At 42.9% G+C, this 144,179-nt stretch overlaps 2 protein-coding genes across 2 annotated transcripts in view; both read left to right on the forward strand.

Moving 5' to 3' along the window:
- The first annotated feature begins 12,933 nt into the window (after positions 1 to 12,933).
- LOC141147952 (uncharacterized) lies at positions 12,934 to 105,548 on the forward strand. Its single transcript, XM_073635111.1, has 6 exons — positions 12,934 to 13,481; positions 40,736 to 40,996; positions 60,561 to 60,830; positions 72,528 to 72,797; positions 89,636 to 89,896; positions 105,142 to 105,548. Exons 1-6 carry the CDS (start codon positions 13,205 to 13,207, stop codon positions 105,546 to 105,548), a joined length of 1,746 nt encoding a protein of 581 aa, XP_073491212.1. The 5' UTR covers positions 12,934 to 13,204.
- Positions 105,549 to 121,432: 15,884 nt separating this feature from the next.
- LOC141147953 (uncharacterized) overlaps positions 121,433 to 144,179 on the forward strand; it is a 483,492-nt gene continuing 460,745 nt past the window's right edge. Inside the window, exons 1-2 of the mRNA XM_073635113.1 lie at positions 121,433 to 121,715; positions 136,636 to 136,905. Of these exons, the coding sequence (XP_073491214.1) occupies positions 121,433 to 121,715; positions 136,636 to 136,905 (553 nt within the window). The remainder of the gene's footprint in view (positions 121,716 to 136,635; positions 136,906 to 144,179) is intronic.

Below are 144,179 nucleotides of genomic sequence, written 5' to 3' on the forward strand. Positions count from 1 at the left end.
CAAGAGAGTAATGGGTGTGACATAAAGTAAAGCTCAAGAAAAAAGGAAAAAAAAAAGACAAGAATAAATAGAGAACAAGATATAAGTGGCAGGGGACGGACTTTCCACCTCTAGAAGTCATAGAGCAAAAAAGTTTATACTCCAAATCAACATTGCAGATGGAGATACCAGTCACAGAAATAAGGGTAGAGACACCAACCGTGATGAGGCCAAACATAGGGCAAAACCTTGGAGGTTTTGCCCTATGTTTGGCCTCATCACGGTTGGTGTCCCAGATGATTGACAGGAGGGAGGGAGCAGAGCTGAGCCCTTCCTGTGCCGAGGGGAAGTGATGTCACCAGCCCAGGCAAAGGAAGAGGCAGACCACCTAGCAACAGGCATTTAGAGGTAAGTAAAAAAAAAAAAATATCCAAATGTTTTTTTGTTTTTAGAATTTTTCAGGTATTTTTGTTTTTTTGGGTGGAACCCCACTTTAAGTAACTATATACTAATACTTATTAATATGATTGAGACTACAAACTAACTTAACTTAACAGGATATAATCCACAATGTATATTCCTTTAGCTACGTGGACACGTGTCTATTTTTGTCTTCTCATGACATCGGGCGGCACAGTGGTGTAGTGGGTAGCACTCTCGCCTAGCAGTAAGAAGGGTCGCTGGTTCGAATCCCAACCACGACACTATCTGCCTGGAGTTTGCATGTTCTCCCTGTGCCTGCGTGGGTTTCCTCTGGGTACTCAGGTTTCCTCCCACACTCCAAAGACATGCTGGTAGGTTAATTGGATTCTGTCTAAATTGTCCCTAGTACGAATGTGAGTTAGGGATCTTAGATTGTAAGCTCCTTGAGGGTGTGAATGTACAATGTATATGTAAAGCGCTGCGTAAATTGACGGCGCTATATAAGTACCTGAAATAATAATAATAATTCTATACCAAGATACCTTAAGGCCCCTTTCACACTGGGGCGGTAGGGGGCATCGGCAGTAAAACAGTGCTGTTTTACCGCGGTATTCGGCCGCTAGCGGTGCAGTTTTAACCCCCCGCTGGCGGCCGAAAAAGGGTTAAAACCCCTCGTATAGCGCGGCTATAGCCGCGGTATAGCCGCGCTGTCCCATTGATTTCAATGGGCAGGAGTGGTGAAGGAGCGGTGAATACACTGCTCCTTCACCGCTCCAAAGATGCGGCCTGCAGGAGATTTTTTCTTCTCCTGCCAGCGCACCGCTTCAGTGTGAAAGCCCTCGGGCTTTCACAATGAACAAACAGCGGAGGCTGTTTAGGGGCGGTTTGCAGGCGGTATTTTTAGCGCAATAACGCCTGCAAACCGCCCCAGTGTGAAAGGGGTCTAAATGTCATACTCAAATTGGCTACACCAGAAAAATCCCGCAATGCTCAGCTTTAGATGAAGAATCATGTTAAATCAATTGATCAAGGTCATTCACACATACTCTATTTATTATGATTAACCACTTGCTTACTGGGCTATAACCCCCCTCCTATCCAGACCAATTTTCAGCTTTCAGCACTGACGCACTTTGAATGACAATTGCGCGGTCATACAACACTGTACCCAAATGAAGTTTGTATCATTTTTTCACCACAAATAGAGCTTTCTTTTGGTGGTATTTGATCACCTCTGCGGTTTTTACTTTTTATTAAAAAAATGTAAAAACCTGAATTTTTAAAAAAAAAATGTTTATTTTTTTATATTTTGTTATAAAAAATTTTAAACGGGTAATTTTTCTCCTTCATTGATGTACGCTGATGAGGCGGCAGTGATGGGCACTGATAGGCAGCAGTGATGGGCACTGATGGGTGGCAGTGATGGGCACTGATGAGTGGCAGTGATGGGCAGCACTGGCAGGTGGCACTGATTGGCACTACAGGTGGGCATTGATAGGTGGTACTTGTGGGCATTGATAGGTTGCACTTGTGGGCACTGTTAGGTGGCACTGTGGGCACTGTTAGGTGGCACTGTGGGCACTATTAGGTGGCACTGTGGGCACTATTAGGTGGCACTTTTAGTGGGCACTGATGAGGCAGATGTGCCTCTTCCACTTGGGGACCGATGTCTCTCACATCCGATCCGGTGATCGGCTTTTTTTTCTACTCGCGCTGTCAGCGTGAGTAAAAAAAAAAAAACGATTACTGATCTTTTGTTTACATCATGTGATCAGCTGTCATTGGCTGACAGCTGATCACATGGTAAGGGGCCGGGACCGGCCCCTTACACAGATCGGTGATCAGCCGAGTCTCAGTGACTCGGTGATCACAACGCACCCAGCGCGCGCCCTCCAGGGCGCACGCAGGGAGCGTGCACAGGGGAGGCCGTCATATGACGGCCTCCCGGGAATGTAGGTCCGCGCTGTGGCTGTCATTCGGCCATAGCGCGGATGTCTAGAGGTTAATCATAAAACCAAATATATTTTGCAAGCTTGCCATGAATATAATATAACACCTAAAAGTGCCGAATTATGAATTTGGAATAATATTCTAACACCGCGCTGCCCCATTGATTTCAATGGGGAGGAGCGGTGAGTTCTCCACTCCTTCACTGCTCCAAAGAAGCTGCTGGCAGGACTTTTTCTGACGTCCGGCCAGCGCATCGCTCTGGTGTGAAAGCCCTCGGGGCTTTTACACTGGAGTGAATGGAGCAGCTGTTTTTTAGGGGCGGTTTGCAGGTGCTATTTTTAACGCTATAGCGCCTGCAAAACGCTCCAGTGTGAAAGGGGTCTAACTGGGGACATGTTCTTTGCTACTTACTGTGCAGAAGGGTGTCCCTCTTTATAATTTCAGTAAATTGGGGAGGAATGTTTTTGGTACATTTTCTCAGTCATTGCTAAGGGCATTTTCAATACTGGATTGTAAGGAGTGATTTTTTTTTTAGGCCACGGTGGTGGGGTGGGGCCAAGTTGGTATCCTGGCTTTTGGGAAATTTCGCCCACTTTGTGGGTGGACAGTGGTTGGTAAACTGGTATTTGGTTGGTATAAGATATTACTGCTTGAGTCTTAGTGACTAAGCATGTTGGTCTGTTAATGGTTAACAGCGATTCTGTTTGCTATTAAAGGCTAACCACTTCTGGACCGCCGCACGCCGATGTACGTCCAAACTTTGCCGGTGGATAGCTGGCTGCCATAACCCCGGTATCCCCGTTTTCGTGCGGCGGCCGGCTTTCTGATAAAAGCGGTCCCTGCCGTGGATTCGCCGCAAGATCACTTTCATTGGTGACGGGGGAGGGGCCCCCCCTCCTGCCGCGATCTGGTGCCCTCCACCGCTTACCAGAGCTGTCGGTAGCGTCCTACTCTGTGCTGTGCCTGGAGACGAGTGAGGCTAAGATGGTGCCCACTCGTCTCCATGACACTGCTGGGCGGAAGCGACGTCAAAACGTCACTTCCGCCCACATCTCTTGAAGGCATATTTTTTTCAATGTCTTTTTTTTTTTTGTTTCATTGCATTTTAGTGTAAATATGAGATCTGAGGTCTTTTTGACCCCAGATCTCATATTTAATAGGTCCTGTCATGCTTTTTCTATTACATTCCTTGTAATAGGAATAAAAGTGACTAAATTTTTTTTTAAACAGTGTAAAAATAAATAAAATAATGTAAAATTAATAATGAAATTTTTTTTTTAAAAAAACCCCCTCGTCCCGACGAGCTCACGCGCAGAAGCGAACGCATACGCGAGTAGCGCCCGCATATGAAAACGGTGGTCAAACCACACATGTGAGGTATCGCCGTGACCGGTAGAGCGAGAGCAATAATTCTAGCCCTAGAACTCCTCTGTAACGCAAAACATGCAACCTGTAGAATTTTTTAATCAATGCCTATAGAGATTTTTGAGGGTAAAAGTTTGACACCATTCCACGAGCGGGCGCAATTTTGAAGCGTGACATGTTGGGCTAACTGGGCTAACTTTATTGTTGTCTTATTTTTTTATTCAAAAAAGTGAATTTTTTCCAAAAAAAGTGCGCTTATAAGACCGCTGCGCAAATACAGTGCAAAAAAAAAGTATTGCAACGACCGCCATTTTATTCTCTAGGGTGTCAGAAAAAAAAAACATATATAATGTTTGGGGGTTCTAAGTAATTTTCTAGCAAAAAAAACTGTTTTAAACATGTAAACACCTAAAATCCAAAACTCGGCTGGTCCTTAAGTGGTTAAAGTTAATTTCATAATTAAAATGGTTTCAAACCCAATAAAGGGGCCGTGGCCTAAACTTTTTCACAATCCTTGTTGTGTGTTTATTTTATATTTTAGGTATGTTCTTATGGTATGATGGGTGGTAATGGGGTGTACAATCCCATGGTGCCCAATCATTGGTGTAAGTGAATGGAATGGGGCCCCAAGGGCCAGATGAAGGCAATCTGACCCATAGGCCACAGTTTGGAGACCCCTGCTCTGGGGGGAAAAGATATGAAATTCTCACCTTCCTTTCCAGCTTCTTAGTAAATATCTAGTAGTATATATATGGGGCATGAAATAAAATCACTGTATTGGAGAATCTGCTACCCTGTCATACAGCAATAATGACTACAGTACACACAGTAATATAATATAAAAAAAAAAAAATATATATATATATATATATATATATATATATATATATATTAAAAGGCCCACTATAGTGCAAAATATTGTATTGTATTCTGGTAACTGTCTATGGTTAATCACTGTAATGATAGGATTAGTATTCAGTCAATGTTAGTACAATTAAAAATAAATTCATTTCTTCCCTACATGCTTTTGTTTATATTTTTCTTCACATTTATGCAAATCAAATTTCCAGCAAAAGTCACAGTTACAGAGGATGGGAGAAGTTTTGTGGCCAGGGGGGCAGTAAAAATACAGGGCTGATTTGTGGGTTTACTGCTCCTCCAGCCCACCTTAAAGTGGAGGGAAACCCTAAAAAAAATTGCATCAAAAATCTTAAAAAAAAAAACGTGAAAAAAAAAAACTTACCTGAAACCCTTGTTGCTAGACAGTCTTACTAATCTGCCTCTTCCTATTCCGCGGCGCTTCCTCCTCTTCGGCGAGCGGCCCCGTTGCCTTCTGGGAACTGTGTGTGTCCCAGAAAACCACGGGGCCATTCACAAAGCACCGCACGACTCGCGCATGCGCAGTAGGAAACGGGCAGTGAAGCCGCAAGGTTCCACTGCCTGTTTCCCTTCCTTAAGATGGAGGCGCCGGCGGCCGATCCGATGGACGGCTCGGCCTCGGGGGGCCGACATCGTGGGCTCGCTGGACAGGTAAGTGCCCTTATTAAAAGTCAGCAGCTACAGTGTTTGTAGCTGCTGACTTAAAAAAAAAAAATATTGCGGCCGGAACCCCACTTTAGTGTGGATGTAAACCCGATTCATGAAATTTGAGCTGGGCACATCTATCTGCCAGCATTTCCGCCAGCAAAAGATTGAGAGTAGGTTCTCTATTTTTCCGACAGAAAAATGCCGTTCGTCTGTATGCAATTCTGATGTGCAAAATTCCTACGCATGCTCGGAAGCATTGAACTTCATTTTCTCGGCTCGTCGTAGTGTTGTATGTCACCGCGTTCTTGACGGTCTTGACAGTTCAGAGAACTTTTGTGTGACCGTGTGTATGCAAGGCAAGCTTGAGCGGAATTTCGTCGGATAAACCATCCATGGCTTTTCCAAAGGAAAATACGCTCCTGTGTACGGGGCATAACTCTTGTTAAAAAGGGTATGAAAATTAAAATGAGAGTAGTTTGCAGGTCTGAGCATGCTCAGTTGTGTTGGCACCTAGTTGTACAGAGACGGAGAATTAATCCTGTGTACGGAGCATGAGAGTCTCTGCCTATGAGGAGAGGGGGTGTGTGCCTTTCCTCCAATCAGCAATGTTGGCTATCTTGGCTGTATGCCCAGACATCACACTAAGGTGTCCGTTTATGAAGCAGTGATCCCCTCCCCAGGATCGCCACTGATCACAGTCCATAAACAGTTTATGAAACAGAGATAATGGGGGGGAGAAGTGTTTGAACTTGTTCTCCTGCCGATGATCTCCGCACACGGAGAAACCTCATTGAATGACACAGAAACGGCCAGTTTATGAAGCTGTGACCTCAGCGCTTCACTGGTGATCTGTGTCAGAATTCACACTCCCCGATTCACCATCTCAGAGGTGGAGAATCAGGGAGTGAAGAGGAAATCTCAGGGGATCTGAGGGGGAAAGAAGAAGATTTTTAACTTCCTTCTACCTCCTTATTAGGGACTCCTTATTTTTTTTAACATTAACCACACCATCTGTCCGTGTATTGAGCGGCGATAATTTGTCACTGCTTAATAAACTGACATCTCTGTGTTTCTGTGAATTTCTGGTACTGTAATCTCCTAAAGTCTCATGAGATTCCAGTATCAGGGCGCGTTAGAAGCGTTTGTAGATCGCTTCACTCTTCCAGAGGTGAAGCGATCTACTCCGCTTCATAAACTGGCACACAGAGGAGAAAGATCTCCACTGTGAATGCCGGAGAATGAAGCAGTGAATAGATTTCACTGCTTCATAAAAGGACAGGAAGAGAAAATCTAACACGATCTGAACTTTCTAAGCAGTATACAACCCCTGGCAAAAATTATGGAATCACCAGTCCCTGAGGATGTTCCTTCAGTTGTTTATTGTTGTAGAAAAAAAAGCAGATCACAGACATGGCCAAAAACTAAAGGCATTTCAAATGGCAACTTTCTGGCTTTAAGAAACACTAAAAGAAATCAAGAAAAATAATTGTGGTGGCCAGTAAGGGTCCTTTCACACTGGGGCGGTATGCAGGCGCTATTGCGCTAATAATAGCGCATGCAAACCGACCCGGAAGTGCCGCTGCTTTCATTCCAGTGTGAAAGCCCCGAGGGCTTTCACACTGGAGCGATGCGCTGGCAGGACGGTAAAAAAAGTCCTGCCAGCAGCATCTTCGGAGCGGTGAAAGAGCGGAGTGTATACCGCTCCTTTACCGCTCCTGCCCATTGAAATCAATGGGACGGCGCGGCTCTACCGCCAGCAAAGCGCCTCTGCAGAGGCGCTTTGCAGTGGTTTTAACCCTTTCTCGGCCGCTAGCAGGGGGGTAAAACCGCTAGCGGCCGCATACCGACGGTAAAGCGCCGCTTACAATAGCGGTGCTTTACCGCTGACAACGCCCCGCCCCAGTGTGAAAGGACCCTAACAGTTAGATTTATAGAACAAGCACAGGGAATAAATTATGGAATCACTCAACTCTGAGGAAAAAATTATGGAATCATGAAAAACAAACAAAATAACACTCCAACACATCACTAGTACTTTGTTTCACCACCTCTGGCTTTTATAACTGCTTGCAGTCTCTGAGGCATTGACTTAATGAGTGATAAACAGAACTCTTCATCAATCTGGCTCCAGCCTTCTCTGATTGCTGTTGCCAAATCATCTTTGCAGGTTGGAGCCTTGTCATGGACCATTTTCTTTAACTTCCACCACAGATTGAGATCCGGACTGTTTGCAGGCCATGACATTGACCTTATGTGTCTTTCTTCAAGGAATTTTCACAGTTTTTGCTCTATGGCAAGATGCATTATCATCTTGATAAATGATTTCATCATCCCCAAACATCCTTCCAATAGATGGGATAAGAAAAGTGTCCAAAATTTCAATGTAAACCTGTGCATTTATTGAAGATTTAATGACAGCCATCTCCCCAGTGCCTTTACCTGACATGCAGCCCCATATCATAATTGACTGTGGAAATTTACATGTTTTCTTCAGACAGTCGTCTGCATAAATCTCATTGGAACGACACCAAACAAAAGTTCCAGCATCATCACCTTGCCCAATGCAGATTCGAGATTCATCACTGAATATGACTTTCATCCAATCATCCACAGTCCACGATTGCCTTTCCTTAGCCCATTGGAACCTTGTTTTTTTGTGTTTAGGTGTTAGAGATGGCTTTCTTTTAGCTTTTCTGTATGTAAATCCCATTTCCTTTAGGCGGTTTCTTACAGTTCGGTCACAGATGTTGACTCCAGTTTCCTCCCATTTGTTCCTCATTTGTTTTGTTGTACATTTTCTGTTTTCAAGGCATATTGCTTTAAGTTTTCTGTCTTGACGCTTTGATGTCTTCCTTGGTCTACCAGTATGTTTGCCTTTAACCACCTTCCCATGTTGTTTGTATTTGGTCCATGTTTTAGACACAGCCGACTGTGAACAACCAACATCTTGTGCAACACTGCGTGATGATTTACCCTCTTTACCTACATACTAACAAGCAGATTTAATCTGATGCAGGTGTTAGTGTTTCTAATGAAAATTTACAGGGTGATTCCATAATTTTTTCCTCAGAATTGAGTGATTCCATAATTTATTCCCTGTGCTTGTTCTATAAATCTAAATGTTACTGGCCACCACAATTATTTTTCTTGATTTCTTTTAGTGCTTCTTAAAGCCAGAAAGTTGCCATTTGAAATGCCTTTAGTTTTTGGCCATGTCTGTGATCTGCTTTTTTTTCTACAACAATAAACAACTGAAGGAACATCCTCAGGGACTGGTAATTCCATAATTTTTGCCAGGGGTTGTATAAATGTGAAGACAGCAGATATACATGTAAAACTTATGTAGGGATATTTGGTTCATCTCTGTGTATAATCTGAGGCTGTTCACTTCACTGGGTGTATGCAGGGCTGGACTGGGACAAAAATTTGGCCCTGGACTTCCTCATGACTGGCCCACTTTAATTTTGAGTGTCCCCAACAGCGTCCACCTTACATCAGCGTGTCCCCAACAGCGCCCCCCTTACATCAGAGTGTCCCCAACAGCGCCCCCCTTACATCAGAGTGTCCCCAACAGCGCCCCCCTTACATCAGAGTGTCCCCAACAGAATCCCCCTTACATCAGAGAGTCCCAATCAGCAGCTCCCTTCACAGAGAGTCCCAATCAGCAGCCCACTTCACATCAGAGTTCCCATCAGAGAGTCCCCACCAGCAGCTCCCTTCACATCAGAGAGCCCCCATCAGCAGCCCCCTTCACATCAGTGTGTCCTCCCTCTCCTCCCCCTCCCACATGTACTCACCGCTTTGAAGGCAGCTTCTGTTCCTCTCTCCAGTCATGTGATAACAAGTGATAGGGGAGAGAGGAAGGAAAGTCTGTCCAAATGGAGGTGGTACAAATACCTCATAAAAATGATACCCTGTGTCACTCTCAGTAGGCAGTGCCACCACCAAACCTGACCTTTTCAAGTAAATGGGGCCATGCCACACCTTTGAGCCAAATGCAAGGCGGGTGGTTGTGACAGGTTATTCCCATTTAAAAACCCTATTCGGCTTAAAAAAAAAAACAAAAAAAAAAACACGCCTTCAGGAGGCAGCGGTATCACTTTTTGAATTCCTGGTTGCTATGGCCTTTGTAGACACAGACATTACCTTGTATAAGTAGCAGTGACATCATGATTGTGCTGTACATTAATGTTTCTTAACTCCAGTCCTCAAGTACCCCCCAACAGGTCATGTTTTCAGGCTTGCCATTATTTTTCACAGGTGAGTTGGTCAGTTTCACTGCCTTAGTAATTTCCACAGCTGTATCATCTGAGGGAAATCCTGAAAACATGACCTGTTGGGGGTACTTGAGGACTGGAGTTGAGAAACCTTGCTGTACATAGCCTGCGCAGAGAGCAGAGCTGAGGGAAAGGCCCAGCAGGCTCCACCCACTACAGGCTCCCTGCAGAAAACTACAGGAGGGGGCAGAGATAGGACCAGCCACCCTGCACAAGAAGAGAGAGCAGCAGTGACTGGTCTTTATTACAGGAAGTCTCACACTGGATTACTGCACAGATCTGGAGGAAATACACAAAGGACACCAAGATTCAGAAAGAATACACGTGGATAATGGATTTACACAACAATGAAATGGAAAATATTTTTTTTTTCTTGTCTTTTGAGATCTTGCATTGTGTTTTTTAAGGAGACCCTGAAATGTATTCTTTTCCGGGGCACCCCAGCCTCTCATACAGTATATTGGTAAAGCTTCCTCATCTTGCCTTGGCCAGTCTCGTTCTTTTGCTCATTATCATATTGTTCCGGTGTCAGAATTTCTTTAGCCATGAGATCATCGAGAACTGGCTCTACAGTGATCATCCTTTTTTATTAATTCTTCTTGGTTCATCCACAAAATATTTTCCACCTGCAAGAAGAAGACACTCACATATCTTTTCTATAAGCACTTGTATTCCAAACTTTTCCCAAATCAGCTGGATCTAGTTTGGGAACTTTTATAGCAGTGTTGGTCAATGTATTTCACACCGGGGGTGTTTCATCAGATTAGACGACCTGTCACATTGTGTAATAGAAGTGACGTTCCATCGCCGCCATCTTGCTACACCCCGCACCCGTCCACAATAAGGATACAGTGAGACGGTGGCAAATGGACATCTTGTTACACCCACTGGAGTTTTGAATTTCACACTTATTTTTTTCCACTAAGCGGAGCTATATAGTGAAATACAGTATTTGGAAATCTGTCTGACTGTTTTGATCTTGAATTGTAAAATCAGCGGTGTCAGATCAGCATACCGGTGAGATCAGCAGGTGTTTCATGAGATTAGGCGACCCGTCAGAATGTGTAACGGAAGTGATGTTTCGTCGCCGCCATCTTGCTACACCCCGCACTCCTCCACAATAAGGATACAGTGAGAAGGGTGCAAGCGGACATATTGATACACCCACCGTAGTTTTGCACCGTACATGTTTTCTTAACCGGAAACCTAGTTTATATAGTGAAATACAGTACTTAGAACTCCGTCTTACTGTTTAGATGTTGAATTTTAAAAGCTGTGGCAAGCCTGTTGATCTCACAGGTTTGCTAATCTGACAGAACACAGCATCTTTTAAAATTCAACATGTAAACATTCACACAGAGTTCTAAGTACCGTATCTCACTATATAAGCTGAGTTTAGTGGTAAAAATAAGTGTGGAATGCAAGACTCCGATGGGTGTAACAAGATGTCCGCTTGCTGCCTTGTCACTGTATCCTTACTGTGGATGAGTGTGGGGTGTAGCAAGATGGCGGCGACAAAACTTCCCTTTCGTTACACAATCAGACAGGTCGCCTACTCTAACGAAACAGGGGCCTCAATAGATCCCCTGACATCACCAAAGAGCTGCATATAATGTTTAGTGGATGTAATGCTACTCAAAACAGACCAAACGTGCTGCAGTAGATGGTCAGTGACTTTGGGCAAGCTCCAAAAGATGGTCAAAGTCTTCAGACTTGCTAAAGAAGCAGTTGGGGGAGAATAGGAATATGTTACACAAGACTCTGAGAGAGATCACTCCCATTATGCCGCGTACACACGGTCGGACTTTTCGTCTACAAAAGTCCAACGGACGCCGACGGACTAAAGCTGGCTGGTAATCCGATCGTGTGTGGGCTTCTCCGGACTTTCAGCAGACTTTTTCAGCCTCAAATCCGACGGACTTTAGATTTGAAACATGCTTCAAATCTTTACGTCGTAACTACGACGGACCCCGAAATCCGCTCGTCTGTGTGCTAGTCCGACGGACAAAAACCCATGCTAGGGCAGCTATTGGCTACTGGCTATGAACTTCCTTATTTTAGTACGGTGTACGTCATCACGTACGAATCCGTCGGACTTTTGTGTGGTCGTGTGTAGGCAAGTCCGTTCGTTAGAAAGTCTGCTGCAAGTCCGCGGAAAGTCCGCCGGAAGTCTGTCGGACAGGCTGTCAGACTTTTGTAGACGAAAAGTCCGACCGTGTGTACGCGGCATTACAGTTTCATTACAATTCTGAGTCCCCTATAGTCCACCTCAAATATTACTGGCACCACATTTGATATTCCTTTGAGTAAGATCTGTTCGTGAAGATCAGAGAAAAAAAGAATGGACAACAGAAAAAGTAAGGAAGTGTGAAAGGTAAAAAACGTATTTATCTGGTAGAAAATATTTGCTATTTTTCTTTTCTGTCTCTGGGTAAGCACCTAGGCAAAAAAAACACTGAATATGGGCTGCTGGGGATTAAGAGCCACACAGTAAGTTCTAAAGGGCCACATGCACTAGGACCCTACAGGGACATTTATTAGGGGGCATCTGTGGAAAATGGTTCTACCACTTAGTTGGCTTTTTTAATTCCATTCACGCAATTTGCATTCCTAATAGACAGTAATGCCCTGTACACACAAGCGGATTTTCCGTCAGAAAAATCTTGGATGGTTTTCCGATGGAATTACGCTCAAGTTTGCCTTGCATACACACGGTCACACAAGTTCACTGAACTTTCGACCGTCAAGAACGCAGTGACGTACAACACGACGACGAGCTGAGAAAATGAAGTTCAATGCTTCCGAGCATGCGTTGAATTGTTTCCAAGTATGCGTAGGAATTTTGCGCGTCGGAATCGCTACAGATGATTGCATTTTTGGATAGGAACTTTTCCCGATCGAAAAATTGAGAACCTGCTCTCAGTCTTTTGCTGGCTGGAATTCAGCAAAAGTCCAATGGAGCATACACACGGTCGCATTTTCCAACCAAAAGCTCTCATCGGTCTTTTGCTGGCCGAATTTCCGATCGTGTGTACGCGGCATAAGCTTGGCAACCACAAAGGAAAACAAATTTGTTTCCCATTGTTTCCTATAATTATGTTCTTTTGGACATTCACAATAGTCCATAACCTCAGATAAGGATGAGGAAAATTTGAGTTGAATTTTAGGACAAGCCTTTTGGTTTATTGATCAAACAGTCCTACCAGGAGAGGTGCTTGTTATGCTAAATGAATAATAAGGGTAAATACCAGCTGTAAATGGGTACAGTAGGCTACTTTCTATATAGGAATATATACAGTATGAATGAAGACAACACATCTGTGAGAGGAAACCCTCCTTTTCCAGGAACTGAACTGCTATTATATATGAGGAGGGAGAGGGGTCCCTGTGCTCTTTACCTGTGAAGTTGCATTCCAAGGTCCTATATAACTGCATGACAGAGGAGACGTGCAACGAATTCTTCACTGCTGCATTGAAAAACAAACAGGCCTCATCTACGTGGTACTTTGAATTCGGTCAGAGAGTTTTCAAGGCGGGAAAAAGGGCGGGAGAAAAAACAAGAAAATTACTTTCACTTTCAGTTAGGAAGTTGCAGACATATTTCCCCTTAAAAGGGAAAGAGCAGACGAGCTGCTGGAGACGGAGCTAAGGTTGGCATCTTCTGAGGCACCACATAGGGAAGGATGGAACGCACCGTGCGAGATGTCCTGATCAAGGCCTTGGATAATCTGACTGAGCAGAACTTCACGAGGTTCCGCAACAAACTATCTGACTGGGAAATAAAGAAGGGCTTCAACATAATCCCCAAAGCAAAGCTAGAGAAGGCAGATCGTGAGGATGTAGTGGATCTGATCCTGAGTCACTACATGGATTCTTATGGATCGGAGCTGACGGTGGATGTTCTGGAAAGCATCAATGAGAGTAAAGTGGCCTTGGAACTTAGGAAGGACCTGGAGAATGGTAAAGCTGGCAATAGGCTTTGGATGCCTGTTGTAAATGGGGGTATACCGGTCACTGGCATCTCATTTATAAACAGGGAGACTATAGGCCCCCTTCACACTCATGCAGTGCGATTAGACCGCAGTGTGGGGTAGCACGGTGTACCTGTGGGTTTGGTGCAGGTTAGCTGCACTTTCCCATTTTGAGGGACTGTCCCTTATTCAGAACAAAGTCCCTCTTTTCTCATCCTTTGTCCCTCATTTTGGTCTGATCTATATAGTTGTATATAAAATGCACCACTTACAATTCTCCTTTAATGGGGGTGTGGCAGGGGGCGTGTCCTATGCCTACATACTTTTGCTAATAGGTGTCCCTCATTCCCCTCTCAGAAAGTTGGGACTGCCATTGACTTCTATTCTGTCCTGCAGTTTTGGTGTACTTTCTGAAAGTGCATCAAAAGTCCAGCATGCATGCCCCAAAACTGTGGGACATAACAGACGTCGATGGGAAAGGACAGCTAACCCACACCAAACCCGCAGTGCAGTCAAACTGCACTGCATCAGTGTTAATGGAACTATAGCATTGATTTAGATCCTGTGGGCAATACAGATGCTTTAGACCCCTTTCACACTGGGGCATTTTTCAGGCGCTTTAGCGTTAAAAAAAGCGCCTGAAAGAAGCCTCATCTGCAATCCCAATGTGAAAGCCCGAGTGCTTTAAGACCCCTTTCACACGAAGGCGTTTTGGGGGCATTTTAGCGCTAAAAATAGCGTTTAGCTATTAAAAAGCTCATAAAACGCTCCCCATGCGTCTCAATGGACCCTTTCACACTGAGGCGTTGCGCTGGCGGGGCGTTGAGAAAATTCCTGCAAGCAGCATCTTTGGAGCAGCTTTTGACCCCTTTCACACTGCCGACACCCGAACGTCAGCAGTAAACCGTTGTTTTAGCTGCGCTATTTGGCTGCTAGCAGGGCGGTTTTAACCCTCGCTAGCGGCCGAAAAGGGGTTAAATCCACCCACAAAACGCCACCGGTATCGCAGTGCTGCCCCATTGATTTCAATGGGGAGCAGCGGTGGAGGAGCAGTGAGTTCACCGCTCCAAAGAAGCTGCTGGCAGGAATTTTTTCCCTCGGGCTTTCACACTGGAATGAATGTAGCAGATGTTTTGGGGCGTTTATTTTTAATGCTATAGCGCCTGCAAAACGCTCCAGGGGTCTTTGGGCGTTGAAAAAAGCACTTCAAAAACGCCCCTCTCCATTGAAATGAATAGAAAGCGCTGTAAAAATGCCTGAATAGCGCTTATAATCCACCCTGAGCTGTAGAAAAGTCACATGATCTCACAAAAAGGTAAACATGCAAGCAGAAAAGAGAGCATCTACATGTAGGGAGGTGTGGTTGTTCTTTGACGCCCATGCTTCAGTAATGCTTGAAAAACGCTGATAAGACGCCTGCATCGGTGCAGTAATTTTACCGCTAGCGCCCCAAAAATGCGGTAAAAACTTGGTAATAGCGCTAAGGCGTTTTTAGGGCATTTTGAAGCACCTCAGTGTGAAAGGGCTAGAGCTAGAGCCCTTTCACACTGAGGTGCTTCAAAAACGCCCTAAAACACCTTAGCATTTTTACCGCGCTTTTACGGCGCTAGCGGTAAAATTACCGCAACGGGCATGGGCGTCAAAGAACAACCACACCTCCCTACATGTAGATGCTCTATTTTCTGCTTGCATGTTTACCTTTTTGTGAGATCATGTGACTTTTCTACAGCTCAGGGCGGATTATAGGCGCTATTCAGGCGTTTTTACAGAGCTTTCAATTCATTTCAATGGAGAGGGGCGTTTTTGAAGCGCTTTTTTCAACGCCCAAAAGCTGCTCCAAAGATGCTGCTTGCAGGACTTTTCTCAACGCCCCACCAGCGCAACGCCTCAGTGTGAAAGGGTACATTGAGATGCATGGGGAGCATTTTATGAGCGGTTTAATAGCGCTATTTATAGCGCTAAAACGCCGCAAAAACACCTCAGTGTGAAAGGGGTCTAAGAGCCCCATTCATACTGCCAGCGCCCGAAAAACGCTGGTAAAGTGCAGTTTTTTGAGCGTTAGCGGGCGCTTTTAACCCCTGCTAGTGGCTGAATAAAAGTTTAAATGCGCCCATAAAGCGCAGCTGCCAAGGCGCTTTGCAGGCATTTTGTAGATGCTTTTCATTGATTTCGATGGGAAGGGGAGTTTTAGGAGCGGTGTATTCACCGCTTCTAAATCGCTGCAAAGAAGCTGCTTGCAGGACTTTTTCTGACACGCTGCCAGCGCAGCTCCTGCAGATAAGGCTTCTTTCAGGCACTTTACAGGCGCTTTTTTAACGCTTAAGTGCCTGAGAAATGCCCCAGTGTGAAAGGGGTGTTAGGCCTCATGTACACTGCTGCTGCTAAACGGACGTTTAGAAGCATTTGGGCATTTTTTTCAACTGCCCCTGAACTCTCCTCCATGTTATCTTATCAGTACATGTACACAGGGTCATTTACAGTCATTTCTAGGCAGTTGAGTTTAGAGGCTTTTTTTGGAACGCAAAAAAATGGGTTCAGAAGCTGAGTTTAGAGGCATTTCAAGCGTCAACCGCTGCTAAACGAGGTAACTCGCGTTTAGCCGCGTTTCATTTACAGGCGTTTTTCATTTTTGGCATTTTTAAAAAAAATGCTATTTTGCAGAACGCCGCTAAATGCAGGCTAAACGCAGCCTGTAAACGCGGCTAAACGACATTTTAAACGTGGGTTACTATCTGTCAAGTTAAATCGTTCAGGAGAGGTTGTAAAAACGTCCCGTGTACATGAAGCCTTAGATGTGTGTCACCAGACTTGGATGGGCAAATGCAGAGTGCTTTTAACCACTTGAGCCCCGGACCATTATGCTACCAGAGGTCTTTTTCCAATTTGGCACTGCGTCGCTTTAACTGCTAATTGCGCGGTCATGCAATGCTGTACCCAAACAAAATTTGCGTCCTTTTCTTCCCACAAATAGAGCTTTCTTTTGATGGTATTTGATCACCTCTGCAGTTTTTATTTTTTGCGCTATAAACGGAAAAAGACCGAAAATTTTGAAAAAAAATGATATTTTCTACTTTTTGTTATAAAAAAAATCCAATAAACTAAATTTTAGTCATACATTTAGACCAAAATGTATTTGGCCACATTTCTTTGGTAAAAAAAAATGTCAATAAGCGTATATTTATTGGTTTGCGCAAAAGTTATAGCGTCTACAAACTAGGGTACATTTTCTGGAATTTACACAGCTTTTAGTTTATGACTGCCTATGTCGTTTCTTGAGGTGCTAAAATGGCAGGGCAGTACAAAACCCCCCCAAGTGACCCCATTTTGGAAAGTAGACACCCCAAGGAAATTGCTGAGAGGCATGTTGAACCCATTGAATATTTATTTTTTTTTGTCCCAAGTGATTGAATAATGACAAAAAAAAAAAATATTTACAAAAAGTTGTCACTAAATGATATATTGCTCACACAGGCCATGGGCATATGTGGAATTGCACCCCAAAATACATTCAGATGCTTCTCCTGAGTATGGGGATACTACATGTGTGGGACTTTTTGGGAGCCTAGCCGCGTACGGGACCCCGAAAACCAATCACCGCCTTCAGGATTTCTAAGGGTGTAAATTTTTGATTTCACTCTTCACTGCCTATCACAGTTTCGGAGGCCATGGAATGCCCAGGTGGCACAAAACCCCCCCAAATGACCCCATTTTGGAAAGTAGACACCCCAAGCTATTTGCTGAGAGGCATGGTGAGTATTTTGCAGCTCTCATTTGTTTTTGAAAATGAAGAAAGACAAGAAAAAACGTTTTTTTTTTTCTTTTTTCAATTTTCAAAACTTTGTGACAAAAAGTGAGGTCTGCAAAATACTCACTATACCTCTCAGCAAATAGCTTGGGGTGTCTAATTTTTAAAAATGGGGTCATTTGGGGGGGTTTTGTGCCACCTGGGCATTCCATGGCCTCCGAAACTGTGATAGGCAGTGAAGAGTGAAATCAAAAATTTTCATCCTTAGAAATCCTGAAGGCGGTGCTTGGTTTTCGGGGCCCCATACGGGGCTAGGCTTCCAAAAAGTCTCACACACGTGGTATCCCCATACTCAGGAGAAGCAACAGAATGTATTTTGGGGTGTAATTTCACATATTCCCATGGCATGTTTGAGCAAAATATCATTAAGTGACAACTTTGTGCAAAAAAAAAAAAAAAAATTTGTCTCTTTCCCGCAACTTGTGTCACAATATAAAATATTCCATGGACTCGACATGCCTCTCAGCAAATAGCTTGGGGTGTCTACTTTCCAAAATGGGGTCAGTTGGGGGGGGTTTTGAACTGTCCTGGCATTTTATGCACAACATTTAGAAGCTTATGTCACACATCACCCACTCTTCTAACCACTTGAATACAAAGCCCTTTCTGACACTTTTTGTTTACATGAAAAAGATATTTTTTTTCCAAAAAAATTACTTTGAACCCCCAAACATTATATATTTTTTTAAAGCAAATGCCCTACAGATTTAAATGGTGGGTGTTTCATTCTTTTTTTCACACAGTATTTGCGCAGCGATTTTTCAAACGCATTTTTTGGGGAAAAAACACACTTTTTTAAATTTTAATGCACTAAAACACACTATATTGCCCAAATGTTTGATGAAATAAAAAAGGTGATCTTAGGCCGAGTACATGGATACCAAACATGACATGCTTTAAAATTGCGCACAAACGTGCAGTGGCAACAAAATAAATACATTTTTAAAAGCCTTTAAAAGCCTTTACAGGTTACCACTTTAGATTTACAGAGGAGGTCTACTGCTAAAATTACTGCCCTCGATCTGACCTTCGCGGCGATACCTCACATGCATGGTGCAATTGCTGTTTACGTTTGACGACAGACCGCGACAGGGGTGCTTTTTTTTTTTCTTTATTATTTTTTTGCTTTTTTATTTTATTTTTAAACTGTTCCTTTCATTTTTTTTTTTTAAATCATTTTTATTGTTATCTCGGGGAATGTAAATATCCCCTATGATAGCAATAGGTAGTGACAGGTACTCTTTTTTGAAAAAATTGGGGTCTATTAGACCCTAGATCTCTCCTCTGCCCTCAAAGCATCTGATGACACCAAGATCGGTGTGATAAAATGCTTCCCCAATTTCCCAATGGCGCTATTTACATCCGGCGAAATCTAAGTCATAAAATGCTCGTAGCTTCCGGTTTCTTAGGCCATAGAGATGTTTGGAGCCACTCTGGTCTCTGATCAGCTCTATGGTCAGCTGGCTGAATCACCGGCTGCATTCTCAGGTTCCCTGTTGAGACAGGAGAGCCAGAGAAAAACTCGGAAGACGGTGGGGGGGGGCATTCCCTCCCACGGCTTGTAAAAGCAGTCTAGAGGCTAATTAGCCGCTAGGATTGCTTTTACATGAAAGCCGACCGCTGGCTGAAAAGAATGATACCAAGATGATACCTAAACCTGCAGGCATCATTCTGGTATAACCATTCATAGTCGTGAATGGCGTACCTGAAGACAAAAAAATGGGTAACAATAAAGCACAGTAAACGGTAAAGTATAAAAAATTGCATACCTGAAAAGCAAACATGATAAAACATAATAACAATAAAACATTGCAGAATAGAATACAGTAAAAAAGAGCAGAACAAGAGAGAGAGAATAGAGAGAGAGAGAACAATAAAACGACAACTATTTTTTTTTATTTTATATATATTTTTTTTTTTTTACACTTTTTTTGTAACTAACTTTTATAACTGTAACCGGTTCCAGGTTCGGGTCTCTCAAAATGCGATGGCATCTTGGGAGACCCTGTGAAAGTGTGCCTAGTCTGTGCAATGCTGTACCCTACGCTAATACTCAACTAGTGAATGGTAGCGTTCAAAACATTCACCAATGCAAAGACCAGGATTGTCAGGACAGGAGGGACAATAATAGCGGGTGTTACGCCTATATCCGCACTTGCTGCAGACACGACATCTTTTTTGGGGGGGTTCGTTGGGTAGGGGTACTCGGGAGGACATAAAGAAAATGCCTCTCATGCAGCCGACTGCATTTGGTTGGGGATGTGAATGGGGGAAGTACGGGCGCTGCAGAAGCGGTGGGTTCCCAATTAGGATTGGCGAATGCAGCAGGAAGGGCACTATGGGCACGACGGGCCTGTGTTTGTCTTCTTCTTGGTGGCAGCGGGACACTACTTGTGCTTGCCACCTCACCAGCTTGAACTGCACTTATGGGACTCGCCACGTCACCAAGTTTTACTGCAGTGCTGGTTTGACTACGACCGGGGTGTACTACGCCGCTGGCGCTTGCCAGTTCAATAAAAAGCTACCAAAAAAACTGTTAGCGATCGCAGGGATCAGGCCTGATTCTGCGAATGCTGCAGTTATGCGTTTAGTGTTTTGTAAGTGACAGTGATCGATCGATACTGCACTTGGGTGGGCTGAGCTGGGCCGGGCAGGGGGGCAAAATGCAGGTGCTAGCAGGTATCTGGGCTGATCCCGCTAACACTGCGTTTTTGGGAACCCTAAACTGCTGGGGACGCTAGTATAGATCTGATCGGATCAGATATTGATCCGATCAGATACTATACCACTAAGGGAGGTGTATGCTGCGTGCGTGGGTGTTAGCGGTACTGGCGCTAATCTGACGCTGCCTGGGGCTGGTGCTTGCCAGTTCACCAAAATACTACCAAAAAAACTGTTAGCGATCGCAGGGATCAGGCCTGACTCTGCGAACGCTGCAGTTATGCATTTAGTGTTTTGTAAGTGTCAGTGATCGATCGATACTGCACTTGGGTGGGCTGGGCTGGGCCGGGCGGAGGGGCAAAACGCAGGTGCTAGCAGGTATCTGGGCTGATCCCGCTAACACTGCGTTTTTGGGAACCCTAAACTGCTGGGGACGCTAGTATAGATCTGATCGGATCAGATATTGATCCGATCAGATACTATACCACTAAGGGAGGTGTATGCTGCGTGCGTGGGTGTTAGCGGTACTGGCGCTAATCTGACGCTGCCTGGGGCGACGCATATCACCGCCGGGCGATCAGGGGGCTAAACCTTTATTAGGTAATAAACGGCGGGTGCCCCGACACTAAAAAAAATAAACAAACTAACCAGCGTCACCCGTAACACTTATATGGTGATCACTGGTGAAAGGGTTAACTAGGGGGCCATCAAGGGGTTAAAACATTTATTAGATAGTATATGGGGGTCCCTGTCGCTATAAAACGCTGACGGCGAACCTAAATATTTAGGTCCCTAACTAGCATCACCAGCGACACTAATACAGCGATCAGAAAAATGATCGCTTAGCGACACTGGTGACGGGGGGTGATCAAGGGGTTAAAACTTTATTAGGGGGGGTTAGGGGGGTATCCTAGACCTAAAGGGGGGTAATATTCACTGTCCCAACACTGTAACTGTCACAAACTGACACCAATGCAGTAATCAGAAAAAAACAAACAAAACAAAAAAAAACTGCTGGTGTCAGTTTGTGACGGGGGGGGGGGGTGATTGGGGGGGGATCGGGGGGCGATCGGGGGGGGGGATCAGGGTGTTTTGTGTGCCTGGCATGTTCTACTGTGTGTGTAGTGTTGTGCACTCACAGTGATGTCTTCTCTCCTCGGCGCTGCAACGGAATACCGAGCCGAGAAGAGATGACATCATTTCCTTTGCTGCTGTTTAGCATACAGCAGCAAAGGAAGTTATCTGATTGGCCGGCGGCGATCGCGAGGGGGGGCCACGAACGGATGGCCTCCCCCTCATCTCCGATCACCGTGGGACCAAAGACGACCGCCTCGGGCACCGGGGGGGGTCCAATCGGACCCCCCACCCGCGGAAGGCAAATCACGTATATGTACGTGATTTTGCCTGTCCGTGCCACCTTGCCGACGTAAATTGGCGTGAGGCGGTCGTCAAGTGGTTAATATCATTTTGGTGCTAAATATCATAGGATCTGGGCCTGCTGTCTGCACAGGTCACTGCTACTGTTACATGGTAATATCTGAGTTTGCAAAGTCATTTGGTGCACACATTGTTGATTTACATTCTATTTGTATATGCAATTAAGATTGTTATATTTGGTATTTATATATTTTGCATTACAGTATGTAGTTTTGAAAGGTATCTAATTCCCTTTCAGCCCCTCCTCTTAACCACTTCAGCCCCGGACCATTTGGCTGGCCAAAGACCAGAGCACTTTTTGCGATTCGGTACTGCGTTGATTTAACTGACAATTGTGCGGTCGTGCGATGTTGCTCCCAATCAAAATTGACGTCCTTTTTTTCCCACTAATAGAGCTTTCTTTTGGTGGTATTTGATCGCCTCTGCGGTTTTTATTTTTTGTGCTATAAACAAAAATAGAGCGACAATTTTGAAAAAAAAGCAATATTTTTTATTTTTTGCTATAATAATTATCCCCCCCAAAAAATATAAAAAAACATTTTTTTTCCTCAGTTTAGGCCGATACATATCCTTCTACATATTTTCGGTAAAAAAACCCCACAATAAGCGTTTATTGATTGGTTTGTGCAAAAGTTATAGCGTCTACAAAATAGGGGATAGATTTATGGCATTTTTTAAAATATTTTTTTTTACTACTAATGGTAGCGATCAGCAAATTTTTTATCGTGACTGCGACATTATGGCGGACACATCGGGCAATTTTGGTGCTAATTTGGAACCATTCACATTTATACAGCGATCAGTGCTATAAAAATGCATTGATTACTGTGTAAATGTTACTGGCAGTGAAGGTGTTAACTAGTAGGGGGCGCTGAAGGGAAAAGTGTGTCCTAGGGAGTGATTCTAACTGTTAGAGGGTGTGGCTTACTGTGTTACGACACTGATTGCTGCTCCCGATGAGAAGCAGAACGGGGAGATGCTTGTTTACACTGACATTCCCCGTTCTGCAGCTCCGTGACACACGATCGCGGGACACCGGCGGACATGTTCGCGGCCACAATCACGGAGCTCGCGGCAGGGGTGCTCGCGCCCACACGGCAGCAAATTCAAAGGGACGTACCTGTACGTCCATTTGCCTGTCCGTGCCATTCTTCCGACAGGTGTGCACCCAGACCTGCCCTGCTGCCTGATCCGAGGCCGGGCTCAGCAGTTCACCATTCAGCTGCCTCCGAATGGCAACAAGTGGATTTTTCATGGGCATGGGATTGTTAAGCCTCGTACACACAATCGGATTTCCATTGGACAAATCTGTGGAATTTTGTGTGAAGGGCGTTGGCCGTGAACTTGGTTGCTTTTTCAGGCCAACCTACATGAAACTATGTGTTTTTTTAGCTCTTTAGCGCCACTCTTTGGGCAACTTCTGCTAATGTTGTGTTATGGTTAGCATTGGTTTGGAGCATGCGTGTTTGTACTTTGTATTTTTTTCCGATGGACTTGTGTACACATGATCGGATAATCCAACAAGAAACATTTCTTGTCGGAAAATTTGATAAAACATTTGTTGTCAGAAATTCAACAATTGTCCGATGGAGCGTACAAACGGTCGGATTATCCGACAAAACCCTGCCATCACACATTTGTTGTCGGAAAATCCAATCATGTGTACAAGGGTTTAAATCGACTTCTGTTGAGCGGCAGTAGGCACACATGGAACATACAGTATACATACACATAGACACACAGTATACATATATACACAGAAACACAGTATACAGTTGTATGCAAAAGTTTAGGTCAAAAGATCATAATGTGATCCAGTCCACATGTGTGCAGAAATGCATTACTGGGAGAAGGGTGGGGCTAACTATACAGAATAAGCTGAGATACAGGAAGGGGAGGAACCAGGGACAGAATAATACATATAACATTTAACCACTTGACAACTGGGCACTTAAACCCCCCTCGTGACCAGACCAATTTTCAGCTTTCAGCGCTCTCACACTTTGAATGACAATTACTCAATCATGCAACACTGTACCCAAATGAATTTTTTGTCCTTTTTTTCTTACAAATAGAGCTTTCTTTTGGTGGTATTTGATCACCTCTGGGTTTTTTATTTTTTGCGCTATAAATGAAAAAAGACCGCAAATTTTGAAAAAAAAACGCATTTTTCTTAGTTTCTGTGATAAAATTTTGCAAATTATTAATTTTTCTTCATAAATTTTGGCCACAATTTATACTGCTACATATCTTTGGTAAAAATAACCCAAATTAGTGGATATTATTTGGTCTTTGTGAAAGTTAGAGAGTCTACAAGTTATGGTGCAAATCATAAAAAATTGATCACACCTGATGTACTGGTGGCCTTGCGACCCGAACAAGTCAGGAAAGTACAAATACCCCCCAAATGACCCCTTTTTTTGAAAGTAGACATTCCAAGGTATTTAGTAAGATGCATGGTGAGGTTTTTGATGTTGTCATTTTTTCCCACAATTCTTTGCAAAATGAAGATTTTTTTTTTTCCCCCCACAAAATTGTCATTATAATAGGTTATTTCTCTCACATGGCATGTATATACCACAAATGACGCCCCAAAATACATTCTGCTACTCCTCCTGAGTATTACGATACCACATGTGTGGGACTTTTTCGCAGCCTAGCCACATACAGAGGCCCAACATGCAGGGAGCGCTGTCACGTGTTCTAGGAGCATAAATTACACATCTAATTTGTTGACTACCTATTACACTTTTGAAGGCCCTGGAGAACCAGGACAATGACATGTGACACTGACGTGGCACTGATGACAAATGGCACTGATACATGGCACTGATGTGGCACTGATGACAGATGGCACTGATACGTGGCACTGACACTGATGTGGCACTGATGACAGATGGCACTAATACGTGGCACTGATGACAGATGGCACTAATACGTGGCACTGATGACACGTGACACTGATGACAGATGGCACTAATATGTGGCACTGATGACATGTGGCGCTGATGACAAATGGCACTGATATGTGGCACTGATGACACGTGGCACTGATGAAAGATGGCACTAATACGTGGCACTGATGACAGATGGCACTAATACGTGGCACTTATGACAGATGGCACTAATACGTGGCACTGATGACACTGATGACAGATGGCACTGATACGTGGCACTGATGACAGGTGGCACTGATACGTGGCACTGATGACACGTGACACTGATGACAGATGGCACTATGTGGCACTGATGACAGATGGCACTTATACGTGGCACTGATGACACTGATGACAGATGGCACTGATACGTGGCACTGATGACAGGTGGCACTGATACGTGGCACTGATGACACGTGACACTGATGACAGATGGCACGTGACACTGACAGGTGGCACTGATGACAGATGGCACTGATGACAGATGGCACTATGTGGCACTGATGACAGATGGCACTTATATGTGGCAGTGGGGACAGATGGCACTGGGGGCAGATGGCAGGGCAGATGGCAGGGCAGATGGCAGGGACTGTTAACAGCGGGACACCTTTTTTTCCTTTTTTTTTTTTTCTTTTACACTTACCGCCGCAGCGGTTCCGCTCTCCCTCCTCACACGCTGTCTCTGTGTGAGGAAGATGAGCCGGCGATGAGAGATGATCTCATATGTTTATATATGAGATCCTCTCTCATTGGCACCGCCGATCGCACTGTAAACGGCCGCTGTCATTGGCCGTTTACGGTGATCTGTGACTGGCTGTGTCCGAGGGACACGGCCAGCACAAAACTTCCGCGATGCGCGCCCGCGGGAGCGCGCAATGCGGAAGTAAACAGGAGGACGTCCAGGGACGCCCTCCCGGCAATTGAAGTCCGCGCTGTAGCCGTCTTTCGGCTATAGCGCGGACGCCTAGTGGTTAAAGGCATATCACAAGGCATGTGAAACATGACAGGAACCCCTGAGAATTTCCATGATTGTCATTTATAAATACTTGGGTGTTTGGGTCAGCAATTTCATTTTGATCTATCAAATAACTGAAGGACACAGTAATATTTCAGTAGTGAAATGAGGTTTATTGGATTAACAGAAAATGCGCAATATCCATCAAAACGAAATTAGACAGGTGCATAAATTTAGGCACCCTTGTCATTTTGTTGATTTGAATACCTGTAACTACTTAGCACTGATTAATTGGAACACACAATTGGTTTGGTGAGCTCATTAAACCTTGAACCTCATAGACAGGTGTATCCAATCATAAGAAAGGGTATTTAACCACTTGACGACCGCCTCACGCTGATGTACGTCAGCAGAATGGCACGGGCAGGCAAAATCACGTACCTGGAACGTGATTGCCTTCCCGTGGGCGGGGGGTCTGATCGAACCTCCCCCAGGTGCCTGAGGTGGTCGCCGTTGGTCTGGCAGCGATCAGAGATGAGGGGGAGGCCATCCGATCGTGGCCCCCCCTCACGATCGCTCCCAGCCAATGAGAATCCTCCCCTGCCTGTGTGTAGTACACACAGGCAGAGGATGTGATGTGAAGACTGTAATGTAAGTGCACAAACACAAACACACACAGTAGAACATGCCAGGCACACTTTACACCCCCGACCCCCCCGATCGCCCCCCCGATCACCCCTCCCCCCCGTGTCACACTGACACCAAGCAGTTTTTTTTTTCTGATTACTGCATGGTGTCAGTTTGTGACAGTTACTGTGTTAGGGCAGTTAGTATTACCCCCCTTTAGGTCTAGGATACCCCCCTAACACCCGCTAATAAAGTTTTAACCCCTTGATCACCCCCCGTCACCAGTGTCGCTAAGCGATCATTTTTCTGATCGCTGTATTAGTGTCGCTGGTGATGCTAGTTAGGGACGTAAATATTGAGGTTCGCCATCAGCGTTTTATAGCGTCAGGGACCCCCATATACTATCTAATAAATGTTTTAACCCCTTGATTGCCCCCTAGTTAACCCTTTCACCACTGATCACCGTATAACCGTTACGGGTGACGCTGGTTAGTTTGTTTATTTTTTATAGTGTCAGGGCACCCGCCGTTTATTACCGAATAAAGGTTTAGCCCCCTGATCGCCCGGCGGTGATATGCGTCGCCCCAGGCAGCGTCAGATTAGCGCCAGTACCGCTAACACCCACGCACGCATCATGCGCCTCCCTTAGTGGTATAGTATCTGTACGGATCAATATCTGATCTGATCAGATCTATACTAGCGTCCCCAGCAGTTTAGGGTTCCCAAAAACGCAGTGTTAGCGGGATCAGCCCAGATACCTGCTAGCACCTGCGTTTTGCCCCCTCCGCCCGGCCCATCCCACCCAAGTGCAGTATCGATCGATCACTGTCACTTACAAAACACTAAACGCATAACTGCAGCGTTCGCAGAGTCAGGCCTGATCCCTGCGATCGCTAACAGTTTTTTTGGTAGCGTTTTTGTGAACTGGCAAGCACCAGCCCCAGGCAGCGTCAGGTTAGCGCCAGTGCCGCTAACACCCACGCACGCACCGTACACCTCCCTTAGTGGTATAGTATCTGAACAGATCAATATCTGATCCGATCAGATCTATACTAGCGTCCCCAGCAGTTTAGGGTTCCCAAAAACGCAGTGTTAGCGGGATCAGCCCAGATACCTGCTAGGACCTGCGTTTTGCCCCTCCGCCCAGCCCAGCCCAGCCCACCCAAGTGCAGTATCGATCGATCACTGACACTTACAAAACACTAAACGCATAACTGCAGCGTTCGCAGAGTCAGGCCTGATCCCTGTGATCGCTAACAGTTTTTTTGGTAGCATTTTGGTGAACTGGCAAGCGCCAGCGGCCTAGTACACCCCGGTCATAGTCAAACCTGCACTGCAGTAACACTTGGTGACGTTGCGAGTCCCATAAGTGCAGTTCAAGCTGGTGAGGTGGCAAGCACAAGTAGTGTCCCGCTGCCACCAAGAAGAAGACAAACAGGCCCGTCGTGCCCATAGTGCCCTTCCTGCTGCATTCGCCAATCCTAATTGGGAACCCACCACTTCTGCAGCGCCCGTACTTCCCCCATTCACATCCCCAACCAAATGCAGTCAGCTGCATGAGAGGCATTTTCTTTATGACCTCCTGAGTACCCCTACCCAACGAACCCCCCAAAAAAGATGTCGTGTCTGCAGCAAGCGCGGATATAGGCGTAACACCCGCTATTATTGTCCCTCCTGTCCTGACAATCCTGGTCTTTGCATTGGTGAATGTTTTGAACGCTACCATTCACTAGTTGAGTATTAGCGTAGGGTACAGCATTGCACAGACTAGGACACACTTTCACAGGGTCTCCCAAGATGCCATCGCATTTTGAGAGACCCGAACCTGGAACCGGTTACAGTTATAAAAATTACAGTTACAAAAACAGTGTAAAAAAAAATGTAAAATTTAAAAAAAAAAGTTGTCGTTTTATTGTCCTCTCTCTCTCTCTCTCTCTCTATTCTCTCTATTGTTCTGCTCTTTTTTACTGTATTCTATTCTGCAATGTTTTAGTGTTATTATGTTTTATCATGTTTGCTTTTCAGGTATGCAATTTTTGATACTGTACCGTTTACTGTGCTTTATTGTTAACCATTTTTTTGTCTTCAGGTATGCCATTCACGACTTTGAGTGGTTATACCAGAATGATGCCTGCAGGTTTAGGTATCATCTTGGTATCATTCTTTTCAGCCAGCGGTCGTCTTTCATGTAAAAGCAATCCTAGCGGCTAACCAAGTACCGCCTCGATGTACGTTTCGTTAAACACGTCTTCAGGAAGCGTACTTGGTCACTATGGGGATGGTTTAAATAATGTTGAAATTAGCATAAAGGGAGGGGTTGAATGCTTCACAGCCTCAGTGCCTTTTACAAAACACCGTACAACCGTCTCTAACAGCATTTGAAATAGCAGCAAAAGTGAACTTCCATATAGAATTCATACAAATATAAATATAGAATGATCTTAAATACTAGTACTGATGAGAACTAAATTATAAACTAAATTTAATTATATTTAAGATGGCACATTCCGTCAGCAGCAGGCTGCTTGAAATGTGATAGTTATAAAATTACAAATGAATAGAATAAAAACCAAAAAATCACTAAAAATGGTGACATTATCACAATTGTAAACAATATCCAACAGTTACATTAGAATATATACCCAGAAACAACATCCAAAATGGAAAACAATTATTTGAATCGATACTCCAGAGGAAAAATTATTCTTTGAAAATATCTGACAAAAGTCTAATCATTAGTCAAAAAACAGTTGAGATCCAGTTCGATATTTAAGCCCTGTGGCTGCATCGTTTGTAAACGGTACAGCCACTGGGTCTCATTTTGGCACTAGATTTTGGGACTTTAAGTGATTTTACCTCCTCTTGAACCATATTTTTGAACACTTCAATATGGTGGTGGGTACCTTTTTTAGGACTGAATACTGAATTGTTCTTAAGTCCACTATGTGAATAAGTAGTTTCACTCACATTGGGAGGGGAAGAAATATTCGATTGAGAGGAAAAATGTTTTTTGATATTCAGTTTCCTAATAAATTTCTCTATATCAACAAATAAACCAAACTTGTCAATATTTTTGCTAGGTGCAAATTTTAATCCCTGTGATAATACTAGTAATTCTTCTTCTGAAAGTTCTACTCCCGATAGATTAAAAATCCCTGTATTTAGTTGTCCCGTTTCCTTTTTCTTTCTCCTTCTCCCTCTACTGCCTCTTTTTCTGTGGATTCTTTGGAATGTTGGGGTGTAGTGGGTGGAATTCTGTAAGGTCCTTTCCATTCCCTCCACCCCCCCCCCCAGTTGATGATAGTTTTGATGATTATAGTAGGGTCGACCTCGAAAATTACCCCTATAATTCCCTCTAGGGGGTCTAGGTTGGTAATAATTAGGTTCTAGATTGTGATATTGATAATCATAATCGGATGGTCTATTAGACAATGGGGCAAACCTATTGTGTGTAGGTACCATATAAGGTGCTGGATAGTGATTTTTTGGTTTTTATTCTATTCATTTGTAATTTTATAACTATCACATTTCAAGCAGCCTGCTGCTGACGGAATGTGCCATCTTAAATATAATTAAATTTAGTTTATAATTTAGTTCTCATCAGTACTAGTATTTAAGATCATTCTATATTTATATTTGTATGAATTCTATATGGAAGTTCACTTTTGCTGCTATTTCAAATGCTGTTAGAGACGGTTGTACGGTGTTTTGTAAAAGGCACTGAGGCTGTGAAGCATTCAACCCCTCCCTTTATGCTAATTTCAACATTATTTAAACCATCCCCATAGTGACCAAGTACGCTTCCTGAAGACGTGTTTAACGAAACGTACGTCGAGGCAGTACTTGGTCACGCAATTACATCACATCCGGCCTCCGTGGTTCGTCTGTCTGTCGAGGGTGGAACGCACGCCACTGCCGCGATCATCTGGGAACTTGTCTACAGAGCAGTCTCCCTACCATAAGATACGCTTTCCAGCCTCAGTGCCGGGCGATGGCACCTTGTATGTGAGTAGCCATTTGGCTATGTTTGTTTTTATCAGGTTTTAAATAAACGGTGTTACACTATGTTCGGTTCCTCTCCATCTATTTTATATCCCATGCGTGTGACCCTGTGATGTGAGGACAAGATTCTGGCCCATTTTTCTCCATTGCAGCAAGCATTATCTTGCTAAAGCCTATTTGACCTTTTTTTCATAAAATTGGTCAACTCCATCTGGTAAGCTGACACCCATTTCCATGAGCACATTGGTGTTTTTCAGTGATGGTGAAGGGATTTTGCTGTTCACGTCTTGATATCAAGATCCACATCAGGATTTCATTTCAACATTTTTTTCACCTTTGATGGACTTTTCATTATATATTGCATATTTGATTTATATATATTTCTTATTTTTTGGCATCACATATCATGTTATGGTTACACAATTATTATTGAACACTATTATTTTTTATGGGTTTTAGTCTCAATAATTATATTTTTTTATGTTTTGATTCACATAGGTAGGCTGGTACCATAGATTTGAATTCATTATTTGTGGTCTACACTGAATGATTTATGTTATATATATTATTTATACGTTAGTTTTTTCACAAATATCCAGCGCTCCCCTTATCCCTTCTTTTCATTTCATGCATTGATGTATTCATTCATCTTGTTTAGGGTGTAGCTGCTTTAATTTATTTAATTCATTATATCCTTTAACCTTACAATTGTTTGGCACAGAATTGTTCACTATTAATATGCTGTATAGTTACTTTTGGATACGTCCTTCGACCGAGTCACCAGGCCCCTCTATAGACCAGCACACTGCGTGATCTTTCTAAGACGGGTCCTCCCCTGGGATCTCCTCGGCTGTCCAGGTTCGTCACACAGGACCGACAGCTCAGGACCATTCCTCGGCCGCGGTGGTAGGCCCCAGACAAGCCTCTGGACCCACCCCTGTGCCGCTGTATCGTGGGCCTCCCGATCGGAGGACCACGAGGTAGCTCTTTAACGCATACCTGTCAGCCAGGAGGGCCAGCAGGTGGCTGTAAAAAAAACCCTAGAACATGGCGTCTGTCCCATAAATACCCTCTTCCCAGAATGCAACTCGGAGGACCACCTCCACCGAGCTTGTCTCCGAGACAGAGGAGCATCTATACACTTTGACACGTTGCCTTTCCAACACCAACCAGTGGTAACAGCGACACCCACCGGTCAGCACAGAAACACACACAACGTCAGCCAAGCTGGAACAGAGGCAAACTTTTACCTTCCTAACACACAATTTACTAAATTTACCTAACCTGCGGTAGATTGTAAATCTACCAGCGCTACATATATTACCCAACTATACAAAGGCCAAATAAACAATGGTAAGGAAATGAACTGAAATGTAAATTCTCATAATAAAGTGTAACCGCACAAAGAAGTAAAATAGTTTAAACCTTAGAAATCTGCCAACTCACTAAGTCAGTGCGCTCCTTGCAGCAGATATATAATACAAAAGAACAACAATGACTGGAATATCAGTCACAGGGAAGCTGCTTTCTCAGGACACAGGAGGTGTATCATAAGCAACTCAATGAAATCAAGAAAATACAAAATATCTTTATAGATGTCAAATATTGAATGAAAATAGTACAAAAATGATACACATATACAAATACCTTTCTTCTACAACTTTGTCTTTTTTATTGGTGGAAGAAGGGTGTTTATATATATGTGTGTGTGAGATTTTTATACTATTCTCATTTAATATTTGACAATTAGAAAGATATTTTGTATTTACCTAAAGTTTAACTAAAGGAAAAAACGTTATTTTAGTTTTGGATAAAGTGAAGAGGTATCAGAACACCTATTAGTTTTTTACTGCTGTCTGTCCCCATTAGGGAGATTCCTCCTCTCTATTTGTCCTGTTTACCGTGAAAGTAAAAGAAAATCCCAAATTTTAGGTTGTCCCCAGAAAAGTTATAGAGGGGAATGTTTGACCATTCTTCCAGAAGCACATTTGTGAGGTCAGGCACTGATGTTGGACGAGGTTGGACTGGTGTGCAGTCATGTTGGAACAGGAAGGGGCCATCCCCAAACTGTTCCCTCAAAGTTGGGAGCATGAAATTGTCCAAAATGTCTTGGTATGCTGACGCCTTAAGAGTTCCCTTCATTGGAAATAAGGAGCCAAATCCAATCCCTGAAAAACAACCCCCCACACCATAATGCCCCCTCCACCGAATGATTTGTATCAGTGCACAAAGCAAGGTCCATTAGACATGGATGAGCGAGTTTGGGGTGGAGGAACTTGACTGGCCTGCACAGAGTCCTGATCTCAAACTGATAAAACACCTTTGGGATGCATTAGAGCGAAGAGCCAGGCCTTCTCACCCAACATCAGTACCTGACCTCACAAGTGCGCTTCTGTAAGGATGATCAAACATTCCCATAGATACTCCTAAACCTTGTGGACGGCCTTCCCAGAAGAGTTGAAGCTGTTATAGCTGCAAAGGGTGGGCCAACTCAATATTGAACTCTACGGACTAAAAATGGGATTTTATTAAAGTTCATATATGTGTAAAGGCAGGCGTCCCAATACTTTTGGTAATATAGTGTATGTTCTAACAAGGGAGAAGACCATTGTGATTTGTATGTACATTGTGTTATGTTTGCAGTGATTGGGAGGTTTGCAGTAAATGATGGATATTCTTGTATTTTCACAAAAAAGTCTCTAAAAATCTGGCAAAATGACAGGAAAAAAAATTGATTTCACTACATGTAATGGGATGGATTTACTAAAGGCACATAGACTGAGGACTTTACAAGTGAAGTTGCTCCAGAGCTTAGTAAATAAGGGGAAGCTCTGCTGAGTTCCATCATCCAATCATGTTCAAGCAAAAATGCATTTTTTTTTCCTTGCATGTTATTGGGTATTCTTTGTAAAGTGAAGCTTTATCTCATTTACTAATCTCTGGAGCAACTTGTAAAGTGCACAGTCTGTTTGCCTTAAAGTACAACTATAGGCACAACTTATTTTTTCTTCATTTAGATCGAGTAAAGGAAGGTTTATAACTCCCGTCAGTTTTTTTCCAATCTGTGTCCCATTGAGGAGATTTCTCTTCACTTCCTGTCCCATAGCCAAACAGGAAGTGAGAGGAAATCCCTGCAAATTAACCACTTCAGCCCCAGAAGATTTGGCTGCTCAATGACCGGCCATTTTTTGCGATACGGCACTGCGCCACTTTACCTGACACTGTCGTGTGACGTTGTACCCAAACAAAATTAACGTCCTTTTTCCCCACAAATAGAGATTTCTTTTGGTGGTATTTGATCATCTCTGCGGTTTTTATTTTTTGCGCTATAAACAAAAGAAGAGCAACAATTTTGAAAAAAAAAATACAATATTTTGTGCTTTTTGCTATAAAAAATATCCTCAATTTTTCTAAAAAAAACTAATTCTTTCCTCAGTTTAGGCCGATTTGTATTCTTCTACATATTTTTGGTAAAAAAAAAAAAAAATTGCAATAAGTGTATATTGATTGGTTTGCACAAAGGTTATAGTGTCTACAATATAGGTGATAGATTATAGCATTTTTATTATTATTTTTACTAGTAATGGCGGCGATCTGCGAATTTTATCGGGACTGCCACATTATGGCGGACAAATTGAACACACTTTTGGGACTACTGACATTTATACAGCGATCAGTGCTATAAAAATGCACTGTTTCCTGTATAAATGTCACTGGAGGGAAGGGGTTAACATTAGGGGGCGATCAAGGGGTTAACTGTGTTTCCTGTGTGTGTTCTAACTGTGGGGGATGGGACTGACTAGAGGAGATGACAGATCGCTGTTCCTAGCTATTAGGAACTCACAATCTGTCTCTCCTCTCCTCACAGAACAGGGATTTGTGAGTTTACACGTTCCTGTTCTGCCTCTTGTGCCCGTGATCGCGCTTAAAGGGACCGACGTACAGCTACGATGGTTGGCGGGAATGTGCCGACCTGCCCAATATAATGATGGCGGCTGGTCAGCAAGTGGTTAACCACTTAAGGACCGCCTCACGCCGATTTACGTCGGCAAGGCGGCACGGGCAGGCAAAATCACGTACATGTACGTGATTTGCCTCCCGCGGGTGGAGGGTCCGATCGGACCCCCCCGCCGCCCGAGGCGGTCCCGTTTGGTCCCCCGGCGATCGGAGATGAGGGGGAGGCCATCCGTTCGTGGCCCCCCACCTCGCGATCGCCGCCGGCCAATCAGATCACTTCCTTTGCTGCTGTATGCTAAACAGCAGCAAAGGAAATGATGTCATCTCTCCTCGGCTCGGTATTCCGTTGCAGCGCCGAGGAGAGAAGACATCAATGTGAGTGCACAACACTACACAACACAGTAGAACATGCCAGGCACACAAAACACCCTGATCCCCCCCCCGATCGCCCCCCGATCCCCCCCCAATCACCCCCCCCCCCCCCTGTCACAAACTGACACCAGCAGTTTTTTGTTTTTTTTGTTTTTTTTTTCTGATTACTGCATTGGTGTCAGTTTGTGACAGTTACAGTGTTGGAACAGTGAGTATTACCCCCCTTTAGGTCTAGGATACCCCCCTAACCCCCCCTAATAAAGTTTTAACCCCTTGATCACCCCCTGTCACCAGTGTTGCTAAGCGATCATTTTTCTGATCGCTGTATTAGTGTCGCTGGTGACGCTAGTTAGTGAGGTAAATATTTAGGTTCGCCGTCAGCATTTTATAGCGACAGGGACCCCCATATACTACCTAATAAATGTTTTAACCCCTTGATTGCCCCCTAGTTAACCCTTTCACCACTGATCACCGTATAACTGTTACGGGTGACGCTGGTTAGTTCGTTTATTTTTTATAGTGTCAGGGCAACCGCCGTTTATTACCGAATAAAGGTTTAGCCCCCCGATCACCCGGCGGTGATATGCGTCGCCCCAGGCAGCGTCAGATTAGCGCCAGTACCGCTAACACCCACGCACGCAGCATGCGCCTCCCTTAGTGGTATAGTATCTGAACGGATCAATATCTGATCTGATCAGATCTATACTAGCGTCCCCAGCAGTTTAGGGTTCCCAAAAACGCAGTGTTAGCGGGATCAGCCCAGATACCTGCTAGCACCTGCGTTTTGCCCCTCCGCCCGGCCCACCCAAGTGCAGTATCGATCGATCACTGTCACTTACAAGGCACTAAACGCATAACTGCAGCGTTCGCAGAGTCAGGCCTGATCCCTGCGATCGCTAACAGTTTTTTTGGTAGCATTTTGGTGAACTGGCAAGCACCAGCCCCAGGCAGCGTCAGGTTAGCGCCAGTACCACTGACACCCACGCACGCACCGTACACCTCCCTTAGTGGTATAGTATCTGAACGGATCAATATCTGATCCGATCAGATCTATACTGGCGTCCCCAGCAGTTTAGGGTTCCCAAAAACGCAGTGTTAGCGGGATCAGCCCAGATACCTGCTAGCACCTGCGTTTTGCCCCTCCGCCCGGCCCGGCCCAGCCCACCCAAGTGCAGTATCGATCGATCACTGTCACTTACAAAACACTAAATGCATAACTGCAGCGTTCGCAGAGTCAGGCCTGATCCCTGCAATCGCTAACAGTTTTTTTTGTAGCGTTTTGGTGAACTGGCAAGCACCAGCGGCCTAGTACACCCCGGTCGTAGTCAAACCAGCACTGCAGTAACACTTGGTGACGTGGCGAGTCCCATAAGTGCAGTTCAAGCTGGTGAGGTGACAAGCACAAGTAGTGTCCCGCTGCCACCAAGAAGACAAACACAGGCCCGTCGTGCCCATAATGCCCTTCCTGCTGCATTCGCCAATCCTAATTGGGAACCCACCGCTTCTGCAGCGCCCGTACTTCCCCCATTCACATCCCCAACCAAATGCAGTCAGCTGCATGAGAGGCATTTTCTTTATGTCCTCCCGAGTACCCCTACCCAACGAACCCCCCCAAAAAAGATGTTGTGTCTGCAGCAAGCGCGGATATAGGCGTGACACCCGCTATTATTGTCCCTCCTGTCCTGACAATCCTGGTCTTTGCATTGGTGAATGTTTTGAACGCTACCATACACTAGTTTAGTATTAGCGTAGGGTACAGCACTGCACAGACTAGGCACAATTTCACAGGGTCTCCCAAGATGCCATCGCATTTTGAGAGACCCGAACCTGGAACCGGTTACCGTTATAAAAGTTAGTTACAAAAAAAGTGTAAAAAAAAATATATATATATTAAAAAAAAAAAAATTGTTGTCGTTTTATTGTTCTCTCTCTCTATTCTCTCTCTCTATTGTTCTGCTCTTTTTTACTGTATTCTATTCTGCAATGTTTTATTGTTATTATGTTTTATCATGTTTGTTTTTCAGGTATGTAATTATTTATACTTTACTGTTTACTGTGCTTTATTGTTAACCATTTTTTTGTCTTCAGGTACGCCATTCACGACTTTGAGTGGTTATACCAGAATGATGCCTGCAGGTTTAGGTATCATCTTGGTATCATTCTTTTCAGCCAGCGGTCGGCTTTCATGTAAAAGCAATCCTAGCGGCTAATTAGCCTCTAGACTGCCTTTACAAGCCGTGGGAGGGAATGCCCCCCCCCCCCCCCGTCTTCCGTGTTTTTCTCTGGCTCTCCTGTCTCAACAGGGAACCTGAGAATGCAGACGGTGATTCAGCCAGCTGACCATAGAGCTGATCAGAGACCAGAGTGGCTCCAAACATCTCTATGGCCTAAGAAACCGGAAGCTACGAGCATTTTATGACTTAGATTTCGCCGGATGTAAATAGCGCCATTGGGAAATTGGGGAAGCATTTTATCACAACGATCTTGGTGTGGTCAGATGCTTTGAGGGCAGAGGAGAGATCTAGGGTCTAATAGACCACAATTTTTTCAAAAAAGAGTACCTGTCACTACCTATTGCTATCATAGGGGATATTTACATTCCCCGAGATAACAATAAAAATGATAAAAAAAAAAAAAAAATGAAAGGAACAGTTTAAAAATAAGATAAAAAAGCAAAAAAATAATAAAGAAAAAAAAAAAAAAAAAAGCACCCCTGTCGCCCCCTGCTCTTGCGCTAAGGCGAACGCAAGCGGCGGTCTGTCGTCAAACGTAAACAGCAATTGCACCATGCATGTGAGGTATCACCGCGAAGGTCAGATCGAGGGCAGTAATTTTAGCAGTAGACCTCCTCTGTAAATCTAAAGTGGTAACCTGTAAAGGCTTTTAAAGGCTTTTAAAAATGTATTTATTTTGTTGCCACTGCACGTTTGTGCGCAATTGTAAAGCATGTCATGTTTGGTATCCATGTACTCGGCCTAAGATCATCTTTTTTATTTCATGAAACATTTGGGCAATATAGTGTGTTTTAGTGCATTAAAATTTAAAAAAGTGTGTTTTTTCCCCAAAAAATGCGTTTGAAAAATCGCTGCGTAAATACTGTGTGAAAAAAAAAAATGAAACACCCACCATTTTAATCTGTAGGGCATTTGCTTTAAAAAAATATATAATGTTTGGGGGTTCAAAGTAATTTTCTTGCAAAAAAAAATAACTTTTTCATGTAAACAAAAAGTGTCAGAAAGGGCTTTGTATTCAAGTGGTTAGAAGAGTGGGTGATGTGTGACATAAGCTTCTAAATGTTGTGCATAAAATGCCAGGACAGTTCAAAACCCCCCCAAATGACCCCATTTTGGAAAGTAGACACCCCAAGCTATTTGCTGAGAGGCATGTCGAGTCCATGGAATATTTTATATTGCGACACAAGTTGCGGGAAAGAGACAAATTTTTTTTTTTTTTGCACAAAGTTGTCACTAAATGATATATTGCTCAAACATGCCATGGGAATATGTGAAATTACACCCCAAAATACATTCTGCTGCTTCTCCTGAGTACGGGGATACCACATGTGTGAGACTTTTTGGGAGCCTAGCCGCGTACGGGACCCCGAAAACCAAGCACCGCCTTCAGGCTTTCTAAGGGCGTGAATTTTTGATTTCACTCTTCACTGCCTATCACAGTTTCGGAGGCCATGGAAAGCCCAGGTGGCACAACCCCCCCCAAATGACCCCATTTTGGAAAGTAGACACCCAAAGCTATTTGCTGAGAGGTATAGTGAGTATTTTGCAGACCTCACTTTTTGTCACAAAGTTTTGAAATTTGAAAAAAGAAAAAAAAAAAATGTTTTTTCTTGTCTTTCTTCATTTTCAAAAACAAATGAGAGCTGCAAAATACTCACCATGCCTCTCAGCAAATAGCTTGGGGTGTCTACTTTCCAAAATGGGGTCATTTGGGGGGGGTTTCCCACCTGGGCATTCCATGGCCTCCGAAACGGTGATAGGCAGTGAAGAGTGAAATCAAAAATTTACACCCTTAGAAATCCTGAAGGCAGTGATTGGTTTTCGGGGTCCCGTACGCGCCTAGGCTCCCAAAAAGTCCCACACATGTGGTATCCCCATACTCAGGAGAAGCAGCTGAATGTATTTTGGGGTGCAATTCCACATAGGCCCATGGCCTGTGTGAGCAATATATCATTTAGTGACAACTTTTTGTAAATATTTTTTTTTTTTTTTTTTGTCATTATTCAATCACTTGGGACAAAAAAAATAAATATTCAATGGGCTCAACATGCCTCTCAGCAATTTCCTTGGGGTGTCTACTTTCCAAAATGGGGTCATTTGTGGGGGTTTTGTACTGCCCTGCCATTTTAGCACCTCAAGAAATGACATAGGCAGTCATAAACTAAAAGCTGTGTAAATTCCAGAAAATGTACCCTAGTTTGTAGACGCTATAACTTTTGCGCAAACCAATAAATATACGCTTATTGACATTTTTTTTACCAAAGACATGTGGCTCAATACATTTTGGCCTAAATGTATGACTAAAATTGAGTTTATTGGATTTTTTTATAACAAAAAGTAGAAAATATCATTTTTTTTCAAAATTTTCGGTCTTTTTCCGTTTGTAGCGCAAAAAATAAAAACTGCAGAGGTGATCAAATACCATCAAAAGAAAGCTCTATTTGTGGGAAGAAAAGGACGCAAATTTCGTTTGGGTACAGCATTGCATGACCGCGCAATTAAAAGTTAAAGCGACGCAGTGCCAAATTGGAAAAAGACCTCTGGTCCTTAGGCAGCATAATGGTCCGGGGCTCAAGTGGTTAAAGGAATCCTTGGGGCCCCCCAGATCACCAGAAGCAGTGACCTCATTGAAATATCCCCCTCTATTACTGTTCTGGGGACAACCCAAAATTGGGATTTTCTTTTACTTTCAGTGATAATGGTAAACAGGACAAATAGAGAGAATCTCCCTAACAGGGGCACAGACAGCAATAAAACCTGACAGGGGTTCTAATCCTTCTCTACTCTATCCAGTACTAAAAAAAAAGTTTTCCTCTAGTTATACATTAAAGTGGAACTTCACTCTCTCAATCATCATTGTCTATTTTGAATCCTCAGGCTGCTAGTATTAGTAAATAGATAGAGAATTATATCATATTTACTTGTTTTAAACCATTTTTTACATCTCTTCAGTTGTTTCCTGGTTTCTATGTCTAGGCAAATGATGTCATCAATCCCAGGAGTCTTCAGGAGAGGGGGAGGGGTTTTCTCAGCTAAGCACACCATCCTGCATGCCTGAGCTAAGGGCAGATGGATTCCAGGATGTACTTGCTCTATGAATCATCTGCCCTTATTCAAGATGGCCATGGCCAGAATTGAGAGGGGGGTGTTTTTCTAAAGGATTTCTCATCAAAATAAAGCATGGAGACATGGATGGATGGATGGATGGATGGGGGAATTTGCTTTAAATATTATAAATGAAATAAATAGTGTTTTTGGTTTGTGGAGCTCAGATACAGTGCAGTTCCACTTTAAGTATAACAACTCCAATGATTTCCATATTTAGGTTTTTATACATTACTGGTGAGAGAACTGATCCAAAAAGACAGAGACTACTCATAATTGGCAATTCTATATTTACATTCCTAAATACGGCATGTCTGGACCACGACGTCAAGTGATTGTAAACGATCACCTTGTAAAACAACCCATTCAGTTTAAAATAGAAATGGAAGGTAAAATATTTGTGTACAGAAATAAAAAACATTATAAATAACCTTTTCACCTCTTTTTCTAAGTGATCACATTCCCTCTGTTCTCATCTGCATAAGAGTTGGGGGGAGGAGAAGCAGCGGCACACTGATCTTCCCAGTGAATGTCTGTGTGTGTGTGTGGGGGTTGGTTGTCAGGACAAGTCAGATCATTGGAGGAGAGCAGGCTGAGTTCCCAGCAGAGCTAGAGAACTGACCATGGTGTGTTCTCCTGCTTAGTGTGGTCAGTTTTTAATAGGAAAGCAGAGGGACTGTCAGGAACACCGGGGATTTCACATAAAGGAAGCAAAACAAAGAGAACAGGAGACTTTCTCATACAAGTACATGGTACAGCAACCACAGATCAGGAATATGAAATGTTGGGGTAACAGACATTTTAATTACCACATTCATTTATTTATTTATTTCCTTCTGTGAATTGACTTTAATTTTCCGATCGTTTTGAGTGTTTTGCGGTGAATATAGTAAATCGGCATAGTGAATTGACAATTTCAGGATCACATGTGATATTTGGGGGGAATTCGTCCGAACACCTAAATACCGCATGTGATGTACTTCAGTGAATGGAGTCCAGTGTGACTTTAGTGTTATATTATAATGGGTTTTGTTCCTAAATATTGGAAATATAAATAGATTTCTACATTCTTCTGCCAAAATATTGAATTGTAGACATCAAGGGAAAACAAATGATTAAAAAAATGTTTATAAATTTATTTTACATTGACAGAAAAGGAGCACTTTGTGGACAGACATTGGGAGGAACTGATATATAGGATCCATCTGATAGAGCCAATTCTGGATGATCTTATGACAAGGAGTCTGTTGACATCTGAACAGTGTGACACAATACGGGCCAATCCAACCACACAAGAGAAGATGAGAAGGCTGTACTCTGTGATCGGAGGGTGGAGTAATACTGACAAGGATATTTTATACATCTTATTAAAGAAACATGACCCCTCAGTGATCAGATTCCTGCAAAAGCGAGGTAAGTCTCACCACTATTTCACTATTTTATGTTGTGTCTTGCAGCGTGCTCTGCGCCTAAATTTACCATGTTGGCAACATGAACCAATCAGATTGAAAATGAAAGGAAGCCTAGGATTGGTTCTCTTGGTCATGTGATACTGTTTGCTGAAATTATTATTACAGTTTAATCATTTGTACCAACTGACATATCACACAAGGCCTGGTAAAGAGGAACTTTAGTCAGAAAATGAAGTCCTGCTAGATGATGTCATACCGGCCCCTTTTACAGGTATAGATTGTAAAACAATAAATATAAGTGTCTATACAGTACTGTGAATAATCCAGTAATACACGGTCTCACTCTGCTGCACATGCTCAGTTGCTGTCCAATTTTAGGCACTGCTGAATATGTAGAGGCCGATCTGCTGACAGCCTTAAAATGGAATTAAACCCTCCTATTCTTTTTACAACCAAGGAAGCTGCTTCTGTTTGATCTGCAACTGCCATGGTGCTGCACATGTGATTAGTTATGATATCTATCATTTGATGGTTTGACAGTTTGGTTGAGGACACAAGCAAATGTGACAGTTACTAATCCCGGCATTCCAGGAATGTAACTGTTTTTTGAAACCATTAAATCAAAGGGATTTACTGCTGCTCAGGGACCCTGGGCTTCAGCAAAATGGCCGCCTCCACTAAGAAGAAACAGGAGCAATGTTGGAGGCAATTTAAAGCAAACACTCATTTTGGTTGCATAATTATTAATGTGGAATGTATGTTCCTTGCTAAAGAACATTATATTTATCACGTTGTTATGGGTAAAGTTCCACTTTATGTCAATTGTAGAAATGATTTCTCTTCAAACAGGACATTTGCTGTTGTGATTGAGATCCATTTCTCTCTGGCTACAAGATTTACTTACTTTGACTTATAGGCAGGGGAGGATTAGGAAACTTTGACTCTGGGAGCAAACTCAAACAACGATCCCCTTTCATGGTATGGACAGATTTCTGTGGGATAAGGAAAGTGTATCATGTGAAGAGTGACCTAGTCCTACATTGATTGGTGGGCATTGTGAAATGTTCCCATAGGACGTAGTTTATTGTGAAAGACCTCATCTCTTCTCCAGCATTGGCTTACTTTGTGGCTCTCAGCATTTAGTCATATGATAGTTCAGAGCTGCAAAAAGATATCAGAGACCTCCCTGATATTCTGACAGGTAAAGATTCAATAATTACTGATAGGGATATTAGGGAACTGCCTCACTTTTACAGCCCCATTATAGGAGCAAAATATGTAAAGTTTTTATCTTCTTACTTGAATTGGTAGTAAACACAGCTGGGACATTTGAACCTTCAGGTATGCTTATAATAAAGCTTACCTGTAGATACAAGGAATATCTCCTAAATGTGCACCGTTTAGGAGATAATCTCTGTTTCTGCAGCCGGTAACGTCACCAGCGCATGCGCTCTGAAGGGACGGCATATTTGTGCTAACCCTTCAGAGCTCTGTGCCACGGCCGTGACTCCCACCCGCATGTACGGGAGTGATGTCATTGCAGCTCGGCCATTCAGTCAGCCAGAGCCTGAAAACTCGGAAGGAAGACCATGTGAAGATGGAAGCCCTGTCATGTCAGTGGTGACAGCAGACCACTGGAGGACTTCATTCTAAGGTAAGTATATCACAATGAAAAACCAACCAGTGCAGCGTTATGAAAGAAACCATTAATCTACTACATATGATCCTATTCATAAAAACATGTGCATAAGATCCTCAAAAATATATAGAAACAGAAAATAGCAAATATAAGTGTGTAATCAATCACTAAAACAAAAGTACATAATTAAATATACATGATATCAAGTCTGTGGTAGTGAGCCCCTGTAGATCGCCAACTCGGGGTTCCCCAGGGCGTGGGGTCTTTTCACATATACAGCATCATGGCAGTTGTGGATTAAACAGAGACCAATATGGCAGCTTCCTTGGCTGAAAATGATAGGAGGGTTTACTTCCACTTTAATGCATAGAATGTGTTAAGATAAAACACCTTCTGCCTTTACAACTCCTTTAACCGCTAGAGATCTGCGCTATAGCCCAATGACGGCAACAGCGCGGATCTACAATGCCGGGACGACATCTATTGACATCATCCCCTTTCCTCGCTCCCGGTGCGCTCTCGTGAGCGCGCATCGGGGAAAATCTGTGTTGGCCGTGTCCCCTGGACACAGCCAATCACAGATCGCTGTAAATGGCCAATCAGGGCGGCCGCTTACAGCGCGATCGCCGTCTTCAATGAGAGATGATCTCAAATGTAAACATATGAGATCATCTCTCATTGCCGGCTCTCTCTCCTCACACAGAGACAGCATGTGAGGAGACAGAGGATCTGTGACTTGTTGTGAGTAATTATCTACAGTTCTACAGTTGAAAAAACAAAGTGTGCCCTAACAGTGCCCAATTAGTGCCCACAGTGACCCATTAGCATCAATAGCTAGTGCCATCTGTGCCCACCTGTGCACATCAGTGCCCACTTGTGCCATCAGTGCCCCATCTGTGCCATCTGTGCCCGTCTGTGCCCATCTGTGCAATCAGTGCGCATCTGTGCCACCTCATCAGTGCCCTTCTGTGCCAATCAGTGCCCATCTGTGCCAATCAGTGCCCATCTGTACCAAACAGTGCCCATCTGTGTCGCCTCATCAGTGCACATCTGTGCAATCAATCAGTGCACATCTGTGCCGCCTTATCAGTGCCCATCTGTGCCACCTCAACAGTGCCCATCTGTGCCATCTCAACAGTGCACATCTGTGCAATCAATCAGTGCACATCTGTGCTGCCTCAACAGTGCCCATTTGTGCCGCCTAAACAGTGCCCATTTGTGCCGCCTCAACAGCGCCCATTTGTGCCACCTCAACAGTGCCCATTTGTGCCGCCTCAACAGTGCCCATTTGTGCCGCCTCAACAGTGCCCATTTGTGCCGCCTCAACAGTGCCCATTTGTGCCACCTCAACAGTGCCCATTTGTGCCACCTCAACAGTACCCATCTGTGCCACCTCAACAGTGCACATCTATGCAATCAGTACACATCTGTGCCGATTCATCAGTGCCCATCTGTGCCACCTCATCAGTGGATATCTGTGCCCTCCTGTGCTGCCTCATTAGTGCACATCTGTGCCGCCTCATCAGTGCACATCTGTGCGATCAGTGCCCATCTGTGCCGCCTCATCAGTGCACATCTGTGCAATCAATCAGTGCACATCTGTGCTCATCAGTGCCACCTCATCAGTGCCCATCAGTGCAGGCTTAGCACACACCAGTGCAGTCTCATCACCACCAGCAACCAACCATGTCTATTAGATGCTTTTCCGCCGATGAGGCATACCAAATTCTTTCCACGGCCGACGAGAGCAACGGGGAGCTCTCTTTTTCAGATTCCCTTTCAGATTCGGATCCTGAATCTGACATAAATTATGAGCCAGTCCTCAGTAGTGAAACATTGAGTGACTCAGAAGAGGAAGATGTTCGGCCCACCAAACGAAGGCGTTCTAGTGAGGAGGCAGTGGCATCCACCAGCACCGCAGTACCAACTACCAGCACCGCAGTGCCATCCACCAGCACCGCAGTACCTCAAACAGAAAGGCCAAGTACCAGTGGGGTGTCACCTCAGCCCCAAAGGGTTAGGTCCCATGCCAGCCTTTCCTATGCCCTTCAGAACCCCTTGTGGCTTCCTTCTAATTCAGGAGAAGCTAACGTTCCCCCTTTCACTGCCCAGCCAGGAGTCCAGGTGGACACAGAGAATTTTACCCCAATACATTTTTTTAATTTAACTTTTACAGAGGACATGTTGGCGTCAATTGTGGCCCAGTGCAACTTATATGCAAAGCAATTTATTTTGCAAAATCCAACATCCTATTATGCCCGTCCCTATGAGTGGAGAGACCTAACAGTGGAGGAGTTCAAGGTTTTTTTAGGCCTCACATTTAATATGGGACTCACCAAAAAAAATCAATTGCGTTTCTATTGTTCAACCCATCCCCTCCACCACATGCCGCTCTTCTCCGCGGTAATGCCCAGAACTAGGTATATGATGATAATGAGGTTCCTACATTTCAGTGACAATACCCAATGCCCTCCCCGAAATGATCCAAATTATGACAGGCTTTACAAAATTCGGCCAATACTTTTTGAGTAATATTCCCCCAATTGTTTACCCCGGACCAACACATATGTGTGGATGAGTCCCTTGTTAAATTGAAGCGGCAGGCTTAAAATTAAGCAATTTATCCCCAGCAAAAGGGCCCGCTATGGAGTGAAGGTGTACAAATTATGTGACCGAGCCACAGGGTACACATATTCCTTCATAGTGTACGAAGGGAAGGACACCCAGCTGCAGCCCCCTAATTGCCCGGACTACTTGGGATCCAGCGGGAAAGTTGTTTGGGACCTCATATACCCCCAATGGAGAAAGGCTACCACCTGTATGTAGACAACTTCTACACTTCTCTGCCCCTGTTCCACAACCTTCATCGGAAGAAGACGCCAGCATGTGGCACCATAAAAAAGAATCGGAAGGGCTTTCCTCAAAGTCTTGTCAATAAGAAATTGAGAAAAGGAGAAACGGCAAGTCTGCGTAACAACGAGATTCTGGCAGTGAAGTGGAGGGACAGAAGGGATGTCTACATGTTGTCTTCTATCCACAAGTATACGTTCATGGAAATCCCCAGAAGGAATGGCCCCATACAAAAACCAAAATGTATCTATGAATATAATTTATTTATGGGGGGAGTCGACTTCAATGACCAAATGATGGAACCATACCTTGCCACAAGACGAACATACCATTGGTATAAAAAAGTTGCAATTTATTTTTTTCAATTGGCCATATACAATTCATATGTAATTTACCGCAACTCCACCCAAAACCCCAAATGCTTCTTTGGCTTACCAGGAGGAAGTTTTCACTACCCTTATATTTCCAAACGGCCCACCAGAAAATATCCGAACAGATGTTATTAGTCGACTCTCCAAGCCCCATTTTCCTGATAAAATCCCTCCCAAACCAACAGGCCAAAGACGTCAAAAAAGATGTAAGGTGTGTCCGAGAGCAGGAGTCAGAAGAGAACCATCTTATTATTGTGCACAATGTCCTTCCCAACCAGGCCTCTGCATAGGTGACTGTTTTCACCGTTACCATACTTCAATAAATTATTAGTGAAGTATAGTAAACGTAATCCTCAGTTCCTGCCTTCACACACCTTCACACCCCTTATGCCACTGCCTGCTCTGTAACTGACCCTGGCTTGTTATTCGACCACACTTCTGCCTGCCGATTCTGTACATACCTCTGCCTGATCTGGAACTGACCTTGGACTGTTTGACCATGATATTTGCCTGCCTCTTGGACTGATCTTGTACCCTGCAACTGGACTAGTGGGATTCAACACAGGGGTCTCACATATGTGAGGGGCTCCAGAATAGTTTTTCTGGATGAAGAAAACAATTTTCTTTATTTTCTCATTCCTAGATTAGGGTCTGGAGACTCGGAGGCTTCAAAGAGATTTGGGTGGGGGAAGCCTCTACCCCTGTCCCCATTCTGTCCTGCACAAGGCCCTAATTCCGCCTGCTGCCTGTAGGACTTACTGCCGTCATGCCTCTGTCTGTCGCACTGACCACAGCACATGGACTTGCCTACTGCCAGGACCAATATTTTTGGCACTGCTGACAATATCTCTGCACTCACCCTGGACTGTATATGGACAGTATCCCTGCCTGCTGCCTGAAAAATTGTGTTTGCTGTTGCTGACCAAGTCCCTGCCTGCTGCCTGGACCAGTGCTATCCTCCTGTGGACAACTGCACTACTAAAACCACAGGTAATCTTTCCTTTACCCTTTGCTCAGCATAATGTATTTTGGGGTGTAATTCTTGGTATGTGCATGCTATGTGTCCCTGGAACACCTGACCGTGTTCCTTGCATGTTGGACCTCTGTATGTGGCCAGGCTGTGTAAAGGTCTCACACATGTGGTATTGCCATACTCAGGAGGAGTAGCAGAATGTATTTTGGGGTGTTATTTTTGCTATGTAAATGCTATGTGTTGGTAATATCTTATAAATGGACAACTTTGTGTAAAGAAAAATGCGTTTTCATTTTTTTCCACATTTTCCAAAAACTTCTGGAAAAAAATGAACCGTTCAAAAGACTCATTATGCCTCATAGATTATACGTTGGGGTGTTAGCTTTCCAAAATGGGGTCATTTTCTGGGCGTTTCCATTGTCCTGGTGCTCCAGGGCCTTCAAAAGTGTAATAGGTAGTCAACAAGTTAGATGGGTAATTTATGCTCCTTGAACACCTGATGGTGCTCCCTGCATGTTGGGCCTCTGTATGTGGCCAGTTAATGAAAACGTCCCACACATGTGGTATCATAATACTCAGGTGGAGTTGCAGAATGTATTTTGGGGTGTCATTTGTGGTATGCACATTCTATGTGAGAAATAAGCTATTATAATGACAATTTTGTGAAAAAAATAAAAAATAAAATCAAATCTTAATTTTGCAAAGAATTGTGGGAAAAAATGACAACTTCAAATAACTCACCATGCCTCTTACTAAATACACTGGAATTTTCTAAAAAAGGGGTCATTTGGGGAGCATTTGTACTTTCCCGGCTTGTTAGGGTCTCAAGAATTGAGATAGGCCTCGGTACATTAGATGTGATCATTTTTTTATGATTTACCATAGCTTGTAGACTCTATAAATTTCACACAGACCAAATAAAATCCACTACTTTGGGTTATTTTTTACCAAAGATATGTAGCAGTATAAATTGTGGCCAACATTTATGAAGAAAAATTGCTAATTTGCGAAATTTATTTCACAGAAACGAAGAAAAATGCATTTTTTAAAAAAAAATTTCGGTCTTTTTTCATTTATAGCTCAAAAAATAAAAAACCCAGAGGTGATCAAATACCACCAAAAGAAAGCTCTATTTGTATGAAAAAAAGGACAAAAAAATCATATGGGTACAGTATTACATGACTGAGTAATTGTCATTCAAAGTGTGACAGCGCTGAAAGCTGAAAATTGGTCTTGGCAGGAGGGGGGTTTAAGTGCCCAGTAAGCAAGTGGTTAATCTCAGGGCCCTTGGATGTTTTGACAGTTTGGTTGAGAGCACAACCAATTGGAGTGTTACATTTCCGGCACGTGACAGAAATGTAACTATTTTATGGATGGGTTTACTTCCCCTTTAAGATAAAAAGCCTTCTGTGTGCAGCAGCCCTCAGCTCCCCTAATACTTACCTGAGCCCATCTCTAACCAGCGATGTTGCAGGAGTTTCTCGGCTGCTGAGACTCCTCTCCTCATTTGCTGAGACGGCAGCGTGGCGCCATCAGCTCCCGCTGCTATCAATCAAATTCAGTGAGCCAATGAGAGAGAGAGAGGGTGGGGCCAAGTTGCGGCTCCATGTCTGAATGGACACAGGGAGCTGTGATTTTGGCTCAGGTGCCCCCATAGCAAGCTGCTTCCTGTGGGGGCACTCAACAGGAGGAAATGGCCAGGAGTGCTGAAGAGGGACTCGGGCCACTCTGTGCAAAACCAAATCCACAGAGCAGGTAAGTTTAACATGTTTGCTATTTAAAAAAAAAAAAAACACACAAGACTTTACAATCACTTTAAGTGGCACAGACTTCATTAGTTTAGGGTGTGGATAAGAAATAAAGGGTCCCATGTCTAGATCCACACATTCTGGGATCTTATTTATTCCAGTTATACAAACCATCTCATGTAACCTGCAATACTTTCTCCTATTGATCTCTATGAGGAGGTATTTTCCAGGTCACAAGGATTAGCATATGATTGGACTATCACAGCTTTCATGGGGTCTAACAATGTAAAATTCAGTGAACTCTCGGACTTTGCCATGGCTTGGTGCAATTGTTGCTCATGGGTTAATCTCATAGTTACTGCTTCCTTGTGTGACAAAATAATGTAAATTACACCATATAAATAGCGCACACATACACAAAAAAGGTTGCTTTTCAAATCTTGCAAGGCTACCTAAAAACACCCGCTCTTAATAAGTAAATATGAGATTTTGAGAAGTGGGAATTATCTTTTATTTTATGAACAGTGTAGGACACACTAAAAATGGGGTACTTTGACTTACATGTCTATTAGACATCCCCAAAAAGACTTGCAGCTGTAATTTCAGTGAAAGGTGGTTCCAGAAAGTATTGACCATACAAATGCCCCCCACACTTTTCACATATTTATTTGTAAAACATTTTTGAAAACCATTTATCATTTTCCTTCCACTTCACAACTATGTGCCACTTTGTGTTGGTCTATATATACATATATACACTGTATATATATCACGCCAATACATGAAATCCAGAAAAATGCGAATATAGTGACTAAATATATATGACCAATATTTTTTTAAAAAAACAAATCATATGTAAAACTGTCCATGCAAATAAAAATATATTGTGAATCCAAAAAGTAGAAGAAACATAGAAAAAAATGTAATATATACCGGTAAATATTTAGTGCATCCAAAGCGGGCCATGGCCTGGGGGTTGGGGACCCCTGCCATACACCATACGGTGATTGTGCAACTCCCAATTAGTGAATCTCTTCTCCAAAAAGTGATGTTATGACAAACACCTCCATACCCTTCACCCCGACTCAAGGGTGTCCTCCCACCATCTGAATAGGACCTTGTTATGCTATAGGAGGTCACAAGCACTTATATTAATAATATAAGGGGGTACTGTTCTACGTAACCTTTCTGTCCCCCTTGATCACCATGACACGTTGCGCCCAATAGGCTTTCTCAAAGGCTATTTGGACTTTTTCACATATGATTTGTTTTTTAGTTTACTGGTCATATATATTTTGTCATTATATTCACATGTTTCTTTGTGTATGTATGTATATATATATATATATATATATATATATATATATATATAGATAGATAGATATATCTATAGATATATCTATAGATATATCTATCTATATATATATATAAAATATATGTATTTGCACTATTCTGCACTTCTTGGCATCCTTTTAGTTTATGTATTATTAGATTAACGGTCCTATTGAATGTTATAATTTACGATTGGGTAGTGCTACATCACTTTTAGGATTATATATTATATTGCATTTAGCACATATTGGTAAGCGCACTTTTGATGTTGGCAGCTTCCGTTTTATTTATTTGTATTTTACATGTATGTATTTTTTATGAGGTGTATCAGAGGTGTTATTGAGGTTGATTAGTGCAGAAGGTTTTATTTATTTATAATAACCAAAATAACCACAAGATGGCAGTATATAATACCCAACTATGCAAAGGCCAAATAAACAATGGCTAAGGAAATGAACTGAAATGTAAATTCTCATAATAAAGTGTAACAGCACAAAGGAGTAAAATAGTTTAAACCTTAGAAATCTTCCAACTCACTAAGTCAGTGCGCTCCCTGCAGCAGATATATAATACAAAAGAACAACGATGACTGGAATATCAGTCACAGGGAAGCTGCTTTCTCAGGACACAGGAGGTGTATCATAAGCAACTCAATTAAATCAAGTAAATACAAAATATCTTTATAGATGTCAAATATTGAATGAAAATAGTACAAAAATGATACACATATACAAATACCTTTCTTCTACAACTTTGTCTTTTTTATTGGTGGAAGAAGGGTGTTTATATATGTGTGTGTGAGATTTTTATACTATTCTCATTTAATATTTGACAATTAGAAAAATATTTTGTATTTACCTAAAGTTTAACTAAAGGAAAAAAACGTTATTTTAGTTTTGGATAAAGTGAAGAGGTATTAGAACACCTATTAGTTTTTTACTGCTGTCTGTCCCCATTAGGGAGATTCCCCCTCTCTATTTGTCCTGTTTACCGTGAAAGTAAAAGAAAATCCCAAATTTTAGGTTGTCCCCAGAAAAGTTATAGAGGGGAATGTTTGACCATTCTTCCAGAAGCACATTTGTGAGGTCAGGCACTGATGTTGAACGAGGTTGGACTGGTGAGCAGTCATGTTGGAACAGGAAGGGGCCATCCCCAAACTGTTCCCAAAAAGTTGGGAGCATGAAATTGTCCAAAATGTCTTGGTATGCTGACGCCTTAAGAGTTCCCTTCACTGGAAATTAGGGGCCAAGCCCAACCCCTGAAAAACAACCCCACACCATAATCCCCCCTCCACCAAATGATTTGTACCAGTGCACAAAGCAAGGTCCATAAAGACATGGATGAGCGAGTTTGGGGTGGATGGCTTGCACAGAGTCCTGATCTCAAACTGATAAAACACCTTTAGAATGAATTAGAGCAAAGAGCAAGGCCTTCTCATCCAACATCAGTACCTGACCTCACAAATGCTCTTCTGGAAGAATGATCAAACATTCCCATAGACACACTCCTAAACCTTGTGGACGGCCTTCCCAGAAGAGTGGAAACTGTTATAGCAGCAAAGGGTGGGCCAACTCAATATTGAACCCTACGGACTAAGACTGGGATGCCATTAAAGTTCATGTGTGTATAAAGGCAGGCGTCCCAATACTTTTGGTAATATAGTGTATGTTTTAACAAGGGAGAAGACCATTGTGATTTGTATGTACATTGTGTTATGTTTGCAGTGATTGGGAGGTTTGCAGTAAATGATGGATATTCTTGTATTTTCACAAAAAAGTCTCTAAAAATCTGGCAAAATGACAGGAAAAAAATTGATATATTTCACTACATGTAATGGGATGGAAAAATAAGTTTTTTTTCCTTGCATGTGATTGGGTATTCTTTGTAAAGTGAAGCTTTACCTCATTTACTAATCTCTGGAGCAACTTGTAAAGTGCACAGTCTGTTTGTCCTAAAGTAGAACTAAAGGTACAACTTATTTTTCTTCATTTAGATCGAGTAAAGGAAGTTTCATAACTCCCGTCAGTTTTTTTTTCCATCTGTGTCCCATTGAGGAGATTTCTCTTCACTTCCTGTCCCATAGCCAAACAGGAAGTGAGAGGAAATCCCTGCAAATTAACCACTTCAGCCCAGAAGATTTGGCTGCTCAATGACCGGGCCATTTTTTGCGATACGGCACTGCGTCGCTTTAACCGCTTCAATACCGGGCATTTTCACCCCCTTCCTTCCCAGACCAATTTTTAGTTTTCAGCGCTGTCGCATTTTAAACGACAATTGCACGGTTGTGCGACCTTGTACCCAAACAAAATTGGTGTCCATTTTTCCACACAAATAGAGATTTCTTTTGGTGGTATTTGATCATCTCTGCGGTTTTTATTTTTTTGCGCTATAAACAAAAGAAGAGCAAAATTTTGAAAAAAAATACAATATTTTGTACTTTTTGCTATAATAAATATCCCCAATTTTTTCTAAAAACAAAAAAATTCTTTCCTCAGTTTAGGCTGATTTGTATTCTTCTACATATTTTTGGTAAAAAAAAATAAAAAATCGCAATAAGTGTATATTGTCGGTTTGCGCAAAGGTTATAATGTCTACAATATAGGGGATAGATTTATGTCATTTTTATAATTTTTTTTTTTTACTAGTGATGGCGGCGATCTGCGAATTTTATCGGGACTGCCACATTATGGCGGACAAATTGGGACAACTGACATTTATACAGCGATCAGTTCTATAAAAATGCACTGATTATTGTGTAAATGTCACTGGCAGGGAAGGGGTTAACACTAGGGGGCGATCAAGGGGTTAACTGTGTTCCCTGCTATGTGTTCTAACTGTGGGGGATGGGACTGATTAGAGGGGATGAGAGATCGCTGTTCCTAGCTATTAGGAACTCGCAATCTGTCTCTCCTCTCCTCACAGAACAGGGATTTGTGAGTTTACACGTTCCTGTTCTGCCTCTTCGCGGTTAATGGGACCGATGTACAGCTACGATGGTTGGCGGGAATGTGCCGACCTGCCCAATATAATGATGGCGGCTGGTCAGCAAGTGGTTAAAGGAATCCTTGGAGTCCCCCAGGTCACCAGAAGCAGTGACCTCATTGAAATATCCCCCTCTATTACTGTTCTGGGGACAACCCAAAATTGGGATTTTCTTTTACTTTCAGTGATAATGGTAAACAGGACAAATAGAGAGAATCTCCATAACAGGGGCACAGACAGCAATAAAACCTGACAGGGGTTCTAATCCTTCTCTACTCTATCCAGTACTAAAACAAAAGTTTTCCTCTAGTTATACATTAAAGTGGAACTTCACTCTCTCAATCATCATTGTCTATTTTGAATCCTCAGGCTGCTAGTATTAGTAAATAGATAGAGAATTATATCATATTTACTTGTTTTAAACCATTTTTTAAATTTCTTCAGTTGTTTCCTGGTTTCCATGTCTAGGAAATGATGTCATCAATCCCAGGAGTCTTCAGGAGAGGGGGAGGGGTTTTCTCAGCTAAGCACACCATCCTGTCTGCATGCCTGAGCTAAGGGCAGCTGGATTCCAGGATGAAATTGCTCTAAGAATCATCTGCCCTTATTCAAGATGGCCACAGCCAGAAATGAGAGGGGGTGTTTTTCTAAAGGATTTCTTAGCAAAATAAAGCATGGAGACATGGATGGATGGATGGATGGATGGGGGAGTTTGCTTTGAATATTATCAATTAAATAAATAGTGTTTTTGGTTTGTGGAGCTCAGATACAGTGTAGTTCCACTTTAAGTATAACAACTCCAATGATTTCCATATTTAGGTTTCTATACATTACTGGTGAGAGAACTGATCCAAAAAGACAGAGACTACTCATAATTGGTAATTCTATATTTACATTCCTAAATACGGCATGTCTGGACCACGACTTCAAGTGATTGTAAACGATCACCTTGTAAAACAACCCATTCAGTTTAACCACTTGAGCCCCGGACCATTATGCTGCCTAAGGACCAGAGGTCTTTTTCCAATTTGGCACTGCGTCGCTTTAACTGCTAATTGCGCGGTTATGCAATGCTGTACCCAAACGAAATTTGCGTCCTTTTCTTCCCACAAATAGAGCTTTCTTTTGATGGTATTTGATCACTTCTGCAGTTTTTATTTTTTGCGCTATAAACGGAAAAAGACCGAAAATTTTGAAAAAAAATGATATTTTCTACTTTTTGTTATAAAAAAAATCCAATAAACTCAATTTTAGTCATACATTTAGGCCAAAATGTATTCGGCCACATGTCTTTGGTAAAAAAAATGTCAATAAGCGTATATTTATTGGTTTGCGCAAAAGTTATAGCGTCTACAAACTAGGGTACATTTTCTGGAATTTACACAGCTTTTAGTTTATGACTGCCTATGTCATTTCTTGAGGTGCTAAAATGGCAGGGCAGTACAAAACCCCCCCAAATGACCCCATTTTGGAAAGTAGACACCCCAAGGAAATTGCTGATAGGCATGTTGAACCCATTGAATATTTATTTTTTTTGTCCCAAGTGATTGAATAATGACAAAAAAAAAAAAAAAAAAAAATATTTACAAAAAGTTGTCACTAAATGATATATTGCTCACACAGGCCATGGGCCTATGTGGAATTGCACCCCAAAATATATTCAGCTACTTCTCCTGAGTATGGGGATACCACATGTGTGGGACTTTTTGGGAGCCTAGCCGCGTATGGGACCCCGAAAACCAATCACCGCCTTCAGGATTTCTAAGGGTGTAACTTTTTGATTTCACTCTTCACTGCCTATCACAGTTTCGGAGGCCATGGAATGCCCAGGTGGCACAACCCCCCCCCAAATGACCCCATTTTGGAAAGTAGACACCCCAAGCTATTTGCTGAGAGGCATATTGAGTCCATGGAATATTTTATATTTTGACACAAGTTGCGGGAAAGTGACACTTTTTTTTTTTTTTTTTTTTTTTTTTGCACAAAGTTGTCACTAAATGATATATTGCTCACACAGGCCATGGGCCTATGTGGAATTGCACCCCAAAATACATTTAGCTGCTTCTCCTGAGTATGGGGATACCACATGTGTGGGACTTTTTGGGAGCCTAGCCGCGTACGGGGCCCCGAAAACCAATCACCGCCTTCAGCGTTTTTAAGGGCGTGAATTTTTGATTTTACTCTTCACTGCCTAACACCGTTTCGGAGGCCATGGAATGCCCAGGTGGCACAAACCCCCCCCAAATGACCCCATTTTGGAAAGTAGACACCCCAAGCTATTTGCTGAGAGGCATGGTGAGTATTTTGCAGCTCTCATTTGTTTTTGAAAATGAAGAAAGACAAGAAAAAACTTTTTTTTTTTTTCTTTTTTCAAATTTCAAAACTTTGTGACAAAAAGTGAGGTCTGCAAAATACTCACTATACCTCTCAGCAAATAGCTTGGGGTGTCTACTTTCCAAAATGGGGTCATTTGGGGGGGTTTTGTGCCACCTGGGCATTCCATGGCCTCCGAAACTGTGATAGGCAGTGAAGAGTGAAATCAAAAATTCACGCCCCTTAGAAAGCCTGAAGGCGGTGCTTGGTTTTCGGGGTCCCGTACACGGCTAGGCTCCCAAAAAGTCTCACACATGTGGTATCCCCGTACTCAGGAGAAGCAGCAGAATGTATTTTGGGGTGTAATTTCACATATTCCCATGGCATGTTTGAGCAATATATCATTTAGTGACAACTTTGTGCAAAAAAAAAAAAAAAAAAAAAAAAATTTGTCTCTTTCCCGCAACTTGTGTCGCAATATAAAATATTCCATGGACTCGACATGCCTCTCAGCAAATAGCTTGGGGTGTCTACTTTCCAAAATGGGGTCATTTGGGGGGGTTTTGAACTGTCCTGGCATTTTATGCACAACATTTAGAAGCTTATGTCACACATCACCCACTCTTCTAACCACTTGAAGACAAAGCCCTTTCTGACACTTATTTTTTACATGAAAAAGTTTTTTTTTTTTTGCAAGAAAATTACTTTGAACCCCCAAACATTATATATTTTTTTAAAGCAAATGCCCTACAGATTAAAATGGTGGGTGTTTCATTTTTTTTTTTCACACAGTATTTGCGCAGCGATTTTTCAAACGCATTTTTTGGGGAAAAAACACACTTTTTTAAATTTTAATGCACTAAAACACACTATATTGCCCAAATGTTTGATGAAATAAAAAAGATGATCTTAGACCGAGTACATGGATACCAAACATGACATGCTTTACAATTGCGCACAAACGTGCAGTGGCAACAAAATAAATACATTTTTAAAAGCCTTTAAAAGCCTTTACAGGTTACCACTTTAGATCTACAGAGGAGGTCTACTGCAAAAATTACTGCCCTCGATCTGACCTTCGCGGCGATACCTCACATGCATGGTGCAATTGCTGTTTACGTTTGACGACAGACCGCCGCTTGCGTTCGCCTTAGCGCAAGAGCAGGGGGCGACAGGGGTGCTTTTTTTTTTTTTTTTTTTTTTCTTTATTATTTTTTTGCTTTTTTATCTTATTTTTAAACTGTTCCTTTCATTTTTTTTTTTTTTAAATAATTTTTATTGTTATCTCGGGGAATGTAAATATCCCCTATGATAGCAATAGGTAGTGACAGGTACTCTTTTTTGAAAAAATTGGGGTCTATTAGACCCTAGATCTCTCCTCTGCCCTCAAAGCATCTGACCACACCAAGATCGGTGTGATAAAATGCTTCCCCAATTTCCCAATGGCGCTATTTACATCCGGCGAAATCTAAGTCATAAAATGCTCGTAGCTTCCGGTTTCTTAGGCCATAGAGATGTTTGGAGCCACTCTTGTCTCTGATCAGCTCTATGGTCAGCTGGCTGAATCACCGGCTGCATTCTCAGGTTCCGTGTTGAGACAGGAGAGCCAGAGAAAAACACGGAAGACGGTGGGGGGGGGGGGGGCATTCCCTCCCACGGCTTGTAAAGGCAGTCTAGAGGCTAATTAGCCGCTAGGATTGCTTTTACATGAAAGCCGACCGCTGGCTGAAAAGAATGATACCAAGATGATACCTAAACCTGCAGGCATCATTCTGGTATAACCACTCAAAGTTGTGAATGGCGTACCTGAAGACAAAAAAATGGTTAACAATAAAGCACAGTAAACAATAAAGTATAAATAATTACATACCTGAAAAACAAACATGATAAAACATAATAACAATAACAATAACAATAACAACACTGCAGAATAGAATACAGTAAAAAAAGAGCAGAACAATAGAGAGAGAGAATAGAGAGAGAGAACAATAAAACGACAACTATTTTTTTTTATTTTATATATATATTTTTTTTTTTTACACTTTTTTTGTAACTAACTTTTATAACTGTAACCGGTTCCAGGTTCGGGTCTCTCAAAATGCGATGGCATCTTGGGAGACCCTGTGAAAGTGTGCCTAGTCTGTGCAATGCTGTACCCTACGCTAATACTCAACTAGTGTATGGTAGCGTTCAAAACATTCACCAATGCAAAGACCAGGATTGTCAGGACAGAAGGGACAATAATAGCGGGTGTCACGCCTATATCCGCGTTTGCTGCAGACACAACATCTTTTTGGGGGGGGTTCGTTGGGTAGGGGTACTCGGGAGCACATAAAAATGCCTCTCATGCAGCCGACTGCATTTCGTTGGGGGATGTGAATGGGGGAAGTACGGGCGCTGCAGAAGTGGTGGGTTCCCAATTAGGATTGGCGAATGCAGCAGGAAGGGCACTATGGGCACGACGGGCCTGTGTTTGTCTTTTTGGTGGCAGCGGGACACTACTTGTGCTTGTCACCTCACCAGCTTGAACTGCACTTATGGGACTCGCCACGTCACCAAGTGTTACTGCAGTGCTGGTTTGACTACGACCGGGGTGTACTAGGCCGCTGGTGCTTGCCAGTTCAATAAAAAGCTTCCAAAAAAACTGTTAGCGATCGCAGGGATCAGGCCTGACTCTGCGAACGCTGCAGTTATGCGTTTAGTGTTTTGTAAGTGACAGTGATCGATCGATACTGCACTTGGGTGGGCTGGACTGGGCCGGGCGGAGGGGCAAAACGCAGGTGCTAGCAGGTATCTGGGTTGATCCCGCTAACACTGTGTTTTTGGGAACCCTAAACTGCTGGGGACGCTAGTATAGATCTGATCTGATCGGATCAGATATTGATCCGTTCAGATACTATACCACTAAAGGAGGCGTATGCTGCGTGCGTGGGTGTTAGCGGTACTGGCGCTAACCTGACGCTGCCTGGGGCCGGTGCTTGCTAGTTCACCAAAATGCTACCAAAAAAACTGTTAGCGATCGCAGGGATCAGGCCTGACTCTGCGAACGCTGCAGTTATGCGTTTAGTGCCTTGTAAGTGTCAGTGATCGATCGATACTGCACTTGGGTGGGCTGGGCTGGGCCGGGCGGAGGGGCACAACGCAGGTGCTAGCAGGTATCTGGGCTGATCCCGCTAACACTGCGTTTTTGGGAACCCTAAACTGCTGGGGACGCTAGTATAGATCTGATCGGATCAGATATTGATCCGATCAGATACTATACCACTAAGGGAGGTGTACGGTGCGTGCGTGGGTGTTAGCGGTACTGGCGCTAACCTGACGCTGCCTGGTGCTTGCTTGCCAGTTCACCAAAATGCTACCAAAAAAACTGTTAGCGATCGCAGGGATCAGGCCTGACTCTGCGAACGCTGCAGTTATGCGTTTAGTGTTTTGTAAGTGACAGTGATCGATCGATACTGCACTTGGGTGGACTGGGCGGAGGGGCAAAACGCAGGTGCTAGCGGGTATCTGGGCTGATCCCGCTAACACTGTGTTTTTGGGAACCCTAAACTGCTGGGGACGCTAGTATAGATCTGATCAGATCAGATATTGATCCGATCAGATACTATACCACTAAGGGAGGCGCATGCTGCGTGCGTGGGTGTTAGCGGTACTGGCGCTAATCTGACGCTGCCTGGGGCGACGCATATCACCGCCGGGCGATCAGGGGGCTAAACCTTTATTAGGTAATAAACGGCGGGTGCCCTGACACTATAAAAAATAAACGAACTAACCTGCGTCACCCATAACGGTTATACGGTGATCAGTGGTGAAAGGGTTAACTAGGGGGCAATCAAGGGGTTAAAACATTTATTAGGTAGTATATGGGGGTCCCTGTCACTATAAAACGCTGACGGCGAACCTAAATATTTACCTCACTAACTAGCGTCACCAGCGACACTAATACAGCGATCAGAAAAATGATCGCTTAGCAACACTGGTGACAGGGGGTGATCAAGGGGTTAAAACTTTATTAGGGGGGGTTAGGGGGGTACCCTAGACCTAAAGGGGGGTAATATTCACTGTCCCAACACTGTAACTGTCACAAACTGACACTATGCAGTAATCAGAAAAAAAAAACAAAAAAAACAAAAAACTGCTGGTGTCAGTTTGTGACAGGGGGGGGGGGGGTGATTGGGGGGGGATCGGGGGGCGATCGGGGGGGGGATCAGGGTGTTTTGTGTGCCTGGCATGTTCTACTGTGTTGTGTAGTGTTGTGCACTCACATTGATGTCTTCTCCCCTCGGCGCTGGAACGGAAAATACCGAGCCGAGGGGAGATGACATCATTTCCTTTGCTGCTGTTTAGCATACAGCAGCAAAGGAGTGTTCCCATTGGCCGGCGGCGATCGCGAGGGGGGGGCCACGAACGGATGGCCTCCCCCTCATCTCGGATCGCCGGGGAACAGAACGGGACCGCTTCGGGCACCGGGGGGGGGTCCGATCGGACCCCCCACCCGCGAGAGGCAAATCACGTACATGTACGTGATTTTGCCTGCCCGTGCCGCCTTGCCGACGTAAATCGGCGTTAGGCGGTCCTTAAGTGGTTAAAATAGAAATGGAAGGCAAAATATTTGTGTACAGAATTAAAAAACATTATAAATACCTTTTCACCTCTTTTTCTAAGTGATCACATTCCCTCTGTTCTCATCTGCATAAGAGTTGGTGGGAGGAGAAGCAGCGGCACACTGATCTTCCTAGTGAATGTCTGTGTGTGTGTGTGGGGGGGGTGTCAGGTCAAGTCTGATCATTGGAGGAGAGCAGGCTGAGTTCCCAGCAGAGTTAGAGAACTGACCATGGTGTGTTCTCCTGCTTAGTGTGGTCAGTTTTTATTAGGAAAGCAGATGGACTGTCGGGAACACCGGGGATTTCACACAAAGGAAGCAAAACAAAGAGAACAGGAGACTTTCTCATACAAGTACATGGTACAGCAACCACAGATCAGGAATATGAAATGTTGGGGTAACAGACATTTTAATTACCACATTCGTTTATTTATTCATTTCCTTCTGTGAATTGACTTTAATTTTCCGATCGTTTTGAGTGTTTTGCGGTGAATATGGTAAAATCGGCATAGTGAAGTGACAATTTCAGGATCACATGTGATATTTGGGGGGAATTCGTCCGAACACCTAAATACCGCATGTGATGTACTTCAGTGAATGGAGTCCAGTGTGACTTTAGTGTTATATTATAATGGGTTTTGTTCCTAAATATTGGAAATAAAAATAGATTTCTACATTCTTCTGCCAAATATTGAATTGTAGACATCAAGGGAAAACAAATGATTATAAAAATGTTTATAAATGTATTTTACAGAATGGACAGAAAAGGAGCACTTTGTGGACAGACATCGGGAGGAACTGATATATAGGATCCATCTGATAGATCCAATTCTGGATGATCTTATGACAAGGAGTCTGTTGACATCTGAACAGTATGACACAATACGGGCCCAACCAACCCCACAAGGGAAGATGAGCAGGCTGTACTCTGTGATCGGATGGAGGAGTAATACTGGAAAGGATATTTTATACATCTTATTAAAGAAATATAACTCCTCAGTGATCAGATTCCTGGAAGAGGAAGGTAAGTCTCACCACTATTTCACTATTTTATGTTGTGTCTTGCAGCGTGCTCTGCGCCTAAATTTACCATGTTGGCAACATGAACCAATCAGATTGAAAATGAAAGGAAGCCTAGGATTGGTTCTCTTGGTCATGTGATACTGTTTGCTGAAATTATTATTACAGTTTAATCATTTGTACCAACTGACATATCACACAAGGCCTGGTAAAAAGGAACTTTAGCCAGAAAATGAAGTCCTGCTAGATGACGTCATACCGGCCCCTTTTACAGGTATAGATTGTAAAACAATAAATATAAGTGTCTATACAGTACTGTGTAACATCCAGTAATACACGGTCTCACCCTGCTGCACATGCTCAGTTGCTGTCTATTTATTAGGCACTGCTGAATATGTAGAGGCCGATCTGCTGACAGCCTTAAAATGGAATGAAACCCTCCTAATCTTTTTACAGCCAAGGAAACTGCTTCTGTTTGATCTGCAACTGCCATGGTGCTGCACATGTGATCAGTTATGATATCAACCATTTGACGATTTGACAGTTTGGTTGAGGACACAAGCAAATGTGACAGTTACTAATCCCGGCATTCCAGGAATGTAACTGTTTTTTGAAACCATTAAATTCAAGGGTTTATGATTTACTGCTGCTCAGGGACTCTGGGCTTCAGCAAAATGGCCGCCTCCACTAAGAAGAAACAGGAGCAATGTTGGAGGCAATTTAAAGCAAACACTCAGTATAGTTACATAATTATTAATGTGGAATGTATGTTCCTTGCTAAAGAACATTATATTTATCACGTTGTTATGGGTAAAGTTCCACTTTAAGTCACTTGTAGAAATGATTTCTCTTCAAACAGGACATTTGCTGTTGTGATTGAGATCCATTTCTCTCTCTGGCTACAAGATTTACTTACTTTGACTTATAGGCCGGGGAGGATTAGGAAACTTTGACTCTGGGAGCAAACTCCAACAACGATCCCCTTTCATGGTATGGACAGATTTCTGTGGGATAAGGAAAGTGTACCATGTGAAGAGTGACCTAGTCCTACATTGATTGGTGGGCATTGTGAAATGTTCCCATAGGACGTAGTTCATTGTGAAAGAACTCATCTCTTCTCCAGCATTGGCTTACTTTGTGGCTCTCAGCATTTAGTCATATGATAGTTCAGAGCTGCAAAAAGATATCAGAGACCTCCCTGATATTCTGACAGGTAAAGATTCAATAATTACTGATAGGGATATTGGCTATTAGGGAACTGCCTCACTTTTACAGCCCCATTATAGGAGCAAAATCTGTAAAGTTTTTATCTTCTTACTTGAATTGGTAGTAAACACAGCTGGGACATTTGTACCTTCAGGTATGCTTATAATAAAGCTTACCTGTAGATACAAGGAATATCTCCTAAATGTGCACCGATTAGGAGACATTCTCTGTTTCTGCAGCCGGTAACGTCACCAGCGCATGCGCTCTGAAGGGACAACATATTTGTGCCAACCCTTCAGAGCTCTGTGCCACGGTCATGACTACCACCATGCATGGGAGTGACGTCATTGCGGCTCAACCATTCAGACGGCCAGAGACTGAAAACTCGGAAGGAAGACCATGTGAAGATGGAAGCCCTGTCATGTCAGTGGTGACAGCAGACCGCTGGAGGACTTCATTCTAAGGTAAGTATATCACAATGAAAAACCAACCAGTGCAGCGTTATGAAAGAAACCATTAATCTAGTACATATGATCCTATTCATAAAACCATGTGCATAAGATCCTCAAAAATATATAGACACAGAAAATAGCAAATATAAGTGTGTAATCAATCACTAAAACAAAAGTACATAATTAAATATACATGATATCAAGTCTGTGGTAGTGAGCCCCTGTAGATCGCCAACTCGGGGTTCCCCAGGGTGTGGGGTCTTTTCACATGTGCAGCATCATGGCAGTTGTGGATTAAACAGAGGCCAAGATGGCAGCTTCCTTGGCTGAAAATGATAGGAGGGTTTACTTCCACTTTAATGCATAGAATGGGTTAAGATAAAACACCTTCTGCCTTTACAACTCCTTTAATCTCAGGGCCCTTGGATGGTTTGACAGTTTGGTTGAGAGCACAACCAATTGGAGTGTTACGTGGCACGTGCCAGAAATGTAACTGTTTTATGGATGGGATTACTTCCGCTTTAAGATAAAAAGCCTTCTGTGTGCAGCAGCCCTCAGCCCCCCTAATACTTACCTGAGCTCATCTCTAACCAGCGATGTTGGAGGAGTGTCTCGGCTGCCTGAGACTCCTCTCCTCATTGGCTGAGACGGCAGCATGCGCCATTGGCTCCCGCTGCTATCAATCAAATTCAGTGAGCCAATGAGAGAGAGAGGGCGGGGCCAGGACACAGCTCCATGTCTGAATGGACACAGGGAGCTGTGATTTTGGCTCGGGTGCCCCCATAGCAAGCTGCTTCCTGTGGGGACACTCAACAGGAGGGAGGGGCCAGGAGTGCTGAAGAGGGACTCGGGCCACTCTGTGCAAAACCAAATCTACAGAGCAGGTAAGTTTAACATGTTTTCTATTTACAAAAAAAACCACAGAAGACTTTACAATCACTTTAAGTGGCACAGATTTCATTAGTTTAGGGTGTGGATTAGAATTAAAGAGTCCCATGTCTAGATCCACACATTCTGGGATCTTATTTATTCCAGTTATACAAACCATCTCATGTAACCTGCAATACTTTCTCCTATTGATCTCTATGAGGAGGTATTTTCCAGGTCACAAGGATTAGCATATGATCGGACTATCACAGCTCTCATGGGGTCTAACAATGAAAAATTCAGTGAACTCTCGGACTTTGCCATGGCTTGGTGCAATTATTGATCATGGGTTAATCTCATAGTTACTGCTTCCTTGTGTGACAAAATAATGTAAATTACACCATATACTGTAAATAGCGCACACATACACAAAAAAAGGTTGTTTTTCAAATCTTGCAAGGCTACCTAAAAACACCCGCTCTTTATAAGTAAATATTAGATTTTGAGAAGTGGGAATTATCTTTTATTTTATGAACAGTGTAGGACACACTGAAAATGGGGTACTTTGATGTACATGTATTTTAGACATCCCCAAAAAGACTTGCAGCTGTAATTGCAGTGAAAGGTGGTTCCAGAAAGCATTGACTCGGGGGGGGGGCTATACAAATGCCCCCCACACTTTTCACATATTTATTTGTAAAACATTTTGAAAACCATTTATCATTTTCCCTCCACTTCACAATTATGTGCCACTTTGTGTTGGTCTATCACATAAAATCCCAATAAAATACATTTACGGTTGTTAGTTGTAACATGACAAAATGTGGAAAATTTCAAGGGGTATGAATACTTTTTCAAGGCACTTTAAATAGTGCAAACGCATATATATATATCACACCAATACATGAAATCCAGAAAAATGTGAATATAATGACTAAATATATATGACCAATATTTCAAAAAATACAAAAAAAACAAATCATATGTAATGCCCCGTACACACAGTCGGACTTTGTTTGGACATTCCGACAACAAAATCCTAGGATTTTTTCCGACAGATGTTGGCTCAAACTTGTCTTGCATACTCACGGTCACACAAAGTTGTCGGAAAATCTGATCTTTCTGAACGCGGTGACGTAAAACACGTACGTCGGGACTATAAACGGGGCAGTAGCCAATAGCTTTCATCTCTTTATTTATTCTGAGCATGCGTGGCACTTTGTGCGTCGGATTTGTGTACACACGATCGGAAATTCTGTCAACGGATTTTGTTGTCGGAAAATTTTATAGCCTGCTCTCCAACTTTGTGTGTTGGAAAATCCGATGGAAAATGTGTGATGGAGCCCACACACCGTCGGAATTTCCGACAACAAAGTCCTATCACACATTTTCCGTCAGAAAATCCGACCGTGTGTACAGGGCATAAAACTGTCCATGCATATAAAAATATATTGTGAATCCAAAAGGTAGAAGAAATATAGAAAAAATGTAATATATAAATATTTAGTGTATCCAAAAAAATTAATTCATAAGAACCATACACCAGTGGTCCCCAAACTTTTTGGCACCGGGGATCGGCATTGTAGAAGAAAATTGTGGGGGGTTGTATGCGGGTTTTGCGGGCAATTTTTCCAGGAAATGACAGGTGTTAGCGCTTCATTCATCATGCCACCATGGTTTATATGGTGTCAGGCTGATTGAAGCGCATTATTTCTATTATTACATTGTAATATAGAATGAAACAGTTCAACTCACCATAAAGCAGAATCTGCCACCAGATGTGGATTGTCACTACAGTGGTGGCAGCACAGGCATGTGCATTAATTTAGAGGCAGGTCTGGAGTGGTGGGTTCCAAGTGAGGGAGAACAGCGGTGATGGGGGCGAGTGGTGAGAGATGATGTCATCTCTCTGGTCGCCCGCCGGCGTCGCTGCCACACATCAGACAGTGCAGCCTTAGCGGCCCGGATGCAAACAGGCCAAGGCCCGGTAGCGGACCATGGCTTGGGGGTTGGGGACCCCTGCCATACACCATACGGTGATTGTGCAACTCCGAATTAGTGAATCTCTTCTCCAAAAAGTGATGTTATGACACACACACCTCCGTACCCTTCACCCCAACTCAAGGGTGTCCTCTCACCATCTGAATAGGATCTTGTTATGCTAGAGGAGGTCACAAGAACTTATATTAATAATATAAGAGGGTACTGTTCTACATAACCTTTCTGTCCCCCTTGATCACCATGACACGTTGCGCCAATAGGCTTTCTCAAAGGCGATTTGGAATTTTTCACATATGATTTGTTTTTTAGTATTTTTTTAAATATTGGTCATATATATTTTGTCACTACATTCAAATTTTCATATTCTGGATTTCTGGAGATATATATATATATATATATATATATATATATATATATATATATATATATATATAAATATATATATGCATTTGCACTATTTATATATTTGCACTATTATGCGGTTCATGACATCCTTTTAGTTTATGTATTATTAGATTAACCTCCCTGGCGGTATGATTATTTCGGATTTTAGGTGCTGAAAGCGGTACCATTATTTTGCATGGAAATTTGGCGTTTTATATTGTAGGTCTGTAAATCTTAACAATAACACACTTAAATCTGTCCAAACCAGAGTCTAGTAGATATCCCGGGTATGATAAAGTTTGAAACACAAAAACGTAAATTATAATATAATAAATAAAAATAAATAATTACAAAAAATTAAAAAAAATAGTAATAAAATAAATTTCCCCACAATTCACTATCGCTCAATTCTGCAAGTGTTCTAATTTACTATCGCTGTTTTCTAGCTGGTCTAAAGCCACTTTTGACGTAAAGGGACACTTTTTGGTTGCTATGGACAATCTCCAGTTTCCAGGCAGAAAGAACAGTGTATATCATGTAAAACTGCATGCAGGGCATGGGCCAGAGCACTGGGGACAAAAGGGATGTGAAATGATTTCATACAGTACTGTAATCTGTAAGATTACAGTACTGTATGTGTTATGATTTTGACATTTTTTTTAATTTGCCGCCAGGCTCCGCCCCCATGCGTCGCGCCGCTCGCAGGGAACGGAGCCTGGCACGGAGAGGCTTCAGAGGAGGACGGAGCCCTCGGACACTGCGGGGGACATCGCAGGATCCCGGGGACAAGGTAAGTAACGCTGCCCCAGGATCCTGCGATGTAATCCTGAGTGTGGCTCGGGGTTACCGCTAATGGTACTGAATTTTAACCCCGAGCCACACTCGGGAAAACCGCCAGGGAGGCTACCGGTCCTATTGAATGTTATAATTTATGATTGAGTAGCACTACATCACTTTTGGGTTTATATATTATATTGCATTTAGCACATATTGGTAAGTGCACTTTTGATGTTGGCAGCTTCTGTTTTATTTATTTGTATTTTACATATTTGTATGTTTTATGAGGTGTATCAGAGGTGTTATTGAGGTTGATTAGTGTGGAAGGTTTTATTTATTTATAATAACCAAAATAACCACAAGATGACAGTATATTACATAACTATACAAAGGCCAAATAAACAATGGCTAAGGAAATGAACTGAAAGAGGGGTTCCAGCTGCAATATATTTTTTTTTTAAAGTCAGCAGTTGCAAACACTGTAGCTGCTGACTTTTAATAAGGACACTTTCCTGTCCAGTGAGCCTGCGATGTCGGCCCCCCGAGGCCAATCTGTCCATCGAATTGGCCACGGGCACCTCCATCTTAACGAAGGGAAACAGGCAGTGGAGCCTTGTGGCTTCACTGCCCGTTTCCTACTGCGCATGCGCGAGTCACGCAACGCTTTGTGAATGGCCCTGTGGTTTTCTGGGACACACACAGTTCCCAGAAGGCAACAGGGCCACTTGCCGAAGAGGAGGAAGCGCTGCGGAATAGGAAGAGGCAGATTAGGAAGACTAAATATTTTTTTCAAATTTTTTTTTTAATTTTTTAAAGATTTTTGATGCAATTTTTTATTTTAGGGGTGGCCTTCCACTTTAAATGTAAATTCTCATAATAAAGTGTAACCGCACAAAGAAGTAAATTGGTTTAAACCTTAGAAATCTGCCAACTCACTAAGTCAGTGCGCTCCTTGCAGCAGATATATAATACAAAAGAACAACAATGACTGGAATATCAGTCACAGGGAAGCTGCTTTCTCAGGACACAGGAGGTGTATCATAAGCAACTCAATGAAATCAAGAAAATACAAAATATCTTTATAGATGTCAAATATTGAATGAAATAGTATAAAAAATGATACACATATACAAATACCTTTCTTCTACAACTTTGTCTTTTATATTGGTGGAAGAAGGGTATTTATATATATGTGTGTGTGAGATTTTTATACTATTCTCATTTAATATTTGACAATTGGAAAGCTATTTTGTATTTACCTAAAGTTTAACTAAAGGAAAAAAACGTTATTTTAGTTTTGGATAAAGTGAAGAGGTATTAGAACACCTATTAGTTTTTTACTGCTGTCTGTCCCCATTAGGGAGATTCCCCCTCTCTATTTGTCCTGTTTACCGTGAAAGTAAAAGAAAATCCCAAATTTTAGGTTGTCCCCAGAAAAGTTATAGAGGGGAATGTTTGACCATTCTTCCAGAAGCACATTTGTGAGGTCAGGCACTGATGTTGGACGAGGTTGGACTGGTGCTCAGTCATGTTGGAACAGGAAGGGGCCATCCCCAAACTGTTCCTACAAAGTTGGGAGCATGAAATTGTCCAAAATGTCTTGGTATGCTGACGCCTTAAGAGTTCCCTTCACTGGAACTAAGGGGCCAAGCCCAACCCCTGAAAAACAACCCCACACCATAATCCCCCCTCCACCGAATGATTTGTACCAGTGCACAAAGCAAGGTCCATAAAGACATGGATGAGCGAGTTTGGGCTGGATGGCCTGCACAGAGTCCTGATCTCAAACTGATAAAACACCTTTGGGATGAATTAGAGCGAAGAGCCAGGCCTTCTCATCCAACATCAGTACCTGACCTCACAAGTGCGCTTCTGGAAGGATAATCAAACATTCCCATAGATACTTCTAAACCTTGTGGACGGCCTTCCCAGAAAACTTGAAGCTGTTATAGCTGTAAAGGGTGGGCCAACTCAATATTGAACCCTATTGACTAAGACTGGGATGCCATTAAAGTTCATATATGTGTAAAGGCAGGCGTCCCAATACTTTTGGTAATATAGTGTATGTTCTAACAAGGGAGAAGACCATTGTGATTTCTATGTACATTGTGTTATGTTTGCAGTGATTGGGAGGTTTGCAGTAAATGATGGATATTCTTGTATATTCACAAAAAAGTCTCTAAAAATCTGGTGAAATGACAGGAAAAAAATTGATTTCACTACATGTAATGGGATGGATTTACTAAAGGCAGATAGACTGAAGACTTTACAAGTGAAGTCGCTCCAGAGCTTAGTAAATGAGGGGAAGCTCTGCTGAGTTCCATTATCCAATCATGTTCAAGCAAAAATGCAGTTTTTTTCCTTGCATGTTATTGGGTATTCTTTGTAAAGTGAAGCTTTATCTCATTTACTAATCTCTGGAGCAACTTGTAAAGTGCACAGTCTGTTTGTCTTAAAGTAGAACTATAGGTACAACTTATTTTTTCTTCATTTACATCAAGTAAAGGAAGGTTCATAACTCCCGTCAGTTTTTTTCCTGTGTCCCATTGAGGAGATTTCTCTTCACTTTCTGTCCCATAGCCAAACAGGAAGTGAGAGGAAATCCCTGCAAATTAACCACTTCAGCCCCGGAAGATTTGGCTGCTCAATGACCGGGCCAAAAGAAGAGCGACAATTTTGAAAAAAAAAAATACAATATTTTGTATTTTTTGCTATAATAAATATCCCCAATTTTTCTAAAAACTAATTCTCTCCTCAGTTTAGCCACTTCCCTGCCCGCCTATAGTCAAATGACGTCCACAGATGGGATCTCCCATCCTGGGTGGACGTCATATGACGGCCTCGGGTTCCCGGCCGCCTAGGGGGCGCACACGCACTGCAGGAGGCGCGCGCACACCTGCCACGTTGCTCAGGACCCGGTGCATGTGCCTGGCGGCCGCTATGTCCGCCGGGCACCTGCGATTGCCCGTTAACCGTGCAGGACCGTGGATCTGTGTGTGTGTGTAAACACAGAGATCCACGTCCTGTCAGCTCAGAGGAGAGCGATCTGTGTTCCCAGAACGGAGGAACACTGATCGGTCTCCTCCCCTTGTACGTCCCCGCCCCCTACAGTTAGAAGCATTCCCTAGGAAACACATTTAACCCCTCCCCGCCCCCTAGTGGTTAACCCCTTCACTGCCTGTCACATTTACACAGTAATCAATGCAATTTTATAGCATTGATCGCTGTATAAATGTGAATGGTCCAAAAAATGTGTCAAAAGTGTCCAATGTGTCCGCCATAATGTCGCAGTCACGAAAAAAAATCGCGATCGCCGCTATTATTAGTAAAAAAAATAAATAAATATTTTTTTTAAAAAATGCCATAAATCTATCCCGTATTTTATAGACACTATAACTTTTGCGCAAACCAATCAATATATGCTTTTTGCGATTTTTTTTTTTTTTTTACCAAAAATATGTAGAAGAATACATAATATGGCCGAAACTGAGGAAAAAATTTCTTTTTTTTAAAAAAAAAATTGGGATATTTATTATAGCAAAAAGTAAAAAATATTGTTTTTTTTTCAAAATTGTCCCTCTTCTTTTGTTTATAGCGCAAAAAATAAAAATCGCAGAGGTGATCAAATACCACCAAAAGAAAGCTCTATTTGTGGGGAAAAAAGGACGTCAATTTTGTTTGGGTACAGCGTCGCACGACCGCGCAATTGTCGTTTAAAGTGCGACAGCGCTGAAAACTAAAAATTGGTCTGGGAAGGAGGGGGGTGCAAAGGCCCTGTATTGAACCGGTTAGACCGATATGTATTCTTCTACATATTTTTGATAAAAAAAAAAAAAAATCGCTATTAGTGTATATTGATTGGTTTGCGCAAAGGTTATAGTGTCTACAAAATAGGGGATAGATTTATAACATTTTTATTATTTTTTTTTTACTAGTAATGGTGGTAATCTGTGAATTTTATCGGGACTGCAACATTATGGATGACAAATTGAACACACTTTTGGGACCATTAACATTTATACAGCGATCAGTACTATAAAAATGCACTGATTACTGTATAAATGTCACTGTCAGGGAAGGGGTTAACTGTGTTACCTGTGTGTGTGTTCTAACTGTGGGGGATGGGATTGACTAGAGGAGATGAGAGATCGCTGTTCCCAGCTCATAAGAACTCACGATCTGCCTCTCCTCTCCTCACAGAACAGGGATTTGTGCGTTTACACGTTCCTGTTCTGCCTCTTGTGCCCGCGATCGCGCTTAAAGGGACCGACGTACAGCTACGACGGTTGGCGGGAATGTGCCGACCTGCCCAATATAATGATGGCGGCTGGTCAGCAAGTGGTTAAAGGAATCCTTGGGGCCCCCCAGGTCACCAGAAGCAGTGACCTCATTGAAATATCCCCCTCTATTACTGTTCTGGGGCAACCCAAAATTGGGATTTTCTTTCACTTTCAGTGATAATGGTAAACAGGACAAATAGAGAGAATCTCCCTAACAGGGGCACAGACAGCAATAAAACCTGACAGGGGTTCTAATCCTTCTCTACTCTATCCAGTACTAAAAAAAAAGTTTTCTTCTAGTTATACATTAAAGTGGAACTTCTCTCTCTCAATCATCATTGTCTATTTTGAATCCTCAGGCTGCTAGTATTAGTAAATAGATAGAGAATTATATTATATTTACTTGTTTTAAACCATTTTTTACATCTCTTCAGTTGTTTCCTGGTTTCCATGTCTAGGAAATGATGTCATCAATCCCAGGAGTCTTCAGGAGAGGGGGAGGGGTTTTCTCAGCTAAGCAAACCATCATGTCTGCATGCCTGAGCTAAGGGCAAATGGATTCCAGGATGTAATTGCTCTATGAATCATCTGCCCTTATTCAAGATGGCCACAGCCAGACATGAGAGGGGGGTGTTTTTCTAAGGGATTTCTCAGCAAAATAAAGCATGGAGACATGGATGGATGGATGGATGGATGGATGGATGGGGGAATTTGCTTTGAATATTATCAATGAAATAAATAGTGTTTTTGGTTTGTGGAGCTCAGATACAGTGCAGTTCCACTTTAAGTAAATCAACTCCAATGATTTCCATATTTAGGTTTCTATACATTACTGGTGAGAGAACTGATCCAAAAAGGCAGAGACTACTCATAACTGGCAATTCTATATTTACATTCCTAAATATCGCATGTCTGGACCACGACTTCAAGTGATTGTAAACGATCACCTTGTAAAACAACCCATTCAGTTTAAAATAGACATGGAAGGCAAAATATTTGTGTACAGAAAAAAAAACATTATAAATAACCTTTTCACCTCTTTTTCTAAGTGATCACATTCCCTCTGTTCTCAGCTGCATAAGAGTTGGGGAGAGGAGAAGCAGCGGCACACTGATCTTCCCAGTGAATGGCTGTGTAGCGGGGAGGTGCCAGGACAACTCTGATCATTGGAGGAGAACAGGCTGAGTTCCCAGCAGAGCTAGAGAACTGACCATGGTGTGTTCTCCTGCTTATAGTGGTCAGTTTTTAATAGGAAAGCAGAGGGACTGTAAGGAACACCGGGGATTTCACACAAAGGAAGCAATACAAAGAGAACGGGAGACTTTCTCATACAAGTACATGGTACAGAAACCACATATCAGGAATATGAAATGTTGGGGTAACAGACATTTTAATTACCACATTCATTTATTTATTTATTTCCTTCTGTGAATTTACTTTAATTTTCCGATCGTTTTGAGTGTTTTGCGGTGAATATGGTAAATCGGCATAGTGAACTGACAATTTCAGGATCACATGTGATATTTAGGGGGAATTCGTCCGAACACCTAAATACTGCATGTGATGTACTTCAGTGAATGGAGTCCAGTGTGACTTTAGTGTTATATTATAATGGGTTTTGTTCCTAAATATTGGAAATAAAAATAGATTTCTACATTCTTCTGCCAACATATTGAATTGTAGACATCAAGGGAAAACAAATGATTAAAAAATGTTTATAAATTTATTTTACAGAATGGACAGGAAAGGAGCACTTTGTGGACAGACATCAGGAGGAACTGATATATAGGATCTCTCTGATAGATCCAATTCTGGATGATCTTATGATAAGGAGTCTGTTGACATCTGAACAGCGTGGCACAATACGGGCCGAACCAACCACAAAAGGGAAGATGAGAAGACTGATTTATTATATCAGAAGGTGGAGTAATACTGACAAGCATATTTTATATAACTTATTAAAGAAACATAACTCCTTAGTGATCAGAGACCTGGAAGAGCGAGGTAAGCCTCACCACTATTTCACTATTTTATGTTGCGTCTTGCAGCGTGCTCTGCGCCTAAATTTATCATGTTGCCAACAGTAACCAATCAGATTGAAAATGAAAGGAAGCCTAGGATTGGTTCTCTTGGTCATGTGATACTGTTTGCTGAAATTATTATTACAGTTTAAAGTGGTGTTCCGGCCGAAATTATACTTTTTAAATAAAAATACCCCTATAATACACAAGCTTAATGTATTCTAGTAAAGTTAGTCTGTAAACTAAGGTCTGTTTTGTTAGTTTATAGCAGTAGTTTGTTATTTTATAAACTTACAGCAGGCCGTGGCCATCTTAAGTGTGGGCATGTGAAGCCAGACTGTATTTCTTCCTGGATCTCATCCTTGCAGATCTCGCACATGCTCAGTGCAGCACAAGCAGTGTAATAGGTTTCAGGTCAGGTTTCCATAGCAACGGCAGTTTCAGAGGAAGTTGCCGCCCCTTCCCAGAAGGCATTGCAAACAGGAAATGATGCGATGGGCCGCGGCCAGGGAGGAGGAAGTGAAAAATGAACACAGCAGATATACAGTAGGTGCTGAGAAAAAAAATAAAAAAATATCCAATTAGTTTACAGTGCACAGTTTAGTGAGGGATGCTAAAGAGTTGTAAAAGTGGGTGGAACTCCACTTTAATGATTTGTACCAACTGACATATCACACAAGGCCTGGTAAAAAGGAACTTTAGTCAGAAAATGAAGTCCTGCTAGATGACGTCATACCGGCCCCTTTTACAGGTATAGATTGTAAAACAATAAATATAAGTGTCTATACAGTACTGTGTAACATCCAGTAATATACGGTCTCACCCTGCTGCACATGCTCAGTTGCTGTCTATTTATTAGGCACTGCTGAATATGTAGAGGCCGATCTGCTGACAGCCTTAAAATGGAATTAAACCCTCCTAATCTTTTTACAGCCAAGGAAGCTGCTTCTGTTTGATCTGTAACTGCCATGGTGCTGCACATGTGATCAGTTATGATACTGACCATTTGATGGTTTGACAGTTTGGTTGAGGACACAAGCAAATGTGACAGTTACTAATCCCGGCATTCCAGGAATGTAACTGTTTTTTGAAACCATTAAATAAAAGGGTTTATGATTTACTGCTGCTCAGGGACTCTGGGCTTCAGCAAAATGGCCGCCTCCACTAAGAAGAAACAGGAGCAATGTTGGAGGCAATTTAAAGCAAACACTCAGTATAGTTACATAATTATTAATGTGGAATGTATGTTCCTTGCTAAAGAACATTATATTTATCACGTTGTTATGGGTAAAGTTCCACTTTAAGTCACTTGTAGAAATGATTTCTCTTCAAACAGGACATTTGCTGTTGTGATTGAGATCCATTTCTCTCTCTGGCTACAAGATTTACTTACTTTGACTTATAGGCAGGGAAGGATTAGGAAACTTTGACTCTGGGAGCAAACTCCAACAGCGATCCCCTTTCATGGTATGGACAGATTTCTGTGGGATAAGGAAAGTGTACCATGTGAAGAGTGACCTAGTCCTACATTGATTGGTGGGCATTGTGAAATGTTCCCATAGGACGTAGTTTATTGTGAAAGACCTCATCTCTTCTCCAGCATTGGCTTACTTTGTGGCTCTCAGCATTTAGTCATATGATAGTTCAGAGCTGCAAAAAGATATCAGAGACCTCCCTGCCATTCTGACAGGTAAAGATTCAATAATTACTGATAGGGATATTGGATATTAGGGAACTGCCTCACTTTTACAGCCCCATTATAGGAGCAAAATCTGTAAAGTTTTTATCTTCTTACTTGAATTGGTAGTAAACACAGCTGGGACATTTGTACCTTCAGGTATGCTTATAATAAAGCTTACCTGTAGATACAAGGAATATCTCCTAAATGTGCACCGATTAGGAGACATTCTCTGTTTCTGCAGCCGGTAACGTCACCAGCACATGCGCTCTGAAGGGACAACATATTCGTGCCAACCCTTCAGAGCTCTGTGCCACGGCCATGACGCCCGCCCATATGCATGGGAGTGATGTCATTGCAGCTCGGCCATTCAGACGGCCAGAGCCTGAAAACTCGGAAGGAAGACCATGTGAAGATGGAAGCCCTGTCATGTCAGTGGTGACAGCAGACCGCTGGAGGACTTCATTCTAAGGTAAGTATATCACAATGAAAAACCAACCAGTGCAGCGTTATGAAAGAAACCATTAATCTACTACATATGATCCTATTCATAAAACCATGTGCATAAGATCCTCAAAAATATATAGAAACAGAAAATAGCAAATATAAATGTGTAATCAATCACTAAAACAAAAGTACATAATTAAATATACATGATATCAAGTGTCTGTGGTAGTGAGCCCCTGTAGATCGCCAACTCGGGGATCCCCAGGGCGTGGGGTCTTTTTACATGTGCAGCATCATGGCAGTTGTGGATTAAACAGAGGCCAAGATGGCAGCTTCCTTGGCTGAAAATGATAGGAGGGTTTACTTCCACTTTAATGCATAGAATGCGTTAAGATAAAACACCTTCTGCCTTTACAACTCCTTTAATCTCAGGGCCCTTGGATGGTTTAACAGTTTGGTTGAGAGCACAACCAATTGGACTGTTACATTTCTGGCATGTGTTTTATGGATGGGTTTACTTCCGCTTTATGATAAAAAGCCTTCTGTGTGCAGCAGCCCTCAGCCCCCCTAATACTTACCTGAGCCCATCTCTAACCAGCAATGTTAGAGGAGTGTCTCGGCTGCCTGAGACTCCTCTCCTCATTGGCTGAGACGGCAGCGTGGTGTCATTGGCTCCCGCTGCTATCAATCAAATTCAGTGAGCCAATGAGAGAGAGAGGGCGGGGCCAGGTCACAGCTCCATGTCTGAATGTTTTCTGTTTAAAAAAAAAACACACAAGACTTTACAATCACTTTAAGTGGCACAGATTTCATTCGTTTAGGGTGTGGATAAGAAATAAAAGGTCCCATTTCCAGACCCACACATTCTGGGATCTTATTTATTCCAGTTATACAAACCATCTCATGTAACCTGCAATACTTTCTCCTATTGATCTCTATGAGGATGTATTTTCCAGGTCACGAGGATTAGCATATGATCGGACTATCACAGCTCTCATGGGGTCTAACAATGTAAAATTCAGTGAACTCTCGGACTTTGCCATGGCTTTGTGCAATTGTTGATCATGGGTTAATCTCATAGTTACTGCTTCCTTGCATGACAAAATACCAATGTACATTGCACCATATACTGTAAATAGTGCAAACACACATATATATATATCACACCAATACATGAAATCCAGAAAAATGTGAATATAATGACTAAATATATATGACCAATATTTCAAAAAATACAAAAAAAATACAAAAAAAACAAATCATATGTAAAACTGTCCAAAAATATATTGTGAATCCAAAAGGTAGAAGAAATATAGAAAAAATGTAATATATAAATATTTAGTGTATCCAAAAAAATTAATTCATAAGTACCATACACCAGTGGTCCCCAAACTTTTTGGCAGCAGGGACCGGCATTGTGGAAGAAAATTGTGAGGGGGGGGGCAGGGGGTATGCGGGTTTTGCGCGCAATTTTTCGGGGAAATGGCAGGTGTTAGCGCTTCATTCATCATGCCACCATGGTTTATATGGTGTCAGGATGATTGAAGCGCATTATTTCTATTATTACATTGTAATATAGAATGAAACAGTTCAACTCACCATAAAGCAGAATCTGCCACCAGATGTGGATTGTCACTGCAGTGGTGGCAGCACAGGCATGTGCATTAATTTAGAGGCAGGTCTGGAGTGGTGGGTTCCAAGTGAGGGAGAACAGCGGTGATGGGGGCGAGTGGTGAGAGATGATGTCATCTCTCTGGTCGCCTGCCGGCGTCGCTGCCACACATCAGACAGTGCAGCCTTAGCGGCCCGGACGCAAACAGGCCAAGGCCCGGTAGCGGACCATGGCTTGGGGGTTGGGGACCCCTGCCATACACCATACACTGATTGTGCAACTCCCAATTAGTGAATCTCTTCTCCAAAAAGTGATATTATGACAAACACCTCCATACCCTTCACCCCAACTCAAGGGTGTCCTCTCATCATCTGAATAGGACTTTGTTATGCTAGAGGAGGTCACAAGCGCTTATATTAATAATATAAGGGGGTACTGTTCCACTCAACCTTTCTGTCCCCCTTGATCCCCATGACACGTTGCGCCCAATAGGCTTTCTCAAAGGCGATTTGGAATTTTTCACATATGATTTGTTTTTTAGTATTTTTTTAAATATTGGTCATATATATTTTGTCACTACATTCAAATTTTCATATTCTGGATTTCTGGAGTGATATATATATATATATGCATTTGCACTATTTATATATTTGCACTATTATGCGGTTCATGACATCCTTTTAGTTTATGTATTATTAGATTAACGGTCCTATTATGATTTACGATTGGGTAGTGCTACATCACTTTTAGGATTATATATTATATTGCATTAGCACATATTGGTAAGTGCACTTTTGATGTTGGCAGCTTCTGTTTTATTTATTTGTATTTTACATATATGTATGTTTTATGAGGTGTATCAGAGGTGTTATTGAGGTTGATTAGTGCAGAAGGTTTTATTTATTTATAATAACCAAAATAACCACAAGATGGCAGTATATATTACCCAACTATACAAAGGCCAAATAAACAATGGCTAAGGAAATGAACTGAAAGAGGGGTTCCGGCCGCAATATTTTTTTTTTTTTTGAAAGTCAGCAGTTGCAAACACTGTAGCTGCTAACTTTTAATAAGGACACTTACCTGTCCAGTGAGCCCGCGATGTCGGCCCCCCGAGCCCGATCCGTCCATCGGATCGGCCACGGGCACCTCCATCTTAACGAAGGGAAACAGGCAGTGGAGCCTTGTGGCTTCACTGCCCGTTTCCTACTGCGCATGCGCGAGTCGCGCAGCACTTTGTGAATGGCCCGTGGTTTTCTGGGACACACACAGTTCCCAGAAGGCAACGGGGCCACTTGCCGAAGAGAAGGAAGCACTGCGGAATAGGAAGAGGCAGATTAGGAAGACTAATTTTTTTTTTTTTTTCAAATTTTTTTTTTTTAAGATTTTTGATGCAATTTTTTATTTTAGGGGTGGCCTTCCACTTTAAATGTAAATTCTCATAATAAAGTGTACCTGCACAAAGAAGTAAATTGGTTTAAACCTTAGAAATCTGCCAACTCACTAAGTCAGTGCGCTCCTTGCAGCAGATGTACAATACAAAAGAACAACAATGACTGGAATACCAGTCACAGGGAAGCTGCTTTCGCAGGACACAGGAGGTGTATCATAAGCAACTCAATGAAATCAAGTAAATACAAAATATCTTTATAGATGTCAAATATTGAATGAAAATAGTATAAAAAATTATACACATATACAAATACCTTTCTACAATTTTGTCTTTTTTATTTGTGGAAGAAGGGTATTGATAAATATATATGTGTGTGAGATTTTTTATACTATTCTCATTTAATATTTGACAATTAGAAAGATATATTGTATTTACCTAAAGTTTAACTAAAGGAAACAATGTTATTTTAGTTTTGGATAGGGTGGAGAGGTATCAGAACACCTATTTGTTTTTTTACTGCAGTCTGCCCCCATTAGGGAGATTCCCCCTCTCTATTTGTCCTGTTTACCATTATAATTGAAAGTGAAAGAAAATCCCAAATTTTAAGTTGTCCCCAGAAAAGTTATAGAGGGGAAATGTTTGACCATTCTTCCAGAAGCACATTTGTGAGGTCAGGCACTGATGTTGGACGAGGTTGGACTGGTGAGCAGTCATGTTGGAACAGGTAGGGGCCGCTCTCAAACTGTTCCCTCAAAGTTAAATTGTCCAAAATGTCTGTTATGTTGACGCCTTAAGAGTTCCCTTCACTGGAAATAAGGGGCCAAGCCCAACCTCTGAAACAACTCCACACCATAATCCCCCCTCCATCAAATGATTTGGACCAGTGCACAAAGCAAGGTCCATAAAGACATGGATGAGTGAGTTTTTGGTGAATGCACTTGACTGCCCTGCACAGAGTCCTGACCTTAACCCAATAGAACACCTTTGGGATGAATTAGAGTGAAGAGCCAGGCCTTCTCATCCAACATCAGTGCCTGACCTCACAAATGCTCTTCTGGAAGAATGATCTAACATTCCCATAGACACATTACTAAACCTTGCGGACAGCCTTCCCAGAAGAGTTGAAGCTGTTATAGCTGCAAAGGGTGGGTCAACTTAATATTGAACTCTACGGACTAAGACTGGGATGTCATTAAAGTTCATATGTGTGTAAAGACAGGCGTCCCAATACTTTTGGTAATTTAGTGTATGTTCTAATAAGGGAGAAGACCATTGTGATTTGTATGTACATTGTGTTATGTTTACAGTGATTGGGAGTTTTGCAGTAAATGATGGATATTCTTGTATATTCACAAAAAAGTCTCTAAAAATCTGGCGAAATGACAGAAAATAAATTGATATATTTCACTACATGTAATGGGATGGATTTACTAAAGGCACATAGACTAAGGACTTTACAAGTGAAGTTGCTCCAGAGCTTAGTAAATGATAGTAAATGATAGTAAATGATAGTAAAGAACCTCTCCCTCTCCTCCGGCACCTTTCCTTCCCCACTCAAACATGCACTGGTTACCCCCATACTCAAAAAACCCTCACTAGACCCCACCTGTTTGAATAACTTAAGACCCATCTCCCTGCTCCCATTTGCCTCCAAGCTCATCGAACGCCTTGTTCATGACCAAACGAGTCGCTACCTCACGGACAACAACCTTCTCGACCCCCTACAGTCTGGCTTCCGCCCACAACATTCTACTGAAACTGCCCTACTAAAACTTACCAATGACCTAATAACTGCCAAAATCAATGGCCATTACTCCATACTCATACTTTTAGACCTCTCTGCTGCCTTTTACACAGTTGACCACCTGCTCCTCCTCAGCAAATTACACTCCCTTGGCCACCGTGATTCTGCTTTATCCTGGTTCTCCTCCTACCTATCTCAGCGCACTTTCAGTGTCACTTACAACTCCATCTCCTCCGCTCCTCTTCCTCTTTCTGTTGGGGTACCCCAAGGCTCCGTCCTTGGGCCCCTCCTATTCTCGCTCTATATCACTTCCCTGGGCCAGTTGATAACCTCTCATGGCTTCCAATACCACCTCTATGCCGACGACACCCAGATCTATCTCTCCACTCCTCAACTCACCCCCTCGATCTCCTCACGGATCTCAAACTCACTGAATGACATATCGGTATGGATGTCACACCACTTCCTCAAACTTAATCTTTCCAAAACTTAGCTTGTTATATCTCCTCCTACCCTCCCCCCCCCCCCCCCGTGACTTCACCATTAATATCAACAACACAACCATTGGTCCCTCCACACAAACCAGGGTGCTGAGTGTAATCCTTGACTCTGACCTCTCTTTCAGCCCCCAGATCCAATCACTGGCTAAATCCTGCCACCTTAACCTCCGCAACATCTCCAGTAGGGATGAGCTTCGAGTTCGAGTTGAACTCATGTTCGACTCGAACATTGGCTGTTCGCAAGTTCGCTGAGCAGCGAACAATTTGGGGTGTTCTCGGAAAATTCGAATGCCGTGGAACACCCTTTAAAAGTCTGTGGGAGAAATCAAAAGTGCTAATTTTAAAGGCTTATATGCAAGTTATTGTCATAAAAAGTGTTTGGGGACCTGGGTCCTGCCCCAGGGGACATGGATCAATGCAAAAAAAAGTTTTACAAAGGGCTGTTTTTTCAGGAGCAGTGATTTTAATAATGCTTAAAGTCAAACAATAAAAGTGTAATATCCCTTTAAATTTCATAGCTGGGGGGTGTCTATAGTATGCCTGTAAAGGGGCGCATGTTTCCCGTGTTTAAAACAGTCTGACAGCAAAATGACATTTCGAAGGAAAAAAAGCCATTTAAAACTACCCGCGGCTATTGCATTGCTGACAATACACATAGAAGTTCATTGATAAAAATGGCATGGGAATTCCCCACAGGGCAACCCCGAACCAAAATTTAAAAAAAAAGACGTGGCAGTCCCCCTAAATTCCATACAAGGCCCTTCAGGTCTGGTATGCATATTAAGGGGAACCCCAGCCAAAATTTTTTAAAAATGACGTGGGGTTCCCCCTAAATTACATACCAGACCCTTCAGGTCTGGTATGGATTTTAAGGGGAACCCCGCGGCAAAAAAAAATTAAAAAATGGTGTGGGGTCCCCCCCAAGAATCCATACCAGACCCTTATCCGAGCACGCAACCTGGCAGGCCGCAGGAAAAGAGGGGGGGACGAGAGTGTGCCCCCCCTCCTGAACCGTACCAGGCCACATGCCCTCAACATTGGGAGGGTGCTTTGGGGTAGCCCCCCAAAACACCTTGTCCCCATGTTGATGAGGACAAGGGCCTCATCCCCACAACCCTGGCCAGTGGTTGTGGGGGTCTGCGGGCGGGGGGCTTATCAGAATCTGGAAGCCCCCTTTAACAAGGGGACCACCAGATCCCCCCCCTGTGTGAAATGGTAGGGGGGTACTTACCCCTACCATTTCACTAAAAAACTGCCAAAAATGTTAAAAATGACAAGAGACAGTTTTTGACAATTCCTTTATTTAAATGCTTCTTCTTTCTTCTATCCTCCTTCATCTTCTGGTTCTTCCTCCGGTGTTCTCGTCCAGCATCTCCTCCGCGGCGTCTCCTATCTTCTTCTCCTCGGGCCGCTCCGCACCCATGGCATGGGGGGAGGCTCCCGCTCTTCTCCATCTTCTTCTTCATCTTCTTCTCTTCTTTCTTCCTCTCTTCTTCATTTTCTTCTCCGGGCCGCTCCGCATTCATGCTGGCATGGAGGGAGGCTCCCGCTGTGTGACGGCGTCTCCTCGTCTGACGGTTCTTAAATAATGGGGGGCGGGACCACCCGGTGACCCCGCCCCCCTCTGATGCACGGGACATGACGGGACTTCCCTATGGAATTCCCCGTGACGTCACAGTGAAGTCCCGTCAAGTCAACATGCGTCAGAGGGGGGTGGGGTCACCGGGTGGCCCCGCCCCCCATTATTTAAGAACCGTCAGACGAAGAGACGCCGTCACACAGCGGGAGCCTCCCTCCATGCCAGCATGGGTGCAGAGCAGCCCGGAGAAGAAAATGAAGAAGAGAAGAAGGAAGAAGAGAAGAAGATGAAGAGAAGAGCGGGAGCCTCCCCCCATGCCATGGGTGTGGAGCGGCCCGAGGAGAAGAAGATAGAAGACGCCGCTGAGGAGATGCTGGACGAGAACGCCGGAGGAAGAACCAGAAGAACCAGAAGATGAAGGAAGATAGAAGAAAGAAGAAGCATTTAAATAAAGGAATTGTCAAAAACTGTCTCTTGTCATTTTTAACATTTTTGACAGTTTTTTAGTGAAATGGTAGGGGTAAGTACCCCCTTACCATTTCACACGGGGGGGGGGGCGGGATCTGGGGGTCCCCTTGTTAAAGGGGGCTTCCAGATTCTGATAAGCCCCCCGCCCGCAGACCCCCACAACCACCGGCCAGGGTTGTGGGGATGAGGCCCTTGTCCTCATCAACATGGGGACAAGGTGTTTTGGGGGGCTACCCCAAAGCACCCTCCCAATGTTGAGGGCATGTGGCCTGGTACAGTTCAGGAGGGGGGGGCGCACTCTCATCCCCCCTCTTTTCCGGCGGCCTGCCAGGTTGCGTGCTCGGATAAGGGCCTGGTATGGATTTTTAGGGGGACCCCACGCCTTTTTTTTTTTTTTTTGGCGTGGGGTTCCCCTTAAAATCCATACCAGACCTGAAGGGTCTGGTATGGCATTTAGGGGGACTCCCACATCATTTTTTTTTTTTTAATTTTGGTTCGGGGTTTCCCTGTGGAGAATTCCCATGCCATTTTTATCAATGAACTTCTATGTGTATTGTCGGAAATGCAATAGCCGCGGGTAGTTTTAAATGGGTTTTTTCCTTCCAAATGTCATTTTGCTGTCAGACTGTTCTAAACACGGGAAACATGCGCCCCTTTACAGGCATACTATAGACACCCCCCAGGTATGAAATTTAACTGGTTCCCGACCGGCGCACGTCGATGTACGTCGGCAGAATGGCACGGCTGGGCAAATGGGCGTACCTGTACGTCCATTTGAATTCCCCGCCGTGCCATCGCGTGCACGCCGCTGGCGGCGCGCGCGCGCCGGCCGGGAGCTCCGTGAGTCGGGTCGCGGGTCCCGCGGACTCGATCGCGGCGGGGATACCCGCGATCGCCTCACGGAGCGGATGAACGGGGAGATGCTGTTGTAAACAGCATCTCCCCGTTCTGCCTAGTGACAAGTGTCACTCGATCTCTGCTCCCTGTCATTGGAGCAGAGATCAGTGACGTCACACATACAGCCCATCCCCCTACAGTTAGTAATCACTCCCTAGGACACACTTAACCCCTCCCTGCCCCCTAATGGTTAACTCCTTCACTGCCAGTGTCGTTTACACAGTAATCAGTGCATTTTTAATTGCACTGATCGCTGTATAAATGACAATGGTCCCAAAAATGTGTCAAAAATGTCCGACATGTCCGCCATAACGTCGCAGTCACAATAAAAATCGCTGATCGCCGCCATTACTAGTAAAAAAAAAATTATTAATAAAAATGCCATAAAACTATCCCCAATTAGTAAACGCTATAACGTTTGCGCAAACCAATTATTAAACGCTTATTGCGATTTTTTTTTTTACCAAAAATATGTAGAAGAATACGATCGGCCTAAACTGAGGAAAAAAAATGTTTTTTTTATATATTTCTGGTGGATATTTATTATAGCAAAATGTAAATAATAATGCGTTTTTTTCAAAATTGTCGCTCTTATTTTGTTTATAGCGCAAAAAATAAAAATCGCAGAGGTGATCAAATACCACCAAAAGAAAGCTCTATTTGTGGGAAAAAAAGGACGTCAATTTTGTTTGGGAGCCTTATCGCACGACCGTGCAATTGTCAGTTAAAACAACGCAGTGCCGAATCGCAAAAAACGCTCTGGTCAGGAAGGGGGTAAAATCTTCCGGGGCTGAAGTGGTTAAAGGGATATTACACTTTTATTTGAATAAATAAGTGTTTCACCAGACCTGCAGAAACAGGCAACCAAACAGACCCAAAGTGAAGACATATATATATAAAAAAAAGAGGGAACATCAAAACATTAGAGTCCTCTCACGGTGATTATCAAGCTATATGGCTATTGCTAGTTTTAATAATTAAACTAAAACCAGAAAATGATCAAAGAAAAAACAAAGAATGAATATAAAGGAGGCTAAGAAATCGCATAATATAGGAGGATAAAAACTCACAAAATAATGCAAAGGTAAATTTAATCGATATCTTATTTCTAAAAAACAGTAGTCATATAGGAGGCACTACTGAAAGGAGAACAGGGATGTGCCATAGTAAAAGAGGCTAGAAAAATCGCATCATAATATAAAAACGAAATTGATCCAAATCTTTTTGTAAAGATTGGGTAGTCATATAAAATGCACTACTGTAAGAAGACCAAGCATATACCAGAGGTATAAGACACTTAAACAGCACAGGAGCTACATCAAACTGCCTGCAGAACCGCTGATAATAAATAAGGTCGACCATTAATCGCAGGTATCAATAATCGCTTATGAAGCAGTTGATATCTAAGTCAACGTTTAGTCCCCTTGGCGACGCCCTCTGTTTAAGTCAAGGATATGACAAAACGCGTCAGGACGTGGCTAACACGACGTAGGAAGTGACGTGTGCGCTCCACCTGAGTCATCCGCACAACCAGGAAGTATCCATTTTCTCCTGTGTAGCGGCGCTGACATCCTTTGGTGAAGTTGACACCTTTACAATTTCTGCCTGTTCGATTGATTGCTCACTTTTGATTTTATTTGATGTACGTATTTTATTGAAGGGGGGTTTTCTGTCTGTCTTTGTGGAAGGGATTCTGAGTCAATAAACAGGATTACGCTATGTGCACTTTTTCTCTGTTTTCTTTGATTCATTATGAGCCCTGAAAATCTGTGACCCTGCATATAGTGATGTTGACAACAAATTGCTGTTAAAGAGTGCTGACTCTGAATGCTTTATTGCTCCCCATTTCTGGTGAGTTTAACCCCCTAGGGGGAGAGTGTTTTTGTCACCGGGTGGATTTCGCAGTGATCGGTGGAAGGTGCATGTGGAGGACTGTTTTCATGATCACCTGTCAATTATCTAAACTACACCCTGAACTTTACATCACTACCCTATATAAGGGACTCTCTTCTAAGGGACTTTTGTGTTATATGAGTTTCCTTTCTATGTGTTGTTGGCCACATGTTTCAATTGCTCAACATTAGCGCTGTCTAGTGTGATAATTTAGTCCTAATAGGATCACTTTATAACACAGGTTTAACATTACACTTTTATTGTTTGACTTTAAGCATTATTAAAATCACTGCTCCTGAAAAAACGGCCGTTTTTAAAACTTTTTTTTGCATTGATCCATGTCCCCTGGGGCAGGACCCAGGTCCCCAAACACTTTTTAGGAAAATAGCTTGCATATAAGCCTTTAAAATTAGCACTTTTGATTATTCATGTTCGTGTCCCATAGACTTTAACGGTGTTCGCGTGTTCAAACAAACTTTTTTTCCTGTTCGCATGTTCTGGTGCGAACCGAACAGGGGGGTGTTCGGCTCATCCCTAATCTCCAGAATTCACCCCTTCCTGACTAATGACACCACAAAGCAACTTATTCATTATTTATTGACTATTTCTTGCCTTGACTACTGCAACTCTCTCCTTAATGGCCTACCCTTAAGCAGGCTATCCCCCCTTCAGTCTATTATGAATTCTGCTGCTAGACTAATACACCTCACTAATCGATCTGTGATTACCGCCCCTCTCTGCCAATCCCTTCACTGGCTTCCCCTCCCCCACCGTATAACATTCAAAATGCTAACCATAGCATACAAGGCCATTCACAACATCGCCCCCATCTACATCACCATCCTCATCTGCAGATATAAACTCATTTATTCAGGGAAGCCTATCCCACACCCACATATTTGTCCCTGAGCCACCCCAAACAAATCATTCTTTGCAGCTATTACCTTTTGTACCACCACCCCCTCCCTTTAGAATGTAAGCTCTGCGAGCCGGGCCCCCCTGTCCCTTTTGTATTGAACTGTACTGTAATTGTGTTGTCCCCCCCTCTACATTGTAAAGCGCTGTGTAAACTGTTGGCGCTATATAAATCATGTATAATAATAATAATAATAATAATAATGATGATGGGAAGTTCTGCTGACTTCTATCATCCAATCATCTGCAAGTAAAAATGCATTTTTTTTCCTTGCATGTTATTGGGTATTCTTTGTAAAGTGAAGCTTTACCTCATTTATTAATCTCTGGAGCAACTTGTAAAGTGCACAGTCTGTTTGCCTTAAAGTAGAACTAAAGGTACAACTTATTTTTCTTCATTTAGATCGTGTAAAGAAAGGTTCATAACTCCTGTCAGTTTTTTTTTTTTTCTATCTGTGTCCCATTGAGGAGATTTCTCTTCACTTTCTGTCCCATAGCCAAATAGGAAGTGAGAGGAAATCCCTGCAAATTAACCACTTCAGCCCAAGAAGATTTGGCTGCTCAATGACCGGCCATTTTTTGCGATACGGCACTGCGTGTGACACTGTCGTGTGACGTTGTACCCAAACAAAATTAACGTCCTTTTTTCCCCACAAATAGAGATTTCTTTTGGTGGTATTTGAAGAACAAAAGAGCGACAATTTTGAAAAAAAAGATACAATATTTTGTACTTTTTGCTGTAATAAATATCCCCAATTTTTTCTAAAAAAAACAGATTTTTTCCCTCAGTTTAGGCCGATTTGTATTCTTCTACATATTTTTGGAAAAAAAAATTACAATAAGAGTATATTGATTGGTTTGCGCAAAAGTTATAGCGTCTACAAAATAGGGGATAGATTTATGTCATTTTTATTTTTTTTTTTACAAGTAATGGTGGTGATCTGCAAATTTTATCGGGACTGCGAAATTATGGCGGATAAATTGGACACTTTTGACAGATTTTTGGGACCATTGACAATTACCGTATTTATCGGCATATAACACGCACTTTTTTCCCCGGAAAATCAGGGGGGAAATCGTGGGTGCGTGTTATAGGCTGATCCCCGCCGATTTTGTGTCATCGGAGCGATCGCGGCAATTGCCGCGGTCACCGCTGACATACACAGCCGTGGGTAGATTCAAATATGGCGCCGAGACTGCAGGGATTCGACGGAGCCGAGATACACATACCCAAGCGAGAACACTCGGGTATGTGTATCTCGGCTCCGACGAATCCCTGCAGTCTCGGCGCCATATTTGAATCTACCCACGGCTGTGTATGTCGGCGGCACAAAGCTGCACTGACATGGCTGGACTGGGGCAAACCTGCACTGACAAAGCTGCACTGACATGGCTGGACTGGGGCAAACCTGCACTGACAAAGCTGCACTGACATGGCTGGACTGGGGCAAACCTGCACTGACAAGGCTGCACTGACAAGGCTGCACTGACACTGAAAAGGCTGCAGATGGACACTGATAAGGCTGCATTGATGGGCATTTTAATGTAAGTTTTTTTTTCCTTAAACTTTCCTCCTAAAAGTTTTTTTTCCTTAAAATTCCCTCCTAAACTTGGGGTGCGTGTTATACACCGATAAATACGGTATACAGCAAGCAGTGCTATAAAAATGCACTGATTACTGTATAAATGTCACTGGCAGGGAAGGGGTTAACACTAGGGGGTGATCAAGGGGTTAACTGTGTTCCATGCTATGTGTTCTAACTGAAGGGGGGATGGGACTGACTAGAAGAGATGACAGATCGCTGTTCCTAGCTATTAGGAACTCACGATCTGCCTCTCCTCTCCTCACAGAACAGGGATTTGTGAGTTTACACGTTCCTGTTTTGGCTCTGGTGCCTGCGATCGCGCTTAAAGGGACCGATGTACAGCTACGACAGTTGGCGGGAATGTGCCGACCTGCCCAGTATAATGATGGCGGCTGGTCAGCAAGTGGTTAAAGGAATCCTTGGGGCCCCCCAGATCACCAGAAGCAGTGACCTCATTGAAATATTCCCCTCTATTACTGTTCTGGGGACAACCCAAAATTTGGGATTTTCTTTTACTTTCAGTGATAATGGTAAACAGGACAAATAGAGAGAATCTCCCTAACAGGGGCACAGACAGCAATAAAACCTGACAGGGGTTCTAATCCTTCTCTACTCTATCCAGTACTAAAACAAAAGTTTTCCTCTAGTTATACATTAAAGTGGAACTTCACTCTCTCAATCATCATTGTCTATTTTGAATCCTCAGGCTGCTAGTATTAGTAAATATATAGAGAATTATATCATATTTACTTATTTTAAACAATTTTTTACATTCCTTCAGTTGTTTCCTGGTTTCCATGTCTAGGAAATGATGTCATCAATCCCAGGAGTCTTCAGGAGAGGGGGAGGGGTTTTCTCAGCTAAGCAAACCATCCTGTCTGCATGCCTGAGCTAAGGGCAAATGGATTCCAGGATGTACTTGCTCTATGAATCATCTGCCCCTATTCAAGATGGCCACAGCCAGAAATGAGAGGGGGTGTTTTTCTAAAGGATTTCTCATCAAAATAAAGCATGGAGACATGGATGGATGGATGGATGGATGGATGGATGGATGGGGGAGTTTGCTTTGAATATTATAAATGAAATACATTTTGGTTTGTGGTGCTCAGATACAGTGCAGTTCCACTTTAAGTAAATCAACCCCAATGATTTCCATATTTAGGTTTCTATACATTACTGGTGAGAGAACTGATCCAAAAAGACAGAGACTACTCATAATTGGCAATTCTATATTTACATTCCTAAATACGGCATGTCTGGACCACGACTTCAAGTGATTGTAAACGATCACCTTGTAAAACAACCCATTCAGTTTAAAATAGAAATGGAAGGCAAAATATTTGTGTACAGAAATAAAAAACATTATAAATACCTTTTCCCCTCTTTTTCTAAGTGATCACATTCCCTCTGTTCTCATCTGCATAAGAGTTGGGGAGAGGAGAAGCAGCGGCACACTGATCTTCCCAGGGATAGGCTGTGTGTGTGGGGAGGGGGAGGGGGGTGTCAGGACAAGTCTGATCATTGGAGGAGAGCAGGCTGAGTTCCCAGCAGAGCTAGAGAACTGACCATGGTGTGCTCTCCTGCTTAGTGTGGTCAGTTTTTAATAGGAAAGCAGAGGGACTGTCAGGAACACCGGGGATTTCACACAAAGGAAGCAATACAAAGAGAACAGGAGACTCTCATACAAGTACATGGTACAGAAACCACATATCAGGAATATGAAATGTTGGGGTAACAGACATTTTAATTACCACATTCATTTATTTATTTATTTCCTTCTGTGAATTGACTTTGACCCGTTTTTGTGGTATTTTCTGATCGTTTTGAGTGTTTTGCGGTGAATATGGTAAATCGGCATAGTGAATTGACAATTTCAGGATCACATGTGATATTTAGGGGGAATTCGTCCGAACACCTAAATACCGCATGTGATGTACTTCAGTGAATGGAGTCCAGTGTGACTTTAGTGTTATATTATAATGGGTTTTGTTCCTAAATATTGGAAATATAAATAGATTTCTACATTCTTCTGCCAAAATATTGAATTGTAGACATCAAGGGAAAACAAATGATTATAAAAATGTTTATAAATTTATTTCACATTGACAGGAAAGGAGCACTTTGTGGACAGACATCAGAGGGAACTGATACAAAGGATCTCTCTGATAGATCCAATTCTGTATGATCTTATGACAAGGAGTCTGTTGACATCTGAACAGTGTGACACAATACGGGCCGAACAAACCACACAAGAGAAGATGAGATGGCTGTACTTTTATATCAGATGGTGGAGTAATACTGATAAGGATATTTTATACATCTTATTAAAGAAATATAACCCCTCAGTGATCGGAGACCTGGAAGAGCGAGGCAAGTCTCACCACTATTTCACTATTTTATGTTGCGTCTTGCAGCGTGCTCTGCGCCTAAATTTACCATGTTGCCAACAGCAACCAATCAGATTGAAAATGAAAGGAAGCCTAGGATTGGTTCTCTTGGTCATGTGATACTGTTTTCTGAAATTATTATTACAGTTTAATCATTTGTACCAACTGACATATCACACAAGGCCTGGTAAAGAGGAACTTTAGTCAGAAAATGAAGTCCTGCTAGATGACGTCATACCGGCCCCTTTTACAGGTATAGATTGTAAAACAATAAATATAAGTGTCTATACAGTACTGTGTAACATGCAGTAATACTCGGTCTCACCCTGCTGCACATGCTCAGTTGCTGTCTATTTTTAGGCACTGCTGAATATGTAGAGGCCGATCTGCTGACAGCCTTAAAATGGGATTAAACCCTCCTATCCTTTTTACAGCCAAGGAAGCTGCTTCTGTTTGATCTGTAACTGTCATGGTGCTGCACATGTGATCAGTTATGATACCGACCATTTGATGATTTGACAGTTTGGTTGAGGACACAAGCAAATGTGACAGTTACTAATCCCGGCATTCCAGGAATGTAACTGTTTTTTGAAACCATTAAATCAAAGGGTTTATGATTTACTGCTGCTCAGGGACTCTGGGCTTCAGCAAAATGGCCGCCTCCACTAAGAAGAAACAGGAGCAATGTTGGAGGCAATTTAAAGCAAACACTCATTATGGTTGCATAATTATTAATGTGGAATGTATGTTCCTTGCTAAAGAACATTATATTTTATCATGTTGTTATGGGTAAAGTTCCACTTTAAGTCACTTGTAGAAATGATTTCTCTTCAAACAGGACATTTGCTGTTGTGATTGAGATCCATTTCTCTCTCTGGCTACAAGATTTACTTACTTTGACTTATAGGCAGGGGAGGATTAGGAAACTTTGACTCTGGGAACAATTCAAACAACGATCCCCTTTCATGGTATGGACAGATTTCTGTGGGATAAGGAAAGTGTACCATGTGAAGAGTGACCTAGTCCTACATTGATTGGTGGGCATTGTGAAATGTTCCCATAGGACGTAGTTTATTGTGAAAGAACTCATCTCTTCTCCAGCATTGACTTACTTTGTGGCTCTCAGCATTTAGTCATATGATAGTTCAGAGCTGCAAAAAGATATCAGAGACCTCCCTGATATTCTGACAGGTAAAGATTCAATAATTACTGATAGGGATATTGGCTATTAGGGAACTGCCTCACTTTTACAGCCCCATTATAGGAGCAAAATATGTCAAGTTTTTATCTTCTTACTTGAATTGGTAGTAAACACAGCTGGGACATTTGTACCTTCAGGTATGCTTATAATAAAGCTTACCTGTAGATACAAGGAATATCTCCTAAATGTGCACCGTTTAGGAGATAATCTCTGTTTCTGCAGCCGGTAACGTCACCAGCGAATGCGCTCTGAAGGGACGGCATATTTGTGCCAACCCTTCAGAGCTCTGTGCCCTGCCATGACTCCCACCCGCATGCACGGGAGTGATGTCATTGCAACTCGGCCATTCAGACGGCCAGAGGGAAGACCATGTGAAGATGGAAACCCTGTCATGTCAGTGGTGACAGCAGACCGCTGGAGGACTTCATTCTAAGGTAAGTATATCACAATGAAAAACCAATCAGTGCAGCGTTATGAAAGAAACCGTTAATCTAGTACATATGATCCTATTCATAAAACCATGTGCATAAGATCCTCAAAAATATATAGAAACAGAAAATAGCAAATATAAGTGTGTAATCAATCACTAAAACAAAAGTACATTATTAAATATACATGATATCAAGTCTGTGGTAGTGAGCCCCTGTAGATCGCCAACTCGGGGTTCCCCAGGGCGTGGGGTCTTTTCACATGTGCTGCATCATGGCAGTTGTGGATTAAACAGAGGCCAAGATGGCAGCTTCCTTGGCTGAAAATGATAGGAGGGTTTACTTCCACTTTAATGCATAGAATGCGTTAGGATAAAACACCTTCTGCCTTTACAACTCCTTTAATCTCAGGGCCCTTGGATGGTTTGACAGTTTGGTTGAGAGCACAACCAATTGGACTGTTACATTTCCGGCACGTGTTTTATGGATGGGTTTACTTCCACTTTAAGATAAAAAGCCTTCTATGTGCAGCAGCCCTCAGCCCCCCTAATACTTACCTGAGCCCATCTCTAACCAGCGATGTTAGAGGAGTGTCTCGGCTGCCCGAGACTTCTCTCCTCATTGGCTGAGACGGCAGTGTGGCGCCATTGGCTCCTGCTGCTATCAATCAAATTCAGTGAGCCAATGAGAGAGAGAGGGCGGGGCCAAGTTGCGGCTCCATGTCTGAATGGACACAGGGAGCTGTGATTTTGGCTCAGGTGCCCCCATAGCAAGCTGCTTCCTGTGGGGGCACTCAACAGGAGGAAATGGCCAGGAGTGCTGAAGAGGGACTCGGGCCACTCTGTGCAAAACCAAATCTACAGAGCAGGTAAGTTTAACATGTTTGCTATTTGAAAAAAAAAAAACACACAAGACTTTACAATCACTGTAAGTGGCACAGACTTCATTAGTTTAGGGCGTGGATAAGAAATAAAAGGTCCCATGTCCAGATCCACACATTCTGGGATCTTATTTATTCCAGTTATACAAACCATCTCATGTAACCTGCAATACTTTCTCCTATTGATCTCTATGAGGAGGTATTTTCCAGGTCACAAGGATTAGCATATGATTGGACTATCACAGCTTTCACGGGGTCTAACAATGTGTAAAATTCAGTGAACTCTCGGACTTTGCCATGGCTTGGTGCAATTGTTGATCATGGGTTAATCTCATAGTTACTGCTTCCTTGCATGACAAAATAATGTAAATTACACCATATAAATAGCGCACACATACACAAAAAAGGTTGCTTTTCAAATCTCGCAAGGCTACCTAAAAACACCCGCTCTTAATAAGTAAATATGAGATTTTGAGAAGTGGGAATTATCTTTTATTTTATGAACAGTGTAGGACACACTGAAAATGGGGTACTTTGACTTACATGTCTATTAGACATCCCCAAAAAGACTTGCAGCTGTAATTGCAGTGAAAGGTGGTTCCAGAAAGTATTGACTCAGGGGGGCGCTATACAAATGCCCCCCACACTTTTCACATATTTATTTGTAAAAAATTTTGAAAACTATTTATCATTTTCCTTCCACTTCACAACTATGTGCCACTTTGTGTTGGTCTATATATACATATATACACTGTATATATATCACGCCAATACATTAAATCCAGAGAAATGCGAATATAGTGACTAAATTTATATGAGCAATATTAAAAAAACAAACAAATCATATGTAAAACTGTCCATGCAAATAAAAATATATTGTGAATCCAAAAAGTAGAAGAAACATAGAAAAAAATGTAATATATACCGGTAAATATTTAGTGCATCCAAAGCGGGCCATGGCCTGGGGGTTGGGGACCCCTGCCATACACCATACGGTGATTGTACAACTCCCAATTAGTGAATCTCTTCTCCAAAAAGTGATGTTATGACAAACACCTCCGTACTCTTCTCCCCAACTCAAGGGTGTCCTCCCACCATCTGAATAGGACCTTGTTATGCTAAAGGAGGTCACAAGCGCTGATATTAATAATATAAGGGGGTACTGTTCTACATAACCTGTCTGTCCCCCGACCGATATGGGTTTTTCTCTGGCCGATATTTAGAAATTGCGGTGGCCGATGGCCGATATATGATGGAGACTTTTTTGGGCCTATATAGTAGGCCGATTTTTTTTTTTTTTTCCCTTCATCTCATAAAATCTAACAGTTAGACCCCTTTCACACTGGGGCATTTTTCAGGCGCTTTTGGGCTAAAAATAGCTCCTGTAAAGTGCCTGCAAAATGACTCCCCTGCAGTCTCAGTGTGATATCCCGAGTGCTTTCACACTGAGGTGATGCCCTGGCAGGATGTTAAAAAAAAAGTCCTGCAAGCGGCATCTTTGGAGCGGTGTATACCGCTGCTCCACCACTCCTGCCCATTGAAATGAATGCGCACCGCTGCCGAAGTGCCTGCAAACCGTTTCGGCAGCATCACTTCAGGGGCGCATTTAACCCCTTCCTCGGCCGCTAGCTGGGTTATAAGCGCCCCGCTAGCAGCCGAATAGCGCCGCTAAAATGACGGTAAAGCGCCGCTAAAACTAACAGCGTTTTACCATCAACGCATGCCTGCTCCAGTGTGGAAGCAGCCTTAAGTAATAAGTGATACAGAAAATTTTTTACATTTAAACATTTATTAAACAAAACAAACCTCCAATCAGTTCACTTGTATGTAGAATTTAGATTTAAAAAAAAAACTATATCTTAAATATTAAATACACAAAAACAGGTAATCAAAACTTTTGGACGAAAAAAAATGGGCTAAATTTACTGCTTAATTTTTTTTTTTTTTTTTTCATTAGTGTATTTTAAAAAAAAAATTACATTTGAAAGACCGCTGCGCAAATACCGTGTGACAAAAAATATTGCAACAACTGCTATTTTATTGCCTAGGGTCTCTGCTAAAAAAAAATATATATAATGTTTGGGGGTTCTAAGTGATTTTTTAGCAGAAAATACAGGATTTTTACTTGTAAGCAACAAGTGTCAGAAAAGATTTAGTCTTTAAATGGTTAAACTGAGAGCTTCTCCACACAGAGTTCAGTCTATTGATAAAAGAACCTGAAGAGCAGATAACTTCAGGCAACTTGCATTGACTTCTGTTTTTTATCAGCACAATCGGCCAATGCCAATTAAGTAAAAAAAGCCAAATATCGGCCGATATATCGGTCGACCTCTAGTGGAGTATATGTATATATGTATGTATATATATATATATATATATATATATATATATATATATATATATATATATATATATATATATATATATATATATATATATATATAATTTGCAGTATTATGCACTTCTTGGCATCCTTTTAGTTTATGTATTATTAGATTAACGGTCCTATTGAATGTTATAATTTATGATTGGGTAGTGCTACATCACTTTTAGGATTATATATTATATTGCATTAGCACATATTGGTAAGTGCAGTTTTGATGTTGGCAGCTTCCGTTTTATTTATTTGTATTTTACATGTATGTATTTTTTATGAGGTGTATCAGAGGTGTTATTGAGGTGGATTAGTGCAGAAGGTTTTATTTATTATAACCAAAATAACCACAAGATGGCAGTATATATTACCCAACTATACAAAGACCAAATAAACAATGGTAAGGAAATGAAGTGAAATGTAAATTCTCATAATAAAGTGTACCTGCACAAAGAAGTAAAATAGTTTAAACCTTAGAAATCTGCCAACTCACTAAGTCAGTGCGCTCCCTGCAGCAGATATATAATACAAAAGAACAACAATGACTGGAATATCAGTCACAGGGAAGCTGCTTTCTCAGGACACAGGAGGTGTATCATAAGCAACTCCATGAAATCAAGAAAATACAAAATATCTTTATAGATGTCAAATATTGAATGAGAATAGTATAAAAAATGATACACATATACAAATACCTTTCTTCTACAACTTTGTCTTTTTTATTGGTGGAAGAAGGGTGTTTATATATGTGTGTGTGAGATTTTTATACTATTCTCATTTAATATTTGACAATTAGAAAGATATTTTGTATTTACCTAAAGTTTAACTAAAGGAAAAAAACGTTATTTTAGTTTTGGATAAAGTGAAGAGGTATTAGAACACCTATTAGTTTTTTACTGCTGTCTGTCCCCATTAGGGAGATTCCTCCTCTCTATTTGTCCTGTTTACCGTGAAAGTAAAAGAAAATCCCAAATTTTAAGTTGTCCCCAGAAAAGTTATAGAGGGGAATGTTTGACCATTCTTCCAGAAGCACATTTGTGAGGTCAGGCACTGATGTTGGACGAGGTTGGACTGGTGTTCAGTCATGTTGGAACAGGAAGGGGCCATCCCCAAACTGTTCCCAAAAAGTTGGGAGCATGAAATTGTCCAAAATGTCTTGGTATGCTGACGCCTTAAGAGTTCCCTTCACTGGAAATTAGGGGCCAAGCCCAACCCCTGAAAAACAACCCCACACCATAATCCTCCCTCCACCAAATGATTTGTACCAGTGCACAAAGCAAGGTCCATAAAGACATGGATGAGCGAGTTTGGGGTGAATGAACTTGATTGGCCTGCACAGAGTCCTGATCTCAATCTGATAAAACACCTTTGGGATGAATTAGAGCAAAGAGCCAGGCCTTCTCATCCAACATCAGTACCTGACCTCACAAATGCGCTTCTGGAAGAATGGTCAAACATTCCCATAGACACCCTCCTAAACCTTGTGGACAGCCTTCCCAGAAGAGTTGAAGTTGTTATATCTGCAAAGGGCGGAGCCAACTCAATATTGAACCCTACGGACTAAGACTGGGATGCCATTAACTACTTCCATACAGGGCATTTTCACCCCCTTCCTGCCCAAGCCAATTTTCAGCTTTCAGCGCTGTCGCACTTTGAATAACAATTGCGCGGTCATACTACACTGTACCCAACTGAAATTTTTATCATTTTTTCCCCACTAATAGAGCTTTCTTTTGGTGGTATTTGATCACCTCTGCGGTTTTTATTTCTTGTGCTATAAACAAAACAAGAGTGACAAGTTTGAAAAAACACAATATTTTTTACTTTTTGCTATAATAAGTATCCAAATTTTTTTTTTTAAAAAACAAATTTTTTCCTCATTTTAGGCCGATATGTATTCTTCTACATATTTTTGGTAAAAAATATCGCAATAAGCGTATATTTATTGGTTTGCGCAAAAGTTATAGCGTCTACAAAATAAGGGGATAGATTTATAGCATTTTTATTATTATTTTTTTTTTACTAGTAATGGCGGCGATCTGCGATTTTTATTGTGACTGCGATATTGCGGCGGACACTTCGGACAATTTTGACACATTTTTGGGACCATTCACATTTATACAGCGATCTGTGCTATAAGAATGCATTGATTACTGTATAAATGTGACTGACAATGAAGTAGTTAACCAACGAGGGGGCGCTGTAGGGGTTAATGTGTTGCTAGGCAGTGATTCTAACTGTGTGGGGAGGGGATTCACAAGGGGAGGAGACCGATCGGTGTTCCTCTGTACAAGGAACACACCATCGGTCTCCTCCCATCTGACAGGATGTAGATCTGTGTGTTTACACACACAGATCCACGGTCCTGCTCGGTTACCGGGCAATCGCGGGTGCCCGGCGGACATCGTGGCCGCCGGGCACGCGCACCGGGACCCGAGCGATGCGGCGGGTGCGCACGTGCGCCGCCGGCGACACGCGCGCGCCCCCTGGGCTGCCTGGAAGGCTGCGCCGTCATATGACGTCGGCCCAGGATAACAGGTGCACCGTTGACGGCGGGCGGGCAGCAAGTGGTTAAAGTTCATATGCTTGTAAAGGCAGGCGTCCCAATACTTTTGGTAATATAGTGTATGTTCTAACAAGGGAGAAGTCCATTGTGATTTGTATGTACATTGTATTAAGTTTACAGTGATTGGGAGGGTTGCAGTAAATGATGGATATTCTTGTATTTTCACAAAAAAGTCTCTAAAAATGTGGCGAAATGACAGGAAAAAAATTGATATATTTCACTACATGTAATGAGGTGGAAAATGCAGTTTTTTTTCCTTGCATGTGATTGGGTATTCTTTGTAAATTGAAGCTTTACCTCATTTATTAATCTCTGGAGCAACTTGTAAAGTGCACAGTCTGTTTGCCTTAACCACTTGCCGACAGCCTAACGCAGATATACTGCGGCAGAATGGCACAGGCAGGCATAATCACGTACCCATACCCGGTGCCAGCGGCGGTCGGCATTTCACTGGGAGCGTTGGGAGGCGAGGGGGAGACCATCCGATCGTGGCCCCCCCCTCGCGATCGCTCCCAGCCAATGGGAATCCTCCCCTGCCTGTGTGTAGTTTCACACAGGCAGAGGATGTGATGTCATCTCTCCTCGGCTTGGCAGTTTCCGTTCCAGCGCCGAGGAGAGAAGACATGTGAGTGCACAAAACACACACAACACAGTAGAACATGCCAGGCATACTTTACACCCCCGACCCCCCCCCGATCGCCCCCCGATCCCCCCCCAATCACCCCCCCCCTCCATGTCACAAACTGACACCAAGCAGTATTTTTTTTTTTTCTGATTACTGTATTGGTGTCAGTTTGTGACAGTTAGTGTGTTAGGGCAGTGAGTGTTAGGCCCCCTTTAGGTCTAGGGTACCCCCCTAATAAAGTTTTAACCCCTTGATCACCCCCTGTCACCAGTGTCGTTAAGCGATCATTTTTCTGATCGCTGTATTAGTGTCGCTGGTGACGCTAGTTAGGGGCGTAAATATTTAGGTTCGCCGTCAGCGTTTCATAGCGTCAGGGACCCCCATATACTATCTAATAAAGGTTTTAACCCCTTGATTGCCCCCTAGTTAACCCTTTCACCCCTGATCACCGTATAACCGTTGCGGGTGACGCTGGTTAGTTTGTTTATTTTTTATAGTGTCAGGGCACCCGCCGTTTATTACCGAATAAAGGTTTAGCCCCCTGATCGCCCGGCGGTGATATGCGTCGCCCCAGGCAGCGTCAGATTAGCGCCAGTACCGCTAACACCCACGCACGCAGCATACGCCTCCCTTAGTGGTATAGTATCTGAACGGATCAATATCTGATCTGATCAGATCTATACTAGCGTCCCCAGCAGTTTAGGGTTCCCAAAAACGCAGTGTTAGCGGGATCAGCCCAGATACCTGCTAGCACCTGCATTTTGCCCCTCCGCCCGGCCCAGCCCACCCAAGTGCAGTATCGATCGATCACTGACACTTACAAAACACTAAACGCATAACTGCAGCGTTCGCAGAGTCAGGCCTGATCCCTGCGATCGCTAACAGTTTTTTTGGTAGCATTTTGGTGAACTGGCAAGCACCAGCGGCCTAGTACACCCCGGTCGTAGTCAAACCAGCACTGCAGCAACACTTGGTAATGTGGCGAGTCCCATAAGTGCAGTTCAAGCTGGTGAGGTGACAAGCACAAGTAGTGTCCCGCTGCCACCAAGAAGACAAACACAGGCCCGTCGTGCCCATAGTGCCCTTCCTGCTGCATTCGCCAATCCTAATTGGGAACCCACCACTTCTGCAGCGCCCGTACTTCCCCCATTCACATCCCCAACCAAATGCAGTCGGCTGCATGAGAGGCATTTTCTTTATGTCCTCCCGAGTACCCCTACCCAACGAACCCCCCCAAAAAAGATGTTGTGTCTGCAGCAAGCGCGGATATAGGCGTGACACCCGCTATTATTGTCCCTCCTGTCCTGACAATCCTGGTCTTTGCATTGGTGAATGTTTTGAACGCTACCATGCACTAGTTGAGTATTAGCGTAGGGTACAGCATTTCACAGACTAGGACACACTTTCTCAGGGTCTCCCAAGATGCCATCGCATTTTGAGAGACCCGAACCTGGAACCGGTTACAGTTATAAAAGTTAGTTACAAAAAAAAGTGTAAAAAAAAAAAAAAAACATACAAAAATATAAAATAAAAAAAATAGTTGTCGTTTTATTGTTCTCTCTCTCTCTATTCTCTCTCTGTTGTTCTGCTCTTTTTTACTGTATTCTATTCTGCAATGTTTTATTGTTTTTATGTTTTATCATGTTTGCTTTTCAGGTATGCAATTTTTTATACTGTACCGTTTACTGTGCTTTATTGTTAACCATTTTTTTGTCTTCAGGTACGCCATTCACAACTTTGAGTGGTTATACCAGAATGATGCCTGCAGGTTTAGGTATCATCTTGGTATCATTCTTTTCAGCCAGCGGTCGGCTTTCATGTAAAAGCAATCCTAGCAGCTAATTAGCCTCTAGACTGCTTTTACAAGCAGTGGGAGGGAATGCCCCCCCCAACGTCTTCCGTGTTTTTCTCTGGCTCTCCTGTCTCAACAGGGAACCTGAAAATGCAGCCGGTGATTCAGCCAACTGACCATAGAGCTGATCAGAGACCAGAGTGGCTCCAAACATCTCTATGGCCTAAGAAACCGGAAGCTACGAGCATTTTATGACTTAGATTTCGCCAGATGTAAACAGCGCCATTGGGAAATTGGGAAAGCATTTTATCACACCGATCTTGGTGTGGTCAGATGCTTTGAGGGCAGAGGAGAGATCTAGGGTCTAATAGACCCCAATTTTTTCAAAAAAGAGTACCTGTCACTACCTATTGCTATCATAGGGGATATTTACATTCCCCGAGATAACAATAAAAATGATTAAAAAAAAAAAAATGAAAGGAACAGTTTAAAAATAAGATAAAAAAAAATAATAATAATAAAGGAAAAAAAAAAAAAAAAGTACCCCTGTCCCCCCTGCTCTCGCGCTAAGGCGAACGCAAGCGTCGGTCTGGCGTCAAATGTAAACGGCAATTGCACCATGCATGTGAGGTATCACCACGAAGGTCAGATCGAGGGCAGTAATTTTAGCAGTAGACCTCCTCTGTAAATATAAAGTGGTAACCTGTAAAGGCTTTTAAAGGCTTTTAAAAATGTATTTAGTTTGTCGCCACTGCACGTTTGTGCGCAATTTTAAAGCATGTCATGTTTGGTATCCATCTCAGCCTAAGATCATCTTTTTTATTTCATCAAACATTTGGGCAATATAGTGTGTTTTAGTGCATTAAAATTTAAAAAAGTGTGTTTTTTCCCCAAAAAATGCGTTTGAAAAATCGCTGCGCAAATACTGTGTGAAAAAAAAAATGAAACACCCACCATTTTAATCTGTAGGGCATTTGCTTTAAAAAAATATATAATGTTTGGGGGTTCAAAGTAATTTTCTTGCAAAAAAAAAAAAATTTTTTATGTAATCAAAAAGTGTCAGAAAGGGCTTTGTCTTCAAGTGGTTAGAAGAGTGGGTGATGTGTGACATAAGCTTCTAAATGTTGTGCATAAAATGCCAGGACAGTTCAAAACCCCCCCAAATGACCCCATTTTGAAAATTAGACACCCCAAGCTATTTGCTGAGAGGCATGTCGAGTCCATGGAATATTTTATATTGCGACACAAGTTGCGGGAAAGAGACAATTTTTTTTTTTTTTTGCGCAAAGTTGTCACTAAATGATATATTGCTCAAACATGCCATGAAAATATGTGAAATTACACCCCAAAATACATTCTGCTGCTTCTCCTGAGTACGGGGATACCACATGTGTGAGACTTTTTGGGAGCCTAGCCGCGTACGGGACCCCGAAAACCAATCACCGCCTTCAGGCTTTCTAAGGGCGTGAATTTTTGATTTCACTCTTCACTGCCTATCACAGTTTCGGAGGCCATGGAATGCCCAGATGGCACAACCCCCCCCCCCCAAATGACCCCATTTTGGAAAATAGACACCCAAAGCTATTTGCTGAGAGGTATAGTGAGTATTTTGCAGACCTCACTTTTTGTCACAAAGTTTTGAAAATTGAAAAAAGAAAAAAAAAATGTTTTTTCTCATCTTTATTTTCAAAAACAAATGAGAGCTGCAAAATACTCACCATGCCTCTCAGCAAATAGCTTGGGGTGTCTACTTTCCAAAATGGGGTCATTTGGGGGGGTTTTTATGCCATCTGGGCATTTTATGGCCTTCAAAACTGTGATAGGTAGTGAGGAGTAAAATCAAAAATTTACACCCTTAGAAATCCTGAAGGCAGTGATTGGTTTTCGGGGCCCCGTACGCGGCTAGGCTCCCAAAAAGTCACACACATGTGGTATCCCCATACTCAGGAGAAGCAGCTGAATGTATTTTGGGGTGCAATTCCACATATGCCCATGGCCTGTGTGAGCAATATATCATTTAGTGACGACTTTTTGTAATTTTTTTTTTTTTTTTTTGGTCATTATTCAATCACTTGGGACAAAAAAAATGAATATTCAATGGGCTCAACATGCCTCTCAGCAATTTTCTTGGGGTGTCTACTTTCCAAAATGGGGTCATTTGGGGGGGGTTTGTACTGCCCTGCCATTTTAGCACCTCAAGAAATGACATAGGCAGTCATAAATGAAAGGCTGTGTAAATTCCAGAAAATGTACCCTAGTTTGTAGGCGCTATAACTTGCGCAAACCAATAAATATACGCTTATTGACATTTTTTTTACCAAAGACATGTGGCCGAATACATTTTGGCCTAAATGTATGACTAATATTGAGTTTATTGGATTTTTTTTAGAACAAAATGTAGAAAATATCATTTTTTTTCAAAATTTTTGGTCTTTTTCCGTGTATAGCGCAAAAAATAAAAACGGCAGAGGTGATCAAATACCATCAAAAGAAAGCTCTATTTGTGGGAAGAAAAGGACGCAAATTTTGTTTGGGTACAGCATTGTATGACCGCGCAATTAGCAGTTAAAGCGACGCAGTGCCGAATTGTAAAAAGTGCTCTGGTCAGGAAGGGGGTAAAACCTTCCGGGGCTGAAGTGGTTAAAGTAGAACTATAGGCACAACTTATTTTTCTTCATTTAGATCGAGTAAAGAAAGGTTCATAACGCCCGTCAGTTTTTTTCCATCTGTGTCCCATTGAGGAGATTTCTCTTCACTTCCTGTCCCATAGCCAAACAGGAAGTGAGAGGAAATCCCTGCAAATTAACCACTTCAGCCCCGGAAGATTTGGCTGCTCAATGACCGGCCATTTTTTGCGATACGGCACTGCGTCGCTTTACCTGACACTGTCGTGTGACGCTGTACCCAAACAAAATTAACGTCCTTTTCCCCCACAAATAGAGATTTCTTTTGGTGGTATTTGATCATCTCTGCGGTTTTTATTTTTTGCGCTATAAACAAAAGAAGAGCAACAATTTAAAAAAAAAAAATACAATATTTTCTACTTTTTGCTATAATAAATATCCCCAATTTTTTCTAAAAAAAACGAATTCTCTCCTCAGTTTAGGCCGATTTGTATTCTTCTACATATTTTTGGTGAAAAAAAAAAAAAATCGCAATAAGTGTATATTGATTGGTTTGCGCAAAGGTTATAGTGTCTACAATATAGGGGATAGATTTATGTCATTTTTATTATTATTTTTACTAGTAATGGCGGCGATCTGCAGATTTTATCGGGACTGCCACATTATGTCAGACAAATTGAACACACTTTTGGGACTACTGACATTTATACAGCGATCAGTGCTATAAAAATGCACTGATTACTGTATAAATGTCACTGGCAGGGAAGGGGTTAACATTAGGGGGCAATCAAGGGGTTAACTGTGTTTCCTGTGTGTGTTCTAACTGTGGGGGATGGGACTGACTAGAGGAGATGACAGATCGCTGTTCCTAGCTATTAGGAACTCACGATCTGTCTCTCCTCTCCTCACAGAACAGGGATTTGTGAGTTTACACGTTCCTGTTCTGCCTCTTGTGCCCGCGATCGCGCTTAAAGGGACCGATGTACAGCTACGATGGTTGGCGGGAATGTGCCGACCTGCCCAATATAATGATGGCGGCTGGTCAGCAAGTGGTTAAAGGAATCCTTGGGGCCCCCCAGATCACCAGAAGCAGTGACCTCATTGAAATATTCCCCTCTATTACTGTTCTGGGGACAACCCAAAATTGGGATTTTCTTTTACTTACAGTGATAATGGTAAACAGGACAAATAGAGAGAATCTCCCTAACAGGGGCACAGACAGCAATAAAACCTGACAGGGGTTCTAATCCTTCTCTACTCTATCCAGTACTAAAAAAAAAGTTTTCCTCTAGTTATACATTAAAGTGGAACTTCTCTCTCTCAATCATCATTGTCTATTTTGAATCCTCAGGCTGCTAGTATTAGTAAATAGATAGAGAATTATATCATATTTACTTGTTTTAAACCATTTTTTACATCTCTTCAGTTGTTTCCTGGTTTCCATATCTAGGCAAATGATGTCATCAATCCCAGGAGTCTTCAGGAGAGGGGGAGGGGTTTTCTCAGCTAAGCACACCATCCTGCATGCCTTAGCTAAGGGCAGATGGATTCCAGGATGTACTTGCTCTATGAATCATCTGCCCTTATTCAAGATGGCCATGGCCAGAATTGAGAGGGGGGTGTTTTTCTAAAGGATTTCTCATCAAAATAAAGCATGGAGACATGGATGGATGGATGGATGGATGGATGGATGGGGGAATTTGCTTTGAATATTATAAATGAAATAAATAGTGTTTTTGGTTTGTGGTGCTCAGATACAGTGCAGTTCCACTTTAAGTAAATCAACTCCAATGATTTCCATATTTAGGTTTCTATACATTACTGGTGAGAGAACTGATCCAAAAAGTCAGAGACTACTCATAATTGGTAATTCTATATTTACATTCCTAAATACGGCATGTCTGGACCACGACTTCAAGTGATTGTAAACGATCACCTTGTAAAACAACCCATTCAGTTTAAAATAGAAATGGAAGGCAAAATATTTGTGTACAGAAATAAAAAAACATTATAAATACCTTTTCCCCTCTTTTTCTAAGTGATCTCATTCCCTCTGTTCTCAGCTGCATAAGAGTTGGGGGGAGGAGAAGCAGCGGCACACTGATCTTCCCAGTGAATGGCTGTGTGTGTGTGGGGGTTGGTTGTTAGGACAAGTCTGATCATTGGAGGAGAGCAGGCTGAGTTCCCAGCAGAGCTAGAGAACTGACCATGGTGTGCTCTCCTGCTTAGTGTGGTCAGTTTTTATTAGGAAAGCAGATGGACTGTCAGGAACACCGGGGATTTCACATAAAGGAAGCAAAACAAAGAGAATGGGAGACTTTCTCATACAAGTACATGGTACAGCAACCACAGATCAGGAATATGAAATGTTGGGGTAAAAGACATTTTAATTACCACATTCATTTATTTCCTTCTGTGAATTGACTTTGACCTATTTTTGGGGTATTTTCCGAGCGTTTTGAGTGTTTTGCGGTGAATATAGTAAAGCAGCATAGTGAATTGACAATTTCAGGATCACATGTGATATTTGGGGGGAATTCGTCCGAACACCTAAATACCGCATGTGATGTACTTCAGTGAATGGAGTCCAGTGTGACTTTAGTGTTATATTATAATGGGTTTTGTGCCTAAATATTGGAAATAAAAATAGATTTCTACATTCTTCTGCCAAAATATTGAATTGTAGACATCAAGGGAAAACAAATGATTATAAAAATGTTTATAAATGTATTTTACAGAATTGACAGGAAAGGAGCACTTTGTGGACAGACATCGGGAGGAATTGATATATAGGATCCATCAGATAGATCCAATTCTGGATGATCTTATGATAAGGAGTCTGTTGACATCTGAACAGTGTGACAGAATACGGGCCAAACCAACCCCACAAGAGAAGATGAGAAGACTGTACTCTGTGATCGGATGGTGGAGTAATACTGACAAGGATATTTTATACATCTTATTAAAGAAACATAACTCCTTAGTGATCGGATATCTGGAAGAGGAAGGTAAGTCTCACCACTATTTCACTATTTTATGTTGCGTCTTGCAGCGTGCTCTGCACCTAAATTTACCATGTTGCCAACAGCAACCAATCAGATTGAAAATGAAAGGAAGCCTAGGATTGGTTCTCTTGGTCATGTGATATTGTTTTCTGAAATTATTATTACAGTTTAACCGCTTGATATCCGCACTATAGCCGAATGACAGCTACAGCGCGGACCTGAATTCCCGGGAGGCTGTCATATGACGGCCTCCCCTGTGCACGTGCCCTGCGCGCGCCCTGCAGGGCGCGCGTGGAGCGCGCTGTGATCACTGAGTCACTGAGACTCGGGTGATCACCGATCCAAGTAAGGGGCTGGTCCCGGCCCCTTACCATGTGATCAGCTGTCAACCAATGACAGCTGATCACATGTTCAAAACAAAAGCTCTGTGATCAATTTTTTTTTCTCCTTGCGCTGACAGTGCGAGGAGAAAAAAAAGCCGATCACCGGCTCACCAGCAAGGGACATCGGTCACGAAGAGGAGGAGGCAATAATGCCTCATACGTGCCTCAATTGTGCCACAAGTACCCCCTGCCAGTGCCACCTGACATTGCCACATCACAGTGCCCACAGTGCCCACCAGTGCCACGTATCAATGCCTACAAGTGCCACCTAACAATGCCCACCAGTGGTGCCAATCAGTGCCACCTAGCAGTGTACAAGATCAGTGCCCATTATTGCCACCAATCAGTGCCCATCACTGCCACCCATCAGTGCCCATTGGTGCCGCCTCATCAGCGTACATCAATGAAGGAGAAAAATTACCCTTTTAAAAAATTTTATAACAAAATATAAAAAAAAAAAAAAAAAAAAATTTTTTAAATTCGCTCTTTTAAAATTTTTTTAACAAAAAATAAAAACCGCAGAGGTGATCAAATGCCACCAAAAGAAAGCTCTATTTGTGGGGAAAAAATGATAAAAATTTCATTTGGGTACAGTGTAGTATGACTGAGTAATTGTCATTCAAAGTGCATCAGCGCTGAAAGCTGAAAATTGGTCTGAATAGGAGGGGGGTTTAAGTGCCCTGTAAGCAAGTGGTTCATCATTTGTACCAACTGACATATCACACAAGGCCTGGTAAAGAGGAACTTTAGTCAGAAAATGAAGTCCTGCTAGATGACATCATACCGGCCCCTTTTACAGGTATAGATTGTAAAACAATAAATATAAGTGTCTATACAGTACTGTGTAACATCCAGTAATACTCGGTCTCACCCTGCTGCACATGCTCAGTTGCTGTCTATTTTTAGGCACTGCTGAATATGTAGAGGCCGATCTGCTGACAGCCTTAAAATGGAATTAAACCCTCCTAATCTTTTTACAGCCAAGGAAGCTGCTTCTGTTTGATCTGCAACTGCCATGGTGCTGCACTTGTGATCAGTTATGATACCGACCATTTGATGGTTTGACAGTTTGGTTGAGGACACAAGCAAATGTGACAGTTACTAATCCCGGCATTCCAGGAATGTAACTGTTTTTTGAAACCATTAAATTGGAGGGTTTATGATTTACTGCTGCTCAGGGATTCTGGGCTTCAGCAAAATGGCCGCCTCCACTAAGAAGAAACAGGAGCAATGTTGGAGACAATTTAAAGCAAACACTCAGTATAGTTGCATAATTATTAATGTGGAATGTATGTTCCTTGCTAAAGATCATTATATTTATCATGTTGTTATGGGTAAAGTTCCGCTTTAAGTCACTTGTAGAAATGATTTCTCTTCAAACAGGACATTTGCTGTTGTGATTGAGATCCATTTCTCTCTCTGGCTACAAGATTTACTTACTTTGACTTATAGGCAGGGAAGGATTAGGAAACTTTGACTCTGGGAGCAAACTCCAACAACGATCCCCTTTCATGGTATGGACAGATTTCTGTGGGATAAGGAAAGTGTACCATGTGAAGAGTGACCTAGTCCTACATTGATTGGTGGACATTGTGAAATGTTCCTATAGGACGTAGTTCATTGTGAAAGACCTCATCTCTTCTCCAGCATTGGCTTACTTTGTGGCTCTCAGCATTTAGTCATATGATAGTTCAGAGCCGCAAAAAGATATCAGAGACCTCCCTGCCATTCTGACAGGTAAAGATTCAATAATTACTGATAGGGATATTGGCTATTAGGGAACTGCCTCACTTTTACAGCCCCATTATAGGAGCAAAATCTGTAAAGTTTTTATCTTCTTACTTGAATTGGTAGTAAACACAGCTGGGACATTTGTACCTTCAGGTATGCTTATAATAAAGCTTACCTGTAGATACAAGGAATATCTCCTAAATGTGCACCGTTTAGGAGATAATCTCTGTTTCTGCAGCCGGTAACGTCACCAGCACATGCGCTCTGAAGGGACAACATATTCGTGCCAACCCTTCAGAGCTCTGTGCCACGGCCGTGACTCCCACCCGCATGCACGGGAGTGATGTCATTGCAGCTCGGCCATTCAGACGGCCAGAGCCTGAAAACTCGGAAGGAAGACCATGTGAAGATGGAAGCCCTGTCATGTCAGTGGTGACAGCAGACCGCTGGAGGACTTCATTCTAAGGTAAGTATATCACAATGAAAAACCAACCAGTGCAGCGTTATGAAAGAAACCATTAATCTACTACATATGATCCTATTCATAAAACCATGTGCATAAGATCCTCAAAAATATATAGAAACAGAAAATAGTAAAGAAAAGTGTGTAATCAATCACTAAAACAAAAGTACATAATTAAATATACATGATATCAAGTGTCTGTGGTAGTGAGCCCCTGTAGATCGCCAACTCGGGGTTCCCCAGGGCGTGGGGTCTTTTCACATATACAGCATCATGGCAGTTGTGGATTAAACAGAGGCCAAGATGGCAGCTTCCTTGGCTGAAAATGATAGGAGGGTTTACTTCCACTTTAATGCATAGAATGTGTTAAGATAAAACACCTTCTGCCTTTACAACTCCTTTAAACGCTAGAGATCTGCGCTATAGCCGAATGACGGCAACAGCGCGGATCTACAATGCCGGGACGACATCTATTGACGTCGTCCCCTTTCCTCGCTCCCGGCGCGCTCTCGTGAGCGCGCATCGGGAAAAATCTGTGTTGGCCGTGTCCCCTGGACACAGCCAATCACAGATCGCTGTAAATGGCCAATCAGAGCGGCCGCTTACAGCGCGATCGCCGTCTTCAATGAGAGATGATCTCAAATGTTAACATATCTCATTGCCGGCTCTCTATCCTCACACAGAGACAGCATGTGAGGAGGGAGAGGATCTGTGACTCGTGAGTAATTATCTACAGTTTTACAGTTGAAAAAACAAAGTGTGCCCTAACAGAGCTCAATCAGTGCCCACAGTGACCCATTAGCATCAATAGCTAGTGCCATCTGTGCCCACCTGTGCACATCAGTGCCCACTTGTGCCATCTGTGCCATCTGTGCCCATCTGTGCCCATCTGTGCAATCAGTGCGCATCTGTGCCACCTCATCAGTGCCCATCTGTGCCACCTCATCAGTGCCCATCTGTGCCAATCAGTGCCCATCTGTGCCGCCTCATCAGTGCACATCTGTGCAATCAATCAGTGCACATCTGTGCCGCCTCATCAGTGCACATCTGTGCCGCCTCATCAGTGCCCATCTGTGCCACCTTAACAGTGCCCATCTGTGCCACCTTAACAGTGCCCATCTGTGCAATCAATCAGTGCACATCTGTGCCGACTCATCAGTGCCCATTTGTTCCACCTCAACAGTGCCCATTTGTGCCGCCTCAACAGTGCCCATTTGTGCCGCCTCAACAGTGCCCATTTGTGCCACCTCAACAGTACCCATCTGTGCCACCTCAACAGTGCACATCTATGAAATCAGTGCACATCTGTGCCGCCTCATCAGTGCCCATCTGTGCCACCTTAACAGTGCCCATCTGTGCCACCTTAACAGTGCCCATCTGTGCCACCTTAACAGTGCCCATCTGTGCCGACTCATCAGTGCCCATTTGTTCCACCTCATCAGTGCCCATTTGTTCCACCTCAACAGTGCCCATTTGTGCCGCCTCAACAGTGCCCATTTGTGCCGCCTCAACAGTGCCCATTTGTGCCACCTCAACAGTACCCATCTGTGCCACCTCAACAGTGCACATCTATGAAATCAGTACACATCTGTGCCGACTCAGTGCACATCTGTCCTGTTTCATCAGTGCCCATGTGTGCCACCTCATCAGTGGTTATCTGTGCCCTCCTGTGCTGCCTCATTATTGCACATCTGTGCTGATTCATCAGTGCACATCTGTGCGATCAGTGCCCATCTGTGCCGTCTCATCAGTGCACATCTGTGCAATCAATCAGTGCACATCTGTGCCGCCTCATCAGTGCACATCTGTGCCGCCTCATCAGTGCCCATCTGTGCCACCTTAACAGTGCCCATCTGTGCCACCTTAACAGTGCCCATCTGTGCCACCTTAACAGTGCCCATCTGTGCAATCAATCAGTGCACATCTGTGCCGACTCATCAGTGCCCATTTGTTCCACCTCAACAGTGCCCATTTGTGCTGCCTCAACAGTGCCCATTTGTGCCGCCTCAACAGTGCCCATTTGTGCCACCTCAACAGTACCCATCTGTGCCACCTCAACAGTGCACATCTATGAAATCAGTGCACATCTGTGCCGCCTCATCAGTGCCCATCTGTGCCACCTTAACAGTGCCCATCTGTGCCACCTTAACAGTGCCCATCTGTGCCACCTTAACAGTGCCCATCTGTGCCGACTCATCAGTGCCCATTTGTTCCACCTCATCAGTGCCCATTTGTTCCACCTCAACAGTGCCCATTTGTGCCGCCTCAACAGTGCCCATTTGTGCCGCCTCAACAGTGCCCATTTGTGCCACCTCAACAGTACCCATCTGTGCCACCTCAACAGTGCACATCTATGAAATCAGTACACATCTGTGCCGACTCAGTGCACATCTGTCCTGTTTCATCAGTGCCCATGTGTGCCACCTCATCAGTGGTTATCTGTGCCCTCCTGTGCTGCCTCATTATTGCACATCTGTGCTGATTCATCAGTGCACATCTGTGCGATCAGTGCCCATCTGTGCCGTCTCATCAGTGGATATCTGTGCCCTCCTTTGCTGCCTCATTAGTGCACATCTGTGCCGCCTCATCAGTGCACATCTGTGCTCATCAGTGCCACCTCATCAGTGCCCATCAGTGCAGGCTTAGCACACACCTGTGCAGTCTTATCACCACCAGCAATCAACCATGTCTAACAGATGCTTTTCCGCCGAGGAGGCATACCAAATTCTTTCCACGGCCGACGAGAGCAACGGGGAGCTCTCTTTTTCAGATTCCCTTTCAAATTCGGATCCTGAATCTGACATAAATTATGAGCCAGTCCTCAGTAGTGAAACATTGAGTGACTCAGAGGAGGAAGATGTTCGGCCCACCAAACGAAGGCGTTCTAGTGAGGAGGCAGTGGCATCCACCAGCACCGCAGTACCAACTACCAGCACCGCAGTGCCATCCACCAGCACCGCAGTACCTCAAACAGAAAGGCCAAGTACCAGTGGGGTGTCACCTCAGCCCCAAAGGGTTAGGTCCCATGCCAGCCTTTCCTATGCCCTTCAGAACCCCTTGTGGCTTCCTTCTAATTCAGGAGAAGCTAACGTTCCCCCTTTCACTGCCCAGCCAGGAGTCCAGGTGGACACAGAGAATTTTACCCCAATACATTTTTTTAATTTAACTTTTACAGAGGACATGTTGGCGTCAATTGTGGCCCAGTGCAACCTGTATGCACAGCAATTTATTTTGCAAAATCCAACATCCTATTATGCCCGTCCCTATGAGTGGAGAGACCTAACAGTGGAGGAGTTCAAGGTTTTTTTAGGCCTCACATTTAATATGGGACTCAACAAATAAAATCAATTGCGTTTCTATTGTTCAACCCATCCCCTCCACCACATGCCGCTCTTCTCTGCGGTAATGCCCAGAACTAGGTATATGATGATAATGAGGTTCCTACATTTCAGTGACAATACCCAATGCCCTCCCCGAAATGACCCAAATTATGACAGGCTTTACAAAATTCGGCCAATACTTAATTATTTTTCAGAAATATTCCCCCAATTGTTTACCCCGGACCAACACATATGTGTGGATGAGTGCCTTGTTAAATTTAGCGGCAGGCTTAAAATTAAGCAATTTATCCCCAGCAAAAGGGCCCGCTATGGAGTGAAGGTGTACAAATTATGTGACCGAGCCACAGGGTACACATATTCCTTCATAGTGTACGAAGGGAAGGACACCCAGCTGCAGCCCCCTAATTACCCGGACTACTTGGGATCCAGTGGGAAAGTTGTTTGGGACCTCATATACCCCCAATGGAGAAAGGCTACCACCTGTATGTAGACAACTTCTACACTTCTCTGCCCCTGTTCCACAACCTTCATAGGAAGAAGACGCCAGCATGTGGCACCATAAAAAAGAATCCAAAGGGCTTTCCTCAAAGTCTTGTCAATAAGAAATTGAGAAAAGGAGAAACGGCAAGTCTGCGTAACAACGAGATTCTGGCAGTGAAGTGGAGGGACAGAAGGGATGTCTACATGTTGTCTTCTATCCACAAGTATACGTTCATGGAAATCCCCAGAAGGAATGGCCCCATACAAAAAACAAAATGTATCTATGAATATAGACAAAAAAGGTGTTTTAACCAGGCCCTCAAATACACCACTCAGTGCCAGGACAAGATGTTGTTTCGAATACAGAAATAATTAAATAAATAAACAAATAACGCCCAATATGTTAATATGCAAAAAGGCGCAGAGCCACAAGGCAGGAAAAGCAGCCGTTTAAAAAATTGCTACATAAAATATAGTAATATAAGACAAAAAAAACGCGCTAGAAAATGTTAGACAATAATGAAAGTGTAAAGTCCAATACAAAAAGAGTCCAATAATAATAAGTGACGTAAAAACTCCACAGTGTGAAAATGTTGAAAGATGATAATTCAATTGTGATACATCTATGTGGTGAAATGCTTACCAGAACATAAGCCAAAATCAGACAGGTGGCTTAAACCCAGCCCGGGCCTTTAGAGAGCGATTCCAATATGACAGGATCAGTCGCACTCGTGTAGCATATTCAGGTCCGCATGGGGTTATCCAAAAAATATATGGCAGAAAACATAGTGTAATACTGATACGATAATAAACACAAAAAGAACAGAAGAGGGGTGCAACACTCAACAAACCCAAATCATATAAAATCATAAAGACATCCTGTGTCCACAGCATACACAGGAATGTAAGGTGAGTGACATGCAACATGCAATAAAGTAGTGCTCTTTGGATAAATAGGTGAACCTCCAAACGAATCTGCTTACCAGATATCAAGGATAAGTGAGCATACAACTGTCACCCAAAGGAGGAGCAAGGAAAAAATCCCACCAAGTGCACAGACACATAAAGCAGCTTACCAGATGGCAAACTGGTGTGCGCAAACTCCACACAGTTAAAGGCTTGACATCATAACCGTGACAGAAGATCTATCTTATGCGAACCTTTTAAGATTCCTGCTTACCAGATGGCGGATTAGAAAAAAACACAAGCCGAAATCCTGACGAAAATGGCGTAAACACGTCCTGGCGATCTCGTCACGGGCTCAGTAGTGCATATAGTATAGAAAGAACAGCCAATAGTGTGATTCCACATGAAACTAAAATTTATTAAAACGAATTGCACTTACAGTAAAAACAAAGGAATACAGCGATGCCGGCCGGCACTCAAACAAACAACTCCCGTCCACAGCAGGGCGACGTGGTGACGTCAGTACGTCCCTCCCAAAAATATAGTAAACAGTGTTGGAAAATAATCTTAAAAACAGATTAAAATATCACACTAAACAGCGCTAATGTTGAGCAAACTAAAATATACATGTGGCCAATAGGGATGAGCCGAACACCCCCCTGTTCGGTTCGCACCAGAACATGCGAACAGGAAAAAAGTTTGTTCGAACACGCGAACACCGTTAAAGTCTATGGGACACGAACATGAGTAATCAAAAGTGCTAATTTTAAAGGCTTATATGCAAGTTATTGTCATAAAAAGTGTTTGGGGACCTGGGTCCTGCCCCAGGGGACATGGATCAATGCAAAAAAAAGTTTTAAAAACGGCCGTTTTTTCAGGAGCAGTGATTTTAATAATGCTTAAAGTCAAACAATAAAAGTGTAATATCCCTTTAAATTTCGTAGCTGGGGGGTGTCTATAGTATGCCTGTAAAGGGGCGCATGTTTCCCGTGTTTAGAACAGTCTGACAGCAAAATGACATTTCGAAGGAAAAAACCCATTTAAAACTACTCGCGGCTATTGCATTGCCGACAATACACATAGAAGTTCTTTGATAAAAACGGCATGGGAATTCCCCACAGGGGAACCCCGAACCAAAATTTAAAAAAAAAATGACGTGGGGGTCCCCCTAAAATCCATACCAGGCCCTTCAGGTCTGGTATGGATTTTAAGGGGAACCCTGCGCCAAAAAAAAAAAAAAAAAAATGGAGTGGGGTCCCCCCAAGAATCCATACCAGACCCTTATCTGAGCACGCAACCTGGCAGGCCGCAGGAAAAGAGGGGGGGATGAGAGTGTGGCCCCCCTCCTGAACCGTACCAGGCCACATGCCCTCAACATTGGGAGGGTGCTTTGGGGTAGGTGGTTGTGGGGGTCTGCGGGCGGGGGGCTTATCGGAATCTGGAAGCCCCCTTTAACAAGGGGACCCCCAGATCCCGCCCCCCCCTGTGTGAAATGGTAAGGGGGTACTTACCCCTACCATTTCACTAAAAAACTGTCAAAAATGTTAAAAATGACAAGAGACAGTTTTTGACAATTCCTTTATTTAAATGCTTCTTCTTTCTTCTATCTTCCTTCATCTTCTTCTGGTTCTTCTGGCTCTTCTGGTTCTTCCTCCGGCGTTCTCGTCCAGCATCTCCTCCGCGGCGTCTTCTATCTTCTTCTCCTCAGGCCGCTCCGCACCCATGGCATGGGGGGAGGCTCCTGCTCTTCTCTTCATCTTCTTCATCTTCTTCTTTTTTTCTTTTCTTCTCTTCATCTCTTCTTCATTTTCTTCTCTGGGCTGCTCCGCACCCATGCTGGCATGGAGGGAGGCTCCCGCTGTGTGACGGCATCTCCTCGTCTGACGGTTCTTAAATAACGGGGGCGGGGCCACCCGGTGACCCTGCCCCCCTCTGACGCACGGTGACTTGACGGGACTTCCCTGTGACGTGACGGGGAATGCCACAGGGAAGTCCCGTCATGTCCCATGCATCAGAGGGTGGCCCCGCCCCCCGTTATTTAAGAACTGTCAGACGAGGAGACGCCGTCACACAGCGGGAGCCTCCCTCCATGCCAGCATGGATGCGGAGTGGCCCAGAGAAGAAAATGAAGAAAATGAAGAAGAGAAGAAGAGAAGAAGATGAAGAGAAGAGCAGGAGCCTCTCCCCATGCCATGGGTGCGGAGCGGCCCGAGGAGAAGAAGATAGAAGACGCCGCGGAGGAGATGCTGGATGAGAACGCCGGAGGAAGAACCAGAAGAACTAGAAGAAGAAGAAGATGAAGGAAGATAGAAGAAAGAAGAAGCATTTAAATAAAGGAATTGTCAAAAACTGTCTCTTGTCATTTTTAACATTTTTGACAGTTTTTTAGTGAAATGGTAGGGGTAATTCCCCCCTTACCATTTCACACAGGGGGGGCCGGGATCTGGGGGTCCCCTTGTTAAAGGGGGCTTCCAGATTCCGATAAGCCCCCCGCCCGCAGGCCCCCACAACCACTGGCCAGGGTAGTGGGGATGAGGCCCTTGTAATCATCAACATGGGGACAAGGTGTTTTGGGGGGCTACCCCAAAGCACCCTCCCAATGTTGAGGGCATGTGGCCTGGTACGGTTCAGGAGGGGGCGCACTCTCGTCCCCCCCTCTTTTCCTGCGTCCTGCCAGGTTGTGTGCTCGGCTAAGGGTCTGGTATGGATTTTTGGGGGGACCCCACGCCGTTTTTTTTTTTTTTTTTTTTTTTGGCGCGGGGTTCCCCTTAAAATCCATACCAGACTTTAGGGGGACTCCCACATAATTTTTTTAAAAATTTTGGTTAAAATCACTGCTCCTGAAAAAACGGCCGTTTTTAAAACTTTTTTTTGCATTGATCCATGTCCCCTGGGGCAGGACCCGGGTCCCCAAACACCTTTTATGACAATAACTTGCATATAAGCCTTTAAAATTAGCACTTTTGATTTCTCCCATAGACTTTTAATGGGTGTTCCGCGGCACCCCCACGCCCTCTGTCGAAGTCAGGATATAACGAAACGCATCAGGGCGTGGCTTACACGACGTAGGAAGTGATGTTAGCGCTCCACCACAGCCTGCTACACAACCAGGAAGTGGATGATGGCTCCTGGGCAGCTGTACCGGCTTGATGCGGTGAAGTAAACGTTCCGTACTACTTGCTGTGTTGATTGCAATATTGATGTACGGAGTTTTATTGAAGGGGGGTTTCTGTGTGTGATGTGAGGGGTATACAGTCAATAAACAAGATTACGCTATGTGCGCTTTTCTTTCGTTTTTTGATTTATTGTGAGCCCTGATCAACTGAGATCCCTCTGGAGTGGTGGTAACAGCAGCTTGTGGCGTGGATGTCTTTTCCCTTTGTTTGAAGGCTCATTACTATCTAGCTCTGGTGAGTTTAACCCCCTGAGGGGAGTGTGTTCGCACAGGGTGGAATTTGGACTGATCGGTGGAAGGTGCACGCTGTGACTTTGTTTCATGATCACCTGTTGAACACTTTATGAACTACACTCTGAACTTTTCACCACTTTTCTCAAAAAGGACTTTTTTCATGTGTAGTTGGCCACATGTATATTTTAGTTTGCTCAAAATTAGCGCTGTTTAGTGTGATATTTTAATCTGTTTTTAAGATTTTTTTATACCACTGTTTACTGTATCTATGAATATAATTTATTTATGGGGGGAGTCGACTTAAATGACCAAATGATGGAACCATACCTTGCCACAAGACGAACATACCATTGGTCTAAAAAAGTCGCAATTTATTTTTTTCAATTGGCCATATACAATTCATATGTAATTTGCCGCAACTCCACCTAAAACCCCAAACGCTTCCTTGGCTACCAGGAGGAAGTTTTCACTACCCTTATATTCCCAAACGGCCCACCAGAAAATATCCGAACAGATGTTATTAGTCGACTCTCCAAGCCCCATTTTCCTGATAAAATCCCTCCCAAAGCAACAGGCCAAAGACGTCAAAAAAGATGTAAGGTGTGTACCAGAGCAGGAGTCAGAAGAGACACATCTTATTATTGTGCACAATGTCCTTCCCAACCAGGCCTCTGCATAGGTGACTGTTTTCGCCGTTACCATACTTCAATAAATTATTAGTGAAGTATGGTAAACGTAATCCTCAGTTCCTGCCTTCACACACCTTCACACCCCTTATGCCACTGCCTGCTCTGTAACTGACCCTGGCTTGTTATTCTACCACACTTCTGCCTGCCGATTCTGTACATACCGCTGCCTGATCTGGAATTGACCCTGGACTGTTATTAGACCATGCTTCTGCCTAACGATTCTGCACATACCTCTGCCTGATCTGGAACTGACCCTGGACTGTTTGACCATGATATTTGCCTACCTCTTGGACTGATCTTGTACCCTGCAACTGGACTAGTGGGATTCAACACAGGGGTCTCACATATGTGAGGTTCTCCAGAATAGTTTTTCTGGATGAAGAAAACAATTTTCTTTATTTTCTCATTCCTAGATTAGGGTCTGGAGACTCAGAGGCTTCAAAGAGATTTGGGTGGGAGAAGCCTCTACCCCTGTCCCCATTCTGTCCTGCACAAGGCCCTAATTCTGCCTGCTGCCTGTAGGACTTACTGCCGTCATGCCTCTGTCTGTCGCACTGACCACACCACATGGACCTGCCTACTACCAGGACCAATATTTTTGGCACTGCTGACAATATCTCTGCACTCACCCTGGACTGTATATGGACAGTATCCCTGCCTGCTGCCTGAAAAATTGTGTTCGCTGTTGCTGACCAAGTCCCTGCCTGCTGCCTGGACCAGTGCTATCCTCCTGTGGACAACTGCACTACTAAAACCACAGGTAATCTTTCATTTACCCTTTGCTCAGCATAATGTATTTTGGGGTGTAATTCTTGTTATGTGTATGCTATGTGTCCCTGGAACACCTGACGGTGTTCCTTGCATGTTGGGCCTCTGTATGTGGCCAGGCTGTGTAAAGGTCTCACACATGTGGTATTGCCATACTCAGGAGGAGTAGCAGAATGTATTTTGGGGTGTTATTTTTGCTATGTAAATGCTATGTGTTGGTAATATCTCATAAACGAACAACTTTGTGTAAAAAAAATGCGTTTTCATTTTTTTCCACATTTTCCAAAAACTTCTGGAAAAAAATGAACCGTTCAAAAGACTCATTATGCCTCATAGATTATACGTTGGGGTGTTAGCTTTCCAAAATGGGGTCATTTTCTGGGCGTTTCCATTGTCCTGGTGCTCTAGGGCCTTCAAAAGTGTAATAGGTAGTCAACAAGTTAGATGGGTAATTTATGCTCCTTGAACACCTGATGGTGCTCCCTGCATGTTGGGCCTCTGTATGTGGCCAGTTAGTGAAAAAGTCCCACACATGTGGTATTGTAATACTCAGATGGAGTTGCAGAATGTATTTTGGGGTGTCATTTGTGGTATGCACATTCCATGTGAGAGAAATAAGCTATTACAATGACAATTTTGTGAAAAAAAATAAAAAATAAAATCAAATCTTAATTTTGCAAAGAATTGTGGGAAAAAATGACAACTTCAAATAACTCACCATGCCTCTTACTAAATACACTGGAATAAAAGAAATTAATCAGCGCGAAGTGGTATACAACTAGAACAGCAGCTGGACACTAGGGCCAAAATTCAAATCCCTCAATAAACATCAACAAACAGACAGTGCAGCGCTTAATAAATGGAAAATAAAAGGAAAATAAAATTGAGGTAGAATACAATACAATCCACCACAGTGTATAGACAAAACAGTCCATATAATCAGGTCCAAACAGATCTTCAAGGTAGAAAGGACTGCATATTTGCAAATGGTGATTCCAGGAGCCCACCACCACGGAAACAAATGGCCTCTCACCTGGTGTTGTAGACCCTTTAATTATAGAGGATCAAAATCGCCTTTGGCATATAATCAAATAGTATGCGGCTAAGCGAATCTTCACCAAGGACCCAATACAGGACGCTCCAATAGGGACATATAGGAAATAAAAGTGGCAAAAAATAGTGCTCTCCGTATACAATGATCTTTATTTCAATGTAAAAAATCATAAAAACACTCACAAGAGAAGTACTTGGTAAAGGCAGACAAGCAGTGATGAAGATCTCCTGTTCCTCCGAACAGCAGAGCGGATGCGCAGTGGCCGCGGGTGACGTCACTGATGCTGATGAAGTCCCCACCCACTGGGACGCAACGCGTCCAGAACGAGGTAGCGTCGTGACGTCACCCGCAGCCACGGCCACTGTTTGTTGATGTTTCTCCACAAATAGAGATTTCTTTTGGTGGTATTTGATCATCTCTGCGGTTTTTATTTTTTGCGCTATAAACAAAAGTAGAGCAACAATTTTGAAAAAAAAAATACAACATTATGTACTTTTTGCTATAATAAATATCCCAATTTTTTTCTAAAAAAAAACCAAATTCTTTCCTCAGTTTAGGCCGATTTGTATTCTTCTACATATTTTTGGTAAAAAAAAAAAAAAAATCGCAATAAGTGTATATTGATTGGTTTGCACAAAGGTTATAGTGTCTACAATATAGGGGATAGATTTATGTCATTTTTATTATTATTTTTACTAGTAATGGCGGCGATCTGCAAATTTTATCGGGACTGCCACATTATGGCGGACAAATTGAATGCACTTTTGGGACTACTGACATTTATACAGCGATCAGTGCTATAAAAATGCACTGATTACTGTATAAACGTCACTGGCAGGGAGAGGTTAACACTAGGGGGCGCTCAAGAGGTTAACTGTGTTTCCTGTGTGTGTTCTAACTGTGGGGGAGGGGACTGACTAGAGGAGATGAGAGATCGCTGTTCCTAGCTTTTAGGAACTCACAATCTGTCTCTCCTCTCCTCACAGAACAGGGATTTGTGAGTTTACACGTTCCTGTTCTGCCTCTTGTGCCCGCGATCGCGCCTAAAGGGACTGACGTACAGCTACGACGGTTGGCGGGAATGTGCCGACCTGCCCAATATAATAATATCGGCTGGTCAGCAAGTGGTTAAAGGAATCCTTGGGGCCCCCCAGGTGACCAGAAGCAGTGACCTCATTGAAATATCCCCCTCTATTACTGTTCTGGGGGCAACCCAAAATTGGGATTTTCTTTTTCTTTCACTTTCATTGATTGTAAACAGGACAAATAGAGAGAATTTCCCTAACAGGGGCACAGACAGCAATAAAACCTGACAGGGGTTCTAATCCTTCTCTACTCTATCCAGTACTAAAAAAAAAAAGTTTTTCCTCTAGTTATACATTAAAGTGGAACTTCACTCTCTCAATCATCATTGTCTATTTTGAATCCTCAGGCTGCTAGTATTAGTAAATAGATAGAGAATTATATCATATTTACTTGTTTTAAACCATTTTTTACATCTCTTCAGTTGTTTCCTGGTTTCCATGTCTAGGCAAATGATGTCATCAATCCCAGGAGTCTTCAGGAGAGGGGGAGGGGTTTTCTCAGCTAAGCACACCATCCTGTCTGCATGCCTGAGCTAAGGGCAAATGGATTCCAGGATGTACTTGCTCTATGAATCATCTGCCCTTATTCAAGATGGCCACAGCCAGAAATGAGAGGGGGGTGTTTTTCTAAAGGATTTCTTAGCAAAATAAAGCATGGAGACATGGATGGATGGATGGATGGATGGATGGGGGAGTTTGCTTTGAATATTATAAATGAAATACATTTTGGTTTGTGGAGCTCAGATACAGTGTAGTTCCACTTTAAGTAAATCAACTCCAATGATTTCCATATTTAGGTTTCTATACATTACTGGTGAGAGAACTGATCCAAAAAGACAGAGACTACTCATAATTGGTAATTCTATATTTACATTCCTAAATACGGCATGTCTGGACCACGACTTCAAGTGATTGTAAACGATCACCTTGTAAAACAACCCATTCAGTTTAAAATAGAAATGGAAGGCAAAATATTTGTGTACAGAAATAAAAAAACATTATAAATACCTTTTCCCCTCTTTTTCTAAGTGATCACATTCCCTCTGTTCTCAGCTGCATAAGAGTTGGGGAGAGGAGAAGCAGCGGCACACTGATCCTCCCAGTGAATGGCTGAGTGTGTGTGTGTGTGTGGGGGGGGGTTGTCAGGACAAGTCTGATCATTGGAGGAGAGCAGGCTGAGTTCCCAGCAGAGCTAGAGAACTGACCATGGTGTGCTCTCCTGCTTAGTGTGGTCAGTTTTTATTAGGAAAGCAGATGGACTGTCAGGAACACCGGGGATATCACACAAAGGAAGCAATACAAAGAGAACAGGAGACTTTCTCATACAAGTACATGGTACAGCAACCACATATCAGGAATATGAAATGTTGGGGTAACAGACATTTTAATTACCACATTCATTTATTTATTTATTTCCTTCTGTGAATTGACTTTAATGTTCCGATCGTTTTGAGTGTTTTGCGGTGAATATGGTAAATCGGCATAGTGAATTGACAATTTCAGGATCACATGTGATATTTGGGGGGAATTCGTCCAAACACCTAAATACCGCATGTGATGTACTTCAGTGAATGGAGTCCAGTGTGACTTTAGTGTTATATTATAATGGGTTTTGTTCCTAAATATTGGAAATAAAAATAGATTTCTACATTCTTCTGCCAAAATATTGAATTGTAGACATCAAGGGAAAACAAATGATTAAAAAATGTTTATAAATGTATTTTACAGAATTGACAGAAAAGGAGCACTTTGTGGACAGACATCGGGATGAACTGATATATAGGATCCATCTGATAGATCCAATTCTGGATGGTCTTATGATAAGGAGTCTGTTGACATCTGAACAGTGTGACATAATACGGGCCGAACCAACCCCACAAGGGAAGATGAGAAGGCTGTACTCTGTGATCAGAGGGTGGAGTAATACTGACAAGGATATTTTATACATCTTATTAAAGAAATATAACTCCTTAGTGATCAGATTCCTGGAAGAGGAAGGTAAGTCTCACCACTATTTCACTATTTTATGTTGCGTCTTGCAGCGTGCTCTGCACCTAAATTTACCATTGGTTCTGTTTGTCATGTGATACTGTTCGCTGAAATTATTATTACAGTTTAATCATTTGTACCAACTGACATATCACACAAGGCCTGGTAAAGAGGAACTTTAGCCAGAAAATGAAGTCCTGCTAGATGACGTCATACCGGCCCCTTTTACAGGTATAGATTGTAAAACAATAAATATAAGTGTCTATACAGTACTGTGAATAATCCAGTAATACACGATCTCACTCTGCTGCACATGCTCAGTTGCTGGCTATTTTTAGACACTGCTGAATATGTAGAGGCCGATCTGCTAACAGCCTTAAAATGGAAAAAAAACCCTCCTAATCTTTTTACAGCCAATGAAGCTGCTTCTGTTTGATCTGCAACTGCCATGATGCTGCACATGTGATCATTTATGATACCGACCATTTGATGGTTTGACAGTTTGGTTGAGGACACAAGCAAATGTGACCGTTACTAATCCCGGCATTCCAGGAATGTAACTGTTTTTTGAAACCATTAAATTGAAGGGTTTATGATTTACTGCTGCTCAGGGATTCTGGGCTTCAGCAAAATGGCCGCCTCCACTAAGAAGAAACAGGAGCAATGTTGGAGGCAATTTAAAGCAAACACTCATTATGGTTGCATAATTATTAATGTGGAATGTATGTTCCTTGCTAAAGAACATTATATTTTATCACGTTGTTATGGGTAAAGTTCCACTTTAAGTCACTTGTAGAAATGATTTCTCTTCAAACAGGACATTTACTGTTGTGATTGAGATCCATTTCTCTCTGGCTACAAGATTTAGTTACTTTGACTTATAGGCAGGATCCCATGTCCAGATCCAAACATTCTGGGATCTTATTTATTCCAGTTATACAAACCATCTCATGTAAGCTGCAATACTTTCTCCTATTGATCTCTATGAGGAGGTATTTTCCAGGTCACGAGGATTAGCATATGATAGGACTATCACAGCTTTCATGGAGTCTAATAGGGCGTACACACGGTCGGACTTTGTTCGGACATTCCGACAACAAAATCCTAGGATTTTTTCCGACGGATGTTGGCTCAAACTTATTCTGTCTACACACGGTCGCACAAAGTTGTCGGAATTTCCAATCGCCAACCACGCGGTCACGTACACCACGTACGACGAGACTAGAAAAGGCCGGTTCAGAACCAAGCGCGGCACCCTTTGGGCTCCTTTTGCTAATCTCGTGTTAGTAAAAGTTTGGTGAGAGACGATTCGCGCTTTTTCAGACTCGTGGCTTTCAGATCGTTTTCTGCGGTTCAGTTTGTGCTTGTGGGTTTGTATCTGCTCTTCAGTGCGTGCAGTTAGTTCGTATTGGAGTTTTCTGTGCGATCTTGTGCGCTCGTTGCTGTTTTTCAGGTCGCTCTTCACAGGCCTTGCTGTTCTTCAGTGCGTTCTGTTACTTCATTCTTGGCAGCCGACCGTTTTCTAGCCATGGTTCGTATGCGTACTCCTCGTAGAGTTCGTGCTGTGCGGGGGCTTGGTGTTGGGGTCCTGACCTTGACACAAGTCCAGTCCATGAACAGGGTGGGGAGGAGTTCATGGACCAAGAATTGGTTGCTTCAGCGTGACCAGTTCTCTCTTTGCTCCGTGAGATCCGTGTTCTTTCTCCTTTACTCCGTGAGATCCGTGAGAATAATCCTGATGATTTCAGGAACTTTCTCAGGATGACGGACCCCGTATTTCACCATCTGTTGGCTTCGCTGACCCCCTATATCAGCAGGCAGGATACCTGCATGAGGCAAGCCATCACTCCGGAGCAGAGGTTGGTCGCTACCCTGCGGTATTTGGCGACAGGGAGAAGCCTGCAGGGCCTCAAGTTCTCGACAGGCATCTCCCCCCAGGCTCTGGGGATCATTATCCTAGAGACCTGTTCTGCCATCATCCAGGTCCTGCAGAAGGAGTATATGAAGGTAAGATTTTTATCCTTTTATATCACATTTTATTGTATTGAATGTTTGCTAATATATTGTATTTCTTTCCTCATTCCCTAATTACCATGCTTGTAATATGCTGTGAATGTCCCCTTTGTTCTCATGCATGCTGTTTTTTTATGTAATTATTATTTTATGTCCTTCATACATATTTGCCCTTCACTAACCTCCCCAGCATGGTGTCTCCTGCCCTATATTCACCTCATGTAGTCACTTAACAATGTATTTTATCAGCTCCATAGTAGTGCTTTACCCCAAACACCCCCTAAAATGTTTGGAAATTTTATTTTTGATTTAAATTCAGGCAGAGTGCCAGATTTTTTTTTTTTGTGGTGTCCCCCAAAATTTTTTAGTAACCCTCCCTCCCCCAACTGCTAAGTCAGCTGATCCCAATTCTCTATCCTCAATCATCTATCTGCTGACTTTGCCAAACCCATACACACTATACCCACCTCTTTACTGGACAGATTTATGGATGAATTCCCCAAAGCATGTAGTGCAAGGGCCTGCCTGTATACTTTCCAATGGTACTGTTTAAAGTTTTTGTATCCTATTATTATCTTGATAGGTAATAGCAGAATGTCCAAATGTCCTCAAATGTGTACAATGTGTATTTATATCTTTGTATTATGACACTTCTTACCTGTCCAGTGGTCTGCCAATAGTGTAACTAAGGAGGGTCTGTTCAAAGTAATACCCATTATTTAGGCATTCATCTCTCAATGAAGTGAAGAGGGTTACCTGTCCAAGATTTCCACACACCACACCACAACACACCACACAATGTTTGAAATGGCCCATGAGAGGGGGGGCAGGGGGAATATGATAGGTGTACCTTATACTTTGGCCTTGTTAAATTCCCCTTAGTAAATGCTATCTGGAGGTTGCCCCATAATGTTTGTGTATAATCTGCTTGCCATGTTTCTAAGTAAAAATAGTAATGTTTATTGTTTTTTTCTCACCATTTCCTTCCACGCCACAGGAATGGCAGACTGTGGCCTCCCACTTTGCCCAGCGGTGGGACTTTCCTAACTGCGGAGGGGCAATTGATGGGAAACACGTCCACATCGTCCCACCACCCAACTCGGGATCGTACTATTATAATTACAAGGGGTTTAATAGTATAGTGATGTTGGCGGTGGTGTCGGCTAATTACGACTTCTTGTATGTGGACGTGGGGAAGAATGGCCGGATGTCCGATGGTGGAGTGATCGCCCAGACGGAGTTCTACAGGCGTCTCCAGAATGGCAGCTTGGACTTGCCAGCTCCAGAGGACAATGTGGAAGGACTCCCATTTGTGTTCGTTGCTGATGAAGCGTTTGCGCTGGGGGACCACCTGATGCGGCCATTCCCAATGAGGACCCTCACCCCGGAACAGAGGGTTTTTAATTACCGGCTGGCCAGAGCCCGAAGAGTGGTGGAGAACACATTTGGAATCCTGGCCAGCCGGTTCCGACTAATTCTGACACCCATCCATATGGCGGATGAACCATATTATACTGGCGTGCTGTGTTCTCCATAACTTTTTAAGGAAACATTCGGCCAACTATGCTGGCTCAGTTGGGCCTGAGGCCGGAATCCTACATCAAACCACACTGACGGCGCTTGAAAGTGGCCGTCCTGGCTTGCCCTCCCTGAGTGCCCGTGATGTCCGGTTACGCTACCTGGAGTTCTTTGCGGGTAGGGGGGCTATCAATATGCCAGACAATCTGTGAAGCCTTTTTATAATTAAAAAAAAAAAGAAATTCTTGGTGGACATTTACTGCTTGTGTTTGTTTTAGCTGACCCTGACAGAAATGTGTTGAGTCCAGAAAATGTTGTGATTGTGTAACCTTATACAAAGCACTGTTGGCTGTTATTTCCTAAATGCAAAAACACATTTCACTACAAGTGCACTTGCAACTGCACTGAAACTGCACTTGTAGTGCAAAGAGGATTTGCCCTTAGGAAATAACCCCCATTTTTCCTGAAAACAGCAGTTACATCACCCCAAAAGTGTTGTATTGTAGTGTTGAGACAATAATCCACACATTCTTGAGTAAGCAACTTTTTTATACTGCACAATCACATGTGCATTTACCAAAGGTTTTTAAAACAAACCAACATGTTTGTTGTATAACAATTTTTGCAGTAGCATTATCAAAAATCGAAATGTCCATTTCAGATAAAACAGGCCTGTGTAAAACCAACAAGAAAGCCAAAAAATTGAACTTACAAAGTTCACATTAGGTAAAACCTGAAGGCTATATCAGACATCAGTATTTAGGAACTGGGTTTGATATAGCGTTCAGATGGGGGGAAATCACCCCTGGAAAAGCCAAATTTGGAAGATGCACACAAATTTACAAATGTCAACATGTGCTATCTGCCATCAGGGGGGATCAAGGGACGTGTTTTGGGGGAGCAAGCCCTTCCTCAACGCTACTTTATAATTGAGGAAGGGGTTGCACCCCCAAAACGCGTCCATTGATCTCCCGTGATGGCAGATAGCACATGTTGGCACACTGTGTGCATCCTCCAAATTTGGCTTTTCAAAACATTGCAAAAAGTTTTAAAAGATTGGACCACAATCCAAAAAGTGATTTTGTGGAGTTTTAAATTCGCCCCAAAACATCAATGATGTTATTATTTTTTTTAATAACATCATTGATTTTTTGTTGTATGTTTTGCAGTTCTACATTACACCCCATGATCTCCCCGATCAGGATCTGGGCACTTTCTGATGTGAAACGTTCTGGATCCACAAAGTCACGATCATCTAAAAAGAGAGAAACAAAACAAAAACAGGTATCAAGATTTGCCACCATCCATCTCTTTTACCTGAGCCTGTGGTCGCAGACACTCACCTGTTGTGGTGCCAATCTCCACCACATCTTCTTCTTCCTCCTGCTCTTCTTGGGTTGGTGTTAGTTCCCCTTCTACCAGAGGTGGGGGGTCTGTGGTCTCCTCGGATGAGGGGTGTCCTCCGAGTCTTTTCTCCCCTATGTAAAACAAAAATGTTATAATTAGCACACAGATATTTGATGGCAGAACTAGAAATAGGAAACTAAAAAGATGCACAATAAAGATAAATTGTGTATGTGATTCTGCGCAACAACTTCTCCATAAATCGTGCTAATGCATAAAACTGGACACCTAAATAATGTTCCCCAAAGTATGAAACCAAAGTAAATAGAATAAAAATCAAAACTGAATGACCTTCAATAATATGAAAAAAACATAAAAAACGTGAATCAAAGTGACTTCAGTGTTGCTCAATCACATAAATCGCATACAAAAAACATATAACATATATAAACTGTGATTGATTCAGTGAACATGCGTTGATGGGTGATCTGGTGACTTTTCGTGGCAATGGATGCCCACTAGGGGCTCCCAGAACTCTCACCTCAGTGACACAATAAAAGTGCCTATGTGCATTCAGTGGGTCTGTGCTTGTTCTGGTCCGGTCTAGTGTTGGCGTCCTGTTCCGTCTCAGGGGGGAAGACACTTCCTCTGGTAGATGGGCTCCACCTTGGCAGGCAGAAGGTTCGGGCAGGGAGCTCCGGACATACACGTCTTCACACAGCCATCGCTAAGCCACGCCCCCGATCACCGCTATTCTACCCATCCAAGAGAAAGAGCCCAGATGCCATTTCTGGAGATCACCCTGGATGGACTGGAGCAGCGGCAAGAAATTTTTGGTATATAAATCCTTTAAGTTGGTGGTGATTTTGATGCCAAGGTGGAGCCCATCTACCGGAGGAAGTGTCTTCCCCCCTGAGACGGAACAGGACGCCAACACTAGACCGGACCAGAACAAGCACAGACCCACTGAATGCACATAGGCACTTTTATTGTGTCACTGAGGTGAGAGTTCTGGGAGCCCCTAGTGGGCATCCATTGCCACGAAAAGTCACCAGATCACCCATCAACGCATGTTCACTGAATCAATCACAGTTTATATATGTTATATGTTTTTTGTATGCGATTTATGTGATTGAGCAACACTGAAGTCACTTTGATTCACGTTTTTTATGTTTTTTTCATATTATTGAAGGACATTCACTTTTGATTTTTATTCTATTTACTTTGGTTTCATACTTTGAGGAACTTTATTTAGGTGTCCAGTTTTATGCATTAGCACGATTTATGGAGAAGTTGTTGCGCAGAATCACATACACAATTTATCTTTATTGTGCATCTTTTTAGTCTTATTATTAGTGAGGGGTGTTCACTATTCTTGATTTTGCAGCATCAATACTACTATTTTCACACGGTTTCATTTTAGTAGCGCAGAAGTTCATCCTAGGATATTAGAAATAGGAAACATTGCTTGGAAGTGGGGTACAATTGTCTATTTTAGCCGAGTTCCAAGATGTCTTTTTTTTATTGCCCTTTGTCAAGCTGCAATACTTTACCTGTTTGGTACAAGCTTCACAGATGTAGCCCCCCCTATAGTATACACTGGAGCACCTGTGTGGCCCCCTAATAAAAATGGTGTTCTGGGGTCCCACACTAGTGCTCCAGTGTCCAGATGTGAAAACAGCTGCTCAGTGTCCTCTCCTTACACAGAATCTAGTTTGCATTTCATTCTAGTAACAAACCCATCTACACAAACAAATATTTGGCATCCAAGTAGGCCCAAAAAAAATGTGGGAAAATGCATATGGCCTAAACAATGGTGTTTTAGAGGCTGAAAGAAAAATGTTTGATACGAACGAATAATGGGCCCATGAACATTAAAGTTGCCCTTTTAAACGTTACAATTAATAAAAGCATATGGAGCAGCACGAATGGAATAAAGACAGAAAGAATAGGAACACAGCACAACTAACTTTTTTGCAGCACTCTCCGGATCTTTCGGTACTGCTCTGGCTCTCTCAATTTCAGGTCTGACCACCGCTTCCTGAGCTGATCTTTCGATCGTCGTACCCCGAAATTCTTCTGCAGACTTTTGATCATAGTCGGACTTCTTCATGATGTCGACCATCTCCAACATCTCCCAAAGGACATATTTGTGGCCATAAAACGTCTCCTTCTGGATCGGGACGTGTCCGGATCCGGGCTTTCCTCCTCCTCCTCCTTGTTCCTGCAATTAGCACGCACCTGCTGTGACTCCGCCATGTGCTCTTCCCCCACTGCGCCGAACGAAAAGGGGCGGGGAATAGACTAGAAAGAACGTCAGGGGCGGGCGGAGTTACACGCATGCGCAGTGTGTATAAAGTGTAACACGCGTGCGTATTACGTACGATCTGTGAGCAGAGGAAGGAGCATTGGACGCGCCGATCGTAAGAACGAAGGTAAGAGACAAACTTGTGCCTATACTGCTTCTACATTGAAGCCTATATTGTAACAAGATTAGGAGAGTTTTGTCTGACATTAGGCTTTGTCTTGTGTTGTGTCTTGCAGTGAACATGGATATGCTAATGAAAGATAATGACTTCATGTCAGTATTCCTAGATATGTTAAGGGAGCTGCCCTGTCTGTGTGGGATTAAACACCCCCATTTCAAGAACCAAGCAAAGAGGAAGGCAGCACTGGAGCAATTGTGTGAAATTGTGAAGCAGGTGATCCCCACGGCAGACATCACCTATTTAAAGAAATTAATTGGTGGCCTGAGGAGTACATATCTGAGGGAGTGCAAGAAAGTCCTGGATTCGCAGAGATCCGGAGCAGCAGATGACATCTATGTCCCCAGGATGTTGTACTACGACAGGCTGCACTTTCTGGCAGGCCAGACTGAACCCAGGCCATCCCTCTCCAGTCTTCCTTCCACGCTTCCTTCCCCCCCGGCTGAGGCTTCTGACGCCCAACCTGGGCCTTCCAGGCCACATGTAGAGGAGCCCAGATTGAGCCAGGTATAGCATTCCTCTAAATATTTCTGCTTGTCCAATCAATGATGTGAACTATATGTTAGTTGGGAGTACTAATTTATGATTGTGATTGATGATGCAAAAACTAAAAATATGTCCCTTTTTCATATACAGGGAAGTCTCAGCCAGGAGGTGGCCGGGCCGAGCCGGCTGGCTGATCTGCAGGTCCCTCCACCCCCCCTGGAAAAAGAAAGTGGCAGTAGGAGGAGTGCCCTAGAGGAGGCTACCAGAGGACTCTTTTGGAGGGCTACAGAGGTCCTGGGAGCATGACAGACCGTGCAGGAGGACATTGCTGCCGTCATTGCATATAAAATGCAGAGGATGGAGGAGGGCCAACAAGTCATGTGTGAGGCGCTCATATTGGAGGCTCTTAACAGAGGTATGAGGGGCCAAATGACAGCTCAGACACCTTTGCGATGGTCCTCCTCCTCCTCCTGCAGGTCCTCCTCCTCGTCCTCCCTCTCCTCCAGGTCCTCCCAGTCCTCCTCCCAGTCCTCCTCCTCCTCCTGCCACATCTCCAACTGCAGAGCCACAGCCGGGAAGGAAGCGTGAAAGGAAGACCAGAAAGTGAGGACCCTGGGTTCAGTCTGGTCGGCCAAAAAAATGCAGCCTCTTGTGGTACCACAGCCTGGGGACACAGATGTCATCTGCTGCTATCCGGATCTCTGCGAATTCTGGACCAGACTGCCCTCCCTTACATATGGACTCCTCAGGCCACCAATTTTGATGTTGAAGAATTGATGTCTGCCGTGGGGGTCCCAGGCTTCGCTAATTTCTCCTGTTGATCCAGTGTTGCCTCCCTCTTTGTTTGGTTCTGAGCCCTTAATAAAGGATTTTTGTTTTGAATTATACTCTCCTATGTGTTTTACTTCAAAAAGGACAGTTTGTTTGTGAGGATTCAGGTACATTTCAAATATACAATGTGAAATGAACAAGGGACACCAACAACAAACAATCTCCTTGAGATTAAATAATAAAAGATATCAATGGTGTTGGGGTAACGTGACACACAAAACACACACAAAAATATTCTGGAGTAAAAATAAAAATAACATTGAACAAAGATCAGCCTTTGAAAAAATACAAATATTACAGAAAAAAAAAACCTTAAAATCCCCAAAAAAATTAAATAAAAAAAAAAATTCTGTCAGATGTGACAACTAATAACAATATATTCAGGGAATACCAATAAAAAAACAAAAATAAAACTTTGTGAGAAGTGTGTGTGAATATGAGCAGCAAAACTACTTCATTCTTGTCACATTATAAAGAAGAAGAGAGTGCGCTGTATTAAACCATTTTTAACATTGCAGCGTGACGAAAGTGCTGTATCCATTGCGAACGCTAAGTTTACCAGAACGAGCTCTTCCGTCTTGGAATTTCTTCTGAGCATGCGTGGCACTTTGTGCGTCGGAACAGGCCACACACGGTCTGAATTGACGCGATTGGATTTTGTTGTTGGAAAATTTTATCTCCTGCTCTCCAACTTTGTGTGTCGGAAAATCCGATGGAAAATGTCCAATGGAGCCCACACACGGTCGGAATTTCCGACAACACGCTCCGATCGGACATTGTCCATCGGAAAATCCGACCGTGTGTACGGGGCATTACAATGAAAAATTCAGTGAACTCTCGGACTTTGCCATGGCTTGGTGCAATTGTTGATCATGGGTTAATCTCATAGTTACTGCTTCCTTGTGTGACAAAATAATGTAAATTACACCATATAAATAGCGCACACATACACAAAAAAGGTTGCTTTTCAAATCTTGCAAGGCTACCTTAAAACACCTGCTCTTAATAAGTAAATATGAGATTTTGAGAAGTGGGAATTATCTTTTATTTTATGAACAGTGTAGGACCCACTGAAAATGGGGTACTTTGACATACATGTCTATTAGACATCCCCAAAAAGACTTGCAGCTGTAATTTCAGTGAAAGGTGGTTCCAGAAAGTATTGACTCGGGGGGCGCTATACAAATGCCCCCCCACACTTTTCACATATTTATTTGTAAAAATTTTTGAAAACCATTTATCATTTTCCTTCCACTTCACAACTATGTGCCACTTTGTGTTGGTCTATATATACATATATACACTGTATATATATCACGCCAATACATTAAATCCAGAAAAATGCGAATATAGTGACTAAATATAAATTAGCAATATTTAAAAAAAACAAAAACAAATCATATGTAAAACTGTCCATGCAAATAAAAATATATTGTGAATCCAAAAAGTAGAAGAAACATAGAAAAAAATGTAATATATACCGGTAAATATTTAGTGCATCCGAAGCAGGCCATGGCCTGGGGGTTGGGGACCCCTGCCATACACCATACGGTGATTGTGCAACTCCCAATTAGTGAATCTCTTCTCCAAAAAGTGATGTTATGACACACACACCTCCGTACCCTTCACCCCAACTCAAGGGTGTCCTCCCACCATCTGAATAGGACCTTGGTATGCTAGAGGAGGTCACAAGCACTTATATTAATAATATAAGGGGGTACTGTTCTACATAACCTGTCTGTCCCCCTTGATCACCATGACACGTTGCGCCCAATAGGCTTTCTCAAAGGCTATTTGGACTTTTTCACATGATTTGTTTTTTGGAATTTTTTCAAATACTGGTCATATATATTTTGTCACTATATTCACATTTTTCTGTGTGTATGTGTATGTGTATGTGTATGTGTATGTATATATATATATATAAAATATATGTATTATATATGTATTTGCACTATTATGCACTTCTTGGCATCCTTTTAGTTTATGTATTATTAGATTAACGGTCCTATTGAATGTTATAATTTACGATTGGGTAGTGCTACATCACTTTTAGGTTGCTCTATGAATCATCTGCCCTTATTCAAGATGGCCATGGCCAGAAATGAGAGGGTGGTGTTTTTCTAAAGGATTTCTCATCAAAATAAAGCATGGAGAAATGGATGGATGGATGGGGGAGTTTGCTTTGAATATTATAAATGAAATACATTTTGGTTTGTGGTGCTCAGATACAGTGCAGTTCCACTTTAAGTAAATCAACTCCAATGATTTCCATATTTAGGTTTCTATACATTACTGGTGAGAGAACTGATCCAAAAAGACAGAGACTACTCATAATTGGCAATTCTATATTTACATTCCTAAATACGGCATGTCTGGACCACGACTTCAAGTGATTGTAAACGATCACCTTGTAAAACAACCCATTCAGTTTAAAATAGAAATGGAAGGCAAAATATTTGTGTACAGAAATAAAAAACATTTTAAATAACCTTTTCACCTCTTTTTCTAAGTCAGGGGTCCTCAAACTACGGCCCGCGGGCCGAATCCGGCCCTCCAGCCTTTTTTATTGTGCCCGCGGACTGCCCCTTTAACATCGCAGCACTGCCCCAGCCCTCTGCTACTTTTATCACACAGGACGGGAAACATGACAGGTCTGGGCAAAGGACCTTTTGTGTTAAGAAGCAGGTGATTGGTTACAAGGCATCGGGGCGGTCCCAGGAATCAATCACCTGACTTTCACTTGCAAAGTCCCGCCCTTTGTCTGGACCTACCATGCTTCGTGTCTTGTGTGATACAGGTAACAGAGGGGAGTGGGAGTGCTGTGATATTATAGAAGGGGCGGCAGTGTAATATCGATGAGGGGAGTCTGTGATGGGGGGGCATCTGTAATAGGAGGCAGTCTGATATGGGGGGGACTGTGATATGGGGGGGCTCTGTGATGGCGGAGTCTGTTATGGGGGATCTGTGATGGGGGATCTGTGATGGGGGATCTGTGATGGGGGATCTGATATGGGGGGGATCTGTGATGGGGGAGTCTGATATGAGGGGGATCTGTGATATGGGGGGATCTTTGATGGGGGCTCCGTGATGGGGGATCTGTGATATGGGGGGATCTGTGATATGGGGGATCTGTGATGGCGGAGTCTGTTATGGGGGATCTGATATGGGGGGATCTGATATGGGGGGATCTGATATGGGGGGGATCTGTGATGGGGGAGTCTGATATGGGGGGATCTGTGATATGGGAGGATCTGTGATATGGGGGAGTCTGTGATGGGGGATCTGTGATATGGGGGAGTCTGTGATGGGGGATCTGTGATATGGGGGAGTCTGTGATATGGGGGGGAGTCTGTGATATGGGGGGAGTCTGTGATATGGGGGGAGTCTGTGATATGGGGGGGAGTCTGTGATATGGGGGGAGTCTGTGATGGGGAATCTGTGATATGGGGAATCTGTGATATGGGGAATCTGTGATATGGGGGATCTCTGATATGGGGGGATCTGTGATATGGGGGGATCTGTGATGGGGGATCTGTGATATGGGGGGGAGTCTGTGATATGGGGGGAGTCTGTGATATGGGGGGGAGTCTGTGATATGGGGGGGAGTCTGTGATATGGGGGGAGTCTGTGATATGGGGGGGAGTCTGTGATATGGGGGGAGTCTGTGATGGGGAATATGTGATATGGGGAATCTGTGATATGGGGAATCTGTGATATGGGGGATCTCTGATATGGGGGGATCTGATATGGGGGGGATCTGTGATATGGGGCTCTGTGATGGGGGGTCTGTGATGGGGGGTCTGTGATATGGGGGGGTCTGATATGGGGGGGATCTGTGATATGGGGCTCTGTGATGGGGGGTCTGTGATATGGGGGGATCTGTGATATGGGGGGATCTGTGATATGGGGGATCTGTGATATGGGGAATCTGTGATATGGGGGATCTCTGATATGGGGGGATCTGTGATATGGGGGGATCTGTGATGGGGGATCTGTGATATGGGGGGATCTGATATGGGGGGGATCTGTGATATGGGGCTCTGTGATGGGGGGTCTGTGATGGGGGGTCTGTGATATGGGGGGATCTGTGATATGGGGGGATCTGTGATATGGGGGATCTGTGATGGCGGAGTCTGTTATGGGGGATCTGTGATGGGGGATCTGTGATATGGGGGGGATCTGTGATGGGGGAGTCTGATATGGGGGGATCTGTGATATGGGGGAGTCTGTGATGGGGGATCTGTGATATGGGGGAGTCTGTGATGGGGGATCTGTGATATGGGGGAGTCTGTGATATGGGGGGAGTCTGTGATATGGGGGGAGTCTGTGATGGGGAATCTGTGATATGGGGAATCTGTGATATGGGGAATCTGTGATATGGGGGATCTGTGATATGGGGGGATCTGTGATGGGGGAGTCTGATATGGGGGGATCTGTGATATGGGGGGATCTGTGATATGGGGGAGTCTGTGATGGGGGATCTGTGATATGGGGGAGTCTGTGATGGGGGATCTGTGATATGGGGGAGTCTGTGATATGGGGGGAGTCTGTGATATGGGGGGAGTCTGTGATGGGGAATCTGTGATATGGGGAATCTGTGATATGGGGAATCTGTGATATGGGGGATCTGTGATATGGGGGGATCTGTGATATGGGGGATCTGTGATATGGGGGGATCTGATATGGGGGGGATCTGTGATATGGGGCTCTGTGATGGGGGGTCTGTGATGGGGGGTCTGTGATGGGGGGATCTGTGATATGGGGGGGATCTGTGATATGGGGGGATCTGTGATGGCGGAGTCTGTTATGGGGGATCTGTGATGGGGGATCTGTGATATGGGGGGATCTGTGATGGGGAGTCTGATATGGGAGGATCTGTGATATGGGGGGATCTGTGATATGGGGAAGTCTGTCATATGGGGGGATCTGTGATATGGGGAAGTCTGTCATATGGGGGGATCTGTGATATGGGGAAGTCTGTGATATGGGGGGAGTCTGTGATGGGGGATCTGTGATATGGGGGATCTGTGATATGGGGGGATCTTTGATGGGGGATCTGTGATATGGGGGATCTGTGATATGGGGGGATCTGTGATGGCAGAGTCTGTTATGGGGAAAGTCTGTGATGGGGCATCTGTTATGGGGGTATCTGTGATGGGGGAAGTATGTGATATGGGGGAGTCTGTTATGTGGGGCTTTGTGATGGAGAGGAGTTTGTGTGGGGGGCTTTGTGATGGGGGGATCTGTCATGGGGGGGCTTTGTTATGGGGTGAGTCTGTGATGGGGAGGGGGGGTCTGTGATTGGAAGTGGTTCTGTAATGAGGGGAGTCTGTGAAATACTGATAAGTTCATATTGATTACAATTGTTCTTTACTTTAAATATTGTACTGTTTTTTCCTGTTTTTTTTTTTTACACTACAAATAAGATGTATGCATAGGAATTAGTTCATATTTTTTTAAACTATAGTGCGGCCCCCCAACAGTCTGAGGGACCGTGAACTGGCCCCCTGTCTAAAAAGTTTGAGGACCCCTGTTCTAAGTGATCACATTTCCTCTGTTCTCAGCTGCATAAGAGTTGGGGGGAGGAGAAGCAGCGGCACACTGATCTTCCCAGTGAATGGCTGTGTGTGTGTGTGTGTGTGTGTGTGTGGGGGGGGGGTTGTCAGGACAAGTCAGATCATTGAAGGAGAGCAGGTTGAGTTCCCAGCAGAGTTAGAGAACTGACCATGGTGTGCTCTGCTGCTTAGTGTGGTCAGTTTTTAATAGGAAAGCAGAGGGACTGTCGGGAACACCGGGGATTTCACACAAAGGAAGCAATACAAAGAGAACAGGAGACTTTCTCATACAAGTACATGGTACAGCAACCACATATCAGGAATATGAAATGTTGGGGTAACAGACATTTTAATTACCACATTCATTTATTATTTATTTCCTTCTGTGAATTGACTTTAATTTTCCGATCGTTTTGAGTGTTTTGCGGTGAATATGGTAAATCGGCATAGTGAAGTGACAATTTCAGGATCACATGTGATATTTGGGGGGAATTCGTCCGAACACCTAAATACCGCATGTGATGTACTTCAGTGAATGGAGTCCAGTGTGACTTTAGTGTTATATTATAATGGGTTTTGTTCCTAAATATTGGAAATAAAAATAGATTTCTACATTCTTCTGCCAAAATATTGAATTGTAGACATCAAGGGAAAACAAATGATTAAAAAAATGTTTATAAATTTATTTTACAGAATTGACAGGAAAGGAGCACTTTGTGGACAGATATCGGGAGGAACTGATATATAGGATCTCTCTGATAGATCCAATTCTGGATGATCTTATGATAAGGAGTCTGTTGACATCTGAACAGTGTGACATAATACGGGCCAATCCAACCACAGAAGAGAAGATGAGAAGTCTGTACTCTGTGATCAGATGGAGGAGTAATACTGACAAGGATATTTTATACATCTTATTAAGGAAATATAACCCCTCAGTGATCAGATTCCTGGAAGAGCGAGGTAAGTCTCACCACTATTTCACTATTTTATGTTGCATCTTGCAGCGTGCTCTGCACCTAAATTTATCATGTTGCCAACAGCAACCAATCAGATTGAAAATGAAAGGAAGCCTAGGATTGGTTCTCTTGGTCATGTGATACTGTTTTCTGAAATTATTATTACAGTTTAATCATTTGTACCAACTGACATATCACACAAGGCCTGGTAAAGAGGAACTTTAGTCAGAAAATGAAGTCCTGCTAGATGACTTCATACCGGCCCCTTTTACAGGTATAGATTGTAAAACAATAAATATAAGTGTCTATACAGTACTGTGTAACATCCAGTAATACACGGTCTCACCCTGCTGCACATGCTCAGTTGCTGTCTATTTTTAGACACTGCTGAATATGTAGAGGCCGATCTGCTGACAGCCTTAAAATGGAATTAAACCCTCCTATTCTTTTTACAGCCAAGGAAGCTGCTTCTGTTTGATCTGCAACTGCCATGGTGCTGCACATGTGATCAGTTATGATACTGGCCATTTGATGGTTTGACAGTTTGGTTGAGGACACAAGCAAATGTGACAGTTACTAATCCCAGCATTCCAGGAATGTAACTGTTTTTTGAAACCATTAGGGCCCTTTCACACTGGGGTGGGGGCGTCATTGGCGGTAAAGCGCCGCTATTGTAAGCGGCGCTTTACCGTCGGTATTCGGCCGCTAGCGGAGGCGGTTTTATCCCCCCGCTAGCGGCTGGGAGAGGGTTAAAAACCGTCACAAAGCGCCTCTACAGAAGCGGTATAGCCACGCTGTCCCATTGATTTTAATGGGCAGGAGCGGTATATACTCCACCGCTCCAAAGATGCTGCTAGCAGGACTTTTTTCCCGTCCTGCTAGCGCACCGCTCCAGTGTGAAAGCCAAATCAAAGCAGCGGCACTTTCAGGTCGGTTTGCAGGCGCTATTATTAGCGCAATAGCGTCTGCAAACCGCCCCAGTGTGAAAGGGCCCTTAAATTGAAGGGTTTATGATTTACTGCTGCTCAGGGATTCTGAGCTTCAGCAAAATGGCCGCCTCCACTAAGAAGAAACAGGAGCAATGTTGGAGGCAATTTAAAGCAAACACTCATTATGGTTGCATAATTATTAATGTGGAATGTATGTTCCTTGCTAAAGAACATTATATTTTATCACATTGTTATGGGTAAAGTTCCACTTTAAGTCACTTGTAGAAATTATTTCTCTTCAAACAGGACATTTGCTGTTGTGATTGAGATCCATCTCTCTCTGGCTACAAGATTTACTTACTTTGACTTATAGGCCGGGGAGGATTAGGAAACTTTGACTCTGGGAGAAAACTCCAACAACGATCCCCTTTCATGGTATGGACAGATTTCTGTGGGATAAGGAAAGTGTACCATGTGAAGAGTGACCTAGTCCTACATTGATTGGTGGACATTGTGAAATGTTCCCATAGGACGTAGTTCATTGTGAAAGAACTCATCTCTTCTCCAGCATTGACTTACTTTGTGGCTCTCAGCATTTAGTCATATGATAGTTCAGAGCTGCAAAAAGATATCAGAGACCTCCCTGCCATTCTGACAGGTAAAGATTCAATAATTACTGATAAGGATATTGGCTGGGACATTTGTACCTTCAGGTATGCTTATAATAAAGCTTACCTGTAGATACAAGGAATATCTCCTAAATGTGCACCGATTAGGAGATATTCTCTGTTTCTGCAGCCGGTAACGTCACCAGCGCATGCGCTCTGAAGGGACGGCATATTTGTGCCAACCCTTCAGAGCTCTGTGCCACGGCCATGACGCCCGCCCGCATGCACGGGAGTGATGTCATTGCAGCTCAGCCATTCAGACAGCCAGATGGAAACCCTGTCATGTCAGTGGTGACAGCACACCGCTGGAGGACTTCATTCTAAGGTAAGTATATCACAATGAAAAACCAACCAGTGCAGCGTTATGAAAGAAACCATTAATCTACTACATATGATTCTATTCATAAAAGCATGTGCATAAGATCCTCAAAAATATATAGACACAGAAAATAGTAAAGAAAAGTGTGTAATCAATCACTAAAACAAAAGTACATAATTAAATATACATGATATCAAGTGTCTGTGGTAGTGAGCCCCTGTAGATCGCCAACTCGGGGTTCCCCAGGGCGTGGGGTCTTTTCCCATGTGCAGCATCATGGCAGTTGTGGATTAAACAGAGGCCAAGATGGCAGCTTCCTTGGCTGAAAATGATAGGGGGGTTTACTTCCACTTTAATGCATAGAATGCGTTAGGATAAAACACCTTCTGCCTTTACAACTCCTTTAATCTCAGGGCCCTTGGATGGTTTGACAATTTGGTTGAGAGCACAACCAATTGGAGTGTTACATTTCCGGCATGTGTTTTATGGATGGGTTTACTTCCCCTTTAAGATAAAAAGCCTTCTGTGTGCAGCAGCCCTCAGCCCCCCTAATACTTACCTGAGCCCATCTCTAACCAGTGATGTTACAGGAGTGTCAAATCTATCCGATGGACTGGAGTCCGGTCGAAAAGTCTGCTCGTCTGTATGCTAGTTCGACGGACAAAAAGCCACGCTAGGGCAGCTATTGGCTACTGGCTATGAACTTCCTTGTTTTAGTCCGGTCGTACGCCATCACGTACGAATTAGTCGGACTTTAGATGATAGGCAAAGGTAGGCAAGTCCGTTCATTCAGAAAGACCATCATAAAGTCCGTCAAAGTCCGCCGGGCAAAGTCTGCCATAAAGTCCGCTCGTGTGTACGCGGCATAACATGTCTATTAGACATCCCCAAAAAGACTTGCAGTTGTAATTTCAGTGAAAGGTGGTTCCAGAAAGTATTGACTCAGGGGGGCGCTATACAAATGCCCCCCACACTTTTCACATATTTATTTGTAAAAATTTTTGAAAACCATTTATCATTTTCCTTCCACTTCACAATTATGTGCCACTTTGTGTTGGTCTATATCTACATATATACACTGTATATATATCACGCCAATACATGAAATCCAGAAAAATGCGAATATAGTGACTAAATATATATGAGCAATATTTAAAAAAACAAATCATATGTAAAACTGTCCATGCAAATAAAAATATATTGTGAATTCAAAAAGTAGAAGAAACATAGAAAAAAATGTAATATATACCGGTAAATATTTAGTGCATCCAAAGCGGGCCATGGCCTGGGGGTTGGGGACCCCTGCCATACACCATACGGTGATTGTACAACTCCCAATTAGTGAATCTCTTCTCCAAAAAGTGATGTTATGACACACACACCTCCATACCCTTCACCCCAACTCAAGGGTGTCCTCCTACCATCTGAATAGGACTTTGTTATGCTAGAGGAGGTCACAAGCGCTTATATTAATAATATAAGGGGGTACTGTTCTACATAACCTTTCTGTCCTCCTTGATCCCCATGACACGTTGCGCCAATAGGCTTTCTCAAAGGCTATTTGGAATTTTTCACATATGATTTGTATTTTAGTATTTTTTTAAATACTGGTCATATATATTTTGTCACTATATTCACATTTTGTGTGTGTGTGTATATGTATATGTATATATATATATATATATATATATATATATAGTATTATGCACTTCTTGGCATCCTTTTAGTTTATGTATTATTAGATTAACGGTCCTATTGAATGTTATAATTTATGATTGGGTAGTGCTACATCACTTTTGGAATATATATTATATTGCATTTAGCACATATTGGTAAGTGCACTGTTGATGTTGGCAGCTTCTGTTTTATTTATTTGTATTTTACATATATGTATTTTTTATGAGGTGTATCAGAGGTGTTATTGAGGTTGATTAGTGCAGAAGGTTTTATTTATTATAACCAAAATAACCACAAGATGGCAGTATATAATACACAACTATACAAAGACCAAATAAACAATGGCTAAGGCCCCTTGCACACTGGGGCGGTTTGCAGGCGTTATTGCGCTAAAAATACCGCCTGCAAACCGCCCCTTAACAGCCTCCACTGTTTGTTCAGTGTGAAAGCCCGAGAGCTTTCACACTGAAGCGGTGCGCTGGCAGGACGGTTAAAAAAGTCCTGCAAGCCACATCTTTGGTGTGGTGAAGGAGCGGTGTATTCACCGCTCCTTCACCGCTCCTGCCCATTGAAATCAATGGGACAGCGCGGCTATACCGCGGTAATACCGCGGCTATAGCCGCGCTGTACGAGGGGTTTTAACCCTTTTTCGGCCGCCAGCGGGGGTTAAAACCGTACCGCTAGCGGCCGAATACCGCGGTAAAACAGTGCTAAAAATAGCACTGTTTTACCGCCAACGCTCCCTACCGCCCCAGTGTGAAAGGGGCCTAAGGAAATGAACTGAAATGTAAATTCTCATAATAAAGTGTAACGGCACAAAGAAGTAAAATAGTTTAAACCTTGGAAATCTGCCAACTCACTAAGTCAGTGCGCTCCCTGCAGCAGATGTATAATACAAAAGAACAACAATGACTGGAATATCAGTCACAGGGAAGCTGCTTTCTCAGGACACAGGAGGTGTATCATAAGCAACTCAATGAAATCAAGTAAATACAAAATATCTTTATAGATGTCAAATATTGAATGAAAATAGTACAAAAATGATACACATATACAAATACCTTTACCTTTTAAACGTTATTTTAGTTTTGGATAAAGTGAAGAGGTATTAGAACACCTATTAGTTTTTTACTGCAGTCTGTCCCCATTAGGGAGATTCCCCCTCTCTATTTGTCCTGTTTACCGTGAACGTAAAAGAAAATCCCAAATTTTAGATTGTCCCCAGAAAAGTTATAGAGGGGAAATGTTTTTTTTTTTTTTTATTTATAACAGGAAAGGAGGCCCACATGGACCGATACAATACAATATACAATAAATCGTCATCAAACAGAGTACACAACACACCAATATGACACAATGATCATTGTTCTTAAAAGATAGATAATGACATAATGACAATCGGCTCTCCGCCATGGAGAAGGACATATATGCTTCCTAAGGTGCGATGTGTTAGGTTAGTACGGTCCCATGAGCTCCTTCCCTTCCTTTTTCCCATTTTCCAAGTATTATAGGAGCGTCCTACGGTTAGGAGGAGAGAGAGAGTAAAGAAAGAGGTGAAGTGAGGGAAGGGGGGAAGGGGGTAAGGGGAAATATTCCCCGCGATCATGGAGTGTTCAAAGGAGGTGCATCTGAGATGTATCTGTAGTATTATTATCTGTCCTGTATGTAAAGTTTAGGAGTTGAATTTACCTTATGAACAGTCAGTTAGTTAATGAAACCTCTCGCAGAGCTTGGCCTTCACTTGAGTATATGAACATGTTCCACAGCTGCCATGTTTTGGAGAACTTCTCCTATTTGTTTTGTGCGGTGTGGATGAGATCTTCCATTCTTTGTATTTCATCTACTTTTTTCATCCAGAGGTCTATGGTTGGTGGAATTGTGGATTTCCAGTGCAATGGGATACAGGCTTTAGCTGCGTCTAGAAGGTGTCGGATCACAGAATTTTTGTACGTCTTTGTAGGGATGTTTGATGCGCGTAAGAGAAAGAATGCTGGGTCGTCACTAATGTTGTAGTCTGTGAATTTTTGTACTGTCTCCCGTATTGTTTGCCAAAAGTTCGCCAGTCAAGGACACGACCAGAAAACATGCAGCAGTGTCCCTTTCTCTGTCTGGCATCGCCAACAGAGGTCAGATGTCGTCGGGAAGAATTTGTGTAACAGTGCTGGGGTTCTGTACCAGTGAGTGAGAATTTTGTAGTTTGTCTCTTGAGTCTTGGAGCAGATAGAAGACTTGTGTGTAAACCTAAGGATTTGTTGTCTCTTGGTTATGTTAAAGTTGTAGTCTAGTGCTTTTTCCAATTTAAGCAAGCCCGGTGAGACAAAGTCTATTGGTGGTATATTTAAAAGGTTGTATGTCATAGAGAGCGTGTGTGGTAATACCCCCGAGGTAGAGCATAAGTCTTCAAATGTGGTGAGTATTTGGACATTCGTGGGAGGTTGGATGGATTTAAGGAAATGGCTCAACTGAAATGCCCTCAGGAAGTCTAGGCGAAATGGGCCCATGGGGTCAGAGAGTTCTGTGGCTGTTTTCCAGCGTCCTCCAGAGCTAAAGTGGGAGGCTTGGTGTAAACCTGACTCTGCTAGATTCCCAAAGACTGCATCCTGCAAGCCTGGTGTAAATAATGGGTTCCCCAATATTGGATAAAGAGGGGAGTTTGATGAGGATAGGTTTGCCCGAGAGAGAAGCCGGGCACAGATTTGTATAGTATTTCCCATTAGTGGATGTCTCTTAATCCCTAGTGGCATAGCTGAGTGACACCATGGAGCCCTCTGGAGAGGAAGTGTACTTTGATCTTGTTCCATTTGGGCCCATAGTTTGGTTTCTCGGTGATGACACCAATCCACCATTCTTCCCAAATGAACTGCCTGGTAGTAGGCACGGACATCTGGTAGTGCCAGACCACCGTATTTTTTAGGGAGGACAAGTATTTTGTTTGTAAGTCGTGGTCTTTGTTTGGCCCATACGAATTCCGTGAATATCGACTGCACTTGCCTGAAATAGGTTGTGAGTATGGTTACGGGCAGGGCCTGCATAAGATAAAGGAATTTTGGGAGTATGGACATTTTTAGTATGTTGCACCGCCCCAACCAGGAGTATAGTCCCGCGCCCCAATTATTTAGAAGTGATTTGACCATCTTTAATAGTGGCGGGAAATTTAATGTATAGAGCTGCGAGAGTGTTTGGGGGATTCGTGTACCTAGGTACTTCAGTGCCGTATTGGTCCATTGCAGGTGGAAGCTGGATTGGAGATGTAGAAGCCTTGAATGTGGTATTCCCACCCCCATGGCTTCTGATTTGGTGAGGTTGATCCTCAAATTGGAGAGGGTACCGTATAGGTCAAATTCCCTAACCAGGTTCGGGAGTGATGTTGGTTTCGTATTTGAGAACATAAGGTCGTCCGCGTACGCGGATACCTTATATTGGGTTTGGTTTATCGTTACTCCCGAGATGTTGGGGTTTAGTCTAACGTGACACAGGAAGGGTTCGAGAGATAGTGCAAAGAGGAGGGGTGAGAGAGGGCACCCCTGCCTCATCCCATTGGTGATTGGGAACAGGTCTGATGTTACTCCGTTTGCCCTGACCCTAGCTGTCGGTGTTGTATAGACTGCCTTTACCCATCTCATCATGGTGTTACCTACTCCTACGTGTCGAAGTGTTTCAAACATAAAAGACCAGTTTACGCGGT

Source organism: Aquarana catesbeiana, linkage group LG06, assembly GCF_042186555.1.
Source record: "Aquarana catesbeiana isolate 2022-GZ linkage group LG06, ASM4218655v1, whole genome shotgun sequence".
NCBI classification, from domain to species: Eukaryota; Metazoa; Chordata; class Amphibia; order Anura; family Ranidae; genus Aquarana; species Aquarana catesbeiana.

Excerpts from the sequence above, each read along its gene's own strand:
- LOC141147952 (XM_073635111.1), top strand. The coding sequence starts at position 13,205 with ATGGAACGCACCGTGCGAGATGTCCTGATCAAGGCCTTGGATAATCTG. Across the intron at positions 13,482-40,735 it reads TAGGAAGGACCTGGAGAATG|AAAAGGAGCACTTTGTGGAC; the intron begins GTAAAGCTGGCA and ends TTACATTGACAG. Across the intron at positions 89,897-105,141 it reads CGGAGACCTGGAAGAGCGAG|AATTGACAGGAAAGGAGCAC; the intron begins GCAAGTCTCACC and ends TGTATTTTACAG.